General features: G+C 50.9%; 6 protein-coding genes across 33 annotated transcripts; 5 read left to right on the forward strand and 1 right to left on the reverse strand.

Moving 5' to 3' along the window:
- Nucleotides 1-1,956: 1,956 nt before the first annotated feature.
- IPO13 (importin 13) lies at nt 1,957-22,350 on the forward strand. 2 transcript variants are annotated; one of them, XM_059374455.1, is made up of 20 exons: nt 1,961-2,775; nt 4,523-5,259; nt 10,807-10,947; nt 11,073-11,214; nt 11,323-11,489; nt 11,701-11,821; nt 11,908-12,055; nt 12,476-12,657; nt 12,738-12,764; nt 12,945-13,079; nt 13,269-13,412; nt 14,655-14,735; nt 15,500-15,637; nt 15,816-15,912; nt 18,873-18,925; nt 21,165-21,231; nt 21,320-21,378; nt 21,525-21,614; nt 21,909-22,090; nt 22,182-22,350. In XM_059374455.1, the coding sequence occupies exons 1-20, from the start codon at nt 2,692-2,694 to the stop codon at nt 22,276-22,278; spliced, it is 2,892 nt and encodes a 963-aa protein (XP_059230438.1). In that variant the 5' UTR covers nt 1,961-2,691; the 3' UTR covers nt 22,279-22,350. The 2 variants fall into 2 exon arrangements, with proteins under 2 accessions (XP_059230439.1, XP_059230438.1); XM_059374456.1 differs by lacking the exons at nt 18,873-18,925; nt 21,525-21,614; nt 21,909-22,090; nt 22,182-22,350 and having other exon boundaries at nt 1,957-2,775.
- A 2,412-nt stretch (nt 22,351-24,762) lies between these two features.
- DPH2 (diphthamide biosynthesis 2) lies at nt 24,763-28,896 on the forward strand. 7 transcript variants are annotated; one of them, XM_059374460.1, is made up of 6 exons: nt 24,775-25,349; nt 25,565-25,677; nt 25,962-26,185; nt 26,385-27,068; nt 27,149-27,325; nt 28,690-28,896. In XM_059374460.1, exons 1-6 carry the CDS (start codon nt 25,203-25,205, stop codon nt 28,746-28,748), a joined length of 1,404 nt encoding a protein of 467 aa, XP_059230443.1. In that variant the 5' UTR covers nt 24,775-25,202; the 3' UTR covers nt 28,749-28,896. The 7 variants fall into 7 exon arrangements, with proteins under 7 accessions (XP_059230445.1, XP_059230449.1, XP_059230443.1 ...); XM_059374461.1 differs by lacking the exon at nt 28,690-28,896 and adding an exon at nt 27,391-27,503 and having other exon boundaries at nt 24,776-25,349; XM_059374459.1 differs by lacking the exon at nt 28,690-28,896 and adding an exon at nt 27,407-28,485 and having other exon boundaries at nt 24,777-25,349.
- Nucleotides 28,897-30,411: 1,515 nt separating this feature from the next.
- Nucleotides 30,412-33,734, forward strand: ATP6V0B (ATPase H+ transporting V0 subunit b). Its single transcript, XM_059374467.1, has 8 exons — nt 30,412-30,601; nt 31,325-31,373; nt 31,605-31,688; nt 31,846-31,923; nt 32,128-32,197; nt 32,307-32,358; nt 32,578-32,768; nt 33,428-33,734. Exons 1-8 carry the CDS (start codon nt 30,535-30,537, stop codon nt 33,452-33,454), a joined length of 618 nt encoding a protein of 205 aa, XP_059230450.1. The 5' UTR covers nt 30,412-30,534; the 3' UTR covers nt 33,455-33,734.
- Nucleotides 33,735-34,776: 1,042 nt separating this feature from the next.
- Nucleotides 34,777-44,549, forward strand: B4GALT2 (beta-1,4-galactosyltransferase 2). Of its 4 annotated transcripts, none has more exons than XM_059374471.1 (7): nt 34,777-35,026; nt 36,584-36,939; nt 37,151-37,386; nt 40,380-40,570; nt 40,725-40,847; nt 40,960-41,064; nt 43,670-44,549. In XM_059374471.1, exons 2-7 carry the CDS (start codon nt 36,636-36,638, stop codon nt 43,818-43,820), a joined length of 1,110 nt encoding a protein of 369 aa, XP_059230454.1. In that variant the 5' UTR covers nt 34,777-35,026; nt 36,584-36,635; the 3' UTR covers nt 43,821-44,549. The 4 variants fall into 4 exon arrangements, with proteins under 4 accessions (XP_059230454.1, XP_059230452.1, XP_059230451.1 ...); XM_059374469.1 differs by having other exon boundaries at nt 34,780-34,920; XM_059374468.1 differs by lacking the exon at nt 34,777-35,026 and adding an exon at nt 35,405-35,509.
- Nucleotides 44,550-44,693: 144 nt separating this feature from the next.
- CCDC24 (coiled-coil domain containing 24) lies at nt 44,694-48,482 on the forward strand. Of its 11 annotated transcripts, none has more exons than XM_059374487.1 (9): nt 44,695-45,122; nt 45,271-45,475; nt 45,685-45,872; nt 46,004-46,120; nt 46,615-46,692; nt 47,182-47,236; nt 47,699-47,768; nt 47,879-47,957; nt 48,041-48,482. In XM_059374487.1, exons 2-9 carry the CDS (start codon nt 45,350-45,352, stop codon nt 48,276-48,278), a joined length of 951 nt encoding a protein of 316 aa, XP_059230470.1. In that variant the 5' UTR covers nt 44,695-45,122; nt 45,271-45,349; the 3' UTR covers nt 48,279-48,482. The 11 variants fall into 11 exon arrangements, with proteins under 11 accessions (XP_059230466.1, XP_059230473.1, XP_059230470.1 ...); XM_059374488.1 differs by having other exon boundaries at nt 44,696-45,122; nt 46,618-46,692; XM_059374489.1 differs by having other exon boundaries at nt 44,696-45,122; nt 45,697-45,872.
- A 105-nt stretch (nt 48,483-48,587) lies between these two features.
- SLC6A9 (solute carrier family 6 member 9) lies at nt 48,588-80,047 on the reverse strand. Of its 8 annotated transcripts, none has more exons than XM_059374479.1 (14): nt 79,828-80,047; nt 74,324-74,445; nt 62,190-62,263; nt 61,374-61,505; nt 60,717-60,987; nt 54,617-54,749; nt 54,264-54,398; nt 54,069-54,172; nt 53,449-53,686; nt 53,224-53,358; nt 53,015-53,114; nt 52,825-52,925; nt 49,980-50,150; nt 48,588-49,866 (listed from the first exon to the last, which is right to left on the reverse strand). In XM_059374479.1, exons 3-14 carry the CDS (start codon nt 62,260-62,262, stop codon nt 49,672-49,674), a joined length of 1,788 nt encoding a protein of 595 aa, XP_059230462.1. In that variant the 5' UTR covers nt 62,263; nt 74,324-74,445; nt 79,828-80,047; the 3' UTR covers nt 48,588-49,671. The 8 variants fall into 8 exon arrangements, with proteins under 8 accessions (XP_059230462.1, XP_059230458.1, XP_059230459.1 ...); XM_059374475.1 differs by having other exon boundaries at nt 62,107-62,263; XM_059374476.1 differs by lacking the exon at nt 79,828-80,047 and adding an exon at nt 79,606-79,684 and having other exon boundaries at nt 62,107-62,263.
- Nucleotides 80,048-137,967: the final 57,920 nt, after the last annotated feature.

Here is a 137,967-nt window from a genome sequence, read left to right on the forward strand (position 1 = left end):
CCGTAGTTCTCTGCCTACAACTTAGCAGAGGTCACTAGCATGTGAACTCACCAGGCAGAGCACTTTCCACTCCCGGAAGCCACAGGTGGTATTTCCATTATTGACCGTAGTCTTTGTTTCACATTTGCAAAAAAACTACATTGCCCCTTTGAGTGGTCTTCCCAGAACCAAGCCATGGTCTCCTCCAAAGGGCTATCAAGTCACCAACTTATAAAATGGAAAACTATAAGCAGCTTTGAAATGGCAGTTTTTAAAGCTTCAGGGAGCACCCAAAACTTCCCTGAACATTTGGTTCGTCCAGGAACTGAGGTGTGGGGTTCCACGTGCTGCCCCCTGCACTTGCCAATGGCTTTCTTCCTCTCTTGTCCAAAAATGGTCCTGTTTCCCCCTGTGACAGAGTGTATGTGCACCAGCTGACTCACTGAGGTCTCATCTGGGAAAGGAGAGGCTGTGTAGAAAGCTAAGGGATCAAAGAAAAGATCTAGGAGAATCTGCACTATCTGAGATCACTTTTCTTGGTCACAGGAGTGGTTCTTAACCTGTTTGGGGGTTGTAAAGTCCTTAGGAACTCTGATGAAAGCCGGGGGGTTCACTCCCTGCACACCCAAGTGATGAATTCAATTTATCCTACATCCTACAGATAGGTTTTTCTAAAATGCAAATCCAATCATCACTGCCCACTTGAAACCCCACTTAAGATTTGTTGAATGACTAGACTCCCACTAGATTTTGCTTCCGAGCTAATCCAGCCCCTCTCCTTACACCTTTCTCTCTATTCTTCAAGCCCAGACCAAGTTTCTCCTCCTCAGGGAAGCCTGCACTCACCTTCTTCAGCCTTAGCAGGTATTTGCCAATGTCAGCTTCCTCCACTGAATACAAATACAAGTCCTCCTTTCCCTTTTGATCATTTTTTCCCCTGCTGGGATCACTGGCAAGAGTTAATAAAAGATCGGGGTGCCTGGCTGGCTCATTCGGAAAAGCATGGGACTCTTGATCTCAGGGTTGTGAGTCTGGTCCCCACCGTTGGGTGCAGAGATTACTTAAATAAATTAACTTTAAAAATAAGAGTTAACATAAGGACAAGTGGAAGTGAAGGAGTAGAGTCTGCTGGGGTCTGCAGTCAACCAGATCTATGCTGGTCTCTGCTACACTAGCTGAAAGCTCAACCTTTCTCGATCTGTTTCCTCATCGGAAAATGGTGACTAAAAAACCCACCGCAGAGTTGTCCAGAGAATCAGACTTAGGTATGCAAAGTACTACTTGTTCCTAGCACTTAAATGTGAGCTATTCTTATTCTAATTACTCATAAAGAGAAGCTGCTTCCAAGCACCCTAGGAAATTCTCCGAGTACTGTCCATGGTATGTGGTTTCCTGGTTGGTCTGAGCACTCGCAGAGCCGTCCTTTTTTATTCCTGGGGCGCACCAAGCCCCCTTTCTACTGTGGGCGGTGCTGATGCCTTCTGCCCAGATTGCCCTCTTCCCGGACCCCAGGAGGCGCCGGCAGCGCGGCACCACGGTGACCTGTTCCTCCATGCCAAGCCCCAACGCACGCCTTTTCCTCTAGCCAGCATTCCCAGCTCAAACCACCGGCCCCCTCGGTCACGTCCTCCTAGGGAACTGCTCATCAGCGCCTCCCGCAGATCTGACCCTGAGGCGGACCGGAGGTCTGGGGCCGGCGGGGCTCCACGGGTCCACAGTCCACGTGCTCCCGACCTCTGCCGCAAGGCGCCGCCCTCCCGCTAGCCGCAATGCGGACTACGTTTCCCAGGGTACCCAGCGGCGGGGCCTTGGCTCAGTGGGGGCCTCGAGCGCCGCGCCGCTCCGTCGCCTGCTCGGGGGGCGCGCGGGCCTGGGCGAGGACAAGACCAGAGACCCGGAATGAGTTTCTGCGCAGTTCCGCTGGGCCGTGCCGGGCTGTGCCGGGCCGGGCCGGGCCAGGGCAGGCGCGGGGGGAGGGTGGCGCCTGAGTCGGCCGTGCCGGGAACAGGCGCTGGGGGCAGCCCGCGCCTCGCTGAGGTCCCCGCCCCGTCCCGGCCGGGCCGGCTCGCCTGTCAGTCACTAGGGCGGCGGCGGCGGCGGTAGCGGGGCCGGAGCCGGGCGGTGAGAAGAGCGCGGGCCAGGCCGAGCGGAGGGGACCTGCCACAGCCCCTCAACTCTACGGACTCTTCGCCCTAGACTCGCGAAGCTGCACCCCTGCGCCTCGTCGGACGCCTCCGTAACCCGCGAAGGGCTCTCTCCCTCGTCACCCCCTACCCCGTGACCTCCTCGTAGGACCCGAGAGCTCCCTCAGACGAGGGTGTTGTGGGTACAGACCAACGACCCTGTGACCTCTCACGGGCCAGGGGCTCGGTTTCCCCCACAGGCCTGCCTTCCCTATGACTCCTTCCTCAGAGATTCTGGGGACAGAGCCGTAACCCACCACCGGGACCCCCGCCTGCGAACTCTTCACTGACGGCTCCCTCTTCGGAGTCCCCCTCATTGGCTTCCTCTTAAGAGCACCCTTTTGGCCTCTGGCAAGCCCCCCATCCCCGACCGAGGTGGGGAGGCCTCGGCAGCCATGCCCGCCCTGGGCCCCCTGTCACCCCACCGCTTCCTGGGGACCCAAGCCGGGGTCTAGCAGGGGGCCAGCAGCCAAGGGGCTGGGGCAGGAGACAGGTCAGGGTCCACCTCCCTGCTGGGGAGGGAGCAAAAATGGAGCGGCGGGAGGAGCAGCCAGGGGCTACAGGGGCTGGAGCAGCACCAGCCTTGGACTTCACTGTGGAGAACGTGGAGAAGGTATGAGGGCCCTGGGGTGGGCGGTCCAGTGACAGAGCAGAAGTTTTGGGGACTGATACCAATGCCAGAGCCCAGGCTTGGGCTGGGTGCCTGCTGGGATGGTGCCCTCAGAGCACCTGGCATTTGCTGTCTCTCTGGGCAGGCATGCACAGCAGTGTAGTGGTGTCCTAATGGTCTATTTTTGGCTTTCCTTAGACATGGGCTCTCTGTGGATACTCTAGGGTCTTGGGATGGTCCCTCCAGAGTGCTGATGGCCTAGACCTATAGCCACACTGGCTATTCTCCAGCTCCATGGGAACGGCATGAGCAGTGCAGTAAGAAACCAAGAACCCAGGAGACCTGCAGCTCAGTCTCCAGGAACCTTACAGATGCTGAGCCATCCTGGACGTGTTTTGTGACCCAGGGGCTCAGAAAATTACCTGAAACTAAAACAGTCTGAGTTGTTTTCACTTTCTTGAAGAAGGGTCCTTCTTGTATTGGATGGAGGCCAGACCAGTCCTGGGCAGGCGGGAAGGGCTGGCCCCCTTTGTTTTGTGCTGGGTTCAAGGGGTTCAGGCCTGCTGGCAGCCTCAGGGTCCTTTCCTTGCGCTCCTGCCCACACAGCTTCCTGCCATGGCCTTCCCAGGTTCTCCCACTGCCCAGGCCATCTTTTTTGAACTGCTTCTCTGGTTCTTTTCTGTGTTCTGCCCCGGAGGCCTGGGATGCAGAAATGCCTCCCCACTGTGATGTATGGGGAGATAGGGCTACCTTGCTGGGAAGCAGGGAATGGTAACAGATATTCACTTCTTATTCTTGATCCCTTTTTGCCATTCCAAATGCAAGAATGCAACCCTTCTGCTTTTCTGTGCCTGCCTCAGCATCCTGGAGTGGTCAAAAAAGGGACAGTAGCTAGAACTTGCTGTCAGAAGTACAGATTGGGCTAAGACTACTTGAATGGAGCCTGCTTAGGGGGTCAGAGTCCTGACCTGGCTGTTCTACTCCCTGGGGCTGGGTGGTGTTGGCATGGTGGCGCACTCTTTCATGTGCTGCCAGGGAGACAAACCACTGTTTTCTTACTGTGTGAAGTCCCTATGGAATTGGGGCCCTGGGGATTTGGCTAGCTGAGAGCTCCAGACAAGGCATTTGCCAGGGCTGCTAGCCAAGACTTCTTGACCAGCTTTTTGGACCCTCACGTGTGCTCTCTGAGGGCTGTGCTCACCCTCCCTTCCAGTATGTCTCTGGCCTACGGCTGCCAGGCAAAATCTTAGCCCTGCTCAGATTTCACACTGGCTTTGGTGCCAGCATCTGGAGTGACCTAGGGATGATCCTGGGGGAGCTGAAGAGAAGTCTTGGAGTTGATGGGAGCAGCTGTGCCTGGGAGGGTCAGGGCCCCTCAGGCTATTCCATGTTCTACTCGGGCTTAGCTTCATCCCTGTGGAGCCATTCCTTCAACCTGGGCCTTGTCTTTTACCTCAGGTGTCTCCCTTTTGGGGAGCTCAACCTCCTCTTTCTGACTTCCTGTGGAGGTTCGCTCTCTGAACCCATAATGCTTTGCTATAAGGAGAAGAGAATATGGTAGAGCACGGGCAGAGTTCAGGCTCTCAAGATATCAGTAGAACCCTGGGCTCAGAAAACACTGTAGAGCCCTGGGCTCTTCCTGCTCAGCCCCTCAGAGAGCAGACTTGCAGGACCAAGTCATACCCTCTGTTCTGGGCTCTGGCAGGATCCAGAGTGCCCAGCACCTGCTCAGTCCTGTGCTGTCCTGCAGGCGCTGCACCAGCTCTACTACGATCCCAACATTGAGAACAAGAACCTGGCTCAGAAATGGCTGATGCAGGCCCAGGTCTCCCCACAGGCCTGGCACTTCAGCTGGCAGCTACTGCAGCCCGACAAGGTGCCTGAGATCCAGTACTTTGGGGCCAGTGCCCTGCACATCAAGATCTCTCGCTACTGGAGTGACATACCCACTGACCAGTATGAAAGTCTAAAGGCACAGCTCTTCACCCAGATCACCCACTTTGCTAGTGGCTCCAAGATTGTGCTGACTCGGCTCTGTGTGGCACTGGCCTCCCTGGCTCTCAGCATGATGCCTGACGCTTGGCCATGTGCCGTGGCAGATATGGTACGGCTCTTCCAGGCTGAGGACTCACCGGTGGATGGTCAGGGCCGCTGCCTGGCCCTGCTCGAGCTGCTGACAGTGCTGCCGGAGGAGTTCCAGACGAGCCGTCTTCCCCAGTATCGCAAAGGCCTGGTGCGGGCCAGCCTGGCAGTGGAGTGCGGGGCTGTCTTCCCGTTGCTAGAGCAGCTGCTACAGCAGCCCAGCTCACCCAGCTGTGTGCGTCAGAAGGTGCTCAAGTGCTTTTCCAGCTGGGTGCAGCTGGAGGTGCCATTGCAGGACTGTGAGGCGCTCATTCAGGCTGCCTTTGCTGCTCTGCAGGACTCAGAGCTCTTCGACAGCAGTGTGGAGGCCATTGTCAATGCCATCTCGCAGCCTGATGCCCAGAGGTGAGCTGGTCCCCATCTTCCCAGAGAAGGACAGCTTGCTTGGCCATCCATCCATCCATTCAGTAAACACTATTTGAGTGCCTACGGCATACGTGCTCTTATGCTGGTGATACACAAGGAAGCAAACAAGACGTGGTCCTTATGGTTCAGAGAGGGAGACAGACAACTAACCATCCAACAAATTATTCATTACAATATTTGACTCTTTCTTCTTTTTCTCTCCACCAATCAGTCGCCAAGTCCTGGCTGTTCTACTCTTGACCATATTGCAAATCTATTTTTTCCGTCTCCACTGCCACCACCCTAGTCCAAGCTGTCATCATCTCTCTCCCCAAATTACTGCAGAGCTTTTTCACTAGTCCCCTGGTTTTTACTCTTGTACCTTTTACTGCACACCCCACAGCCAGAGTGGTCTTTTGAAAATGAGGATCCAGTTTGTCCTTTCTGCTCAGACCCCGTCAGTGGCTTTTTACAGTTCTTAGGATGAAGTTCAGAATCCTTAATGTGATTCACAAAGGTGCTGCACACTGTGGCTCATCTCTAGCCTCTTCTCATGCCACACTCCTTTCTTCACTCTCATATGATCTCTTCAGTTCCTTGACTGTCCCATGCTCCTTCTAGCCTCTAAACCATCCCATGTACTTGGCACATCATCTACCTCAACTGAAACTTCACTTTCTTGGGAAAGCCATCAGTGATTTTTAACACTAAGTTTGGTCTCCTCAATTATTTCATCTCAGAGCTCCTACTGTTTCTCCTTCTTAGCCTATAACGCAGTTTCATTGTAAATTACCGTGTGTCTCCCCATTGGTCTCTCAGCTCTGTGAGGATGGGCACTGTGTCATTTTATTTTGTCACACTGTGCCTGGCAGCATTTGGTAGCATTCAGTATTTTTTGAACAGATGAGAAGTAGGAGTTGCCTGAATGGTGAGAGGTGGGAGCGGGGTGGGGGAGGTCAGGGGAGGAGTGAGTGTTCCAGACTTCAGAAACACAGCAGGGGCAAAGGCCTGTGGTGGGCAGCACCGTAGTACCCACAGGGGCCTGAAAGAAGGGGAGTGTAGTGAGCTGTTTGTGCAGATGTTTGTCAGGCACCTGTTTGTGTCTTGGGCCCTCTGCTGGGCACCCGGTGCACAGAGATGAATGGGTTGACTTCAGCAAGCCAGGAGCTCACAGTCTAACACACCTACCTAAAGGGGCAAGGATGGTCAATGAGATGAATGCCATAATGCAGAAAGCAGGGTTGGGGGTACTGTGAGAGCCCAGAGGAGGCATTTAACCCTATTTTAGGGTTGTGGAAGGCTTCCCAGAGGAGGTGTGCTTTAAAGAGCCTGAGCAATGAAAATGTGTTGAGAGAGCCTGGTGAGTGGGGGTGATTAAACAGCAGGGTTTAAGGGCCAGTTGGAGGTCTGATCCCTGATCATGCAAGACCTTGTCAGCTAGGTTTAAGATTTTGGTCTTCATCCTGAGGAGGATGTAAAGATATTAAAGGATTTCAAGCAGAGAAAATGGCATAATGAGATTTTTAGTATAGGTTGGATTGGACAGGGTAAGACTGGAGACACTAACAACACTATAGAGATAGGGCTTTTAGGGAGCCTGAGTGGCTCAGTCCGTTAAGTATCTAACTCTTGATCTCAGCTCAGGTCGTGATCTCAGGGTTGTGAGTTCAAGCCCCAAGTTGGGCTCCACACTGGGCATGAAGCCTACTTAAAAAATAAAAAAATAAATAAAAAAAGAGGAAGAAGAAGGAGAGATGGGCTTTAGAAACGCTTAACAGAGTTGGAGGGGAAAACACCCAAAGAGAGCATCAGAGAGTGGTTAATGGCTCCAGCCTTGGCATTAGTCACGTCTGAGTTTGAATCTCAGATGGTCCGCTTGCTAGATCTGAGACCTTGGGTAAGTCATTTTTAAGCCTCAGTTTCCTCATCAGTAAAATGGGTGTGATTGTATCAACCACACAGAGTTGTAAAGGCTTAAACAGGATAATATGTACAGGGCTCCTGGTGCTCTATAAAGAATATTTTGGGGGGCGCCTGGGTGGCTCAGTGGGTTAAAGCCTCTGCCTTCGGCCCAGGTCATGATCTCAGGGTCCTGGGATCGAGCCCCGCATCGGGCTCTCTGCTCGGCAGGGAGCCTGCTTCCCTCTCTCTCTCTCTGCCTGCCTCTCTGCCTACTTGTGATTTCTCTCTGTCAAATAAATAAATAAAAATCTTTAAAAAAAAAAAAAAAAAAAAAAAAAAAAAAAAGAATATTTTGGTATGAGGATCAAAGAAGAGAAGGTCTGTGAAAGGTCTCTTGTGGTTCCTGTACACCCCATAAATGGTACTTGCCACCATTTATGGTATTTGTTACTGCATTCGTAGTTAGTCTGTCTTTCCTGTGGTTTCCCAGGTTTTCCAACTCAAGGTGGGTGCTGAGTCCCAGGGCTAGCCTTCCTCAGCAGCCTGTAGCTCAAGTGCCAGCTGGGCTCGGACAGTTAGTGGCTAAGGGGAATTGCCCGGGGCCACTGCATGGGTGATATGGGGTGTCCTTGGATACACCCAGGTTTACCCACCCAGCCAGTCTCGAGGGCTTTGGCAGGTAATTGATGCCTCTTCTCCTCTGAACGAATGAGCGAACAAGAAGCCAGTGAGGGAACCCACAGCCTCCTGAGCGCCCATTGGCTGCAGCCCCCATGGTTGCTTAGCAACTCTCCCCATTTTCTCAGCTCTCCTCCCAGAGCTCTAATTGCAGGTCTGGGCTGAGCTCAGTGTGAGTGGCAGCCAGCAAGTTCTAGCAGCCCTGCCCCGGCAGCTTGAGCTGACCAGTGGGAACTAGGCCTCTTAAACCCAGTCTCAGCCATGGCCTTAAAGATATCCTCTCTATCTCCCTCCCCGAAATCTACAAGCCTCCAGAAGCCTCAGACTTGTTCTTCTGCCTACTCACAGTTCTCAGGAATAGGTGCCCAGGTGGTAGGAAATCTAAACTAGTGTTTTCCCTGTTGGTGGGCTGCACCCAGCCTGGTGTCAGAGTTTAGGCCTTGCTCTGTTAGTCTAGTTTCCAGGACTCTGTCTTGAGAAAGTCACCTGTGGTTTTGACTCTTGGGTCATCTGGCCACTGTTATCCCCAGGTGTCCTGACGTTGGCTGTCCCCTTAACTGAGCTTGCACTCAGGTCCCCTTTCCCACTCTTCTAGAAGCTGCTTGGCTCTCTCTGCCTTGATTTTCTTTTTCCTGAAAATGCATTTTTAATCCTAGAAAAGCTTTTCATTGGGGGCTGGGGGAAGAGAGAAGGTGAAATTAGACAGACTCTTGGCGGCTCTTATCAGTTCAAATTTGAGATATGGACTGAGATTTGCATAGATCATTTGGAGAAATTCAGGCTGGGCCCTGAAAGAGCTGTCCTGCTGCAGTAGAAGCAGCTGCCCCAGCCTGGCATTTGTTTCTAAGTTACTGTATGACCTTGAGTAATACTCGGAGCCCTTCTGGACCATATTGTCCGTGATTGAGCCTATTATGCAACTCAAATATGACAAATCAAGAACCCAGTGAAGACTGAGTACCTGCTGGGTACATCAACTTCAGCAGGTGTGAGAGAGCCTTGGTAGGGATGCTTGGGGATAAAGCACTACCTCCTGCCCCCATCTCAGCTGCTGGGAAACTTGCAGGCCAGAGCTTTGGCCCTCCCCCTGCTCTTTGTGCCAGAGTCTGGCCTGAAGGTACCCATTGTCTGGTGGTGCAGCCTGTGTCAGGGTCATGAGACTGAAGCTATCCCAGCTGTCTCCAAGCTGCACCCTCTAGGGCTGTCTCTGGGTTGGGGGTATCCTCGCATGGGCACCTTGTCCCACCAGAATGGGGATTTGGAGAAAGCCAATATCTTGGGCTGGTTGCCTCTTGTTGTTATGAGACTACCTGCCTGCCTTGCAGCCTGCTTAGGGCGAATACAGATAGAACTCCTCTGGTACATCAGTCTCCCTTCCTCTCCATAGATTGCTCTGGTGACACTATGATTGGTAGCAGAGGGTCTCAAGCATCTGATCCCCCAACCTGCCGAGAGTATCATTTCCTCTGATTAGTCTGATTTCCACAGAGCAGGCTGCTGGAGAGGGGTCCAGTGAGTGGAGCTAGTGTTCTCTGTCTCTTTTGTATACTGTGCTTCCCCTGCTCCCCCTTTAAGATCATTGTGCCTCAGGACTCTGACTTGGACCCTTTTTTCTCTCATTCAGTGCTCATCTGCTCCCATAGCTTCAATTATCAGTTGTTTGCCCATGACTGTCTCCTGCTCCAGCTTCTCTCTTGGGCTTCAGGTTTTCATATCCAACTCTTTGGACACTTCTGTTTGCAGATCTCACCAGGTACCTCTGATTCAACATGCCTAATGCTGAACTTAACACCTTCTGGCCTTCCATTAAATTTAGTACTATCCCCCTCCACCCACTTCTCCTGACCTCAGTAAACAGCTCCACCATCTTAGTAGTTGTCTCGTAACCTGAGAGCTGTCCTTAACTCTTCCCCATTGTTGTATCCAGTCAGTCATCAAGTCCTGACCATTTTGCCTCTTAGCTGTCTTCCAGTTCATCATCTACTGCTCTCCCTTCATACTGCCACCAGAGTACAAAGGAGTTCGGATTTGGTGGCAGGGAGTGGAGTGGACAGTGGGGATTGATGCTGTCGGTGTCTCCTGAAATCTTGATCAGGGCTCCTGAGCCTGTATTAACTCCTCTGTTTCCTATCCTTGTTCAGTCTCCCTTAACACTGTCTATATTAGTTTCCTAGAGGGGCCGTAATAAAGTACCACTTTAAATAAAGTACACTGGGTAGCTTTAAACAACAGAAATTTACTGTCTCACTGTTGCGGAGGTTTGAAGTCCAAAGTCAAAGTGTTGGCTTCCTCTGAAAATCTATAGGGAAGCCCTTCCTAACCTCTACCTAGCTTCTGGCGGTTTGCTGGCAGTCTTGTTCCTTGGCTTGCGGTTGCATGACTCCAATCTTTACCTTTGTCATCACATGTCATTCTCCCTGTAAGTCTGTCTTCATGTGGTTGCCTTCTTTTAGGGATACCCGTTGTAGAGCTCTCCCTACTCTATGACCTCATCTGCACTGACCCTGTTTCCAAATAAGATTACATTCTGAGATATTAGAGATTAAGACTTCAGCATACTTTCTGAGGGGAGGATACAATTCAGCCCATAACAGTCTGCCCTCTAATCCCCAAAATTTATGTCCTTCCCACATGCAAAATATGTGCATCTCATTTCAACTTCACCAGACGTCTTAACCCATGCCAGCATCAAATGTAAGTCTAATTAGAGAACATAATTCAACCCATTCAACACTGACCTTCTTATACTTTCTTCCCAGAGTTCTCCTGGAGGTAGGCTCCTGACCTGAGGTTTTCCCCAACATGGGCAGCATTAAAGCTACCTTGTAGGCCCTGATCTCTTTTTCACTTTGGGTTTAATGTAGGGGAGGGGACTTGCTGGAAGACAGAGAGAATGTGCGTCTCTATCAAAGCTGGTGGGGGATGGGCAGGCAGCTCTGATGGGTCTCCTTAACTTCTTGCCTCCAGGTATGTGAACACACTTCTGAAACTCATCCCGCTGGTGCTGGGACTGCAAGATCAACTGAGACAGGCAGTTCAGAATGGGGATATGGAGACCTCCCATGGCATCTGTCGCATTGCTGTGGCCCTGGGCGAGAACCACTCCCGGTAAGGAGTGGGGCAGCTGCGGGTGGGGGGTAAGGAGTGGGGAATAGCAGGGCTCTCTAAGAGGTGGAGTTATGAAGCCCTACTGGGGGAGGTGGAATGACCTTATTATACGTCCTCCTTCCAAGGGCCTTGTTGGATCAAGTGGAGCACTGGCAGAGTTTCCTGGCCCTTGTCAACATGATTATGTTCTGTACTGGCATCCCTGGCCACTACCCTGTCAACGAGACCACCAGTTCCCTGACCCTCACCTTCTGGTACACGCTGCAGGTGTGTCTGTGTGACCTCCAGTAGGATTGAGCTGTAATTATAGAAGGCAGATCATGGACTTACGGGCCTGGTGCCTAGGTGGCTAACTTCCTTCCCTGGCTCTCTCAGGATGACATTCTGTCCTTCGAGGCAGAGAAGCAGGCTGTATACCAGCAGGTGTACCGGCCAGTCTACTTCCAGCTAGTGGATGTGCTTCTGCACAAGGCCCAGTTCCCTTCTGACGAGGAATACGGATTCTGGTCCTCAGATGAGAAGGAACAGTTCCGGATTTACAGGTGATGGTAGCAGGCAGTCCTACCTCTAAATAGAGTCCTGAACTGATGAAGGCAATAAGGAGAGGAACCCGAGACCAGCCTTCCTGAAACCTGGGGCTCCTTTCTCTATTCTCTAGGCACTTTTGCAGGGTTATGAGGGAATTGGTGGAGGTGGGCTTCTGGACTTGGGGGCAGGATTGGGCAGTGTGTAAGGTCTTCATCTGCTTCTTAGGGTGGACATCTCAGATACGCTCATGTATGTGTATGAGATGCTGGGGGCCGAGCTGCTCAGCAACCTCTATGACAAGCTGGGCCGTTTGCTCACCAGCTCAGAGGAGCCCTACTCCTGGCAGGTACCTCCCAAACCTGATTCCCTCAGCCCTCCCAGAACTGTCATAATCTCCTCCTCAGCCAAGCCAGTGGCACCCTCTTTCCTCAGCACACAGAGGCCCTGCTCTATGGCTTCCAATCCATCGCAGAGACCATCGATGTCAATTATTCTGATGTGGTGCCTGGGCTCATTGGCCTCATTCCACGGATCAGCATCAGCAACGTGCAGCTGGCGGATACTGTCATGTTCACCATTGGTGAGACCTGGCACACACCCATGAGCACATTTCCAGAGCCACAGGCACCCATCCCTAGCCACAGTCAGCCTGCTGGTTCCTGTCCAGAATGGGAGAGACACACATGCCCACACACACAGTCAGCATTGCACCCAACAGACTGTCCTGGCACATCTAGGGGTCCTTCCTACAGTGTTCTGAGCTGCAATTCAGTCAGGCTTGTTTGCTTTCAATGGAACAGCACTGCTAGGCCTCTTCTGAGTAACTCCTTCCTGCTTCTCAGCTATAAAGCTCCTGTTTGAGGATGTGCATGCATATTTCCCTATTCAGTACTAAGACTGTAACTTGATCCTGCCAGAAGTTCTGTGTGCCTCACAGGAACATGGTACAAAGCCAGCCTGGCCTGCCTCCAATATCTTCCCCTCTTCCTTCTTCCCCCAGGAGCTCTGTCTGAATGGCTGGCTGACCACCCTGTCATGATCAACAGTGTTCTGCCCCTTGTACTGCATGCTCTAGGCAATCCTGAGCTCTCTGTCTCTTCTGTGTCCACCCTCAAGAAGATCTGCCGAGAATGCAAGTATGACCTGCCACCCTATGCTGCTAACATTGTGGCTGTCTCCCAGGTATGCAGGGGCCTGGGTGGGGCTGGGTCTCATGGCCCATTGCACTCCACTGATCCCATATTCCTTCTGTTTATCTCCAGGATGTGTTGATGAAACAGATCCACAAGGTGAGCCCAGAAGTTTCTAGGGGTCCTTGGGGATATTATGGAAATCTGTGGAAATCCTCTTCTGCCCTTTCCTACCCCTTGTCTTTTGTTCCTGTTCTTGGAACCTTCCCCCAAGAGGTTCATTCCTCCTACCCATGGCCAGATATGTCCAGGATTGACTTTCTGTGTTCTGCCCCACAGACGAGCCAGTGCATGTGGCTGATGCAGGCACTGGGCTTCCTGCTGTCAGCCCTGCAGGTGGAGGAGATCCTTAAGAACCTGCACTCACTTATCTCGCCCTACATCCAGCAGCTGGAGAAGCTAGCAGAGGAGATAGTGAGTGAGCTGTGTGTGTGTGTGTGTGTGTGTGTGTGTGTACACACGGGTAGCCAGAGGGCAGGGATGGGCTTCCCTTTGTGTGGGCTGTGGCTGCTGGTGGGTGGGGTTGGAGTTGGCAGTCAGGGCTGGGATCAGGAGCCAAACTGAGGCTGGGAGATCCAGAGCTTGGTTTGATTCTCCCCATAGCCTAATCCTTCCAACAAGCTGGCCATTGTCCACATCTTGGGCCTTCTCTCCAACCTCTTCACCACACTGGATGTCAGTCATCATGAGGACGATCATGAAGGCCCTGAGCTCCGGAAGCTGCCAGTGCCACAGGGACCCAACCCCGTGGGTGATGTTGCCATTGTCCCCTTGACCATACACCCTGTGGGAATGTCATTGTTTCTCCCCAACTTTATGGGTAATATTGTCATTGTTCCCTTGGCCCCATGAGGCATGATGCATTTGGTCCTCTGACCCTGTGAATGACCTTATCATTGCCCTTCACTCTATAGAGAGTGATGTCATTGCCTCATCCAACCCTGTGGGCGATGTTGTCTTTGTCCTCAACCCAACTGGGGTGATGTCATTGTGGTTCCTTCGCCCCATGGGGGACACTGGCATTATCCTTCAACCTCCTAAATGATGTAATTATGGACCCCTGTTTAACTCCCAACTTCTACTTCACTATTCACTGTTCCCTGTGGGCACTGGGGATACCTACATGCTCTACATGTATACATGTAATCAGATTGTTGCAAAGCAGTGTGACAAGTACCATGGTAAGCTTAGGCACATGGAGGTTGGGTGACCACTTATAAGCTGTTTGATCAGCTTTCCATTCAAAACCATGAATGTCAGACTCTGGCTTGCTCATCTCATAGAGCTGTGCTGGGTACCATATGTGAAAGTACTTTGCATACTATAAAGTTCTGAATAAATGTGGGAGACTGCTTGGGTCATTGTTCCCAGGGTTTCTCCTGGAGAAAAGGAAATCACAGTATCCTGGCTCCTCTCCTCAACTCCTCACCTTAGTTTCAGTTTCCCTTTTGGCTCTAGATCAAACTTGGGCCAGCATCCTCCAACAGAGCCCCTTCTCCTTCCATGATAGTCATTGTCCTGCCTTCCCTCACCTCCCAGGACCTCAATCTGCTCTCTGCTCCTCCATAAACTGCCATATATATGTATACCTTGGGGCTCTCCACCCTAGGCCTGTTTGGGTGACATAGCTTCTCCACTTCTTCAGGGGCTAGCCCTTAGGCTTTGGCACTAACAGGATTTTTCTGAGCAGAAATGGATAGAGAATTTTTTTTTAAAGTTACAAAGCTTTGGTAATTTTCTGAGGCCCTCATAATATCCCTGCTTTGCACTTTGAGGCTTCCTCTAAAATGATCCTTAGAATTCAGGATATTCTCTTTCATTCATGGGGGATTCAGTGATCTAGCCCTTCCCCCAAGGTCCCATTCACTGAGTCCTCAATGTCTAATCTGGGGTAATAGAGTTGAACTTCCAGCTTGCTTTGTATTACCTTGTCCATCTCGGGTGGGCGAGAGTGTGGTGGGGGCACCTCACTTCTTCCTGTGTCTTCAGGTGGTTGTGGTGTTGCAGCAGGTCTTCCAGCTTATCCAGAAGGTGCTGAGCAAATGGCTGAATGATGCCCAGGTGGTGGAGGTGAGCCCCTGTCCTTGCTGTCTACTCACATGGTGACTGTGCTTAGATATGGAGCAGGAGGAAAGTGTTGCTGCCCCATCTCAGTGAGGTGAATCTTGCACTACAGGTACAAGGAATTTTTTGGGAAGACATTCAGAACTTCCCAGTATCACAAAGTACTTGACCAAAGAACTATGATGTTGGTGCTGAGTGACAGTCAGGGGTCCGCTTTGTAATCAGAGACCTGCCTTTGGTCCCTTTTCAATTTAGGATTTTCTTGCTATTGCTGCTCTCTGAGAGGAAATGGTGGAGATGTAAGTAGCAAGACTTGAGTTGCAAAGTTCTATTCTCTGCCCCTTTGAGAAGGGCCTTTTTGACTCCTGCCTTTTGGGGTGAGGGTCAGACTTGTTTACCTTCCTGACATGCAGGGTCAGGATAGGCTTATAGGTAAGGGTCCCTCCTTAGGCCTCCTCTGTGCAGGGCTTTAGTTCTGTTCCAGCTGATTGTGAACTGCTAACCAGGGCCCCTTTACTTTCTGGTTTCTTTCTTTCTTTCTTAAAATATATTTGATGTTTAACATTGTTTAAATTTAAGTGTACAGCATGTGAATTTGGTATATTTCTGTGTTATAATGTGATTGCCATTGTATGATAATTGGCACCCCATCACATCCCATAATTATAGTTTCTTTTTAGTGGTTGGAGTAATTAAGATCTAGTCTCTTGGCAAGTTTGATGATCATAATATTGTGTCTATTTCATGGGCCCCTTTGCTTCCTTCCCAAGGCGGTATGCGCTATCTTTGAGAAGTCCGTTAAGACCCTGCTGGATGACTTTGCCCCCATGGTGCCACAGCTGTGTGAGATGCTGGGTCGGATGTACAGCACCATCCCCCAGGCCTCTGCTCTTGACCTCACTCGACAGGTGGGCCTTCTGACTGAGGCAGCAGTATTCTAGATTTCATCTGACCTTGGGATGGGGTGGATGGGTGGAATGGGGTGAATGGGTGCCCTGGCAGGGGTCCTGACCTGCATTCCGGGGATGCTGGCCAGTTCTTGTGAGACAGGGCCTCAACTGACCAGCATTCCCTGCTTTGTTGTAGCTGGTCCACATCTTTGCTCATGAACCTGCCCACTTTCCCCCAATTGAGGCCCTCTTCCTGCTCGTCACCTCCGTCACACTCACTCTCTTCCAGCAAGGTAGGTCCTGACCAGGGTCTCTGCTGCTGCCGCCACTGCCACTGCCTCTGCTTCCCTGACTGGGGAGCCAAAGCTGCCCACTCTGTTCTCCTCTATCCCCTGAGTTGCACATGGGACTTGATGGGAAACTTACAGGATCAAGCACAGCACAATTGTCACCCTACAAATAGCTGACATCTTAGGTTGAAGTGGATAAGAGAGTGAATGCTGTCTTCTACTGGCCTGCTGGGCTCAGGGCCGATCTTGATGTGTGGGAAGGTGGGGCCAGAGCTCTGAGGGACTTGGGGCACTAGGCTGGCTCCTTTTCTATGGGATATAATGAAAAGGGGAAAGAACATGGGCTTTGGAGTCAGATAGACCTAGATTCTAAGCTCATCACCACCAACTAGTTGTGTGACCTTGGGCAAGTCACTTACCTTTGTTTTGTGGAGCCTTCGTTTCCATGTCCATGGAGTGGAGATTTCATGTACTCGATAGGGTTGTTATAGATATGAAAGTAGTGTCTTTTGGTCCCCTGACTTTGGGTTTTTTGCACAGGAAGTACTCAGGGAGTGTTGGTTCCTTTCCCTACACTCTAGGTCGAAACCCTTTGGCTGTGGCCCCAGCGCTTTATTCTCTGTGGCCCTCTGCCTGAGAGAGCTGGGAGCAGGGGGCTCCATGCTTCCCCTGCTGTCTACCCCAGGCTTCTAACTTGGAAAAGAAATGGTGCTGCTCTGCTAGCCTCGTGAGTCTTGCCTGGATTTGTGGTCATAGGCTGGGCGCTCACCAGGGCTTTCCTCTGGAGCCAGAGTGCTCTCTGCTTATATGGTCAATGTGTGGTCCCATGATGCTGGCCTCTGCTCCAGTGGGCTGTGGGTAGGTACGAAGTGGGCAGAAACTTGAGCCAGAAACCAGGTGTGGCCATCCTTAACTCCACCTCTCCCACCCCTCATGTCTAGTCGGGGGCAAGTCTGGGTGGTCCTGGACCCTGATTATCCCATAGTTTGCCTACCTCTCCCCTCCCTCCATGACCACACCTCAGTGTGGGGTGTCTGGATCACCTCAGCAGTCCTCTAACTGCTTTCCCTGACATCTGCCCTTCTCCCCAGGCCCCTCTTTGCACCCTGCAGTTATAATGTTCTTTAGGAAACACACATCTGAATAATTTTCCTCCCCGGCTGGAAACCTTTTTTGTCGTTCTCCATTGCCTCAGGTTCTCCTCCCACTCCCACCCACATGATGCAGCTCCTGCTTACTCCTCAGTGTCTTCTGCCAGCGTCCCCGACATGCCAGCAGTCCAGCCACACCGACTTCTCCCTTCCTGTCCCATTGATCCTCTGACTGGAATGCCCTGTGCCCTTTACTGGGTGAGCGCCCCTCCTCCAAGCCTTGCCCACGCATCGGTCCTCAGAGGCTTCTTTGGGGCAGAATTGGGTGTTTCCGGACTTTGGGCTGGAACTACATCATGTACACACTGCTGACATGGCACCAGTCCTACTCAGTAATCTGCTTTTGTGTATTCATCTCTCTCCCTAGACTAAGCCCCTCAAGGGCAGGGTTGAGGCTCTTTTCTCTGCCTCCTCAGTGCCCAGAACAAGGCCAGAGTAGAGTAGGTATCAGACGCTGTTGAAGAGAGGAGGGTGAGGTCTCCCTGCCCTTGGAGCTTTTCTTCCCCACTGTCTGGGGCCTACTGCTAGCAGGGCATCTGCTGAATATCAAACATGCTGTCCACAGGGGGACCCAGGCATGGGGCACATTGGGCCTCACTTTCCAGGACTTGAGTAACTCGGAGCTCAGGTGTGAAGGAGATGGGCTTTCTCAGTGGCTCCTTGTAACCTGGAGAGGGAGGCAGGAAAGAGCTCATGGTCTGCTTTATGGTTGGGGAAACTGGGCATTTGTGGCTTGCACAAGATCACACAGCTCCTTAGTGGTGTTTCAGGCAGATGCTTGTGCGGTACCTCCTCCTCAGAGTGGAGCAGCCCAAGCAGCCCTCTAGGCACATGCCTCACCCTTACCACAGGTGTCAACAGCATTGGAAGCAGACTAGTGTCCAACGGCAATCAGATTTGTTGGCCTTATTGGTTGTCTTGCAGGACAGAATGGCCCTCTTACCTGTTACACTTCCCAGTCTTGCCATTCCTTTCTCAGCTTCTGCCTTCCCACTGCACCATGAGGTGACATGTTGACTGGTTTCCCTCTTACTTCGTGTGTCCAGATGGTGGGAGCTGGTGGTTTAGCCCTTAGCCTGGCCCTCTGCTGAGTCGGTGTCCATGTGGAGGGACTTTGTTGGGTGGGGCTCTCATTTTGGGCCTCATGATACAGTTTCTTCCCCAGACCCTGTCAGTTGCTTGGCCAGCCATCTCCACAGCATACTGGGCCCTGCCCTAGCCAAGGAGAAGTCCTCTGGTTTAAGTAGACCCAGGAGATTCCTTTCCTTGGCCAGACACAGAGCTCTAAGGCCACGGAAGTGAGAGGGCACCTGCTCAGGCCCTGATGCCCTCACCTTTCCGGGGCCTTTGGCCAGGCATTCATGGGAGTTACCAAGGACTGACCTCCCACCAACCCTGCCCTCCTCTTTGATGGCGAGTGTGGGGTGGTATGTGCTAGGAGGCAGTGTAGGGCCACCCCAGCCAGCCAGAGGCTGAAGCAAGAGTGTGGGGGTTGTTTGTTCAGCTCTGTGGAGTCCAACATTGCTCCAGCACCAAAGGATCACTCGGGGGACTGGCCTGAGGAGGAGTGGGGAGTAGGTGGAAGGCCCCTTGGGAGGGAGCTGGGGCAGGCCCGTCCTTCACTTTGCCGTCTCTTTCTGTTGGGCTTCTCCCAGTTCATGGTTTTTGTATGTTTTGTTTCTTTATCTTGCTTCCTGCTGCTCATGTGCCCCCACGCTGTCTCCCTGCAGGCTCTCAGTCCCACATAACTATATGAGGTTGAGTTGCTGTTTGTATAATTTTTTCTTAAGTTCCATCTTTATTATATTTTAGGGCCCAGGGATCATCCTGATATTGTTGATTCATTTATGCAACTCCTGGCACAGGTGTGTTTTAGTTTTATTCATTCACGTTCTGTTCTCTCTCTTTCTCTTTCTCTTATGTTGAAATTCAATTTAAGCCTATTTTTAGCTTTCTGTTGACAAATTTTTTTTCTGTTCAGTTGAATAGAGTTTCTTCATCTGTTTCCGTGGAAGTTGACAACCCAACATCCTCCTTTAGTGCCCCTTTGCCTCAACTAGCTCATTCTTCCACCAAGACCAGGGAGAGGCGATCCTGAAGGGAGGGAGCTGGGCTGGCCTGGGTGGGGGAGGGGGAGTAACTGTGCCCAGCAGCTCCTGTGCAGCTGTGATGCCTGAGAAGTTCAGGGGTAAGATTGGAGTTAAAGGGCCTGGGGTTCATTGTCCCCGTGCTCCTGCCGGGAACTGCCTGCCTCAGTGCCCCCAGCCTGCTCTGGAGAGGTGGCCAGGAGGAGCTCTAAAGGGAGGGGCTAAAGATGAATGTGCTCGGGACAAAGTCCTGAGTCCTGAGTCCTGAGTCAGGCTGGCAGATGGGTTTGCTGCTGCTGGGAGGTGGGGTGCTGGCTCCATTGTGAGACTGCGTTGGGATGTGTTTGTGTTTGGTGTGTGTTTAAGTGTGTTGGACCTTATTTGTGTGTTTTGACTTTGGAAACAGAAATCATGGAGCTGCTCTAAATAGAGCAGCTATTGTGTTGGGATAAATGTGTACTTGAGTGTGGGCGTATGCACTGATGGATGTTGTATATTGATGTGCATTAGGCATTGATGGGTTTTGGACAGTGATATGTGTTGGAGGTATGTGTGTTGGGCTGTGGGAGTGTGTGTTTTAATGGAGGAGTGTATGTAGTGGTAATCAGTAGGTCTGTATTAGGGGATGTAGGTTGTGGAAGATACATGTGTTGAGCTATGGGGACATGGGGTTAGTGTGGGGTTGATGGGGAGGTTCCTGTGGGTTGGGGTAATGATGTTTCTTTGCTTAATCATTCCACAAATATTTATTGAGTGTGTAATACACATTTGGTACTCTGCCAGATGCTGAGGATGTAATGGTAAGCAAAAGCAGGCACAGTTCTTACTCTCTTAGAACTCAAGTCTAGTAGAGGGGGTGGGGCGCAGTGGGAATGGGAAACAGGGAGTGTGTTCTGGGCCTAGATGGATGTGTGTGGGTATCTATGAGGGTGCATCCTTGGGGGTGAGGCACTTATATGTGTGTTTGTGGATGGGTGTGTCGGGAGAGTACATATGCTAGAGGACTGGGTAGCTTGAAGGTGTGGGCATGTGGACATGGCTGGGGGATGTGGGGAGGTTTGGGGGTGTGAATATGTAGCAGGGTGTGTTGCAAATGTAGGGAAGTCCGTATAAGGGATGTGATAGAGTTGTGTTTGAGGGTAAGTAGGGTGTTCCCAGAGAAGGTACGTGAGAGTGTGTTTGTACATGAATGAACCTAGGGTAGTGAAATGTATGTGATGGGATGGGGGGTTAGGCATCTACATGGTATGCGTTGGGGGGCTGCTGAAGAGCAGCAGTGTTTGATGACTGCTGGAGCTGTGCAGAGTATCTCCTGTGACCTGAGGATGTGCCTGCCATTCGTGTCCTGGTGCCACTTGGGATGGGCTCTCTGGCCATCCTTCCATTCCCCCCACATGGCAGCACTGACTCCTGGGCTGGGTGTGGCTGAGAAGGGCCTGGACACAGGGTGTCCTGGTTGAATGGTGGGGCCATTGGCTCCAAGGCTCCTACCCTACTTTTCCTATTTCTAAGCTGGAGGGTGTTTGAGGAATGCAGGTGGGTGGGATGTGGGGAGGGGTGCTTTTGGACTGGGCTTCACATCCAGCTGCCATCTCTTCCTGCTGTCCTGTTAACAAATCCAGGAGGTTTTGACTGCCTCCAAATCAAAGCAGTCACTGCTGGCTACCTGGAACCTGCAGGAGATCTGACCTTGATGGAGGGGAGAATAAATGTTTGCTCAGGGAGTGACTTGGGACCCAAGCTTTCTGTATTGTGACAACCCCCCCCCCAACCTCTCACACACACCAGTGCATTCAAGTACACGTACATGTACATAGTATCCCCTGGCTGCTCCCTTCCTGACTTACTGAACTGTGGGATGGGGTGGGTCCCCCAGAGATGGCTGGGTGGCTGATTTTGGCAGCCTGTAACCTATGGTGCGTGAAGTTGGGGCCTGGGGTGGCAGGTGAGTGGGGGGCAAGGGGGGTTGGTCCTTGCAGCTGGTTGGGGCTGGGCTTACCAGCTCCACCTCCTGCAGGCTCTGAAGCGGAAGCCAGATTTGTTCCTGTGTGAACGATTGGATGTCAAAGCTGTGTTCCAGTGTGGTAAGTGGGGCCAGGTGGACAGGAGGGCCTGGGGCCCCTTCAGGAGGATCTTTAGGCCCTATCTGATCTGCCTCTGCCTCTCCTGCAGCTGTGCTGGCCCTCAAGTTCCCCGAGGCACCTACTGTCAAGGCCTCCTGTGGCTTCTTTGTGAGTCCCATGCTCAGTCCTGACCCCCACCACCCTGTACCCAGCCCTGTTCAGGACTCCAGAGGGTAGGGATGTGGTGTGCCAGTCTTGTCCCCAGGGAGAGTGGGGAAAGAGCTGAGGCTGACAGGCCTCTCCATCCTCTGTAGACAGAGCTGCTGCCTCGGTGTGGGGAAGTAGAACCCGTGGGGAAAGTGGTTCAAGAGGATGGCCGTATGCTGCTCATAGCAGTGCTGGAGGTGAGATGGAGCCAGTGTTTGAGGGGGGTGGGGTGTCCCTCACTGCCAAGGCAGCTGCCCTTCTGGGATGCTGGGGCCTTTGGTTCCCTAAACTCTCTGACTCTGTTTCTTCATCAGTTAAATGGCTGACAGTTGTTAGGGTTGCTGTGAGGATCAGCCAGCTCTCAGAAAACAGTATTCACTTGTCATGTGCAGTTTGGCTGAGGAACTGTTTGGGAGTGGGTGGGATGTGGCTAGGCACCCTTGCCACAAAAGGTGCAAGGCCCTAGTGTGCTGAAAACCCATCTCCCTCAGGCCATTGGGGGCCAGGCCTCCCGCAGCCTCATGGACTGCTTTGCCGACATCCTATTTGCTCTGAACAAACACTGCTTCAGCCTCCTGAGCATGTGGATCAAGGAGGCCCTGCAGCCACCCGGTTTTCCCTCTGCCCGCCTCAGCCCTGAACAGAAGGACACCTTCAGCCAGCAGATCCTTCGGTGAGCAGAGCTGGCGGGGCCTGGGCTTGGGTCCAGAGGAGAGGGCGGCAGTGGTGGATGGTACTAACCTCATCTCCCTTCCCTTCTTCAGTGAGCGAGTGAACAAGAGGCGGGTGAAGGAGATGGTGAAGGAATTCACACTGCTGTGCCGGGGGCTTCATGGCACAGATTATACAGCTGACTACTGAGGGGCGCCCCGTCCCACCTACGCCTCCTCACCCCTCCCTGTCCCCAAAGAGTAAACCTGGATCTTCATTGCATTGCTGTCTCGGCTTCCTTTCCTCTGCCACCACCACCTAACTGGGCGAAGGCCTGGGGGAAGAATGAGGGAATGTTTGGATCCAGGCCTTTGTAGGGAGTTGTGGGACCAACTTCTAGCTCCTAGAGCAGAAGGGATCCACTGTAGCAAAGCCTCGTAGGCTGGAGCCGTTCATAATATTGCCATTGCCTTTGGGTTGGAATGGTCCTGCAGTAATGTGACCAACCTCCCCCCACCCACACTGCCACCCATTAAATTAGTCCCAGCATTCGTGCATGCATACATTTATTAAATCAACAATGCTGAGCACTAGCCCCCTAGTTCTGCTTTGCTTTGTTCTCTCTGAACAAAGGCTAATCTACTCCATAGCCACCATGTTAAGCTGGGAGAATGGGACCAGTGAAGAAAGGCTGCATGGAGGAATTTTTATTTCTTTTTTTTTTGTTTAGGATTTTATTTATTAAAAAGAAAAAAAAAGATTTTATTTGTCAGAGAGAGAGAGAGCATGAGCATACACAAGCAGGGGCAGTGGCAGGCAGAGGGAGAAGCAGGCTCCCCACTGAGCAAGGAGCCCAACATAGGACTCAATCCCAGGACCCTGAGATCATGACCTGAGTCAAAGGTAGACTCAGCCACCTAGGTGTCCCTCGACTTTCATTTCTGATGGAAATGGATGGTTTCCTAGATAGAGCACTTGGGGCTTTTGGCTGAAGTGAGGTGGGGCAGGGTCCAGCTTGAAGGGAGGAAATGGAGAGTGGTTTTCAATTCCAGGATAGGTTTCTTGTATGGGGTTATGGAGGCCAAACTTGCACATGGTTGAGGAAAGATATATAAAGTGGGGCTGAGCATGTGTGGTAGGAAGCATGGCAGCCCGCAGGGGAAGAGGAATGCATAACCTGGAGCTGTCTTCATACCCAGAGCGCTCCACCTCTGTGGTACCTGACCAGCTCCTGATGGTCAAGGCTCAGTCAGGACCAAGGACAGCTCCTGGATGGCTGTTGATCCTTAGCAGGGTTCTGCCCCTTTCCGTCTCCACCGACCTTGTCTCTTAGATATCCAGCCTTCTCCTCAGTAAGATCTTAAGAGGAGGGTTCGGATCTCCCCATTTCCATTCCTGAACCTTGTGTCTCCTCGGAGGTGATAGGAGAACTAGTTACTCCCGTGTTTGTCTCACTCCTTCCCCTGTTTTTTACCCATCTTTGCACAAGAATGGAGGCACATCCTCATTCATTCTCTTTCCATGCCAGCTAGCATCAGTCCCTGTTTCATATGCCATCTCGAGACCCTTCTTCAGTCCCATTTTCACTCTTGATTTCTCACTTCTCCTGAAGCATGTAAAGATGTTTCTTTCTTTCTTTCTTTCTTTCTTTCTTTCTTTCTTTCTTTCTTTCTTTTTTTAAGATTTTATTTGTTTATTTGTCAGAGAGCACAAGCAGGGGAGCAGCAGGCAGAGCAGGCAGAAGGAGAAGCAGGCTCCCTGATGAGCAGGGACCCAGGACCCTGAGATCATAACCCAAGCCGAAGGCAGACACTCAACCATCTGAGCCACCCACGTGCCCCAGAAATGTTTCTATTAGTCCTTTTCTCCTACTACATGGTATCCAAGTGTCTTCCTCGCTATCCCCCATGATCAAATGTAGCATATATAAGCAAGGAGAATGAGGGGGTAAAGCCTAATTTCTGAAGTCAAATCTGGGTTTGATACTGATTGTGCCACTGACTTGCCATGTCTTACTAGGACCTCAGTGTCCTCATCTGTAAAATGGGACAATTCTTTTTGTTTTCCAAGATTTTATTTTTTAAAATAATCTGTATAATCACCATGGGGCCCAAACTCACAACCCTGAGATCAAGAGTCCCACGCTCTGCCTACTGAGCAAGCCAGGTGCTCTTGGGACAAGTTTTACTCCAAAGACTGTTAACTTTAAGAATGTAGTACCTGGTGAACAGTGAGTGCTCAGTATTTACCCGGTTAACAGACTACTGTGAGGATAACAGCCATGCTTTCAGTATATGATATGCAAAGGACTACTTTGTAAACTTTTGTATCTAAATTCATTTGAGCCAGCAATCCTATTAGGAATCATCTTGCTACAACCCCCACTTACGTATGAAGAAACAGCCACAGAGACGTTGAATAAGTAGCAATGGCAGAGCACAGTATCCAAACCTAGGCAGTTTGGCACCTGAATTGAAAATTATGCAATGCTACTTCCTAGATGATAGAGTGGAATGAAGTGCTTAACAGTGTACCACGATGGGAGCTGCTCAAACGAATATTTTCAGGGGGTTGCTTTTTTTTCCCCTAAGTTTATTTATTTAATCTGTACCCCGTGGGGCTCCAACTCACAACCCTGCGATCAAGAGTCACATGCTCTTCTGACTGAGCCAGCCAGGACCCGGTGGTGGCACTTTTTCCGAGTGCCATTGGCGGTCTGAACAGGAAAAACAGCCGCTGGAGAAGAGGACCAGGGGAACTACAATACCCACAAGGCTCCGCGCCTTCCTCTGCCTCCCAATTGACTTGGGCTCTGGAGCAGATCATTGGTTCTCTGAGGGCGGCCTGGCGAGGATTGGAAGGCGGGAGCAGTGCTAGTTTAAGATTGGCGAAACTACTGCCAGCCCCGCCTTAAAAACCCGGAAGCAATCCCCCACATGCCCTCGTGTAGTGGTGTAGCCGAAAAACGCGAGTTTGGAGGCGTGGAGGGGTGGTCCGAGGGCTACGCACCGACTTCCCAGATTCGCCGCTCTCATTAAATGACTCTGACTTACTGAGGGCTGCTTTTAAGGACGCGGGGCCTGAAGTTGACCGAGGGAGTTCCCCGCTGCTTCCCGCCACCCAAGCAGTGCCTCATGGAGTCTACGTTCAGCAGCCCCGCTGAGGCAGCGCTGCAGCGAGAGGCGGGCTCCCCGGGGCAGCTCACTCCTCCAGAGGACCTGCACCGCGTGTACGAGCTGGAGAGAGTCGCTGAATTTGTCCGTGACCTGGGGTGTCAGCGGGTGAGGGCAGGTTAGGGAGGCGTGGCTCACCTTGGAATGGGTCTCCCAGAAGATCTGGATATGGGGATAGTTTTGTGAGGATTGGGCGGGGGTGGACGGGGGCAGTTGCTCCTCTGGGAGGAGGGGCTTTGAAGGTTAGGCAGGGACCTCTGGACGGTTTTTCTTGAAGAGGGTGGAGGAGAGGCTGTTCCTGACTCTGTGGCTTATACTTACAGGTGGCCTTGCAGTTCCCTGACCAGCTATTGGGAGATGCTGGGGCCGTGGCTGCACGACTGGAGGGGACCACAGGGTCGAAGATGTTCATTCTGGGCGACACGGCCTATGGCAGGTATGAATCTGAGCTTGAGGATTGGGGGCAAGGGTAGGGGCTGGGGAGTAAGTACAGGGTCCGAGGCTCTTGGTGTTTCCCTTCTATGACCGTGTCTGCCCCCAGTGGCTTGTCTCTTTTCTTGATGATGATGCTTCCTCTTATAGCTGCTCCCCTGAGTGACAGTTCTTCATTTATAACATCGTTTACTTCACTGGTGACATTTCAGGCTTCACATTTCCCGTGAAGGGCAGCAGCTGTTTTCCTGATGAGAACTCTTCTCACTAATGGTATCTCCCCTGCAGCTGCTGTGTGGATGTACTGGGTGCTGAACAAGCTGGCGCTCAGGCCCTTGTACATTTTGGCCCTGCCTGCTTAAGCCCTCCAGCCCGCCCACTGCCTGTGGCCTTCGTCCTTGGTCAACGTTCTGTGCAGTTGGAGCTCTGTGCCAAGGCCTTTGAGGCCCAGAACCCAGACGGCAAAGCGCCTGTGGTGCTGCTAAGTGAGCCGGCCTGTGCCCACGCCTTAGGTGAGGGTTTTTGCTGGGGCATGCAAGAAGGGCGGGCCAGCTACTTTGTGCCTTGATAGTCACATTTCAATATACTCCCACAGAGCTCTTGATACGGGCTTGATCCCAGTCTTTGCTTTTGGGTCACATTCAGTCTCCTGGGGATGATGGGGTTCCTCCTTTGGCAGACCCCAACTCTAACACCACCTCCTTCTTCCAGAGGCCTTGGCCACTCTCCTGCGCCCGCGGTACCTGGACCTGCTTGTCTCCAGCCCAGCTCTTCCATTGCCAGTGGGCTCCTGTAGTCCAGAGCCTGAGCCCCTGGAGCGTTTTGGGCGCCGCTTCCCCCTGGCTCCAGGGAGGTGTCTGGAAGAATATGGTGCCTTTTATGTGGGGGGCTCTGCAGCCAGTGCTGACCTTGATCTTGACCCAGACCTGAGCCGGCTGCTCTTGGGCTGGGCACCAGGGCAGCCCTTCTTCACCTGCTGCCCAGATACAGGGCAGACTCAGGATGAAGGTGTCCGGGCTGGGCGGCTAAAGGCACGTAGACACTATCTGGTAGAGAGGGCCAAAGATGCCCGTGTGGTAGGGCTGTTGGCAGGGACACTGGGTGTGGCCCAACACCGTGAGGCACTGGCACACTTGCGGAACCTGGCTCAGGCTGCAGGCAAGCGTAGCTATGTGTTGGCCCTGGGGCGGCCCACACCTCCCAAGCTCGCCAACTTCCCTGAAGTGGATGTCTTTGTGCTGTTGGCCTGCCCTCTTGGTGCTTTAGCTCCACAGCCTTCTGGTGGCTTCTTCCGGCCTGTGTTGGCACCATGTGAGCTGGAAGCTGCCTGCAACCCTTCCTGGCCACCTGCAGGCCTGGCTCCCCACCTCACACATTATGCGGATTTATTGCCTGGTGAGTGCTGGGGTATTGCCTGAGCTGGAAACATGTGGGGCAGGAATTGGGCCAGTATGGATCCTCTTTCTCCCTCCCAGGTTCTCCCTTCCACGTGCCCCTCCCACCACCTGACTCAGAACTGTGGGACACCCCAGATGTGTCCCTCATTACTGGGGAACTCCGACCCCCACCTGTGTGGAAGCCATCAGATGATCCTGGGTGTTTGGCCCTGACCTTGCGGCCCCAGCTAGAGCTGGCTGAGAGCAGCCCTGCAGGTAAGTGTGCCAAGTCTCTGCTCCCAGCTGAACTCTTTCCTCAGATTCTGCCCACTTGGCCTCAGTCCCCTCTCTCTACAGCCTTGTACCTTAGTTCCCGGAGCTGGCAAGGGTTGCAGCCCCGTTTGGGTCAGACACCGGTGACAGGAGCTGTGAGTGGAAGACGAGGGATTGCCATCGCCTACGAGGATGAGGGAAGCAGCTGATACCATCTGACCCAGAGACACAGATGGACTTAAGAATTGCTGCAAAGACCTTTAATGCTCCCTGCATCCGCCTCCTTTGCCAGAATCCTTGAAGGAGCCTGGATTCAGGGAAGGGTGGACAGCCCCTCACCGAGGAAGGGAACCCTGCTCTGTCCCTGTCCTGCCCCTGGCACAAGGCTTAGCATATAGTGACTTGATAAATACCTGTTGGACTGATGGAACTGATTTGGGGCTTTCCTGAAGTCTTACAGGCCCATCTGTCCTCCTGGGAACAGCCCAGGACCTCTGGCCAGTCCCAGTTTCTGATGTGCAATTGAGGGTTTGCCCTTGTCAAAGGTCCTAGATAGTCTAGACCAGGGTTTCCTAACTTTGGTACCATTGACGTTTTGGACCAGATAATTCTTTGCTGTGGGGGGGCTATTCTGTGCACTATAGTACATTTAGCATCGTCTCTGGCTTCTGCCCACCCACTCGATGCCACCAACATACCCAATTGTGGTAACCAAAAATGCCTCCAGACATTGACAGGTGTCTGCTGTAGGGGCAAAACTGTCCCTAGTTGAGAACCACTGGTGTAGACCTGTGTTGTCTGACAAAGTAACCACTAGACACCCATGGCTATTAAACGTGAATTTGAATTACTTAAAATTAAAAATTTCTCAGGGTGCCTGGCTGGCTCAGCTGGAAAAGTGTGCAGCTCTTGATCATGAGTTCAACATGGTGGGTCAACAGATTACTAAAAAAGTTAACTTTAAGAATAAAAAATAAAAACTCCATTTCTCAGTCACACTAGTCACATTTCAATGGTCATTTAGCCACAGGAGAGGACAATGCAGCTATAGGACGTTTCCATTATTTCAGAAGCTTCTGTTGGACAATGCTAGTCTATACTGATTCCTATTTTGTTTTTCACAGGAGATCACAGAAACTTGAATAAACTGGATACTTTTTCTCCTTCTGTTTCTTTTTATTCATCAAACACTATAGGTCCTGAGTGGAGATGTGAACTGTATTTAACTGGATTCCTGTCCTCACAGTGTAGTTAGGAAGAGGGGCAGTTAAATAAGCAATTGCAAGACAGTGAAACTACGTTCAGTGAGGAGGGAAGGCCCTGGGAGCACTTTTTTTTTTTTTTTTAAGATTTTATTTATTTGACAGATAGCACAATTAAGCAGATTGGCAGGCAGAGGGAGAGAGAGAAGCAGGCTCTCTCCTGAGCATGGAGTCCAATGTGGGACACAATCCCAGGACCCTGGAATCATGACCGGAGTCGAAGACAGCCGCTTAACCAACTGAGTCACCCAGGCGTCCCATGGGGCATTTCTTCATTACCAAGTTTGCAGACACTCTTGGCATACTGGCACTGTCCAAGATGTTGAAGAAGCAGGTAAACAGAGATGTGGTCCCTTCTCTCAGGGAGTGCCCAGTCTACTGGTAGAGGCAGATCTGTAAACTGACTGTGGCAGCGGACAAAATGGGCACCAGTTGTGTATTTTACAAATACATATGGAGCACCCACTGTGTGCCAGGCACTGGAAATACAGTAAGTTCAACAGAAACCCTTTCATGGTACTTACATTCTCATGGGGGGTGGAGGAAGAGAGATGGACAAAATACTTAGTATGGAAATGGTGATAGGTACTATGGAGAACTTTAAAGCTGGGAAGAAGCATAAGGAATAGTGGACTGCAGTATTTTTTTTTTAAGATTTTATTTATTTATTTGACAGAGATCACAAGTAGGCAGAGAGGCAGACAGAGAGAGAGAGAGGAGGAAGCAGGCTCCCTGCTGAGCAGAGAGCCTGATGCGGGACTCGATCCCAGGACCCTGAGATCACGACCTGAGCCGAAGGCAGCAGCTTAACCCATAGAGCCACCCAGGTGCCCATGGATTGCAGTATTAAACGAGATGATTAGGGAAGGCCTTTTGAAGAAGGTAAGCAAAGACTGAAAGGAAGTTATGGAGTGAGCCATATGGATAAGTAGACGCAGAGGGAACAAATGCAAGAATGATGTAGTGGGGGTATGGCTGGTATGTTCAAAGAATAGCAAGGAGGCCAGTGCAGTTAATGGGGGAATATTAGATGAGATCAGGTAAGGGGCATGGGAAGCTGTACCAGGAGAGGCCTAGTAGTAGGCCATTACTAGGACTGTGGCTTTTATTCTGAGTGAAAATGGCATTTTATTAAATATTTTATTTGAGAGAGAAAGCACAAGCAGAGGGAGATGGAGTAGCAGACTCTCCTGCTGAGCAGGGAGCCGGATGCAGGGCTCTATCCCAGGACCCCAGGATCATGACCTGAGTCGAAGGTGGATGCTTAACTGAGTAAGCCACCCAGGCACCCCTGAAATGGCATTTTAAACTGAAGAGTGACAAGTTTCATAGGAACCACCAGGATAGCAGGGGAGCCCAGAGCAGGCACATTGCCCTGCCTCTGGGTTAGGGAAGGCTTCCTAGAAGAGTGCTTCCTGGGGACCAATAGATGTTAGCTGGGCAACGAGATGAACATGAAGAAGCGTGCTTCAGGCAGAAAGAAGAGCATAAGCAAAGTTAGCAAGACACCCTTGCTGAACTGGGGAGCACAGCAAGGGAGGAGTTCCATGGAATCAGCACTGGCTTGGAGGCCAAGCTGAGGCGGCCTGTGAGGAGGCTCTGGTGTAAAGCGGGGCCCGTGAGCCCAAGTGGAGCTGACTATAGGGGCTGAGGAAGAGCGGTTTGGAGAGATGAAAGTGACTCGCCCGAGGTCGAGGTACTGAGAACAGCTGGATCTCTTTCTGAAGCGAGGGACTACAACAACCACAATTCTCAGCGCGTTGGCGTCGCCAAAGTTCTGGACGTATAGTGGCGCAGGGTTGGGTGTGGAGTCACGTGGTGCCCGCGCGTCACGTGGGTGAGTCAGGTGACGCTGCGGGGCGGGCGGACAGACTGCGGGGCGCACGGTGGACGCAGGGACGCGGGTTTAGCTGTGGCCCCACAGACCCGAGCCCCGCCGTCGTTGCCGCCATGACGGGGCTAGCGCTGCTCTACTCCGGGGTCTTCGTGGCCTTTTGGGCCTGCATGCTGGTCGTGGGTGAGGCCGGGCCCTGGCGGGCGGGGCCAGCATTCGGGCCCCGCTGGCGGGGCTGGAGCCCAGCGGGAGAAGTGGGGTCCCGGGAATGCTGGGCCCCAGCGTGGGGTCCGTGTCTGGGGCCCCAGGACTTGCCTCAAGGCTGTTGGGGCTTTTGACCCTGACAAAGGAGACCCGGATCTCTAGCCCCTTGAGGAGGGGCGCGGACGGGTGGAGGTGGGGGCCGCGGGAGCCGCTCCGTACTTCTCTGTCACTACCGCCCCTCCCCCATCTCACTGTTGCGATCCCTCGCTCGCTCCAGAGGGGCCTGCTTAGGTCACGAGCCGGCCGTTCCAGTTCCTCTTTTCCTGGTCGTTTTGCCCTCCCCCCCACCCACAGCTTGTTGGGTAAACAGCGGCTCAGATCCAGCTGGTGGGATCCGGTGCGCTCTCCCTTTCTCCAGGGTATTCAGACCTACTGGTAGATGGCCGTGGAGGGTCTTGGTCTGGGAGGTGGTGTCACTGGGAGACTGTAGGTTAGTGAGGGAGTGGCAGAAAATGGAGGCCTGAGCCGAGGAGTCTGAATAGATAGCCGTGCTTTCACATGGAGACCAGCCTGACAAGTCTCCCTTGACTTACCTGTAGGCAGACCTTTGGGGACGTTACAGCTGGGTAGCGACTTCTTGTTTAAGTTGAGAAGTTTCTCTCTAGAGAACCGCCTCTAACCCTTTTTTCCTCACTCCTGCAGGAATTTGCTACACCATTTTTGACTTGGGTTTCCGCTTTGATGTGGCATGGTAAGGGACTGCAGGGAGAGGATTCTCCTAGGTGCTTCTTTGCAGCTTTCCTTCACTGATCTAAGCCCCTACTCCACCCCATCCCCAGGTGCATGGGACATGGACCTTTGGGACATAAGATGTATTTTATCTCAGTGTTCAGGACTAGTGGGCTCGGAGGGTTGGGATATGGATTTTGTGCTCACTTCTCCACCAAGGCTGAAACTGCTTTCCTCCCTGTTTCCACACCAGGTTCCTGACTGAAACTTCCCCCTTCATGTGGTCAAACTTGGGCATTGGTCTAGCTATCTCCCTGTCTGTGGTTGGGGCAGCATGGTGAGTGTTGGGGTGGTGGGACTGGGGAGAGAGGTGAGTCATAGCAGGTGGTGTCAGTGGGTCCTTAGTCATCTTGGGATCTTGGGGGCAGTGACAAGCTTGGGCTCTGCTCATCGGTTTGGGTTTGTTTGTTTTTTTTTTTCCATCTTTCCATTAGGGGCATCTATATTACTGGCTCTTCTATCATTGGAGGAGGGGTGAAGGCTCCCAGGATCAAGACCAAGAATCTGGTCAGGTAAATGTAGGACCTTTGGAGGGTTGCCAGACCATCTGCATTGGGAGCTCCCTGTTTGTTTGACCTGACATGCTGCTTCTGACCAGCCTCCTGATGGGGTGGGAAATCAGTAGGGGAAGTGGTGGCTGGGGACTCTCTGGGGGAGGAAGATTTGTTTCTTTCTCATCTTTTTCTCCTCTCCACCCCCATGCCCACCACTACCAGCATCATCTTCTGTGAGGCTGTGGCCATTTATGGCATCATCATGGCAATTGTGATCAGCAACATGGCTGAGGTATGGAGAACCACGGTGGGGTTGGCATCTATTCCAGTATGTTCTATACAGTGATTAATGATACTGGAGGAGGGAGAGTGGCTTCTGATTACTTCTCTGCCTCCTGCAGCCTTTCAGTGCCACTGACCCTCAGGCCATTGGGCATCGAAACTACCATGCAGGTAGGTGGATATGTGAAGGAAAAAAGCTGGGGCTTTATGTCTGCTTCCCCACTTCTGTGCCCCAGCTTAGACCTATCATTTCAACATTCACTCCCATTTGTTTGGCCTGCTTTGCAGAGTTGGGAGTGGTGACTAGCCCCATGAGTCCATGTTGGGGGCTTGTCTTCCTCTCCCTTTGTGCCTGGCTTGGCCTCAGTACTCTTCCTTCCATCCCCTCAGGCTACTCCATGTTTGGAGCTGGCCTCACAGTAGGCCTCTCTAACCTCTTCTGTGGAGTCTGCGTGGGCATCGTGGGCAGTGGAGCTGCCCTGGCTGATGCACAGAACCCCAGCCTCTTTGTGAAGATTCTCATCGTGGAGATCTTTGGCAGTGCCATTGGCCTCTTTGGCGTCATTGTTGCAATCCTTCAGGTGATGAATTCCCTGGGGAGCCTGTGTCCTTGTCCCCAACCCAGCTTCACTCTCTTTCCATCTGTAACCATAGAACTGAGTGGTTCCCGCCACTTAATTCCCATTTTTCGGTTTTCCCCTTTTGAAGCTTTCCAGTGTGGTATCATTGACTAGTGTAACATTTATTTCCCTACTGCTTTATGTCTATAGGTCTTTCATTGGGGCTTTCTGTTGTATTATTTTTTGGTCTTTATTTGTAGTCTAGCCTGGATTGGGACCTTGTCTGTCAGTCTTGGTGTGTTTGACTTTGGGTCTCAAGGCCTGTGTGTATCTATTCTGTGAGTAGAACAGTATGTCTGAATTGTGTGCATCTTTTCTAACATGGGTACGTGTGGCTGAGGATCAGGTCTGAATGTGAATGTTTAGCTGGGTTGACTCTTGGTAATGGGTCTTGTTCATGTGCCACTCCTCTCTCTGTCCCACAGCCTAACTCTGTGGTTGATTGACTGTCCCTGTTCATTGGTGTTTGTCACAGCATGTCCGTCTTGGTCCCATCATCCATCTGTTGTGGTCTGTCCATCCCACCATGGGTTTGCTAGAGCTGACCTTATGTCATTTGTTATTACTGTCTTACTTATTCCTCTGTCACTGCCTGATTTCTCCTTGTTCTTCTTTTGCAGACCTCCAGAGTGAAGATGGGTGACTAGATTATCTGTTTGGGTGGGGCCGTGTCCCACTCTTATTTATTTGTGGTTTTCCCAGGACAGCTGGAGCTGTCACCCTTGGCCTTTCACGGGGCTTGGTGTTCAGGGCCCTCCCTGCACTTGGCTTCTCGCTGCCCATCAACTTGGAGGCACTACCTGGCTGGAGCCTCGGTGTGGGGAGTGGATTGCTGATGACCGTGTGCAGCTGTGCACCTGTGTCCCGCCTCTTCCCCAACCCGTCTTCCCAGTGTTTGTGAAATAAACGTGGTTTCTGTCTGGGTCAGTGCTGCTCCTGTTGCCCTCCTTTGTTACATTCTTTCATGGGGAGAGGGTAAACCGACCTATTGGCCTCAACATTATGCCAGCTTCTTGGTATCTGTCTCATACACAGTCTCTGCTTTGGACAGAGCTGGTTCCTGGGTGGAGAGGAAGGGTGCTGGCCTGAGGACTCTAGCCTTGAATATCTTTATTGAAAGGAGCAAGGGACACTGGGGTTGAATGGACCCTGATGTTTGTGCAGAGGAGGGGGCTATCCTCCCAGTCCCAGGTCTTCAAGGTTCTGTCTGCTAAGCCCATATGGGCCACATCTATCAGGCTCTACCCTCAGGCATCCCTCACTGTCTATCCCTGTGGAGCCTGGAGCCCATTCGTTTGCCTCTGCATATCCCAGTGCCATCCCCTGCCAGTAACTAATTTGGTCCCTTGTTCCCAGGGCCCCAGCTCCTCCTCCCTCTTCTGTGCAATCTTGTACCAACATCCTGTCATCCTAGAAGCCCCTGCCACACACTTCTCACGCCTTTAAGGGTCCTGCCCAACCAACAACCACCCTCACCCCCACCCCGCGACCGCTAGCAGACCTATAATGCTGTTTCCATCAATGAGAGGACAAATTCCTAACCTCCCTGCTAGAGTCGCCTAACTTCCAGGACCCCTTTTGGCGGAGTTCGCGCTCCAGCCCACACCCACACGCTCCCCAGTCTGGACCCCAAATCCAACCTCTGGGATGAGCCTTACCGATTTCTTCCGACCCTCTCTGGTCCCGTGCCACCTCTGTCCCCTCGCTCCGCCGCGCTTGGCCGCCGGCAGGGGCGGACGGCAGAGGCGCGCGGCGGGTGCGGGCGCGCTGGAGGCGGGGGCCGCGGGGGCGCGCGCGCGGGCGCGCCGGCCGGGCCTGCCCCTCCGAGGCGCCGTAGCGCGGGAGGGAGGCGGCGGCGCTGTGGTCCATCGGTCCGCCGGTCCGTGGGTCTGCCCGGCCGCCCGGCCCCGCCCTGCCCCCCGGGGCGGCTCGGCTCCATGGCCCGCGGCGGCGGCAGGAGGCGGCCCGGGGGCCGCGGGGGCCGCGGGGGCCGCTGACCGGGCGGCGGGAGGCGGCGGGGCCGGGCCATGGGGGACGGAGCCGTCCGCAGCCACGGGAGCCGGGAACCCAGCCCGAGCTGGAGCGGTGCCCCCTGCTGAGCCCCGAGCGCCGGGTGAGAGGGGTGCGCGCGCGGTCCCCAGCCCAGGGCCCCGACATTCCAGACCCAGCCCCGCGAGGAGCGCCCCGAGCGCGGCCCCGCGATCCCCGCCCAGGAGCCGGTGAGAGGCGCCGGCGGCCAGACCCCGGCCTGGCGTTTCCCCTTCCCTCCCCCATCCCTCCCCTTCGGCTCTTCACTCCCCTCCCCTCCTCATCCCCCGCCCCGGGCTCCTCTTGCCCGCCCCCTGCCTGCCTCCCTTATTGTCCTCGCTCGCCCTGGCCTCGTGGCGCGGGGAGACGCTCCACTCCCCCTGCCCCCGGCCCCCCCCCCCCCCCCCCCGCCCCCCCCCCCCCCCCCCCCCCCCCCCCCCCAGACTTCACACCCACCGGGTCCTCACTGCCTCCCCCGCCCCGGGGAGCCACGTGTTCAGGACGGTCTGCCTTTCAGCCCCGCCCTAAGGCGTCTCGCCGACTGGCGGCCAGCCTGACCCAGAACCCCTGCCCCGGAGGGAGGGGTGGGAATGTTTGCACGTGGGGCCGGGCGTCCAAGCTGCCCGGGAACCTGCATGCATGGCTGTGTACGTCGAGGAGCAGCGGCTTTGTTTGTGAGTGTGTGACTCTGCGTTACTGTTACTGATACTGTTACTGTCACTGGGGTGTGTCTGTGACTCCATGTAGTTCTCAGTGTTTGTGAGTGCAGGTGACTTTAGCTGGGACCCACGGTGGCTGTGGTTGTGTGGTGCTATGTATCTCTGAGTGAGACCCAGCCCCCAGAAGTGCTGCTCTGTTGGAACCCCAGCTGGAGCCATGGCCCAAGACCCTTCCCTGGCATGCTGGTCCTGGACGTGTCTCCAGGGCCTAGGCGTTCCTTCTTCCCGGAATCAGAACCAGCAAGTGCTGGGCAGACTCCAGAAAGTTCATCCCAATCCTTGAGGTCTTAAAGGAGGGGTGTCATATGCCCCACTTTGTATATTGAGCTCCCACTCCGGAGGGTAGGGGTCCCATAAACATCTTGTTCATATTTGGGCCTCCTGGATGCTGAGGGCCACTTCCCAGCCTGGTCCTAGTTGGCCTGGCCTACTTGTCACTGGTACCTGTCCAACCACACCACTGCCCACCATGGTCCTGGGAGGACTAACTGAAGTCACGAGTACCAAGGGTTCCTGCATGCTAGGTACTCAGTAAATGGTCGTGCCTCCCCAGACCAGGAGTTCTGCGTTGAGGATGCTGGCCTGTGGGGGTGTCTGTTCTCTGGGGCACAGGTACACAGGGGGGTCTGCAAGTAAATGTGTTTTCATTGGGAGGTATGAACCACTGTGATCAGAGGTCATGTGTTCATGTTTCTGAGGACACACAGGGCTGTGTGTCCAGTCATGCAATACGGGCGTGCACCTGAGTGTGGGAGCATGAGGTTGTGTTTCTGTATATGTGTGGCAGCGAGAATGAGGAACGTGTGTGTCTGTGGGTTAGTACTCAGGTGTGTGAGGCTGTGTGAGCAGTGAGTTGCCAGGGACTGTGTCCATGTGAATGGGAGTCCGCGAGTGTCACAGGATGTGAGCAGGTAATACGCGTATGGATGCGGGTCTGTGAGGGTGAGCAGCAGGCAGGGGCGGGGGCTGGGTAGCCTGGCTCATCTGGCCCTGACCCGCTGGGTCTGTTTCTCTCTTCCCCCTGCTCAGGCCGGCAGCCGGATGCCCGGGCCCACTGGGCGGGCCGGCGGCCGCCTGCGGGATGAGCAGACTGCTGGGGGGGACGCTGGAGCGCGTGTGCAAGGCCGTGCTCCTCCTCTGCCTGCTGCACTTTCTTGTGGCCGTCATCCTCTACTTTGACGTCTACGCCCAGCACCTGGCCTTCTTCAGCCGCTTCAGTGCCCGTGGCCCTGCCCGGGCCCTCCACCCAGCTGCCAGCAGCAGCACCAACTTCTCTCGGCCCAACACCACTGCCCCCAGCTCGGGGCTCCCCGAGTCTCCCAGCGCCCGGCCCGGCCCCACAGCTCCTGTCCTGCCTCCCTGTCCTGAGTCACCGCCGGGCCTTGGTGAGCCTGCAGGGTAGGGCCGGCCTCTAGGGGTGGGCAGAAGACTGGTGTGGTTTGGTTCAGGGAGTGACCCATGGGGGTACAGGGGGTCCGGGTCTGTTGCAAGAGGGCCATTCCGGGGCTTCCCTGGCCTCCCCCTGGGGCTGAGTGAGAGGGCTGGTGTCCCTGGCCTCCGATGGCCAGCTGATTCCTGCCGCCGTCCCGCCTGCAGTGGGCCGACTGCTGATTGAGTTCACCTCGCCCATGCCACTGGAGCGGGTGCAGAGGGAGAACCCAGGCGTGCTCCTGGGCGGCCGCTACGCGCCCCCCGACTGCACGCCGGCCCAGACGGTGGCAGTCATCATCCCCTTCCGGCACCGGGAGCACCACCTGCGCTACTGGCTCCACTACCTGCACCCCATCCTGAGGCGACAGCGGCTGCGCTATGGCGTCTATGTCATCAACCAGGTGTGCTGCCTGGGGCCCCAGGGCTGGGCACCGTGAGCACCTGCGGCTGGGGAGACCCGTGTGCCTCTCAGTGCATGAGTGCGGGCGGGAGCATTCATGGCTTCTCACCTGCCTGTGGTCGTGTGGGGCTCCGTGTACGTGCCTGCTCACGTGGGAGAGTTTGCAGGTGCATGATGGGGAGTGTACACATGAGCATTGGCACACATGCTGATGGCTGTGTGCCTAGCCTCTGCGCAGATGAGCCTCATGGTCTACCTTTGGCGGGCCCCGTGTAGATACCTAGGGTCAGCTGGCTGTGAGGGGCTATGGAGCAGCCCTTGGAGGGGGTGGGTTAGAGCCTGAAAGAGGGATGAAGTCTGTGAGAGGGCCATGGCCACAGCAGAGGCCCCAGGAACTCAGCTCAGGGTCCAAGCCCTGCCCTGGGCCTGGTGAGGCCTGGCTGCTGGGACCCGGGGAGGATCTGATATAGTTCCTCCTTCCTGTACTTGGGATTCCCATACTTGGACTTGGATCCCCATAGACTCCAAGACGACCGTGTGGGATGAGTTGGAGCAGGGGGCTGTGGGGGCACAGAGGGGCCTTGAACAGTAGCCCTGGGGTGAAGTGGTGGTGAAGTGAAGTGGGGTGAAGTTGAGATGGGTCTTGAGGGATGAGTAGGGATCAGTCTGCAGACGTACTGGAGGCCCCAGGTCCCACCCAGAGAGCTGGTCTCGTGTCTTCGGGAACCACTGGTGGAGGTGTGGGGTCCAGCATGTAGGGTGGGTAGCAAAGATGAGCCTGGAATTGCTGGCACAGGCCAAATCCAGAACGGTCTCCAGAGACAAGCGAAGCAGTTGACTTCCAGCCTAAAGGCAGCATGCAACCACTGGATTAAGTGAGGAGTAACATGTACGCTTGCTTCCTGGGAAGATCGCTCTGGTTGCATGTGGGGAATGGGACGGAGGGAGAGGCTGGTGGCAGGGTGACCAGTTGAGAAGGGGTATGACATTCAGCAAAGAGACAGTGCACCTGTGTGTGGGCCAGCAGCAGTGGTGGCTGTGAAGGGAGAGATGTAACACGGTAGAGAGAGAGGAAAGGGAGACGCCAGGACACCTGGAGGGTTCTTCCTGGCCATTTGCTGTATGGGTTAGCTGCGCCTGTGAGTGAGATGGAACGGAGGCTCTGGGCCAGGTCTCAGGGACAGCGTGACCCTGGATTCTTTTTTTGCATGGGATGAGTCTGAGTGCCTGCGTGAAGTACGAAAGGAATGTTCAGCTGGCAGTTGGACCTATGAGTCCTCCCAGCGGTGAGGTCTGAGGTGCAGAGAGGGATCTGGGAGCCACCAGCATGCAGGTGGTCTCTAAACCCAACAACGTCCATCCTGCCTGGGGAGCTCAGGGCATGAGAGAGGAAAGCCAGCATGTAAGGAATGGGTGGAGAAAGGGACAGCACCGCAGACTGGAAGGTTGGGCAGAGAGGTTTGAGGAGTCCCAGGAGAGTGTGGTGTCCCAGAAGCCCAGGAGTAAGTGTCCAGAAGGAAGCATGGCAGCTACGTGAGCACTGCTGGGGGAGGAAGGATATGGACTAAGCAGCGTCCAGTGGATTTAGCAACAAGGTGGGCCCAGCGAGAACCATTTCAGGGGCATGGTGGGGGCGGAAGCAGATTGCAGTGGGTTGAAGACGGAATCAGATTTGACAAAATGGAAATAGCCAATTGGAGGCAACTCTTAAAAAAAAAAAAAAAAAACACTCTAACGAGAAGGGGAGGCAAAGGTAGGGTGGTGGCTGGAGAGGTTTCTTTTTGAGATGGGGTAAAATTGGACATGTTTATGAGCCGTGTGGGAGAAACTCAGGGCTCCTGGCTGGTGAGAAAGGTCAGAAAGGAGAGCCGATGAGCCAGGAGAAAATGCACAATTGCTGCAAGGGCTGGTGGGAGGGAAGGTGCAGGGCCAGGAGAGAGAGCAAGCAGGGCGAGCCGCTCCCACCCTGTGGGGCTCAGGCTGGCTGGTGGGAAGGAGGAGCCATGGTTCCTCCTCTCGCTCTCAAGGGGCCTGCCTAAAGACCCTTCTCCAGGGCCGTGCCCTGCTCCAGCCTAGAGATGGTAGGATGGCACAGGGGGCTCAGCAGTCAGCTCCTTCCATGGGCTCCTCCTTGCTCTGGCTAGAATTGGGAGTGTGGGCATGCATGGCCAGGAACCCAGCCTCAAAGAGGCCTGGCCCCGCAGCCCCGTTGCTCAGGGGACCCCCAGCTCTCTGGGCCATGACTGCCTGTACACCTGTCTTGACGTTTTGCGGGGGAGACTGGGGAATCTCACCAGGTCCTCTCCCGGTCTCAGAGGCTGCCTGGGGGTTTGGATGTGGATCCAGACGAGTCAAAGGGGCTGGATGGTTCAGTCCCTATGGTTTCTTTGTCTTCGACGCTGGTCATTTGGGGCATTCACTGTTCATCTTCTCTTGTGAGTGTGCTCAGCAGGGATGCAGTGGGCTCCGGGCTGCTCTCCTCAAAGGCTCCCACCGGCACAGGGAAGGTGCCTGGCACCCAGGACAGGGCTGCAGGGCATGCTGGGATGAAGGGGTGAAAGAATGAGGAGAACGAGCGCTCTAAGTCCCAGTGTAACCGGACACTCAGTGAAGCTCACAGGATAGAACGAACGATGACGCGGAGGCAGGGGGTGTGATCAGGGATGCCTGTCCACACACCAGCTTGACCGTCAGAGGAGAGCATTCCAGAGCTAACAGCAAGGTCTCGAGGCATTAAAGAGCCTGGAGTATTCCAGGGCTGCTGAGGAATGTATCGCAGCTGGGCCTTGGGATCTGAGGGCAACGGCTGGAGGGGAGTCTGGAGCCAAGTCCTGGAAGGTCTTGGAAGGCAGGACTTAGGGGAGCCATTCAGAGTGGGGTCAGGGGGATGCGGGGAAGTAGGAGCCCCTTGGGGAGCACTCTGGCCAATGGTAAAGTGGCCGGTGCCTGCCAGTCACAGGCCCAGAGCTGACCTGTCCCCTGCACCAACCCCAGCATGGCGAGGACACCTTCAACCGGGCCAAGCTGCTCAACGTAGGCTTCCTGGAGGCACTGAAAGAGGATGCCACCTATGACTGCTTCATCTTCAGTGACGTGGACCTGGTCCCCATGGATGACCGCAACCTGTACCGCTGTGGTGACCAGCCCCGCCACTTTGCCATTGCCATGGACAAGTTCGGTTTCCGGTGAGGGCTCCCTTCTCAGCCGGACCCAGACTCCTGCCCTGACGGTCGGTACTGCACCCAGCGCCCCCTTGCTCCTGGCCCCTCACCCCATCTCCGGCCTTCCCCCTGGAATCCCCTCAGGCCCACAGCTGACTCCTGCCCTTCCGTGCCACAGGCTGCCCTATGCCGGCTACTTCGGAGGTGTGTCAGGCCTGAGTAAAGCCCAGTTTCTGAGAATCAATGGCTTCCCCAACGAGTACTGGGGCTGGGGTGGCGAGGATGACGACATCTTCAACCGGTGAGTCTGGGCGGGGCGGGGAGTAGACTGGGTGCAGCAGGTGCAGCGCAGACCGGGCGAGGCTCCTTGCCCTTCCTGGTGCCTGCTCCAGCCCGTCTGTCCCCATCCCCAGGATCTCCCTGACTGGGATGAAGATCTCGCGCCCAGACATCCGCATAGGCCGCTACCGCATGATCAAGCACGACCGGGACAAGCATAACGAGCCCAACCCGCAGAGGTGACCCCAAGTGCCCCTAATCCCTTACTTCCTGGAAGGGACTTCCCAGTGCCACTGATCCCCAGACGTGATTCCCAAGGCCTCTGACCCCTTGACTCCTGGAGAGGACTCCCATGCCCCTGATCCCTGTTCCCCAACCCCTAGCTCATCCTCACCCCAGACTTCTGTCATCCCTCGCCTAATTCCTAGAGGTGACAACAATGTAAAGGCAGGGTTCAAATCTTCCCTGAGTAGATTACATCCCCGTTGGTGTCCTCACAAACCTCCCTTATGCCAGAGCAGACAAGACAAGAGGTAGCGGGCACCAGGCACAGCTCCCGGGCCTGGGGACCCAATGAAGGTGGCCCGAGCAACATGGGGCAGGGCACGGACAGACAGTGCTGATCCCTCTGAGACGGGAGCAGGCCATTCCGTCCCTGAGGACTTAGCGACATTAGGTGCTGGTGCCAGCCGGGAGAGGCACCTGAGGGCATGTGCAGTGTAGACAAGGGCTTCCTGGCACTGCTCTAACCTGGGGGAGTGGGCAGGGGGAGTCTGGAACCAGTCCCTGCTGGACAGCCCGTAGGAAGTTCACTCTAGTGAGGGAGACAGGCAGCTATGGCCCCGGTGATCAGGGCAAGGTGCTGTCCCGGCAGAAGAGAGAGTGATGGTGGGAGGCTCTCCAGGAGGAGGTGATGGTAAACCAGGGTTTGAAAGATCATATATTCAACAGGTGTTTGTCACACGCCTGCTTGGGCACAGGGCTATATTCACCGGGTTAGTGGAGGAGGCCAGTTTGGAGAAAAGGAATGGTATTTGCAGGAGTCTGGAAATGTGAACGTGCGTGGTATAAGTTAAGAGTCTGGGACTCTGGTATTACAGTCGCTGAGGGCTGGGATGGGCTGTGGGGTCAGTGCTGGGTGTCTGGGGTCTTGGATCCCAGGTTGGGAGTTTCACTTTTGTGCCAGGGGCGATGGGGAGTCATGGGAGGGCTTTAAGCAGGGAAGGATCAGGATCAGATTCAGCTTTGAAAGATCACCTTTTGAGTTTGAAGAAGGTGAAGAAGGGCTGGCAGAGCTGCCGGTGGGCCAGGAAGGAAGCTTGGAGGAATCACGGGGCCTAGGGGGTGTGCTGGGTGTGAGGCTGCCACACGCCTGGATAGAACAGTAGGGATGTTCTGCTCTGAAGCCAGGTGCAAGAGTGGGGAGACAGGCTGCAGCACCAGTGGTGGGCTGGCCTCTGGCAGGAGCATGAAGCACTGGGCGTCCAGGGAGCTGATGGAAAAGCAGTTCAATGAAAAGCAGGGTGGACAGGGACCAGAGGAGAGGGGCTGCAGGGCATCTGAGGGAGAGTGCTAGGTGCTGGGGTAGCTCTGGAGAGGGATGTGAGCTGAGCTCAGAAGGAGCAGGAGGATCAAAACAGTTGCAGTGAAGGTGGGCGGGGAACTCTCAAAGCACATGCCGGGAGCCTTGGTCCTGTTTCGGGTCACCGTGTCCTCATGAATTAGTGATGTCCGCCTTGGGTGAGGAAGTGGCAAGACAGCGAGGCATTTCTGGCTTAAAGAAAGGAACGATTCCATCCACCTAGTGGCTTTTGCCTCAAATCTAGTTTCCCTGGATTCTTCTTTCGCTCACCCTGTGTGTCTAAACCGTCAGTAGGTTGTACCTGTGCCCCTCCCAAAACATCTCTGAGCTCCTCCGCTTTTCCCTTCACCCCCTCTGCCCCAGCACCGCCTCTGTCCTCTTGTCTGGACTCCTGCAGTCGCTTCTCACTAGTTTCCCTGTTTCCCCCTCGTCCTTCTATTGTTCCTGTCCTCTGGCCCTCCCCACTTGCCTCCCACTGGGCTAAAAATCCCTGTCTTCTCACTCCTAGAATAAAAAAACCTGCAACCTATGACTTCCAGAGCCCTATCCCTACACGCTCCAGCCTCCAAGCTGTTCTTACGCCCTTGGCCCATTAAACTCGAACCGCTGGCTGTGCAAATTCTCATTTCCAGTTTAGGGTCAGCATGTGCTTACCTCTGCCTGGAATGCCCTTCCCCCTGCTGTCAGCTTTGGTGTCATGTGCTTACGCCTCCCAGGGCAGCCATCTTGGTCTCTCTGCCCTGTCTCCCCCTTAGCATTCTGATGTGCTCCTTGTCTGTTACCTGTCTCCCCTAGGGGAACAGACTTGCCATTAGAGGAAGGACTTACTGTCCTGTTCCTGACTGTGTCCCTGGTACTTAAGAGCAGAACCTGGTACTTGGGGACTGCTCAGTGAGTAAGTGGTAAGGGACAGAGAGATAGCAAAGAGAAGAGGGGCTTGGGGAGTACAGATGATGACTGACACAGGACCCCTTGCATTTGAGGTGCCTGTTGGATGCCTGTGTCTGGGTCTAAGGCTTAGGAGAAAGGCTGAGATCAGAGAGAGATTTGTGAGGGTGTCACAGTTCTGGACTCAAGGGGATAAGATCTGTTTTGAAAGCAGATGCCAGAGCAAAAGGGCTCCAAGCAGGTGACGGGCAGATGGTTTGGTGAGAACTGAGCCATCCCTGGAAGAAGCCAGGGTGGCTTGATTCTTAGCCCCAGAGATCCCATATTGGGTTTATTGGGTAGCCCTGATCTGGACCCACTTCTATCCTATCTAGGTTTACGAAGATTCAAAACACGAAGCTGACCATGAAGCGGGATGGCATCGGGTCAGTGCGGTACCAGGTCTTGGAGGTGTCTCGGCAACCACTCTTCACCAATATCACAGTGGACATTGGGCGGCCCCCGTCATGGCCCCCCCGGGGCTGATACTAACGGACAAAGGCTCCCAGTGCCAAGGATTGCCTGCCAGAGGACTGACCTCGATAGCCTGGCTGGCGACTACTCTGTGGGACCCCGCAGGACTGAGACTGTGGGCTCTGTTTTCGGAGGGTCTTCCATAGGCTCCCCCAGCTGCACCTGGAAGTTTCAGAACCTACTTTGGGGGACTTCCAACCTGGGCAAGCCCCTCCAGTGTGGCCCTCTCTGGGGTCAACCCTTCTTCCTGCCCCATCCCTCCCCAGCCCAGTCCTCCCTCACTGTCAGGGTCAGGCCAGCCCCTGCACTGCCTCACCGAGTGGCCTGGGCTAGGCCACTCCACCTCTCTGTGCCTCAGTTTCTCCCCCCTTGAGTCCCCTAGGGCCTGGAAGAGTGGGAGGTACAACTAGGGGGCAGTGTAGCTTCCAGGGGGAATTCTCAGACCTGGGGATCCCCCATGCTCCCAGGGGAGGGGAAACCTTTTTCATTCAACATTGTAGGGGCAAACTCTGGTGCGCCCCCTGCTGAGGAGCAACCCCAGGAGGGGACCAGAGGGGGTGCTGTGGCGCTGCCTGGGATCTTGAGGTTGGGCTTTTGCATGGGGGGCGGGTGGGGCTTAGATCAGTCAGTCTGGTTCCCGCCTCCCTGTCTCAGAGAGAAGGCAGTAGCCCCAGGGCCGGCTCGTTGTTTGTACATTGCACAGAAACTTGTGTGGGTGCTTTAGTAAAAAACGTGAATGGAGCAGCCCCTTTGTCTGCTTGGGGTTAGCGAATCTGGGCCCAGATTCCAGACCGCGTGTGTCTTGTGGGAGGGCACCTGGCCTAACCCGTCTGTCTGGCCCGGGCTGTCCGGGTTCCCCAGGTCCCAGTGGCTCGCGAGACTTAGCCGACTCTGGGAGGAAAGGTTTACCCTACCGCTGCCTCCCGGCCAGGAGAGGCAATGAAGTAATAACGGTCCCAGTGGGCTCCGATTTCTCGGTTCTTCCCACCTGCCCCGAAGCCGAAAGCTGCCGCGAGACGAGCCCAGAGGGCTTGGCGTCGGGAGCCCGGATGGTTCGTACTCACAGACCACCTACCTAGGCGGCGGGTCGGACTCCCGGCTAGCCGGCACCGCCCACCCCACCTGGAATGGCTGGGGGCGGAGCCTGGGTAGCGGCGCGGTTTCCCGGGTGACGGCCGCGCGGAAGGGGCGGGGCTAGAGCCCCGGTTCCCACTTCCCGGCTCCTGGGGGCCGTGACAGGGAACCGTGGCCCCCGAGAGTCAGCCAGAAGCGGGGCAGAAGGGACAGCGCCAGAGACCGGCGGCTCCGGACCGGGTAATTCAGTCGCTGAGACAAGCGGCAGAACAAGGGTGGGGCTTGGGCAGGCCGGGGAGAGCGACGGGCTGGGGGCGTGGCCCGTGAGGCGAGGGGGGTGCGGGGTGCGAGGGGGCCGGGCCCACCCTTGAGGACTGGCCTTCTCCAGGTAACGCGGCCGGGCCACCTGCTCTCCCGCGGGTGCGAGCCCCTGGCCGCTCGTCGGAGGGCGGCAGCGCGGGTGGGCCATGCTCCGGGACTCCCCGTCTCTGTGGGAGCTGGTAGAGGAGCACGTTCCGCTCCCGGAGCGGCCCGAAGTGAAGAGGATTCTGGGGGAGACGACGGTGGACCTGAGCCTGGAGCTACGAGCAGAGGTGGGGAGTGGGCAGATGGGCCACACTCCAGGCCTGTCCCAGGACTCGGGTGATTTACCCCACCTCCTCCGGGTCCCCGGTCCTGCCTGGTATCTCTCGAGATCTTGCCGGATCTCAGCGTCCCCAGCCCTCTTGACTCCGCTATGCCCCTCAGTCCCCCAGCCCCCTTCACTTCCGTCACTTCTCTCCCGAGTCGCAAGGTGTCCCAGCTCTCCTTGCAGGTGGTGATGCTACAGTCACTGCTCCAAGAGGCTCGATCCTCCCAAGCCTCAGACTCCCGCCCCACCTCCGATCCCTCCTCCCTTCTGGCACCACCGCCCCTCCTAAGAGACCTCATGCGCCAAGAACTGAGGCAGCTGCTCCTAGGCCTCCGCCAGAAGGCCATCTGCGAGGGCAGGTGGGAACCTCAGACACAGGCCCTGTGACAGAGCTAAGAGGGGCTAGCTGTGCGCCTGATAAGGGGCCAGGATTGCCTTTGATGGTTCCCTGGAAGGAGCCCTTGAATTACCTTCAGTGCACCTTCTGCAGGGACCAGACCCAGGCTTGGGTCCAGTATAGCCCCAGGGTCCTGCGCTTTGCCTTGGAGGAGCCTAGGTGTGATTTGCCAGAACAGGAGGTATTGCAGATGAGAGCTGGTGAACCCAGGTAAAGTGGTGGTAGAAGAGGAGGGAGCTATTCCTGCTTGGCAGAGGACCCCAGCCAGCTGGTGGGTTCCACTTGGCTCCTTGGAGAAGTTCCTGGCCTGGAGCTGGACCTCCTACAACCATATGTAGGGATCCAAGAGAGCTGGGCTAGAGAGTGCTGGGGACTGCCTGAGATAAAGGAGAAGGAGCATGTTCACAAGTGTATAAGCAGCCACTTATTGCTAGTTCTCACACAAGCCTTTAGAGGAATGATGGCCCCCTTTTACTGACGAGGAACTGAAACTCAGAAGGGATAATCCATTTGCCCAAGTTCATGCACATTGAAGGGTGGCAGAGCCGATTTGCAAACCCAAGCTCCAGAACTCTTCCCCTTTGCGGTCTATTATGTTGCCTTTGTGAGAAAAGACACAGAGCTGTCTAGGAGAAGTGGCATTTGTATCCTGAAGGCCTGGGGTGAGGCAACATGGGGAGAGTGACAGTGACCTCATCTGCCAGCAGCTGTCAGAGGGACCTCAGCATCATCAAGGACCAACTGAATGTGTCCAGTATCGACCAGGTTGCTGGACACCTGCGGTGAGGCCCCTGAGTGCGCATGGTCGGGTGGACACAGGGAGGATGGGGCTGGGACAGGTCTCCAAGTACTGGGACTGGACTGCGGGAGAGGAAAGGGGGGACACACACCTGGTGGGGACCAGGAGAGGAATGCTGACAAGTGGAAAGGGTGGGTTGCTGCAGGGCCACTGTAGAGGAACTGTGGCAGGGTTTTAAGCTGGGGAGGGGCTGTGGTGTGGGGGAGAAGGGAGGCTGGAGGAGGCCCCTGCAGGAATGCAGAAGGGAGGCTGGTGGGCACTGTGAGGTTGGCACAGGGAGGACACCTCCTGTCCTGGCAGAGGCTGGCAGGAGTGGAAGGCTGCAGCCAGTGCCTGGCCCCAGAAAGCAGGGTGGGCTGAGGCAGGAGGTTCTAGTGGTGGGGAGGCTGGAGGTTAGGGGCTGGGTGGAGGGCTTAACTGAGACTGGGTCTCGTGGAGCTGGCTGTGGCTGCCATACTCCCATGTGTCCCAGGAGCCTCCTAGAGGAGGAGTGTCACACCTTGGAGAGGATGATCCCTGTCCTGCAGGTGAGCAGCAGCCTGGGGCCTCCCTGCCCAGAGCCTTTCTGCCGAGTGTAGACACCACGGCCTCTCACCTGGCATGGGAAGGCCATGTGTGTGTGTGTGTCTGTCTGGGTGCACATGTGCATGGAAAGGTGTGTGTGGGTGCTGTGGCCATTTCTCACATGTGCACAGTCCCTATGTTTGTGAATCCAGAAGGTTCTGTTTGAGCCCCTTAGCCCAAGGTCAGCACTTTTAGATTAACTCGCTGAATTGTCCCTTGTCTTTGCCTCCTTCCCTTCCCTAAGTCTGAGTCCAAGCCAGCCACCCCCTCACCAAGAAGGACCTTTCAGGAGAGCTAGTGTCCCCCCCACCCCTATGGGCTGCCTGAGCCTGTTTGGGGGGCCCTGCCATGGGGATCTTGGCCTCTGCACCCTGCCCTGCCCCACCCATGCTTCAGGCCAGGCACTGAGCCAGCTCTCCCGGCAGCGCTGCCTGGAAGAGGAGTACACAGGGGCACCCCAGCCCTCCGAGGCAAGCCTAGAGCCCACCCTGGCAGGTGAGGACTCCAAGGAGGCCCCGGAGCACCCAGCCTCCCACTCCCCACCCCACACTGGTGTATAGCCCAGAGCTGCTGGGCACTGTGTGTCAGAGGCATCTCTCCCGCAGAGCTGAAGGAGCAGAAGGCAGCCATGCGTCGGGAGCTGCAGGCACTTCCCAGGTCCTCCCATGTCTCCTCCAGCCTCAGGTCAACCCCAGCGGTGGCCCTGCCGGACAGGGTGACCAGAAGGTCAGGCCGCTGCTCGCTCACTGCTGCTCTTTCCTCTTCAGGCAGCAGCCCGTGGGATCCTTCAGCCCAGGTCTCAGACCCTGGCCTTGCCCGCTCCGGAAGGCTGGGGTTTGGACAGGGCCTGGCCAGTGCTGCCTGCCTGCCCCGCCTCCCGAGAGCTGCCCCCGCCCCCGACACCTGGCTACCACCTGCCGCTGGGGCCGGAAGCTTCAGGGCAGCCCTGGGGAAAGGCCAGTGTCTACTCCAGCATCCAGCGCTACACCCCAGGCCCCCACCTGAAGGGCTGATCATCAAGTAGGCCTTGGCGTCTGCTGGAACTCACCCCGTCCGCTGCTGCCCACCCCTCAGCTGCTGTGGCCCAGCCTGCTTCAGATCTAGTCTTGGATGGGCCCGAGCCAGGACGCAAGGCTCTCGTCTGTCTGGCCCTTCTTGCCCCACCCCCTCGCTGAGCCCCTGGTGTCTGGTTCTGACCACCAGAGCCTTTGGCCTTTCTTCTCCCGGTCCTCCACAAAGGCCTGGCAGGCAGAGGTCTCATCTCAGCCCCGACTCTTGTCCCCCTGGGGGACTCAGACAAAGCACAGCAGCAGCTCAGAGACAGGAATAGAAATTTCATTAAAATCTATGGACTTTAAAATCCTAGTGGTGCACGGATGGGTAGGGGTGGGCGATGCACCATTATTGCTACAGACGATTAGAGGCGGCTCTTCGGGGCTGTCACTGCACAGAGGGGCACAGAGGATAGACAGACGGACACTGCGGGGCTGGGGCGAAGGGAGCTCTGGCTCCAGAGGGGATGGGGCACGCAGGATGGGGCCATTTGGCACATGAACAAGGGCAGCCCAGTTTGGGAGGACCGGACCTCAGCCTGGTGGAGGGAGGACGAGGGGGTTTTGTGTAAGGTCCCCTTCCCTAGGGCTCGGGGCTCAAACCTCCTGCTGAGCAGCACCCCCACCCCTACCCCTCAGAAACGAGTGCTTTGGGCAGGCTGCTGGGTCATGGGCCTTTGCTGGCTGGGCGTGACAGCCAGGGCTGGAATGAGGTGTGGAAACCCCAGAGCAGCCGAGTGAGGTGCAGGCAGGCAGGGAAGACAGAGGGGCCCAAGGTGGGGGGCATGGGAGTGGCAACCACAGAGAATACGATTTTTACAAAAATAATTACACAGACAAACAGGGCTGGGCAGCACAGCCTAACAAATAACACTGTACAGCCCCTTAGCCCCAAACTTGCCCCTGGATAGGAAGACCCAAATCTGCCTGGGCAGAGGCTGGGGTCTGCTCTGGGGGCAGGAACACTGGTCAGGAGGCTGGAGGCCTGAGGACCAGGACAGGTAGGGCCCACCTAGAACCGCAGCTCCGGACAGAGTATGAGGGCATCAGAGGCCATGTAAAGCCCAGCAGATCTCTGTGGACCTGGCCTGAGACCCCCTCCAAAGTGCTTTGGCCCCACCCCTGGCAACCCTCCTATTGCCCAAACCCATCCCCAGCTGCCATCTTGGCATCCAAAGGACCTGTAAACACTGGGGACACGAGCACAAATGACCAGTGCTGACCAAGTGACAACAGCCGCCCTGGCCAGGGCATGGCAGGGGCAGGTGGTGACACCCATCCCCTCTCTCCCCAGTCTCTGTGGTGGGAGCACGGGCGGGGGTGGGGCCCTCCCCGGGCTGCTGTGCTCATATCCGGGAGTCCTGCAGGCGGCTAGAGCCGTTACTGCCCACCATGGGGATCTGGGCCTTGTCCGGGTGCAGCGGCTGGACCTCAAGCCCGTCTTCAGGAGAGGGTGGGATGGCGGGGGCATAGCGCCCAGTCTGGTGCTCCAGGAGGGCGGGGCCCCAGTCTCTGCTTGGCTTTGTGGCATTTTTCAAACGCTGCAGGAGAGGTAGACATGGAGGGTGGATGGGTGCTTCAGAAGGGGGCCATGAAGCCCCATCCACCCACCCCTTCCCGGTTCATCTGGCTGTGGCCTGCCCCCACCCCTCACCTGGAGGAGCGTGTCCCCATCTGTGCGGCAGAGCTGGAACAGGGCATAAAGGGGGATGCAAATGACGGAGGACAAAGCCATCAGGAAGCCGATGGCCACAGCCCAGCCTGGGTATTGGTAGTGGTTGTAGGTGATTGGCCGGTACTGGATCACGGTGAAGATAAGAATGAACTGCAGACAGTAGGGGAAGGGAGTGCCTTGAGGCCAGCCCAGCACCGCCCCTGCATCCCCGCCCCTCCATCCTCCACCCCTTCATCCCACCCCGCTCCATCCCCACCCTTCTCTAGGCCTCTGCGCCCTCCGCCCAGCACCCCTTCCCCCTCCTCTCTGGTCTCCAGAACTAGGAAGAGGCATTTGGGGCAGGACAGGGGCAATGTCAAGGTTTGGGTAGGGGAAAAAGCAGGTGGAACCAAGGGTCCAGGGCCTGGGGGACAGGTAGGCATCAGGCATTGTGGAGGAGGAGAGGTCTGTCCGCACCATAATCCCGAACCGGCCAGGGAACAACTGATAACCGCCTTTGCAGTCAGTCAGTTCCGCTCAGAGATTCTCGATGGCTCCCTTTTGCCGAGTCCCGGGCCTTAGGGTTCTTATCCTGGTCTCACCCTGGTCTCAGTGTCTGGGTTGCACCCAGCATTTTCCTCCCTCTTCATTTATTCTGGAGAATCCTCTCCATTTTCCTGTCAGACCCTATGTAAATGCCACCTCCTTCAAGAAGCCTTTCCAGATTTCTCATCCCTCTTCCTAAAAGGGCTCTCAATGGCATTTTCCAACTGCTGAGCACTTGTTTCATGTTTCCCATAGGCCTGGGGCCTCCTGGGACCTCATCAGGGTCTCCAGTTCCCGGCACAGTGCCTGGCACAACTTTACTGATGATTTGAACTGACTTGTACAGAGAGATGGGAGCGATGCAGGAGAGGATAGGGCCAACCCCCACCTGTCGAAGGCGCAGGAGCCATAGGGGAGGCTCCAAAGGCTAGACATGGTGAACGGCAGGCTGGGGACCCACCGGGAACGGTTTTGGAAAGAGAGGAGTGGAATGGGAAATGAACCCCGGGGCCACAGCAATGACAACAAACTAAGGAAGCAGAAAGATGGGCAGGTGGCTCATGGGCCATTCCCCGGGGGGCCTCAGCAGTGCCTCCAGAGCCCTCAGCAGCATCCTGGTGCCCCAATTCGGGGGTGGGGGGGCGAGATCCACATCCACTAGGGATGTGCATAGTAGGAGCTTATGACAAGTTTCCTGAATGGAACTAGATGCTGATCAAGGTGTAAACAAGTCCCTTGTCTCAGCTGACAGAAAGATGGTTTGTCAAGAAGAGCCTTTCAGAAATATAAAGAAGCCAAGCCCCCAAAGAAGACATGACAGCCCAGATATATGGGTCCACAAGGCCCGGAGTCCTTGGCTTAGGGGGACTCTGGCCTGGCTTTCTGAACTCAGAGATGGAGCTGCTCTTTGTCTCAATCTCACAGAGACATGGGACCTGGGCCCAGTCTGCCGCCGCCCTGTCGAAACCTCGGGAGCCTTCCTGTGTCTGTCTCCTCTCTGCCTCCTGCTCTGCCTTGGCTTGTACCCGGGGGTCTCTGCCCAGGGTGGCAGCCTCTTTGGAGCTCTGGAGGGTGAGCTCCCCTCTGGAGGGTCCCAGGCCTTGGCCTCAGCCACAGCCACAGCCCCCAGGGGGCTCACGCTTGGCCACAGTGCCTGGCCTCCCCCGCCTCCCACCACTTACAGGAGGCTTCCGCTGCTCCTGTTTCACAGCTGGGCCAGTGGCCAGAGCTGGTGGCTGTGCCAACCTCCGGGAAGATCCCACACCCCATGTGACAGAGGCCTCCTCAGTCTCGGGGGCCTTTTCCCTCCCCCAGAAATAGGAGCTCAAGTGGAAATCCAGTGCTGAGGTCCCTGTGGCCCAGCGAGGCTGGGCATGACAGGGACATGACGGAACACTGCTGCCCCTGCCACTAGGCTCGCCCTTCTGTCACTCAGGTGGCCCTTCCTCTTCTCTGTGGAGCCACCATTCCATCGTCAAACACTTTGTGGCTCCCCCCCAACCCTGGGCATAAAGGAGCAAAATCAGATGGTTTTTAGCCCGTGGACCAGTCCGCCTTCCTGCAGGCGCTTCTGGTATAGCCTGGCCCAGCACACAGGCCCCAGACGGGACCATTGGCTTCCAAGCGTGATTCTGTCCTTTATTAGTTGTGTCAGCTTGGGTCAATGACTGAACATCTCTGTGCCTCTGTCTCGTCATCTGTCAAGTGGGAATGACAACGATACCTTGGAGAGTCAGATCACATGAGCCGATCCATGAACAACGTGCAGGTGGGAGTCTTGTTGGTGATCAGTGGAACGAGAGCATTCCCTCTCCAGAGCCAGGCCACTCTGGTGCCTGGAAGGCCTGCCTCTAGTCTGGAGCTGACATCGGACTCTAACAACCCTCTTGTGGAACACCCATGCATTCACACTGCATACCCCGAGCACCTGGGCTTAGAGGAATTGGAGATGGGAGCTCAGCCAGGCCCAGCAAGGCAGACACCCATATCACTAATGGTTGCTGAGGCCCATCAGGGACAGGCAGAAGGGAGGGCCAGCTCTCAGCAGCCGCCAGTCTGCTTTCTTCAGTCAAATAAGGGCTCTCAGCTCCCTCCCTACGCCGAGGCTGGTGCCTGGGTGGTTCTGAGTCTCTACCTGATTCTGTGCAACCTCTTTCAGACTCCCAGTGGCCCCGGGTGCGGAGACCCCTTGGGGGAGCTCTGGCCAGATGGATGGGCTCTTGAGCTCCCTTGCTGGTTCCCAGTAGAAGGACACTTGTCAGAGGGCAGCAGGGAGGGAGGGGCCAGACCAGAAACTTACAAAGATGATGGCTGGAGACACAAAGCGCCAGCAGATCTGGAAGAAGAGGGGTGGTGGGAAGCCCAGCATCATCTGGATGTCCTGGAAGTAGTTCCTGTGCCCTGAGAGAGGGGTGTCAGTAAGCCTGGCAGGGCAGCATGGGCAGGCCAGGGCCTGGGACGGGAGAGGACACAGGAGCTTGGGCACTTACCATAGATGTACATGATGGACACACACATGATGCAGGAGATGATGACCAAGGAGAAGCTGGCCGCATAGTTGTCCATTAACAGCAGCCAGTAGATGCCTGCCTACGGGCCAGTGGGCAGCTGAGTCGGGAGTGCCCGAGGCCCCAATCTCCTGCCCCAGAAGCCCCCCCTACCCTGGCCACTCCAGCCCAGGCTTTCCCTCACGTCTTACCTGGCTGGTAAGAGGGATGCCCAGCAGGAACCCAGCCACGGCCACACCCAAGGTCACGTAGGTCTTTTTCTGCAGGATCCACTCATTTCCCACCTCATCCACAATGGCTGTGACCAGTGTCTCTAGGAGGCAGAACTGCAGGGTGTGGCTGTCAGAGCAGGGGCCTGGCCTCTGGCCCCACCTCCTCCTTCACCGGGCCCCTGGGCCATGTCCCGCACCTCCTACCTGAGTGCCCAGCCCCAGCAAGATGAGCATAAAGAAGAAGAGCAGGGACCAGAGTGGGGAGATGGGCAGCAGGGTGAGGGCCTCGGGGTAAGCCACGAAGGCTAGGCCAGGGCCATGGTCAGCCACACGGGACACGTCCACACCCAGGTGATTGGCCATGAAGCCCAGGATGGAGAAGATGACGAAGCCGGCGTAGACGCTGGTGGCACAGTTAGTGATGCTAATAATGATGCTGTCCCTTGGGGGAGAGGGAGGGAAAACAGGCTTCAAGACGAGCAGCCGGCTTCCCTTTGCCCTCTTCCCTCTGCCCAGTCGGGCAGGGAGGAGACCTGAGATGGAACATTCTAGGAACAGAATCCCTCTCAACCTCTTTTCTGGTCTGCTCCTGGCCTTTTTAAGTGGGCTGAGCCTCTCGAGTCCCCACAGGCGATTTTCCAGTGACCCACTCCAGACCCAGTGCTCCCAGGACCTCCAGGCCATGCGTGGAATGGAGGGCCCTCGGGGGAGGCCTAGGAGGCTGCACTGGGTCTGGGGATCTGGGAAAGCCTGGGGAAGGCGGCAGGGTAGAGGGGGCAGCCCAGGGCTGGCAGGGCAGGGGTGGGGGTGGGGGGCGATCTCACCGATAGCAGTTGTTATGGAATTTGTTGTAGGAAGCCATGGTGATGAGGCCTCCCCAGGCGCAGCCCAGCGAGTAGAATATCTGGGAGGCAGCATCCCCCCACACCTGCGGGGCAGGATGGGCAGAGGAGCTGGGGTCAGAGGCAGGCACCTCTCGGCCCCTCTCCGCCCCTTCCAGGCCACACTCCATGGCCCACCTTGGCCTCCAGGATCTTGTCCCACTGGGGGGTCAGGTAGTACATGATGCCGGTGAAGGCTCCTTCCAGGGTCACACCTCGGACGAACAGGATGGTCAGCACCACGTAGGGAAACGTGGCTGTGAAGTACACCACCTGTGCGCAAGACAGGCTCTGTTGGGCTCCTCCCAGCTGTCATTCCTGCCCTGGGCAGCCCCTGCCTGGCCCCTCAGCCACCACCGGCCCTCTGGCCCCTCTCTCCCCTCCATGTCCCCTCATCACTGACTGCGCCCAAGCCCTACACACTAAACCCCAGCAGGGGAGGCAGGGTCTTCCTGGGTGGGCACACACCCTGCTGGGGGAGGGGTACTTACTTTCCCTGAAGACTTGACCCCTCGGATGAGGCAGAGGAAGACCACCACCCAAGAGACACCGAGGCAGCCAAGGAGGGGCAATCGCACCTCCCCGAAGTTCCCGATGTCGTCTGAGAGCTTCAGCACGTACAGCCTGGGGAAGGGGACACTCTGTTATTGAGGCCTGGGCCCCTGATGCCCAGCAACTGAGTCCCGAGGCCCAGGGTACGGCCTTGCACATTCCTTCTTTCTCATGAGGTCCCGGCATGGAAGAAGGGGCCCATTGGGAGGCCCCAGCCCAACGGGCCCCACCCCACCCCTTCTGCCTGCTTCCCTGAGACACCTCTGCTTGCAGCCCCTCCGGGACCCTCAAAGGTGCCCAGAGGTAACACCCTGAGCCTGGACCAGCCTCCTCAGCCCCTGGGGTGTCAAGGTCTCCCCGTCCCTTTTCGGGCCCATCCCAGACCCTGGCTTGTGCCTTTCTTCCTTTAGTAATGCTCTCTCCTCTAGAATGGACACATCCTGTCAGGTGTCACCTCCTCCGGGAAGCCTTCTGGAAACTCTCCACCCACACTAGCTTCTCCATCCCTGATGAGTTGAGGGAGGTGGTGGAGTGCTCAGTAAAGATTGGAAGCTCTGATGCAGGCAGGCCTAGGCCTGAACCCAAATTCCTCCCCTATGTATGTGTGGCTCTATCTGGTGCCCTACACCGCCTCAGCAGTGCCTTTTCAATCAACGGGACACCTATGGGCTGGCTGGGCCCTGTGATAGGTGCCGGGCACAGAGACCCGCATCAGGCACGTGGGATACAGGAAGGGCATCTCGATCCCAGGCGGAGGGGCACTCTGGAAGGCTTCCCAGAAGAGGTGAGGCTTGAGCTAAGGTGTGAGGAAGGGAGCAGGAGGGTGAAGAGAAGAGGACGCGCGTGCCAGGCTGTGGGTGTAGCTCGCAGCAGGACAGGGGATCGCCAAAGAATGTGGCCTCGCCTGGGTCTGTCAGTAGCTCAGCAAGTCTGGTAGAGAAGGTGAGGGAAGAGAGAAGGATGAAGGAGAGGAAGAAGCCAGATTATAAGAAGCCATGAAAGGCAAGGCTGAGAAGTTTGAATTTTATCCTGCGAGCAATGGGAAGCTTCCGAAGGGTTTTTATAAGAGCACTTGCAGGGTCTCTCCTTGGCTCAAAACTTTGCAGCAGCACTCGTCTCTCACCAGGAAAAAGCCTAAGTCTTTACAGTAGCTGCAAGGCCCTAAGTGGTCCATTGTCCTCAGTCTGCCACCCCTCTGGTCTCCTGTCCTCCCACTTGATGCCCCGCTCCCTGCCCCAGCTGCACGGGGCTCCGCGTAGTTCCCGAACCATGCCAGGCACCTCCCTCAGGGCCTTTGCACGCATGAGCTTTCCCTCCGTCTGGAGTTCTCTTTCCCCAGACATCCATATGGACACGTGGGTGTGAGGCGTGTGCCGTCACACAGGGCCCCCTGCTTCAAAGGGCCTTGTGCTGGACTTAACGTTCTGCCATTGACATCTTGAAATTCTGACTACATCTGAATAAGAGGCCCCATATGTCCATTTCACACTGGGCCCCACAAATTACGCCGCTGGGTTTGTCGGCATCGCCTTCTCCCTCCTCAGCTCCTTCAGGTACTTACTCTGCGTACCCTCTTTGCAAAGGGACCTTTTCTGGCGACTCTGCTTAAAATGGCAGCCCTGGTCCCTGCCCAGCACCCCTTACCCCCTTTGCTAGATTTTTCTCCACAGCACACATCTCCTTTTTTTTAACCTAATTTATTTTGTTTGTCATTCATTTTCTTGGAAGACAGGAGTACCCAGCTCCCCCACTGTCTAGTGAAGTGCCTGGCACAGAGCAGTACTCAAAAGATGTTGTTGAATGAATGAATGAATGAGTAAGTGAACACCGTGGTAAAAGGACTTGGAAGTAGAAAGGAGAGAACCTGGGAGTGGGGACCAGCCTGGTATTGCAGTTGTCCAGGCCAGAAGTGATGAGCAAGAGGCAAGCTCTTGAGCCTCAGTTTCCTCCTCTGTAAAATGGGCATAATAACACCAATCTAGCATAATTTGTAGCTGGATTTAGGTAAATACAGGCTCATTTCTGTCCCCTCTCACAGCTAAGACCTCTCAGAATAGCTCATAGACTGTCCTCTATCGTTCTCAGCTCTTCTCACCTTTTTTTCCAAGTCAGTTCTCAAACCTCACGGTGACGTTTTTAATACCTTGTGATGCGATGTTGCTCTGTCTCCTCATAGGACAATGTTGCCAGGCCTGGGATTTGGTGTTTGCTCCGCAGGCCTGTCTCTTTGCAGCCGCAGAAATTCCCCGGAGACCACCCTTTGCACCGCAACCCGCAGAGGGCGCTGTCGGACACGTCCCTCTGTGCCCCCAACTCCAGGCTCTTGGTCAAGGGGATGGCAAAAGTTCAGGAGCTGCGGGACCACCACCAAGAGGCACCTGGTCCCCTTCGACAGTGCTTTCAATCTTTTTTCCTTCATAGTACACAGAAAAAGTATTCTGGGAGCTATTGGGGGTAACAGACAAAACCACTCAAAGCTGAAGGCAGTTGGGCTGGGGCTCCGGGCTGCCCAGGCCCCACTCTACGGGGCACACCTACTCGGGGCACGTAAGTGCTGGGAAGTTCTGCCCTCTAGAATAGCCACAGGGTCCTTCTGCTTCTACTACTCAGACCTGCCTTACTTCAGGCAATAGCATTCCATGTAAAGAAAATAATTTCTTGTTCAAAAGATTTTTTTTTAACTTTGTCTAATTATGTATGTTCAACTGGGAGTGTTTTATATGACTTTGTTTAATCATTTATATGATTTGCAAGGGTACAGCATTACAATACCAGGGGGCTAACAAAGTTTAGAATGCTAGTCTGGGTACCAAGTAGTGAATTCTACCTCTCTTTTTTATGGCACCATATTTAGCTTTTTGTTTTGTTTTGGGACCATGTGCTTTTGAGATCAATTAACCTAAGAACTGTTGGAACCCAACATCTTTACAAGTTGGCTCTCGGTGCATAACATCTCTGGAATTATTCTGCATTATTTTTTAATTGCCCCAGCCTGGCGATCAGCTCCTTGAGAACGAAACAGCCTAATCTGTTTCTTTGTGTCTCCAGCAGCAGCTGGAGCTCGTCGGCAGGCATCACTACCTGAGCACCCATCCCTGTCCTTCATGGTCCATCTGAGTGATCTCATCTCCTCCTTACAACACAGTAGGTGCTGTGACCCCCCCCCCTCCCATTTAGTGGATGAACAGCTATGACTTTGAGAGGTTGGGTGGTCTCCCGAGGCCAAACAGTTGATAAGCCAAAGAACCACGATCTGAGGGAGGTCTGTGCCACTCCAGAGCTGCCATGAAGACACTGAGAGCAGGGTGTTGGGGCCTGAGTCCCACTGGGTTTCAGGTGCTCTGGGCTCCACAGGCTGTGGAGGTGAGGGCCTGCTCGTTTCTTAGGGCCTCCGGGCCTGAATCAGACCAGCACGCAGATGATCGTGAAATAAGACTGAAGGGCTGGTAGGAGAGAGGAGACCATGGGCCAGAGGGTGGGCAGGAGGCAGACTGGGGCTCAGAAATCTGTCCTTCTCTTGCTTTAGAAGTGTTTCCTAATCTTTTTTCTGACTTGCTTCCCTCATCTGTAAAATGGGACTATTCTATACTACCTGCATGAGCTAGCAAACAAGGTTGTGGTGGGGCTCCAATGTGATCACACAGCTTTCTGAAGGGGTGTTGGAGAGTGTGGGCCAAGAACACCTGCAGTCTCATTGGCCTGATTCATACCATCGACCTGATTCACACACAGGGGAGGGCGTGTATCCTGACCCAGCGTGGCTGCCTACTTCCTTAATCTCTGAACATCAGCCTCTGAATCTGAAAAACAGGGGTACTAGGACAGGAGATAATATGCCTGGCACATAGTAGGGGCCCAGGAAATGGGGGTGCTTGTTCTCCCCACTTCCTTGCGGAAGCCAGCCTGGGCAGACCTCTCAAGGGTCATTTTCCCAGGGTTTCCAGAAGGGGGCAGCAGGGAGCCATCCTGCAGGGAAGGAGTCCCGTTGGGGCTGTGGCTAGTGAGGCAGGCCTGGCTCCAGCTTTGACTGAGGAGAGTTCAATGCGCCACCTAGTGAGCCCTCCCAACCCATGAACAGTTTTCTTTGAGGACTATTCCCCTCTGGATAAAATCTCCAGAACTTTGCCCTGGCTGGCCCTAGCTAGCTGGGACTTCCTGGCAGACAGCTGCTAGGGTGAGGGCTTCGGAAGCAGCTTGGTGGGTGTGGGTGAGGCTTTGTGCTCCCCAGACTCCCCACTACCCCCAAGTCTAGATCAAGTTGCCAGCCCACATGGTGCCTCAAATGTACCACAACACCTAACTGGGAAGTAAATTGCCTGGTCCTCTCAGTAGATGGGACCTTCATGAGGGCAGGGGCCGAGTGTCTCAGTCCTCATGCTGTCTCCCTTCCAAGGGCAGTGTCTGGTACCCACTAGGTGCTCAAGAAATGACCTGTCCAGGGGCGCCTAGGTGGCTCAGTGGGTTAAGCCTCTGCCTTCAGCTCAGGTCATGATCTTAGGGTCCTGGGATCGAGCCTCGCATTGGGCTCTCTGCTCAGAGTCCGCTCTGCTCAGAGTCTGCTCTGCTCAGAGTGGAGCTTGCTTCCCCCTCTCTCTCTGCCTGTCTCTCTGCCCACTTGTGATCTCTCTCTCTCTCTCTGTCAAATAAATAAATAAAACCTAAAAAAAAAAAGAAAAGAAATGATCTGTCTAGCGACTGAGGGGCTGAGTCAGCCTGCCAGTAATTTTGCCTGCCCCTCGCTGGGAGGCAGGAGCCCTGTTGTCTACACTGCGAGCCCCTGGTGGTAATGAGCACATCTTAGCTGTTTTTGAACGTCGGTGGCACAGCATAGCGGCTGGTGCAGGGAAGCCGGACCCTGTGGGGTCAGAGCACCGGGACCAGGCTCAGAGGATACTGAGCTGCTAGAACTTCCAGCCTCCCCGGGGCCTCTGCCCTCTCACCCACGGCTCTCTGCCACTTGGTGGAGAGACTTCAAACCTCAGCCACCTCGCAGCCATGGCCTACCTTCCCATGTCCCTTCTACACCTCCCTCCTCCCTCCTAGGGGAAGCCTTCTGGGCCACCTCCTCTTGCCCCCATCCCTTCAGAACTGGCCACCCCCTCTTTGTGCCCCTACCACACCTCTGCCCTAATCGGAACCCCTCAGGGCTGTGGACTCCTCAGGTGAGCGCCTCTGGGCTCTTCAGACCCCATTGGTACCCAGGACCTGGTAGAGCAGACCCCATAGATGTGGAATGAATTAACATGCCCTACCCATAGGCCCCTAACACTCTCTTCCCACCGGTTCCCCAACAAGACACGGGGAGTCTCCTTCAGGACTTCCCCCTGCACCCTCACTCCTACCCTGTGGGGATAAGGTGTTCTAGAACACTCCAGCAGCAGACTGAGACTCCCATCTCTGTCACCATATTAGTGCCAGGCTGTCTTTCCTAAGCATAGCTTGATGATGACAGCCCTGGGCTCAGGAAACTTCTACAGCTCCCTTCACCCTGCAGTGGTATGTCTACGCTTAATTCATAGAAGTTCTCCAAGAAGGCTGGCGCCCCTCCTTGGCTCCCTTAGGTCCCAGGAGTTTCCCAAACACCTGTGAGTCTCAGCAGAAGAGCCTCCCCTCAGGGTTAGGACAAGCCTCTGCTCCTCTGGGACCTGAGGACTTTGCTCACGCCGTTCTCACAGGGAAGACACCCCATTGTCCCCACTCCACTCTGCTTCGTGCCCAAGTGCTGGAGCCCTCCCTCCCTCATGGCACCCTGGTCAGGATGCTGCACTCAGTGTCTAGCCCTCCAGCATTGTCGGCTGGGTCAGCCTTCTCTCCTGAGCTCATCCGTAAGCTCCTGAGGCCCTCTCCCTGGCTCTGGTCCTGGCCCCCTACCCGCTCAGCAGAAAGTTGCCCGATATCTGGGGGTGCCGGGCAGGGAGGTGCTGGGTAGGGAGGGTGGAGGGGAGGCGGGGAGAGCCAAGGCTTGGCACCAGGTGTCCACCCCTCCACCCTACCCCATCCCCCACTCGGTCCGGTCCGGGGCCAGCGGGACCTCCTCACCTCCAGTACTCCTCGCTGGGGCTGGTCCGCTGGAGGGAGTGGTTGAGCAGGTGGGAGAGGCTGCCTGGTGGGGTGGCGGGCCGGGAGCCATTGGTGATGTTGGAGGCGTCCAGCACCCCGGCACAGTCAGGCGTGTTCCAGGGGTTATCACAGTAAGCCCAAGGTAGCACATGCGTCATGGACGAGAAGAAGTAGTAGAAGGCGATGCAGATGACCACGTTGTAGTAGATGCCAATATACGTGGACACTACCATCATGCCATAGCCCACACCTGCGAGAGGGAGGGAAGCGGGGGCAGCCTCACGCATCTAGCTGAAGGAAGCAAGGTTAACGCTGACGGGCCCCCGCCCTGCCCCCATGGGGTAGGCTTTTGTGGAGGGCCATCGAAGGGACAGGTCAAGGCCTTAGCAGGGGTGATCTGGGCGGCCCAGGGGCTTTATGGATACACGTGGTCGGTGGGGAGGGCGGAGGCCAAGTAAACTTGGATCCCAGCATGCATCCGTGGCCTTGGCCATTGATGTAGGGCTTGGGGTCAGCACCAGCGCTCCGGGGAGGTTGGCAGTGTTTGTACAGATGGGTGAGTAGGGCCCCAGAGGCCCGTGCGTGTGTGTGCATGTATGTGGGGGTGGGGGCTGGTGTACCCTCCCCAGGCCTCACCTTTGAACATGGGGCTGATCCTCCAGACCCCCAGGCAGCCCTGACTTGCAAACTGGCCAAAGGACAGCTCCATGAAGAAGAGGGGAATCCCGCAGAAAATCAGCATGATGAAGTAGGGGAACATGAAGGCTCCTGGCAGGCAGGGAAAGGTCTGGCTCAGGGTGGGCTTGGGGGCTCCCACCCTCTTCCTGCTGACAACCCAACAGCAAAACTTTCGCGATCAGCTAAGGCCCGAGGAGGGTGGGCCACACACTGAGCAGGAGCCTGGGGCTTGAGGTATCCTACCCACAGCCCACCTTTGAACTTGGCAGAGGCTTCCTGAACAGAACCCAGGCCCCAGACCCACCATGTTAGGGTGGGATTTGATGGGTTCACCAAGCAAAGTCACAAACCTAAGTTGCTGGGATCCTCAAATTCCCCAAGCCAGTCAGGGGGTTGTTGACACACAGGGGGTGTAAGACAGGGAACCTCGGGAGGCTGAGGTGCCTTTCTCCACCTCTCTTGACCTCAAGGGAGCAGGTTAGCAGGGTCAGGCCCAAACAGCAGACAGCCAGGGTCAGGGGGTGATGGTGCCTTAGGTAAAGGGTACCTAAGCCAGGGATTGGGGCAAAGGAAATGAGAGCCAGAGGCCAGCCTGTCCAGAGAGGGGTCTGTGCTGGGGAGTGGGGAGCCCGGGCCTTGGTGGGTAGGCTCTATCCGAGTGGGTGGTCCCTGCCCTGTGCCCGCTGGGTACCTCCCCCGTTGCGATAGCAGAGGTATGGGAAGCGCCAAACATTGCCCAGGCCCACGGCATAGCCCACGCTCGTCAGTACAAACTCGATCTGGTTGCCCCAGTTGCCCCGTTTGAGGTTCTGGTCCCTCTTGGTGGCCTCGCTGGGCACAGCACCATTCTGTGGGGACAGGAGAGAAGCTACCATCAGAAAGGCATTTGTGCTCCCGTGCCTGACCCTCTGGGCCTCTCCCAGCAGGGACACTATGGACCCTCCAAGCCCCCACCCCCACCCTGGGCTTCCCGTCTGCTGGCAGGAGCTGCTGGCAGGCCTGGCAGAGAAGGGGAGGAGGGAGAAGTGGCTGCCAGAGGATGCCAAGCGGGGCCTCTCTCTCTCACCAGCCCCCCAGTACCCTGTGCCAGGGGCACCAGCCCACCTGAACAGCTACTCCCAACATCTGAGAGGTGGGATGCAGAGAGGGAGCTCAAGTCCAGAGCCCCCAGCCCCAGCCCCTCCAAAGCCTCCCCTCTCCCCTCTGGGTGAGGATCTGGGAGCAGCTGAGCCTCATACCAAGCAGCCAAGTCGGGCTGGGCACAAAGGGGCCTGTGTCCAGACAGCCCCCCCCACCCGCCATGACCACATCACCAGGCTAAGCACGCCTGCCCATGGGCAGGCAGTGCGGGGGAGGGGATGCCCGACCCCTCCCCCAGCTGAAGACACTTTCCTGGGGGCACAGGATGGCAGGGCCTTGAGGTGGGAGATGGGAGAGCAACTGAGTTGCTCTCAGAATCAGGGAGGGTGTTTCTGGGACTCAGGATGGGAGCACCCAAGGGAGCCACCTATACTGCCATAGCCGGGGTGGGGGGTACGCTGGGGAAGCTGACTTGGACTGGGTGGTGCTGGCCATGAGCTGGGGGAGGAGACCAGAGTTGTAGGCACCACGCCAGACTTGGAGGACAGACTCTGCTAGGGGAAACAGAGGGAGGGACTCCGGAAAAAGGTCTCTGAGTTGAGAGGGGATGGGCTGCGGAGCAGGGGGCTGGCCAGGAGGCACCGATGAGGGGATTCGCCCCAAGGAGAGAAAGCCAGGCCTGCCCTGGGGAGCTTCAGGGCTGGGCTGGGTGGCCTGAGGCCCCTCTGAGGACAGTCTCTATTGAACCCCAACCCCACAGTTGGATCTGACTCAGCAAGTCCCTTTACAAGTGTAAATATGCCCCTTCCCCGTGCCATGGCCCTTCCACCTCCTCCCAGGAAATCAAGCCACCCTGAGCCAGCACCTAAAAGATTGGAGGGTGTCTCACTGGAGACCAGGGACCCTGAGAATCACCAGCAGAGAAGCACAGAGCCCTGGAGTGACAGAGACAGCCTCTCGGAGATGGGCTGTTCCCTTGAGAGAAAGAGACAGGAGTCCCTAGAGGACACCAGGATTGGAGACAGAGCAGCATGGCTCCTGAGAGACGTGGCTGAAGTGACACCAACCCTCAGCTTGAAAGAGACATAGTCAAGGACAACAGTGACACTGGCCCATAAACAAAGAGGTCTGGTGCTTTGAAATGCTATAGGATCCTGACACTGACCACAAATGCAGAGGGGAGGAATGGCTTCTTGGGGAAGCACATTTCTGTGTGCTTTCCAGAAAGGCCTATTTGGGAATGCAGACACAGGGGGCACCAGGGGCCAGTAGAGGCCCCAGCCATGGACCCCTGGTTCCCATGGTGGGCACCCTTCGGCTTGTGTACCCTGACCCCTACAACACAGACACTCTTATGAGGTGTTCCCTCAAACTGGTATTGACACCAGAGGAGATGCTGACCTTCATACCCTCAAGGGAGGCTTCGGGACGTGGCACCGAGAACCAGGGTCTGGTCCTCTTCGAGGAGTGCCCAGAGCAGGCTGACAGGCTGGAAGAGCCCGCATACATTCATTCCTGCAACCACAGAGGCTTACTAACACCCGCTGTGTGCTAGGCCCCGCCCCAGGCACTGGGGACCCAGCAGTGAATTAACAGACAGGGCGGTGCGCTCAGAGATTAGAATCTGGTGGCTGAGCAAGCCGGTAATGTCAGAAACAAATCTGTGATTTTTATATTGCAGCCGTAAGGTGACCACAAAGCGGAAGTTCTTAGGGCACAATAATAAGGAAGGAGGCCAGGTGGGGTGCACTCAGGGTGAGGTCAGGAAAGCTTCCCTGATGAAGGGGCATGAGGGCCAGTCTGGCTCTGGGAGAGGGTGGCTCACAGTCTGAGGGTGCCCTCGGGGACAGGCCTATACAAAATCTTGCCTAAGGCTGTCCCCACCTCTGAGAGCCTTCCTGGGGACAGGCCTAGCAATTCTGCATGGTCCGGGTGGTGGGGGGGCATTTTTCCAGAGGATGTGAGTCCGGCTAGGGGACAGTTTCTGCATTCCCAAACAAATCCCGGCCAAATAGGGCTCCTATATGTTGACCCTACAATAACAGTTTTATTCTGTTCAAGGCTTGTTTACTTAGGGGCACAATAGGAGACTGTGGCAGCTGCCGAGTACAGGGGTGGGGTCATGAAGCAGAGCTCACAGCTGTAACGGAGACAGCTGAGGGGCCAGGAGTGTTTCATGGGGCAGGGCAAAGGCAGGGCTCCTTGCAGAGACCTAGGTCCCCAAAGCTGGAAGGCTGGGGCATCTGTCCTGCTCCCAGTTCCCCCCGACCAAGTTCAGCAGGACCTGACTGGGATTTCTGAGGTCTGCTCCTTCCCTGGCATCAAGGGGGACAGGGAGGGTGCGAGTGCTCCCCAGCCACGTGCCCCAGGCCGCCCTCAGAAGGCAGCGCCACTCAGTTAATGAGCCACACGCCACTGGGCCCTGCGCTAAGCACTTTAGCTATGCTGACCACAATCCATGCCTCGGGGAGGCAGGGGCCCTGGGACTGGGCCCAGGGGCGGGGAGCCAGGGATGGGGCTCTGGTGGAAGTCCCTGACCACACTAAGGGTCTTCGGGGCAGAAGGAGCTGGGGGTTAGCTACACTCTGCAAGCCCCGTGAGAAGTGCCCCGCAGATGCAGCACCCCCTCAGGCTCCTGGGCCCTGCGGCTCAGCACCATGCATGCGGCAGACTCCCGGAGCTGTGGCTGGGAGGTCACCGTGGGAGCACGGCTAGGCCTCTGACTTCTGTGCTAGAGCAAGCTACATTCAAGGGACTTGGCTGGTGAGGGCTTGGCTCTCTGCAGAGGACATAGCAAGCCCCCTTTCTCCAAGTACGCCAGAGGAAAGGATCTCCAAAATGCATGCCCCACGGGGCTTCTGAGGGCGCCGGGTCCCTTCTCTGCTCTCCTCTGGGCACTCTCGGCCGCTGCCTTCCTCGGCAAGAGAGGCCCACAGCTGGCAAGACTTTTCTAGTACTTGCCTCGATTTTGTTCTCCTTGCGTCCTTTCCCCTAGCCCAAGCCGCTCATTTTCTTCATCTGCTGGGTAGACACCTGTGTCACTGATCAGACCTGTCCCTGCAGTGATGTCGGCTCTCGGGCACCCACGAAGGAACCCCTTTGTGCTCATAATTTCACCCAGACCGGCGGCCCGTCTGCCCGACCCAGCTCAGTCCTGCTGACTGGCCAGGCTCCAGGCTTCTCCTGCTCATCACTCATCTTTCACTCTCAGCCCCTCACTGCTCTCTCTTCCTCCTCTACTCACACCTCCGTGATGAATTAAACCATAGTGGGCTGGTGCTTCCTCCCCAGGCTCCCTAGATAGCCCCCACCCTCACCTGGGACTCCATGACCATGGGCCTGATCGGTGGTCTCCAGGATAGGGACAGCCCTGCCCTGTGCCCAAGCTCCCCACGCGAAGTAGAAGGCAGGCTCTGGGGCTTTCTTTCCATGGTTGAGAGCGGTAGGCTGGCTGGTTGTCCTCCACGATGCCCAACCATATATAGACAAACGCACGTAAGACCCTCACATAAGACCACACATGCACCGATGCCCTTCCCTTTAGGAGCAGTCCCTGAGGCAGCAGGGTCCGGTCCCACACAAGGACTTGTCACCTCCCACCCCATGCCTGCCTAGCCAGGTGAGCCATACAGAACAATCACTTACATAAGTCCTTTACACACAACCCCGTGCCTGGCTTAGTCCCCGCTAGATCAGCTCCTGGAACAAGCGATGTTCAGCTCCGAGGGCAGAATCCAGATCTCCCCACCGTGCCTTGGGCTTGGCAGGGCAGGAACCTGGGCCAGGAGTGAGAACCCCAGCATTCTAGATCTTGCTACCCCAGTGATTCTGGGCAAGTCATTTCCACTCCCTGCGACTCAGCATCCTTAACTATGAAATCCGTTCACAGACCAGGCCACCTCCACAGATCTACTAGCCTCTGCAGTTCTGCCTTGCCTGGAATTTTCCTATTTCTGACTCTCTTCTGAATCTCCCATTAGTTCCCACTAACTTTCTAAATGATTTTTTAAATTTTATTGTTTTTCTTCTAATTAGAAGAGCATTATAAGCTTATCACCAAAAAATGGGAACCCACAGCAAAGAGTGAAGAGGAAACAAAGCCGCAGAGCCCCCGCCCAGAGGTAACCACCAACAAGGGAGGCACCCCCTCTTTTCTCCACGCACAGACTGGGACAGAGCCCGGATTTCTACCCTGGGCTACGGCTTTCCTCTGGCTCCTGACTCCCGCCCTCCCGGATCAGGGTCCACTGGATATTTTTGTGAATTGTGAGCTCCCTCCTCCTGCTCTCGGTGGACACAGAAGAATCCTGGAGCTGCCTGGCTGGGCGGGCCCCGCTGGGATCCAGCAGGCCTCTGGTTCAGAACTCCACAGCCCCAGGGTTTGCTCATGGGATGAAGTCCCATCCAAGACAAACTTTATGAAGGAGGACAGACAAGACCCCACATCCCAGACTGACCTTGAGCCAAATCCAGATCACTGGCAACTTTCTCTGAGCCCCATCAGGGAATTCAGGCAGGAACGCCATTACAGTAAATTGTGGCCGCTTTAGAAGACCTCACAACGGCCTCATACCCCTAGATTCTTGTTCCCCCAAGTTCTCTCCCCTTGGTCCAGGGGCCAGGCTGGCCCTTACGTAGCGCTGCCCTGCAATGACAGAGCCTTCCATCCTTCATCTGGCCTCGCTGATCCAGATCCAGGAAAGAGGGACCCGAGGTGGAGGGACAGGACCATGGGAAAATCTGCCTGAGGCTCGCACAGTACCCGGCGGGCTTTGGGTGCCTCTGGCCTCCAGGAGAGCTTCAGAGAAAACTCTGGGCACCCGTTAGGAGTCTAAGCCTTCGTAGAGCAGGTGAGAGAGGCAAGAGGATACCCTGTGCTGTCTCGCCCAGAGCCCTAATTGGTGGAGAGAGACATGCCAACACTACGGACGGACGGCAGACAGAAGGGGCACTTCCAGGCATGCCCAGCTCCGCTCCAGGCCCTGAGGAGCAGTGGTGGGGAACACTGGGTGGGCCTGGAGAAGTCCAGCAGCCCGGCCTCACGTGCAGCGGCTGTGGGCAGTCTCTACTCCAGGCAGTTGGCAGTGGGGCTGGCACTCAGAGAAGTGGCTCTGGTCTGTGACCCTGGCAGTTCTGAGGTCCGAGGGCAGCTCTGCATAATGCTTCTCCGGGACCCAACCTGCGTCTCGCCAGAAGACATTCCTTCTCTTGCCTTCTGAAGGTCAAATCAGGATGCTCTACAGGGTGGGGAGGATGGCTCTCCCTGTCCCCCTCACTCTTGCTGCCATCAGCCCCATTTTCCCCAACATCTTTGCCCAACCCCAGCTTCCAGGGAGGAGGCCACAGGGTGCCCACCTCATCCGGGCACTTGCCGTGGACATTGGTGAATGTTCTCTGGGGTCTCTTTCCTCCCAGCGGAGATCCTCATCCCCTCCTCTTCCCCCACTGTCACTGCTGAGTCCATGTACCACATTCCCCTACCCCCTCGCTCACTCTCCCCATAGGAGTAACTGCCGTGGAACGGACAATGGGGCTGTATTGATTAGTACAATTCCTGGGCACCTCCGGCCCGTCTCCCCGGGAGCTGGGACAATGCAGCTTTGATACACAGAGCAGATTCTCAGCAGGTCCTTGGGCTGGGGGAGCCTGCAATCCCCCCCCTCTCCTCCCCCAGGCCCCCCCGCCACACAGCTAACTCTTCCTGCACTCCTTTGCACAGTTGTAACTTTCTGGGTCACTTTTGCTGGTGTCTGTCTCCCTGGCTGGCTGTGCCTGCCCCTCCCTGGCACAGACCACTCAGCCCCTCTCCCCACCCCCAGCCCAGCCTCCCACACCGCCTGGCTCCAGGAGGGGGGTGCTCAACCTTCTGGAAGGTGACTGACCTGTTCTGGGGAGGAGGGGGCCACAGGTCCACAAGCCGAGGCCATCCCAGGATGTGCCCTCTCTGCTGCTCATTCACACCTCTGCCAGCTCCAGGCGACACTGACACTGCCGCATCCCTGCCTCTCCCACTGCCGGCTGGGCAGCGTCAATTACTTTCACCTCGTCTCCTCCCGAAGCTCTGCCTCCCCCTCCCCTGGCCCTCCCCCTCCGGCCAGTCCCCACAGCAGCCCAGCGCGGGTGCTCTGGAGCTGGAGTGAGGCGTGGGGTTTGTTGTGTTTTTCTCTTGTTCCCAGCAAGTTATTGGAACAAAACACACACACACACTCACAACCACAGAGTGAGGCAGAGCAAGCGCGTAAGAGAGTGAGCGGCCTCAGGGCCCAGATGCTTCTGAGCTCCCAAGCCTGGCACTTGGTGGGCTCCTGGTAGGGTGGTTGGGTGCCATTGGGCTCTAGACCTGGTGAAGGGCAGGAAGAAGGGGGGTGCATAGTCCACAGGGCCCTAACAAAGCACATTAGACTGCCTAGAGTGATGCGGGTTGGGGGAAGGGGGGGTGGGCCCTGGAGCTGTTTCCCCCACTCCTGCAAGAGCTGGAGACCCTCAACCAGCCAAGATGATTGAGGTCCTCACAGGAGAATGTGGCTGACCATGCAAGAAAGCTCTGGTCCCAGGAACTACCCGGTCACCTATCCTAAGAAAGATGGTACCAGCCCAGAGAGTGGTCACCACAGAGGCCAGGCAAAGGAGGATCCATGGACTAGGACTCTCAGAGATCTGTACTGCATTGCCCAGAGCCTGACGTGTTGCTCTGGGAGTCTGTGCCATGTGGGCTGGGTTCCGTCCAGCAGGTGTCCCTGTCACTGGGGCGGGATGTCACTCAGACCCATCCAGTCCCACTTCTCTGAGACCACACTCACAGGTCCGTCTCCAGCTGATGCTGAGATGCCACAGACCAGCGGTTAGGAAGGCGGACAAGAGTGTTCCAATCCCCGGAAGGCGAACATCTCTTTGGAAATGGATAGGTCGGCAGAGGGCCGGGCACATGGTACAATCTTAGCAAACACCCACCATCTGGAAGCATGCATTCTGATGTAAAGAAAACCTAGCCCTTTCTGTGAGCTTGGTAAGTACGGTGACCTTGAAGGGAACATGTCAGGATGGCTTTTTTTTTTTTTTTAAAGAATGGCTTTAAGCAAACAAAAAAAGGCACAAGATTTAGAGTCAGACAGACCTGGTTTAAACCCCAGCACAGCCAGTTTCTCACCATATAGACAGGCAAATCACTTAATATGTCTGGTCTTAGCTTCCTCATCTCTGAAATAAGGATAACATCCACCCACCACCGAGTCTAGTGAGAATTAGCAGTAACGGTAATAGATAACACATAGTGAGTGCTTACTATGGGCCATATATATATATGTATATATATATACATGCCATATATATATGTATATATATATATATATATATACATACATGTATATATATATATATATACAAACATATATATATATATATGCTTACTATGGGCCATATATATATATGTATATATATATATACATATATATATATATTCATTTCATCCCTCCACACCTTGATGTAGACCCATCCCTTGATATTAGCCCCATATTTGGGGATAGATAGAGACCAGCCTTGGCTCAAGCAAGTCTCCCAAGAATGGTCTGAGACCCCACTGACTTCAGTGTCTCACTGGGCCAGCCTCATGCAGCCAGGTCCCCAGACACACTCCGCTGACTTCCTGTGCGCACAGACTACGGGCCAAGGCCCTGGCTGGGCCACTGCCTTCAGGAAGGCCCAGTCACCCATGATGCCCAAATGCTCACTTCCACCCAGGGTGGGCTCCGGCTCTGGCTGCTCTGGCCTGGGCAGGGTGCCCAGAACAGGCAGCCCTGGCTGGATGGCTTTCTCTGGCCCTGGCCATGGGGACAGGAGGCGGCAGCAGCCCAGCTGGGCCCTGGCCGTAATGAGGCCTCATTAGTGGGACCCAGCTGCTCCAGCCCCACTTTGGGAGACTGACTCCCCCAGCCCCCACCCCTGACTTTTCTTAATAAGAGTGGGCATGCCTCCAGAGGGGCAAGGAATCTAGTTGCTTTGTTGTGCCCTGTGCCTCCAGGGTGAAGGTCCTGCAGAGCTAGGACTGAGCAGGGCAAGGGCTGCAGGGAAGCCCTGTGAGCGGAGGGGAGGGCACAGGATGGAGCAGGTGTGCTCCCAGGAAGGTGGGGAGGGGAAGGGGACCAAGGGGAAGGGAGGGCAGGATCTTAGGTCCAGAGAGGAGGCCTCAGGAACATGGAGCCTTTTCCTCTGGATCTAGATACCGTCCATTTCACAGGGAGGGTGTAGTTACATGTCTCCAATCACCTGGTTGATTACCTAGGTCACTGTTCAGGCTGTCCTGGCTAAGAGAGCCCCAACTCTGGGCTAGGCCTCCTATAAGAAGAGCACTCACTATGTGCCAGTCCCTGAGCTAAGAGAGTACCTACTGTGTGCTAGGCGCCGATTTAGGAAAGCTGTACCTGCTGTACCACCCCGGACCTGTGTTTGGAAAGCACTCACTGTGGGCCGGGACCTGTGTTAGCAGAGGGCCCACGATGCGCAAAGTCTGAGCTATAAGGACACGCACGGGGCCAAGCCGGGGTGAAGAGAGCACCCCTTCCTATCAGCCCAACACCAGCGAACCCCAGCGGTGGGCTAGGTCCTGTGCCAGAGGAGTAGCCCATGTAGGCCAAATTCCGTGCCAGGTAAGGACCCATGGTATGCCCCGCGTGGAGCTGCGGGAGGACCCACTGTGCACCTGGCACTGACAGATGGGCGCCCAATGCATGCAGAGTCTGTCCTGGGTGTGCACCTCCCAAGTGCTGGGGCTGGTGCTTGGTGAGGGCCTAGCCGAGGACAGGCTCTTCCCCTAGGAAGTGCCTAACGTCGGCCAAACCCTGTGCTTGGTAAACTCCCAGCATGTGCCAAGCCCCTATTAGCTGAGCACTTGCCTCATGTCAGGCTGTGGGCTGGGGGAGGACTCACTGTGTGCCAGGCCCTGTGATGGGCATCGCAAATAAGAGATGTACAAACTGTACAAATCCTCCTGTCAAAGCCTAACTGAGCAGGTCAGGGCGGGGCAGCCCCGGGTGCCTGTGGTGCCTGCAAAGGCTTCTGGGACGATTTAGATGCTCTGGCGCCTACCGCCCTAGCCCAGGTGATTCTGCTCTTAATCATCGCAAGGTTGCCCAATGACAAGAGCGACCAGGGTGCTCAAAGACACAGGGAGAGGCCAATGAGGCTCACCAAGGCCTCTGTTGGCCAAGACTCTGTCAGTGGGGAGCAGGCACAGGGAGGGGACCAAATCAGCCAGCTGGTGACCTTGCTGGGAGGCCATGTGGTTACAGCCGATCCCAGTGGGGTTCTCCTGTCCTAGGCTCCTCTCTCCCAGCTCCCTGTCCTCTGAGCCTCAGGCAGCCCCCGCCCCATGCGGGTACAGAGGCACTAGATCTCCATGCAAGTATCACCCCACCCATCCCCCAGTGCCCCCAAGCATCTCAGCTGCTCCCAGGCTTGGAGGCACCCTGGCCAGCTGGGTTCTCTCATGGCCCTGTCCTAGGAGCTGCTGAGGCGTGAGGGAGGCAGCTGAGCTAGACCGGCAGAGACCATCTGGGCTGGGGGTGGGGGAGGGACACGTGCAGCAGGCATGTGGGCCTGGGCACGTGCTGAAGAGGGTCTTGCTTCCCTGCCAGGCCCCTGCCCCATAGGGAGAGGGCAGGAGTTCCAAGGATGACAGAGGGTGTCTGCTGACACCGAAGAGAGCCTGGGGATGGGGGCAGAGGAGGCACCCATGTCCTCACACCCAAACCGGAGAGAAAGGGGATGGAAGGAATGACCCAGTGGCAGGGGTTAACTACCCCATCCCCGCATACCAGGTTACAAATGGCAAAAGAAGCCACAGGCCTGGGACCGTCCATGCAGCTTACATGCGTGGCCCTCACTAGCCCCTCTTCTGCCCTTTCGCCAGCATGGAGAGGAAGGCATGTCTGAAAGGAGTGTCCTTAGCTCTCTGCCCTTAGGGGAGCACAGACACCTAAAAAACAGGCTGACTCATCTAGCCAGGAGGGATGGCGCCCCTCTCAGCCTGTGTCCTAGAGACAGGCCCTGAATGGAGATGGCTTCCCTTTCCAAACTGGGGCCCGAAAACAGAGTAGCCCAAGGTCATCAGCAGAACTGAGAAAGAGGCAGGAATAGAATCTCTAGCAACCGCTGTGGTGGGGGATGGGGGGAACCCAGGGGACAGATGTTATGGGCCTCAAACCAGCAGTGGCGGGCAGAAGCCAAAGGGCAGAGGGCATCCGAGCCCCAGCTATCTTTAGGCACATCCTGGGGCTGGGAACGGGCGTCCCAAGGCAGCACTCCCTTCTACAGACAGGCTGGCCGGGCAGGGCCCGAAGTCCGGGAAGCCCAGCTCGGGGCAGGGATTATGGGACACTGTGATTCATGCTCCCTCTGTGGCCCGCATCTCGACTGCTTGCTCCCACCAGTCCTTTCAGGGTCACTCCCAAGACAGAAGAGCAGCCGGGGAATCCTCCGAGGGTTTCTTAGGTTTCACGGGGCTCAGAATCTCCATGTAGCCTGGGGCAGAGCCACACCCCACTTCCTACGGATGAGGAGCCTGTGGCGATTCCCAGAGTTCTCTGGGAAAGGGAGGCCATTTTGACCCCATCACGAGACTTCCTCCCCGCCCATCTGTGAACACCCTGAGTTCAGGCTGGCTCAGGAGTACTTTCGGAAGCTTGGCTCATTCAGACGTGTTCCAACGAGGTAGGAGCCAGGCCAGAGCAGGCCTGAGGGACTGAATGCTAGACGTTCAGAACGGGGTAGAATGGAGGGTCCTTACCCTGGAGCGAAACTGCCCATTTCCGCTCCCAAGCCATTTCTCTGGACCAAGTACTCGGAGCCCCAGAAATCTCTGGTGAGAGACAGGACCTATTTAGGGAGTGGGGGAGCTCTGCAGAGACCCTAGTCCAGTCAGTCCTTCACAGAATGAGAAAAGCAATGGAAGGAATTGATGTGGGCGAGAGAGGTGCCAAGGGCAGGGTTGCGATCCGTCGCTGGTTTCCTCCCCTGACAGCTGCCCCATCTAGTTTGTCCCCGAGGCAAGATCCCAACTGAAGAAACGCAACCACTGCTCTTGGAACAGGATCTGACATCTTTTTCCCGGTTCCTACTTCCGGTGCCAACCTGCTCTGTCCATCGGCGAGTCTTCCTCCTTCAAGCCCTGACCATGCCCGGCCCTTGCCTGCTGCCTCTCGTGGGGCCTCACTACCACCGCTCCTGTGCTCTGTAGCCGTGGGCAAAGGAAAGGCCATGGCTTGGGGAAGGGGGAGAGGGGAGTTTACTGAGGCCTTGGAAGAGGATTCAAACGAAATGTTCTCTGTTCCTTTTCAGAGTGAGAAGGAACCAGGGAAGGAGAGAAAAACCAGACGGGGTCTGAAGACCCCTGGGTTCGCACATACGGAATGCTCCCTGGGTTCGCACATACGGAATGCTCCGTGTGGTGGGCAGAGCACGGGGTGGGGGTGGGGTACTGGGGTCCAACTATGTGATGGTCCTGGGTGTCCTCCTGTCTTGTTGGCCAGAGCACCTCTCGTAATGAGGATGGGGTGTGCGCTCCTGCCTCCTGATGTGCCGTCGTGGGCTCTGTGGCAGCATTGGCCCTTTTATGGGCACAGAGCTGCAATACCATTGAGCCTGTCAGGTAAGGGGCTACCTACTTGGGGCCTGGGACAGCCCTACTACTCAGGAGCCCCAGCAGTGCAGCTAGACTCAGGGCCCCAAGAAGCCCCCTCGGCTCTCCTGTTATGGCAGGCAGCCGGCAGAAGGTCTCCGGGGGGGCAGTGCTCCTGATCCCCCCTTCCTCCCTGCAGTCTGGTTCCTGTACTCACCAGCATCCCTTTGGCACCTTTTCCTACCATGGCAGCAGCAGGTTGGGGGGCGGGGGCCTGGAGTCCTGGACCACGCTCACAGGCTCTGCTTCCAGCACCTTTCAGACCACAGACCTCAAGAGCTGTGGAGAGAGCAGAGAGCAGGGTGGGAACCTGGCCCAGGAAAGTGAGGGCAAGCCAGGTGGGGTGGTCAGAGCTCTCCAGGACAGGTAGTGCTGGGCCTGGGCCACCAGCTGGCAGGCCCTCACTCCTCTCCCAGGTTGGCCCACCCTCTGCCAGGCCCTTTCCCATCTGGTCCTTTCTGGATGACCCTCGATCAACTCCTTTCTAACCCTTCTTCCAACCCTTCCCTTGAATCCCTTGGTCTCCAGGCTTCCTGTCCCAATGGGCAAAGGTCTATTTTTGACTCTCCAGATGCCCAATTCTATAAAAGATTAAAAAATGAACACAGGACTGGGACAGGGTCCAATTCCTTCATCGTCTGTGTGGATGGCTTCAACCTTTCTCCTGAAGGGGAGTCAGCATGGATCAGCACGTGCTCCCCGAGCTCACCCCAGCCAGGCAGCCAGGACGCTCCTTCCTCATCCTGGTGCCACTCCTCTGGGGCTCCAGAACAGCCGGGCAAGCTGGACCTGGACCACAGGCTCTGTGAACACCAAACATGTGGTGCGCGGGACCACCTCCCTGCCCTGCCTCAGGCCTTCCCCTGCCTACAACGTCTTCCTTCCTGCTCACCCAGTAAAATTCTGCAAATCCTTTAGAACCACGCTGAAATGTTACATCTTCTCTGTAGCCTTTTCCGGCACTCTCCCCAACCAGAGTGAACAAACTACTTCTTCCTTTCTTTTTTTAGCAGGTTTCTGCTGGTGTCCTTACCAGCTCATACTAGACTTATTTGTTTCTGTCCATCAACCTGAGTCTGTGCATTCACCGTGGGTTGCGTCCTTGTTTCATTTACCTTCCATGCCTGCCCCCTAGCCCAGGGCACACAAGCAGGGTGTCTTGCTCAAATGGGATTGAAGGGCAATGGGTGAGACTGAGGTATTGGAATGACGGTCCAGGCCAGCCAGAGACCTTGGAGGAAGCATCTGAGATGCAGGGTGGGCGTGACGAGTGGAGGTGGCGGACAAACGGAAGGAGTGGCCACACGGCCATGGCCGAGCTGGTGTATACAGGTTTAATGTCAGACACGGATGCAACAGGGGCTCGTTTTTGAGAAGCCTCAGGAGAGGATTCAACCTTCAAGGAGCCTCAAGGAATTCTCTCATGGGAGGAAAACCTGGATTAGGTGGACAAGGATGTTCAACCTCCATAGTGCCTGGTCCCAGGAGGGACTGGGTTCAGCTTCTGGGGCCTTCTCTATCCTCCCAGGGAGCAGACTCTTCTCCCAAGGCTGTTCGGTGCTACTCTGCCCCACCCACAGCCACCTGTCAAGGGCCCCCTCTCTCCTATAGGCCCAGGAAGGTTTTAGAAGGCCAGAAGGGACAAGGAGGCAGCTCCTTGCCTGTGAAAATCAGCTCTTGGATTCCTTAGGACTTGGCCCCTGCCACTTGGTTCCTGCACAGTCTTCTCTCCAAGGTGGGTGCCGGAAGGGGTATGGGCATGGATAAGATCTGTAACCATTTCCCTTTCGTCAGTCACCCCATCTGGCCTCTCTGCCTCTCAAAGAGTCCTCCTAAAGAGGTCCCTGAACAGGGCTTTGGTCTTCTTGGGGCAGTCAGGAGAAGAGGGTGTCTGTGCCCCTTTAGAAGGTCATACCCTTGTCCTCCTCACTCACTGCACCCCTCCTTAAGCTGTAAACTCTAGATCTGACTTACCCAAAGCTGTCCCTCTTCAGCCAACAAATGGTAATAACAGCCCATGGCAATATTCAAATATACCTCTTGGGTTAGTAATTATTATGTCCCCTCACTAGGTAAATAAACTGAGGGCACTCTGCTCAGGAACTCAGGTTCCAGAGTGTTCTCACTCAGGTTATCCCCGAGCACAGACTACAAATACAGTCCTTGTGCTCAGAATGTTTACTGGTGACCAGAAGACAGCTTGGTGGTGGCTCCAGGAGAATAAATGAGTTGGTCAGAAAGCTTTGCTGCTTCTCCCACTTCTGCCATTTCTGTTAAATGGCCCTGTCCATCCATTCAAAAAGTACCACATATGGACCACCATTGGCAAGCAGTTAGTTTAGCATGTGTTGAAGAGCTTGGTCTCTGGGACCTGGTAGGCCTGGGGTGGAATTCTGGTTCTGCCAGTTACTACGTATGATTCCGAGCAAGTTACTTAACTTCTCTAAGCCTCAGTTTTCTCTAACTGGAAGATGGGACTAGTAATACTTCCTTTGTAAGTTCTGAAGTTTCTGCTTAATTTTGGACTCTACTGCACGTCCCCCCCTCTAGCCGATTCATTGAGCTTCCCAAAGCCCTAAAGTCCTGATTCCCCCTCATGGTTCTCCACAGCCAACAGATATGGCCTAGATTGTTTAGTGAGCATTTAGGGCTGGTCACAATTCAATTAATTTATTCCACAAATATTTCAGGCTTGCTCTGGGCCAGACCTGTTCTGGGCAGCAAGAACTCATTGGTCTCTGCCCTCCTGCATCTAACAGACTAGGGGGAAAGGGAAACGCGTGACTCAGATGTAGACGATCAAAGGCTGAGGGAGAAAGATCCTTCCATGAGAGCTGGGAGCAAGGGGACATGGCCTTGTGTGAGAGTCACAGGGGGCTTTCCTGAGGAAGCGATGTTAGAGGCTCAGTGAGACTTATTCAGGCAAAGTGGCAATGAGGAAGAGAACAGGAAGAGAGGTTCAAACAAATTAAATATGTGCAAAGACCCCGAGGCTGCGCTCAGATTGCCAGGGAGAAAGTGGCCAAAGATGGAGGTGGACAGATAAACAGGGTCAGGGCCTTTGGAGCCTGGATTTTGATTTTTATCCCGAGGGCAATCGTCTCCATCAAAGGCTTTAAGGCAGAGTTGCACCTGGCAAGAGCAAATGGTAGAAGGTGCATTTTGAAAACATCACCCTAGACACAGTGTGGGGAAAGGACGGGAAGGAGTGGTTAGTGGGAGAGAAGACAGTCTGGAAGAGGCCAGGCCACGATGACGGGGTGTGGATGAGGAAGGTGGCCATAGGGTGGAGAGAGGTGCACAGATCTGAGAAAAATAAAGAAGCTGACATTGGTAGAACTTGGTGATGAATTGCACAGGAGGTGAGGGACAAGCGGGGATCTCTGGTTTCTGCAGGAGCAACAGGAAAAAGCCAGTGCCAGGCCTAGGGACAGGAGTGTGGGGTGCTGCAGGTTTAGAGTGGGAGGCAGGTGAGCTGGGTGTGAGCTGCCTGGGAGCCTCTCAAGGATGGATGGTGAGAGGGCAGTCCCAGGACCCAGCTACCTTTGCTCTGTCTTTCCTTCTCCCCGAGGGAGCTATCTGTCAATCCGTTGTAAGGGTCCATCTGAGCCAAGCCTTGGAGGACCTCATAGTTTAGGAGAAAGACAGAGGAGGAAACATAAATTCTATTCACTGTGATGCTGGAGCAGAGGGGCTGTGGGAGCAGGGGATGGCTTCTAGTTTTGCCTGGAGCCCAAGTTGGCTATCTGCAGCCACCTGTGGCCATGTGGGACCATTCCCAGAGGTTCTTGCCTCCATGTTCCTGCAGGCAATTCCCTCTTCCTTGAGCATCCTTGTCCCCATTACCATCTGTATAGATCCTACCCAGCTTCAAAACCTGTCCCAGTAGCATTCTCTTCAAGAAGCCTTCCTTCCTCCTCCAGCTGCAGTTACCTTTTCGCTGTACCCCCAAAGCGTGTACATCTCATGAACACGCTCGTCACATGTAGTGTCGCGGCATGGTTACTTATGTCCAGATCTCGCTCCCCACGAACTGGAGAGATCGTCCAGGGAAAACGTGTGATTCTTCTGTGTCCCCAGGGCTGGGCACTGAGCGGGCACCGCCGCAGTCGCAGTGTAGGCCGACTAAGGGGGCGTTTTCTCTGCGGTCCTTGGAAACACTCGGGCATGCTCAGTGCCGCCAACCGGTTCCCTCACCCACTATTTTCCAACCTTCCGATGCTCTCTCACTTTGGAGGTCTCAGGTCCTTCTTTCCTTTTCTATTTCTCGCTCCCCACTTCCACCCCAGCCTTTATCTTCTAACAACCGCAGCATCAAGCTTGTTTCAGCAAGGAAATGGACCCAGGCTTTGTGCAGAAGCTGTCAGCGAGCCGGGGACGCGGCTCCTTTAAGAGTGACCAGCGAGGGGGCGTGGTCTGCGGAGAGCAGGCCCGAAAGGGGGCGCGGCTCCTTTAAGAAGCAGCCGGCGAACTGCGAGGAGGCCCCGGGCCGGCAGGCAGGGGCGCGGTCGCTCTTGGAGCTGCGGCACCGCCCGTAGCACCCTGATTCCTCGAAGCGGGGTGCGCCCGCTTTAATCAGGGTGCGAGGTGTTGGGGGGCGGTGTTACATCAGCCGCCACGTGTGGGCCTCTCAGCTGGTGTGGAGGCGGCGGCCCCGCCCCCGGCCCCAGCGGTGGAAAAGTACCGGGGCGCCGAGGTGCCCGCCCCCTGTCCCGCCCCCAGGCCGGCTCCGGCCCCTCCCGGCCCTCCTGGCTAGCCCCCTCCCGTCCCGCCCCAGCCCCACCGCCTTCTACCGCCCCGCGGTGGCTGCGGGGTGCGGGGCGCCGGCTGCGGGTGGGCGCCCCCGGCTGCCAGGCCCCTGCCCTCACCTGTGGCCGCCCGGGCCCGCCCCACACGCACCCGAAACGAAGGTTGGGGTAGGGAGGGCGCGGATTTTCCCTGGAGTAGCAGCCCCAAAATAACTGCACGGCCGTAGTCCCTTCCCAAAGCCGTGGCCGGGAGCCGCGGACAAAGATCCTGGGGGCGTCGGAACCCCCGGGCGCGGCTTCCCGGGTCCCGCAGGCGCGCGGGAACCCAAACCGGGCCGGTGGGTGGGCGGGCAGATAGGGAGGCAGGCAGGCTGAAGGGGCCAGATAGGCAGACAGGCCTGCCAGCGGTGCGAAGAGATGGAGCGGGAGCCTGCACGCGGGGCGCAGACCCGGCCCGCCGGTTCCCCGCCGCCGCAGGCCCCCGGCTCGCAGACCCACTGGCGCCCCAGACGGACCGTGACACGTTCTGGTTCCGGCGCTGCCGGCACAGCTCCGCGCCCGCCGCCCCCGACCGAGCCGGCGTCGGCACGCAGCGCACCCCCCTTCGGGAGCGCGCCCCCCCCCCCCCCATCCGTTCTCGCTCGCTTTAGCTCCTTGGTGACAGCGGTGACACCCAGACGCGCGCACCTACCCCCGATCTTTGCGGCGAGACAGACATCCTCGTGCGTGCACCCACACTCTTACCCACAGATGCCCGCATGCAAGCCCGATCATACACACACAGACACACACACACACACACACTCACGCCCGCTGGTCCTAGGGCTTAGCCTCGAGGAGCCACCAAACCCAGACCGACGGCAGGACAGACAGAGGCGCGGGCCGCAGCGCTCCCTTCCCCAAGCCCCCTTACCATGCTGCAGCCCCCGGCCCAGGCGTGCTGGGTCCGCACCGCGGTGCGCCCAGGTGGCTTTCTTAAAGGGAAAGTTGCATCAGCCTCCCGAGGCTCAGTGCCGCTGCGAGTCCGCCCGCCCCGCCGCTGCGCTCGCGGCTCCTCCAGAGCTTGTTGTGTTTTGGTTTCGGGGAGGCGGGGGCCAAGAGTTTGGTGAAAGTTTGGAGAGTGGAGAAGGCTTGGGAGACCTAGCCAAGTCCCTCCCCTCCCTGAACACAGCCCCCCTGGCCGCTGCCCCCCCCCCCCTCCTCCATTTCATCCCCACCCCACTGGCCGACTTCTCAGGCTCCTCCTCCCGGGGAATAAAATTACAAGTCTCTCCAGCTTTCAGATGATTGATCCCCATAACCCCTGGGAGTGGGCTCCACAAAGGAGCCCCCTTCGCCCTTGCCTGCTGCCCCCCCCCGCCCCCCCTCCAACCCCCAGCTGGGGCCCTTGGAGGAAGCAGATGTCGTTGCCCACTTCGGACTAGCCTGGAATGAAGCCAGAAGACCTGGGGCGCTTTGGGGGGCTGGGGCTGGAGTTGGCCCTATAGGCCCCTGGTCTTCTGCGCCTGCGTTGCCCCCAGGGAGAAGTCAGAGCAAATTCCATTGCCTTTGGAGCGGTGCCTCTGGGGACTATGGGCACAGCTGGGTAAGGCCCAGGTCCTAATCCTCAGAACTGGAGGTCTAGGGGTAACTTTTCCTCCAGGGAGGCTCCTTGGGCTACTGGTTTGGTCAGCCCTACTTGGCTGCTTGTGTTGAGGGCTGCAGACACAAATCTGGGCCCCTTAATTCCCTCCCTGGGGAGTCAGACCTGGGTTCCAATACTAGATAAGGGAGACTTTGCCAAAAGGAGTTTGCTGAGCCTCAGTTTCCTCCTGGGGAAGTGGAGAGGATGAGCTGAGATAATGTGTATCCTATGTATAACACACATTGCTCCAGGCTGCCTCCTTGGGCAGCAATACCTGGCAGTTGGTGGAAAGTTTGCTTCCCTTGTGAGAACCACCAGTTTGTACTGGCAGTCAGAGAAACAGGTCTTGCCCCAGCCTGAGAGGGGCATCTGCCAGCAGGGGCCCAGCCTGGGGAGATGGTACGCCCTCTGGACCCTGCCTCTATTTCTCACTGTGGTCTTGTTCCCTGGGGACAGTCACCCTCCAAGAAGCTGATAGCACACACCAAAGTCACACAAGTGAGATTCCACTCGATTAATTTACGATCAGAGGCATTGAGCAAGATAATAGGTATCAGGCACAAACATTTCCTGTCCACAGGAGTGCTCTCAGGCCACACACAGCCCATTTCACAAACTCTCCCCAGGGCTGTAGGCTCAGACCTTACAACCTATTTACACTGGAGACCTGATTGGATCTGGAGAGACTCTTTACCTTATCACCAGATTATTTGCATTTTTACCTTGTTCCCAAACCTAGCAGGGACAACAGGTTAGAGAGTTCTGTTCTGTTCTAGAACGAATGGCCAAGTGTCCTGTGCATGTGCCCATGCGTGCACGAGTGCACTTCTGCCCGGGGAGTCAGCTGGGCCTGTGTCCGCTTACCCTGTGTATTTGAGGAGGTGGGTCTGTGTTTGCTAGAGGAGTTGTTGTGCACTGCCACCACTTTGTGCAGTGGCGTGTGTGTGTGTGTGTGTGTGTGTCCCCAACTCCGGGGACTGGCAGCATCAAATTCGACAGGAGTGTCGAAGCCCTCCTTGACACTCCTGCCTAGGACATGCATTCTGTTTCTGGTTTCGCTCTCCCTCCTTCTCTGGAGTCTCTTGGAAGAGGCCCGGAGGTAGGGAGTGGGGACAAGGAAGCGTGTGAGAGGGGGTTTCACTGGGCTCCTTGGCTCTTGGAGCAGTAGATGGAGAGTGAAGGGGCACAAGAAGGCCCCAAGCAGATCAGTGAAGTGTCTGATGATTATTAGGCCTGAGGAGACTTCCTATCTCACACTAAGGCATCCATATGAAGGGAAGCATTTCAGGAGACTCAGAACCAGATGCCCAGGAGGCCCTCAGGCTTTGGGACTGGGGACAGGGGAGGGTGAGGTTCTCAGGGTTCAGCAACCTGAGGCCTTACTGGGAGGATAGTTAGGCATTAATTGGGAGTGGGGAGGTGAGGAGGCAGTTATCACCTTAGTCCATGGGTTGGGGGAAGAGATTTTCCCTGGGGTGTTTGGTAGACAGAGATGACAGAACACAAAATATATTTGTAAACGTATAGAGAGATTCATGGAAATGTGTATTTTACCCACCTTGATCCAGAAAGGGCTTTAGGCAGCCATACAGTGAGTTGAATCCTGAGGAGAAACTTGAGAAAGATTTTGGCTCCCTGAGACAGGGATGAGAGCAGCTGTGTGTTTTTTTTTTTTTCTTCCCCAACTAAAATGAGGCCCCAAGGGAGGCAGGTCTGGGCCGAGCCCAGGTCAGAACTGGATGGCCTTCGTCCCTGGCTGGGAGCTCCTGGCCCTGGGCAGCTGGCCCACAAAGTGGGAAGGGCATGGCTAGCCTGGACCATTGTCAGGAGAGTAGGGGGATCAGGCCTAGGACAGACAAGAGGACCAGTGGAATCTGCTGACCTGCTGACCTGCTTCTTCTTGTCTTCTTGGGGCCGGGCAGCGAGAGGGCAGGCAGCCTGTGGTGGGGCCCCACCCACTGTGGGCTAAGGTGTGTCTCCCAAGCCTCCAGTTACAGTGCTATTTCCTGGGAGGGCTGCACCCAGTGTCGGATCCCCCAGTGCTGGCTGGCTTCCTCCTTTGTTGTCATCAGCCTGCAGGATCAAGGCCTCTGTTGGGACACACAGAGTTGGCTTGGGCCTGTGTCTGTGGCAATAGGGATAAGACCAGACGTGGGCCGCTTCTAGAGGGCACTGAAGGAGCTTGGTGCAAGGGTGCAGAGGGGGAGGGGCCCTGCTGAGACGTTGGGGGAGGGTAGACCGTTGTTTTGGGTAGCAGCCTGTTCTGACCATTGATCTCCACCTGCTTGGAGTCCCAGCCTCAGGAACAGGGCAAGATTGTTGGGAGTGGCCCGCCTGGGCTCGGCTCTCAGATTCTTTCTCCTTGAACTTGGAGCCCAGTGCTCAGTACCTGGCATCTTCCCTGTCCTATCCTAATGCAAGGGAGCAGGTTAAATTGGTTCCCAATCCAGGAGATGTCTGTGGGGTTCCGTGTGTCCCTCAGATCATTCTGTTGAGCTGTCTCTGGGTCTGGTCCAAGGGGGCAGCATGAGCCAATCATGGGGCTCAGAGCAGGGTGTCAGGCTGGATCTTAGCAGCTCCGGGTGAAATTAGGCCTATGGACTGGAAACGTTGGCTTTGGCCCTGTCTGCGGGTGGGTGGGTGGGTAGGCCCAATGTCCAGAGCGTGCAAAACCCGGATTCTGAAACACCATAGATCTCCCCAAATCCAGAATACCCAATGCCAAGGGCGCCAGAGCTCCTAACACTTTAGAGAACCCAAAATCCAGAGTTCTCAATACCCAGAGCCTCAGGGGTCCAATACCCAGGGGGGCTTATGCCCGGGGTACCCAACATCTAGATCATCCAACATTCCTAATACCCAATTTTGAGTGCCAATGTCCCAACCCACCAGAGAACCACCTGGAGGGGATGGAGGAGTGCCCCTGCATGGCCCCGAGCCCTTCAGGGACTGGTGTAAACTGGGGAGCGACTATCACTGGAGTTGGGGCTGTGGGTAGTGCTGGAAATAGCAGTTGCCTCCATCTTGGGTCCGCAGAGGCCAAGAGGGGACACAGAAAGGCTGGCTTTCTCCCAGGCCCACCCCCACCCCAGTCACAGGTCCCGTATAATCAGACATCCATGGACTTACCACATTAGGAGTGTCCGTGTGCAAGGTACTGAGAATTTGCTAATCTCTAGGAATACAGAGGAATACATGAGGGGAGAGGGGTTCCCGCTCTCCCATGTGGGAGGTAGGATAGTGTGCCTCTGCTGGTGTGTTGGTGTAGCTCACCACGTGGCCATCTGTGGCCGAAGGCCTGGCCGTGAGATGGAATGGCTGTTGGCGTGTGATGGTGTTGGTCAGAGGCTGTGAACATAAACTTGCTGACACAAGCAAGCTGACATACGTGACTGTCAGAACAGGTCTGGCTTTGTCCACCCGTCAGGACATCCTTCTAGTCGCTCCCCACCTTGCCACTTTCCACGGGAAGTGATGCAAGGTCCCTATTCGCCAGCATCAGGCCTCCCTGTGGGGAGTAGGGGGCCGGCTCAGAGCTAGAGGCTCATCCCCAGAGCCACCCTGCAGTGGTCCTAGAGATTTCTCCAGCCCCTGCCAGATCCAGATCCTCTTTGAATTGAGAAGACCAGAAGAGGGGTGGCTCTAAGTGAAGCAGCCAATACCAAAAATAACCATCTACCCTGGAGAGGATGCTGGGACATTCAGCCCAACCCACCCTGCTGACCTGGAGCCTGGCTGGGACTCCTGTCTCACTCCACTTCCCCAACTCCCATCTTGGTGGCCCCTTTAGACTCAGAGGAGGAGCAATGATGTCACCACAGATGATGACATCACAGGGAGCTGTGACATGGCAGGGAGAGACACCAGGCTCTGGGTGTGGGTGGCATAGGGCTGGGTGGGTGGGGCTCCATCTGCTGGCAGCTCCCCAAAGTCCCAGCAGCTGGGGATGGCAGGACTGGATAAAGCCATGTTCGGGGGCCCTGCCTTATCTGTCCCCCCCACATGCCTGATAAGCCTCTTACCAGGGCAGGCCCAGGGTGCAGGCAGGGAGCAGGCTGGAAAAGAGGAAAGGGTCAGCTGTGTCTGGCTGAGCTCCAGGACAGACAGCAGGGGTCAGGGTGTCCTCGCAGAGCCCCAGGAGGCAGAGGGGAGGGGTCCCTGGGAGAGCAATGCAGAGCAGGGGTTAGGAACAGGGTTTCTGAAGCCAAGATGCCTGCATTCCTACCCCAGCTCTTCCATTTCACATGCGGGTAAGCTGGGCCCTCAGTTTCTACAATGTTCCTCAACAAGAATACTATTAGCAGTGACCATCAATCATAGTATTGTGGGGATCAAGTATGTGTGAAGTAGGCATAGAAAAGGGCCTGGTATATAGTAAGTACTTGTCCTGCTTCCTAGGTGACATCAGAATTCTCACCCAGAAAGGCCCATCCTACCCAGCAGCACATTCTGGTGTCTTGAGCCTCACTGGGGTCTGGGGTTTTCGGGGGCTGTACAGCCCCATGCACATCCCTGTGTGCACCCCCATACCTTCCCAGTCTGCACCTGCCTCAGGAATCCTTCCCAGGAATCCCAGTCTTTCTGGCCTGGTTTCTTCCTGCACCCGCTATGGACACCTTGGAGCCCTGGTGCCCTCTGGTGACAAAAGCCATACATGGCAATTACAGCTGGATCCCTGGGCACATCTGGCCAGACAAGGTGTTGTCACTTGTCCGGTTATTTTGTGTCGTCCTCACATCAAGTTTACAAGGTAGGAATGACCTCCATTCTCTAGAATCAAGGCTAAAGAAGGTTAAATAATTTGCCCAAGGTTACAGAACTAGTACATGGTAGAACTTGAACTTGAGTCCAAGTTGGTCCTGTCTCCCAAATCTACACTCTCATCGTGTGAACAGTATGCATACAGAGTTGCATGGCAACCCAGGAGATGTTTTTTGTGCCATACTGATAGCTTGAGTGTAACTATGACTGGGTGTATGGCCATTGAAATTCTCCAACTGTGACTATAAAACGTGAATTGGTTTCAAGAACAATAAGGTTGGGTGTTTGACTACTGGGATCTTTTGTTGGCTATGATGTGGCTGATTGCATTGTGTGAGTATAAACCATGGTCGGGGTTGTCACTGATGTTGTCTGAAATTGGCCATGGTAAAACGTGTGGCTCGTCTGCCCACACGTGCGTGTGTGCCTGCGTCTGGTGCTGGCATGTGTGGTTATTGAGACTGTGTGGGGGAAGGTGACAGAGGGCCCTGAGTTCCCAACACCATTTGCCTTTGCAGTCTCAGGACTGTGTCTGCTCACCATGACACATATGATGGATGACTTCACATGCCTTGTGCACTCCCAGGGGCCGAACCACTTCTGAGTCCTCTCTCCGCCCCTTTTTGGAGGAAGTAAAGCAAATAGTACCACAAATGGAATTGACTTTCATTTTTTTCCATGGGATATTTGAGAGAGCATTTTACGAACCTTTGAATGATATCTCCCCCAAAAAGGGTCATTTAAAAAGAAAAGTCAATACAACCACTCTAATTCTTTAATTCAAATTTAAGCACCGATTCTCAAGGTCTTGTTTGAAGTTTTACAGGGGTCTCCAGAACCCTTACAGGGGACCCACAAGACAAAAACGATTTTTATAATAATGTCAAATTTTTATTTGCTGTTTTCCCTTTGTCGATATTCACGTTAGTGATGCAAGGGCAGCAGGCGGGCAGTTCTAATCTGATGCCCAAGGAGGAATCAGGGCGTGGCTCCCAACTGTACCAGCAAGCTTTGAATTTTGTCTGCCACTGTGCATGCGCAAAAGAAAAAAGAGAGAGGAAAAAGGATAAAAGGGGGAAAAAAGGCCAGTTTCACTTAAAAATGTCTTGATGAAACAGTAAAATTATTAACTATTTTAACTTTCAACCCTTAAGTGTCTTTTCAATATTTTTGTGACAAATGGGAAGTATACATAAGGCATGTCTTCTGCATTCTGTTGTATGATAGTAATCTGAGAGAAAAGCACTTATGCAGTCAACTTACGAGCTGAAAGTCGTTTTTCTCACTGGTTTTACTTAAAAGAACAAATGACAAAAAATAGTCAGGCTTGGATATTTGGCATCCACTTTCTCCAAAGTGAACCAAGTGAGCCCGTCACTTCAAGGGAAACAACTTCTTAGTGTTTGTCGCCATTGATAAAATTAGAGCTTTCAAGTGAAAATTAGAATTTGGCAAATATCTATCTGCTACTGTGAGTTTGAAATCTTTTCAAAAATTTTTTAAAAGATTTTTTATTTATCTATTTGACAGACAGAGATCACAAATAGGCAGAGAGAGGAAGGGGGAGGCAGGCTCCTCGATGAATGGAGAACCCCTGTGGGGCTCCATCCCCAGGACCCTGAGACCATGACCCGAGCCAAAGACAGAGGTTTGTTTGTTTGTTTTAAGATTTTATTTATTTATTTGACAAACAGAGATCACAAGTAGGCAGAGAAGCAGGCAGAGAGAGAGGAGGAAGCAGGCTCCCCACTGAGCAGAGAGCCCGACGCAGGGCTCGATCCCAGGACCCTGAGATCATGACCTGAGCCGAAGGCAGAGGCTTTAACCCACTGAGCCACCCTGGCACCCAGGCACCACATCCAAAGGCAGAGTCTCAACCCACTGAGTCACCCATGTGCCCCTGAAATCGTTTCAGTTTTGATGAGGTTGGTGATGACATCAATGAACTGGGGGGGGGGGGGTGTTTTGTTTGTATTGTATAATGAAATGTGTCAGTATTTGGAAAATCTGCATAACTCAGTGAACCGATATCTTCCAAATGACCGGGATGTGATGTTCAAAATCACACATGGATAAAAGATGCATTCAGGGTGCAGGACAGACCCATGAGATTTCATGTAACAGAATATGAAAACCTCTTTAATGGAGTTTCAGATTCCACACTGCAACTAACCTTCAGGAAACTATGCCTGGCGAGTTTTGGTGTGGTATGAAAGAATAAGCACAGTGGATAAGTCTATTCAAACACTTCTCCCTTTTCCAGCGACATACATTGTGAGGCTGAATATCCTTTGCATAACTCAGCCAAACCAACATATGGTGACAGATTGAATGCAGAAGCAGGTATAAGAATCCAGCTGTTTCCTGTCAACCCAGACATTAAAGAGATTTACAATAATGTAAAACAATGTCACTGTTCTCATTAAAGTTTTCATTTTGGAAAATACACAGCTATTTTTCATAGACATTTTTTTTTCTGTTAACCTGTAATACATGGATATTGTTATTTTCAATTTATATGTATTTTAAGTGTCTCTCACTTTTAACTTTGAATATAGTGAATATGAACAGATAAAACCCACTTAAAAAGAACTTTTTGGGGGAATTCCTGGGTGGCTCACTTGGTTAAGCCAAGGCCTTCGGCTCAGGTCATGATCCCAGGGTCCTGGGATTGAGTCCTGCATTGGGATCCTTGCTCAGCGGGCAGCCTGATTCTCTACCTGCCTCTGCCACTCTGCCTGCTTTTGCTCGCTCTCTCTCTCTCTGACAAATAAATAAATAAATAAAATCTTTAAAAAAAGAACTTTCTGGGTCCTCAGTTATTTTTAAAAGTACAAAGAGGTCCTGAAATAAAGTTTGAGAACCACTGAATGGGGGGTTTTATTATTTTTTAATAAATATTTATTTAGTTATTTGAGAGAGAGAGGGAGAGCGTGAGCAGGGGGAGGGGTAGAGGAAGAAAGAGAATCTCAAGTAGACTCCCCCGCTAGGCATGAAGCCTGACTCGGGGCTCCAACCCACACAGATCATGATCTGAGCTGAAATTACCAATCAGGTGCTTTAACCAACTGAGCCACCCAGGTGCTGCTGGAGTTTTATTTTGAAAACAAAAAAAGACAACAAAATTGTATTATAAACATTAAAATGGCTAAGAGACTACACCATGATTGTCCCCATTGCCAGAAGAAATGTTAATCAGGGCACCTGCGTGGCTCAGTGGGTTAAGCCTCTGCCTTTGGCTCAGGTCATGGTCTCGGGGTCCTGGGATTGAGATCTGGCATAGGGCTCTCTGCTCAGCAGGGAGGCTGCTTCCCCCTCTCTGCCTGCCTCTCTGCCTACTTATGATCTCTGTCTGTCAAATAAATAAATAAAATCTTTAAAAAAAAAAAGAAGAAATGTTAGTCATGTGACCCAGTAGAGGTGTTAGGTAATCACATTGCAGTATAAATGTATCAAATCAATATGTTGTTTGCCTTCAACTTACACATTATATGTCAATTACATGTCAATGTTTAAAAGAGAGCCCCTTTTCTGCCCTAGACCTCTCTGATTAGTGTACCATGAGAAAGTAAGTTTATCCTACTGCCTACATGCCAAAGCCCATAAGCTACAGATTTTTAGTGTGTTCCTACTGTAGTTGGCAGCATTCCCTCTCCCTCATGAAGGGTGCACCTTCTCCCCACAAAGCCTCATCTTTCTTAATGAGAAAAGAAATTGATCCTTACGAACTCCTGCCCTCGGGACTGATAACATCGGCTGGTGGGCAGCGACCTGCGTGGTTACTGCTGTTCTTGCTTCATACCGTCTCTTCTGTTTCTAAGTGCACTTTTTTTTTACACTATTATTTATTGAGTACATTCTGTGTTAAGAACTTCACATTCACTTTCCCATTTAGTCCTCACAATGACCCACAAACCAGTTACTATTCTTCCCATTTTATCGATAAGAGAACTCAATCTCAGAAAGATTAGGAGAGGGACGCCTGGGTGGCTCAGTTGGTTAAGCAGCTGCCTTCGGCTCAGGTCGTGATCCCAGAGTCCTGGGATCCAGTCCCGCATTGGGCTCCTTGCTCGGCAGGGAGCCTGCTTCTCCCTCTGCCTGCCACTCTGTCTGTGCTCACTCTCTCTGACAAATAAATAAAATCTTAAAAAAAAAGAAAAGAAAAGAAAAGTTAAGAGAAACCTCTAGGAATGTAACTGAATTTAAATCCCTTTTGTTTAAAGAAAGAGGAATATTTTTAAAATCATATAATTTTTTTTCACTGCAAGGGCACTCCCTAATCCCCATCCCCTATTGCACCCATCCTCTGTCCCTTTCCCTCTGGTCACCACCAATTTGTTCTCTAGAGTTAAGAGTCTGTTTCTTGGCTTGTCTCCCCCTCACACACTCCTTGCTTGTTTGTTTTGTTTCCTAAATTCCACATACGAGTGAGATTATATGGTATTGTCTTTCCCTGACTTATTTCACTTAGTATAATCCCTGAAGGTCTATCCATGTTGTTGCAAATGGCACGATTTCATTCCTTTTTGGGGTGCCTGGGTGGCTCTGTCGTTAAGCTTCTGCCTTCAGGGACGCCTGGGAGGCTCAGTGGGTTAAAGCCTCTGCCTTCGGCTCAGGTCATGATCCCAGGGTCCTGGGATGGAGCCCCACATCCATCTGGCTCTCTGTTCGGCGGGGAGCCTGCTTCCTCCCCTCTCTCTGCTTGCCTCTCTGCCTACTTGTGATCTTTGTTTGTCAAATAAATAAATAAAATCTTAAAAAAAAAAAAAAAGCATCTGCCTTCAGCTCAGGTCATGGTCCCAGGGTCCTAGAATCGAGCCCCCTGTTGGGGTCCCTGCTCAGCGGGAAGTCTGCTTCTCCCTCTCCCACTTCCCCTGCTTGTGTTCCTCTCTCACTGTCTTTCTCTGTCTGTCAAATAAAATCTTGGGAAAAAAAAAGATTTCATTCTTTTTTTAAGGTGGAATAATATTCCATTGTATAGATACACCACAAAAGACCCTTTTTTTTTTAAAGATTTTATTTATTTATTTGAGAGAGAGAGAGTATGAGAAGGGGGAGGGTCAGAGGGAGAAGCAGACTCCCTGCCAAGCAGGGAGCCCGATGCGGGACTCCATCCTGGGACTCCAGGATCATGACTTGAGCCGAAGGCAGTCGCCCAACCAACTGAGCCACCCAGGCGCCCCACAAAAGACCCTTTTAATTCATACATTCAAAAAGTTATTTACCTGAAGTTTAGTATTTTTTTAAATTTTTTATTTTTTATAAACATATATTTTTATCCACAGGGGTACAGGTCTGTGAATCGCCAGGTTTACACACTTCACACTACTCACCAAAGCACATACCCTCCCCAATGTCCATAACCCCACCCCCTTTCTCCCAACCCCCCTCCCCCCAGCAACCCTCTGTTTTGTGAGATTAAGAGTCACTTATGGTTTGTCTCCCTCCCAATCCCATCTTGTTTCATTGATTCTTCTCCTACCCACTTAAGCCCCCATGTTGCATCACCACTTCCTCATATCAGGGAGATCATATGATAGTTGTCTTTCTCTGCTTGACTTATTTCGCTAAGCATGATACGCTCTAGTTCCATCCACGTTGTCGCAAATGGCAAGATTTCATTTCTTTTGATGGCTGCATAGTATCCCATTGTGTATGTATACCACATCTTCTTTTTTTTTTTTTTAAGATTTTATTTATTTATTTGACAGACAGAGATCACAAGAAGGCAGAGAGGCAGGCAGAGAGAGAAGGGAGGAAGCAGGCTCCCTGCGGAGCAGAGAGCCTGATGCGGGGCTCGATCCCAGGACCCTGGGATCATGACCTGAGCCGAAGGCAGAGGCTTTAACCCACTGAGCCACCCAGGCGTCCCTCTCCTGTCATATTTAGGGCATGTTTGCCCCAAGTCTGAAGTCTTGTACCTATGTCTAGCCTGGATTTTTCCAGAACCTTTATGCTGAGCCTTCATCCCCTCTCTTTTTCTCTGGAACCTCTCTGAGCCCTTACCCTGGGGCAACATGCTTGAGCTCCTCACCCAGCCTCCGGGCCTGAGCCCACTGATCAGTCCTCACAGCAGAACCCTGCCCTCGGTGAACTACAGGTGGATTATGGCCTCTGAGGTAGTCCGTTTCAGGGAGCCGCAGAGGAAGTAGAGGCCGGAGGCTGCGGATGGGGCCTGAGCTCAGAGAGTGGGAGTGGAGACAGACCTGGGCACTCAGCCCCCAGCCATGGTCGGGAATGTTCTCAGAGAGCACTGACCTCTCACCCCAACCCGCCGCAGTTCCAGGATCCGCTGCCTCCCCTGTCCCCACTTCAAGGCCTGGCAGCCGCCTCTGGAGCAACTGGGGTATCACCATGGCAACCAGGCCAGGCCAGTGTGTGGGTGGGGCTGCTTTAAAGACTTATTGCCCCAAAACCCAGGCGTGATTCTTTCATTTTGGTAATCCTCAGGGGCCCTGTGGGTGAGGGGTCTGGAACAGGAGGGACCCTTTGCTCCCCACCATGACTCTCAACCCAGAGAGATGTTTCTCTGGACTCAGCCAGATCCTGCCAGAGACAATCTAGTGGAAAGCCCAAGATCTCTGTCTGGGGGGCTCCAGGGCCCCCACCAACACAGTAGGTGCCTGTGGATCTTGCCCCACCCTGACTCCCCAGTAGCAGAGCTAGAGGGGAGGCTGGACGGTCTGACCTCTTGCCCCTGCCCTCCGGGCTGTGATTTTTCAGGGGTAAAAACTTGTCCATGGAGTCCCTGATGGGAGGAGCGGAGGAGTGGCTGTGGGGGTGGGCGCTGCCCGGGGCTAGGTGACCTACACAGAGGTCTCGTGTGGGCGATTAGCTGTCACGCTGGGTCTAAGCTCCTTACCCTGAGAATCTAGCCTCCCCACCCCCAGGTCTAATCCTGAGGTGGGGGGAAGGGCCTTGGTGGGTCCCTGGTGACCCATTTAGCATAACCAGCTATGGTCCTCTTGGCTGGGTAGAGCCTCTCTCCGTCCCTGGGAGCGTCTCTGCCTCTTCCTGCCTTGTCTTGGCATCTGGGTTTCTGTCTCCTTGTCTCCGCCTCCGTGGGTATTTTGTGCCTTGTCTCTGTGAAGAGCTTTGTGGCTCTGACCCTGTGAAACTCTGGTTGGGAACAGAGGGCAGGGATGCCACTAGGTAATGGGTTATAGAAAACTCAGCGACAGGAAGTTTTGGGGACACAGGCTGGTAAGTGACCTGGGGTTTTAGACAACCCGGGATCTAGGTAGCAATGTGTTGTGGGTGACCCAGCGTGTGAGGAAAATTGGGTTGTTTGTATTTGACACTTGCGTCGGGTCGCCCTGAATTGTGGCTAATGCAGCATCTGGGTCACTCAATGGTAGCGATTCAAAAAGAATCTGGGAGACTGTAGGAGTGGCCACAGTGGTTTTCATCAGAGGGTGATCCGTTTGTGTCTGGAGACAGTCTAGGTTGTCACAATTGGGAGAAAGGTGTGCTAAGCGTCTAGTGGGAGGAGGCCTGGAATACCGCTCACATCCCACAGCGCACAGGCCCCCCACAACAAAGAATATGGGGCCGACATGCAGACTGTCTGCTCCGAAGCTGGCTGCCCAGGCTGAAATCCCAGCTTTTGCACTCTGCCATCTTGAGCAATTTTCCTCCTATCTAGCATGGACTACACTTCTGCTGTTATTGGGGTTACTGGGCCCATACCTGGAAAGTGGTCCTCCTAGCGCCTGGCACTTAGTGACTCTTGTTCATTGACTGCTGCCCAGAGAGAATAAGAGTAGATCTAGATCCCGGGACTCAGACATTCTCTCCCTTTCTCATACAGCTTCTTCTGCAGGTGGGACTCTTCCGGAATCCACACAAGATTCCCCACGCAGGATCCACACAGGGAGCCACACAGCCAAAAGCAGCTCAGGTCTTCCATCACAGGGGCCTTGGTTGGGTCAGAGGAACAGAGAGAAGCTTTTCCTGGCTTCCCTACTTCCAAATCCCGAAGATCGGCTCTGATTGGCTTAGCGGGCACCATGTAAATACATTCATTAACTCTTGTCATCTTCATACCACCAACGTGGGGAAGTAGGTAGACGCTCATACCTTCCTCTTCCAACAGCTAAGGAAACTGATGCGCAGAGACGAAGTAACTTGCCCAAGTCTACACGGCCAGTAAACAGCAAGCAATGGGATTTGATCCGAGGCAGTCTGGCTCAAACACGTGCCCTCGCAAAAGCCACCATCTTGAATATATTTATGTTTAGATATGTCCGTTTTTGTCAAAAAGTATAATAAGAAGTAACGTTTTATTATCAAGGCTCAGTTATAGAGGTGTTTTCAACACTCAAGGTTGCTCGTTTTTGTTTTTCTAAGATAAAGTAGTTGTGCTAATAACATGAAGGCACCCATTCTCTTGGGTGAGCTACTGAGAGATTAGTCCTGACTTTAGATATAACAGCCTTGGGGAGAGGAAACAAGGAGAGCTGGTCCTGAGACAAAAGGTCCAGGGAGAAGGGAGGAGAAGATGCAGGTGGGGGTGACCAGGAGAAGAATTAGGTCTAGAGAGGAGACCGCCCGGTCATGAGGTGGGGTTGTCAACAATGTTGACCTATCTTTAATGTTTTCGTAATGATCCTAGACCCAACTCAACCCTTTGATTTTTTCTGGAGCATTGAGAGGGGTCCGGCACTGTCAAATCAACTCGACTAAAAATGCACCTGTGTCAGTCACATACACTTTTTTTTTTTTTTTAAGATTTTATTTGTTTATTTGACAGACAGAGATCACAAGTAGGCAGAGAGGCAGGCAGAGAGAGAGAGAGGGAAGCAGGCTCCCTGCTGAGCAGAGAGCCCAATGCGGGACTCGATCCCAGGACCCTGAGATCATGACCTGAGCCGAAGGCAGCGGCCCAACCCACTGAGCCACCCAGGCGCCCAGTCACATACACTTTGAGGGAAGGAATGACTGTAAGTGAGAGTATCCTGCCCGGGGACCAAGGGCTCAAGAATAGAGGGATAGATGGTGGTGCTGCATTCCTTCCTTATTCATGCCACCGATTTCTTTTTTCGGTGCTTAATATAAGGAATAATCAGATAGGACCATGTAGGTGGGTTATACAGGAAGAGGAAGTTTCCCTCGGGAGTTCACAGAAGCCATTCTGCCTCAAATCGGTGTTAGAGGTGGTGTTATAGTGTCCTCTAGTGGACACTTTAAGAATTTAAGCAATATCAGACTCTGATAGGTACGCTGCTAAATTCACCAAAGACATTATTATTTACCAGGGGATGGCTTCCACAGCGTTTGGAAAGCAGGTCTACGAAAGAGAGGGGTGTGTGTGTGTGTGTGTGTGTGTGTGTGTGTGTGTGTGTGTCGGGAGCTGTGCGGCTTCTCCTAACTTCACCATGTAGATAGATGTCAGGAAATGGTGATAGAAGCAAAATGTGGGAGTAGCTGATGGCAATGGCCCAAAGATTTTATTTAAAAATGTGAGAAAACCGAAGCCTGTGGAGATAGGAACTTTTCCCCTTTCCTAAAGTAGACTAAATACGGTGGTTTAAATAAGAGAAGAGGCAGAGCCTGTAAGTTTCCAAGCAGAATTGGCTGCATGCCTGGGGTGGTTCTAGATGTCAGTTATGCTGAGAAACGTCCTGATTCCACGGATTCACTTGGTTCACCTGGAATAGATGGAGAACTGCAGGATATCACAGCCTCATACCCACAGTGTAATAAAGGGATGTTTCTGTCAGAATGGGGAAATAGAAGGGTTTTAGGGGAAGAACAGATGACTTAGAGGTTCCTTCTTAATGGTAAATGCTTTCGTCATGAAATGTGTGTTTGACTTTTTCTCCTTCTGAGAAGGTACTACGTTCTGTTTTTCGAACCAGAAACTTCCTCTGATATGACTGGATTGAGAACTCATTGGTTAAAAGTTAGTATTTGGGGTTGGGAAAATATTCTTTTTGCCCTTAAGTATGTGAATGAGTTGCCTGATTGTGAGCCTAAGTTTCCCTTGGTGAAATTGTCTTCATGTGTTTGGCTGAGGTATAGTTTGCTTAATTTATGAACACAGTAAGATTTATCTATGAATTAGAGATGTTGAAAAGTTAATTTATTCTGATAATAATAAGATTTTTGGTTTTATGTGCATGAATGCGTTAGCTTAATAACCCTTTAATTGAAATAACTCCCACAGAAAATTTCATAAATCATAAATATATAGCTTAACGCATCATTTCAACTTGAACACATCTGTGTAAACTTAATTGTTTTAGTCAGCTCAGGCTGCTGTAACAAAATACTGTAGATCTGATGGCTCGAATTTCAGGCATTTATTTCTCATGGTTCTGGAGGCCGGGAAGTCCAAGATCAAGGTGCTGGCAGATTGGTGAGAAACCTCTTCCTCACTCCCAGAAGGTTACCCTCTCTCTACTGTGGAGGGTGGGGGAGAGGATAGGAAGAGGAAAGAGAGCATACACCCTCTTGCTTTCTTCTTCTTTTTTAAAAAAAGATTTTATTTATTTATTTGACACAGAGAGAGAGCACAAGCAGGGGGAAAAGCAGGCTAGAGAAGGAGAAGTCGGTTGGAGAGGGAGAAGTGGGATCTTGCCTAGCAGGGAGCTGGATGCGGAGCTTGATCCCAGGACCCTGGGATCATGACTTGAGCTGAAGGCAGACGCTTAACCAGCTGAGCCACCCAGGCATCCCTGTGCTTTCTCCTTAAAAGGGCACTCATCCCACCATGGGGTCCCTACCTTCATGACCTCATTACCTCTTAATACTGTCACATGGGGGGTTAGGGCTTCAACATGTGATCTTTGGGGGGCACAAACATTCAGTACATACAATAACCATTTTGTAAAGAAGCCTCTGTCCCCATCACCACCCTCTGTCCTCCCCAGGTAACCACTATCCTGACCTCTAACTCTCTAGATTAGTTTTGACTGTTTTTGAACTTTACATATTGTTAGAATTGCATAGTATACACTCTCTGCTATTTCTCAGATTCATTCCTGTTGTTATGTGTAGCAGCCACTTGTTTACTTCCATTGCCGTGTGGTATCCCATTACATTAATGCACGATTTATCCATTCGAGTTCTCCGGCTTTTTGACTATTTCAAGAAATATAAATCTTTCGGTGCCCATACCTACCACTGGGACTGCTGTCCCCCCATCAACTTGAGTAGGTAACATCAAATGATGTTATAAAGTGGTTGTGCCAATTTAGACTCCCACCGGCAACGTGTGAGGGTTCAGCCACGGTCAAAAAATATTTATGCCACAGAAATCGGCAACTTCTACAAATCAGAGTTTTTTTTTTCTCAGAGAGCCACTTGTTAAATAATTGCCAACAAACCACTGCCAAAACCCACTGTCACAGAAACCGCACATGCTTTCCAATACTTGGTAGAGTCAGTCTTTTTTTCCCCTCAAAAGAAATAATAAAAACTTTCTGATCAAAATTTTAATTGGATATATTTGTAACTCTGATTTAAGAATTTAGAGAAATAATTTTATTAAGATCAAATATATAAGGAGTCAGACATCTCTTATTTTATACACATATATTTACCTCAAATTTAAAAATAGGGCGCCTGGGTGGCTCAGTGGGTTCAGCCTCTGCCTTCAGCTCATGTCATGATCTCAGAGTCCTGGGATTGAGGCCCGCATCAGGCTCTCTGCTCAGCAGGGAGTCTGCTTCCCTCTCTCTCTCTGCCTACTTGTGATTTCTCTCTCTGTCAAATAAATAAATAAATCTTTTTTAAAAAATTTAAAAATAGTACCATTTTCCAGGCCTTTAAAAAATTGTGTATCTTAAGGTCAAAGGTGAGGAAAAACCAGGACAGTCACATAGCTAGCGAGAGTGTAAACTGAGACGACCGCTTTGGAAAACGTCTGCAGTATTTACAAAAACTAAACGTGCATACCTCCCACAATCAGCATTCTATTCCTGGATATATATACCTAACAGAAATGAATGCTTCTGTCTACCACGAGGCATGGAAGAGAATGTCCATAGCAGCTCTATTCATCATATTCCACACGGGAAACAACTCTGATGTCCATCAACGGCAGAGTGGGTAAATATGTTTTGATAAATTCACACAACAGACTATTACATGGCAATAAAAAAGAACAAAGTAGGGCACCTGGGTGGCTCAGTTGGTTAAGCTACTGCTTTCGGCTTAGGTCATGATCCCAGACTCCTGGGGTCGAGTCCTGCGTCAGGTTCCCAGCTCCATGGGGAGTCTGCTTCTCCTTCTGACCTCCCCTCTCATGCTTTCTCTCAAATAAATAAATAAAATATATTTTTAAAAAGATTTTATTTATTTATTTGACACAGAGAGACGGAGAGATCACAAGTAGACAGAGAGGCAGGCAGAGAGAGAGGAGGGAAGCAGGCTCCCTGCTGAACAAAGATCCCGATGCGGGACTCCATCCCAGGACCCCGAGATCATGACCTGAGCTGAAGGCAGAGGCTGAACCCACTGAGCCACCCAGATGCCCCAATAAATAAAATATTAAAAAAAATTAAAAAAATAATCAGACACAAAAGTGTCCATGCTGTATGATTAGAGTTATATGAAGTTAAAAACTGGCATAGCTAGCCACCGTAGTAGAGATCAGGAAGGAGTTACCCATGGGAGGAGTACTAACTTGCAGGGATGGGAGAGAATCTTCTGGGAAGCTGTACTTATTGTATTCTTGATCTGGATGGTGATTACACAGTACATATGCATTTAAAATCAATTTGTACACATTAGCATTTCTAAATTACATGCCAATAAAATGGAAAAGATTGCCTAACACACTGTTGTTAAGAGTGATATTACTGAGTCACATTCTTAAATTTCTTTTTTTTAAAGATCTTAATTTATTTGTTTGACAGAGAGCCAGCACAAACGGGGGAAGCGGCAGGCAGAACAAGAGGGAGAAGCCGACTCTCTGCAGAGCAGGGAGCCCGACATGGGACTCAATCCCCGAATCAACCCTGGGATGATGACCTGAGCCCAAAGCAGATGCTTAGCCAGCTGAGCCACGCCGGTGCCCTTGAGTCAGATTCTTATGTCAGTGAAGGCTCAGTCTTTTTCAATATGTCTTTGACATTGCAGTGTGAAATGAAAATACCATCTTCCATAGGCGTGTGGTAAGAAAGGGGAGAACCAGCTGTTTCTTCGGCAATATTTGGCAATACTTTTCATTATGGCAGCTCCAGAGTTCATTAATCATAAGATTTGACAGCTGACAGCTGATGTGTGTGTGTGTGTGTGTGTATGTATGTACATATATATATTTATTTATTTAAAATATTTTATTTATTTTATTTGGCAGACAGCAATCACAATTATTAGGCAGAGAGGCAGGCAGAGAGAGAGGAGGAAGCAGGCTCCCTGCTGAGCAGAGAGCCCGATGTGGGAATTGATCCCAGGACTCTGGGACCATGACCCGAGCAGAAGGCAGATGCCTCAACCCTCTGAGCCACCCAGGTGCCCCTATATATATATTTTTAAATCATCACTTGAACGTATTCTGACTCTTTGCTTGTGGGGTTTAGACAGACCTTAGGAATAATAATACTCGGTTTTAATTTGCAACCTTCTGTCTATAGCCGTAGATTCAGGGGGAACGAGTTTACATATGATGTCAAAATCCAGCAGCAAAAGACCGCCAGGAACACACCTGTATCAAACACACCTGTAATCCAAGTTAAGTTTCTTCGGCTTGCAGCAACAGGGAGAATGTACCCCAAAGGAATCGGGGGCATCTCAGGCCCGGAGATGCGTCTGGGCTTGTCTGAGAGGTGATGAGGGAAGTAGGAGCCAGGAAACGGGGTGAATGCTGGCAGGAAGTGGGGTGGGGGCCTCAGAGCAGGGTGGGGGAAGGTGGAAAGCGGATCCCAAATGGGCAAATGCTGCCCGTGTAGCTTCTCTGAAGTAACTGTTAGAGCAAGTGCTTCAGCCAAATGGAAAAGCAAATGAGAAAAGTTAGCTGAGAAACAAGGAAGGCCTGATATGCTGAACACAGCAACGGGTAATCAAAGCAGTAAGATTATAGTTAAGTATTAGTAGCTATTGGTATTGTAATTGAGAAAAGATTTTTTTTTTTTTTTTTTTTGACAGACAGAGATCACAAGTAGGCAGAGAGGCAGGCAGACAGAGGAGGAAACAGGCTCCCTGCTGAGCAGAAACCCTCCTATACGGGACTCATCCAGGGACCCCGGGATCACGACCTGAGCCGAAGGCAGAGGCTTTAACCCACTGAGCCACCCAGGCACCCTGAGAAAAGATTCTTAAACCAGTTATCATAAAAGGCATATGCTCATTGTAAAAACTAATGTAGAAAATGGAGAAACATTTTCTTAATTGCACCAAGGGCCACTATCCCAAAACAATCATCTTCAACATTTGTTGATCATCATTCTAGCCAACTTTCTATGCCAATATATGGAGAACATTAGCTATAAATCATTTAATGATGTACAGTTTAAATAATTCTGTCTTAGGGTCATGGCAGAGATTAGCTGCGGGCCTGGTTTTTGGCTCATATCAGCTCTTCAACTGTGGCTTTGGCCTGAACCCTTAGAAGGTTGAACAGCCAAGCATTTACTTCAGTATCATTTCTGACGTCTTTGAACTTCTGTGTGGTCCATGATCATGATTTCCATCAATTCTTATCAAGGTAACAATGTCTGCAAATTTAAGTAAGCCATGTTATTTAGGTTTACTATTAATATCTGGATATTTTCTCTCAAACATGGGTAGCTGTTTCAGATGCAAATCACTGAAAATGTCCGTCTTTGGGGCACCTGAGTGACTCAGTTGTTAAGCGTCTGCCTTCAGGTGAGGTCAAGATCCCAGGGTCCTGGAATGGAGCCCCACATCGGGCTCCCTGCTCAGTGGGGAGTCTCTTTCCCCCTTTCCCTCTGCCATTCCATCCTCTTATTCTCTTGGGCTCTCTCTGTCAAATAAATAAATAAAATCTTTTTTAAAAAATGTCCTTCTTTGCTTTAGATGCTTAAATTCTTTCAGCCAGTTGAAGTACAAATGCATATTTAATATTTCATGAGTAAAATGTTGTAATAATTGATGATTTGAAAGCTGCTAATTGTGTGTATAAAAGCAATGACTAAGAACTTTCAAACCATTAAATATAGGAGCAGATTAACAGTTAATGCAATTCTTAAGAAAAAAGATGTTAACTAGGTGTCTTTAGGAAGAACTTTATATTATTATTATATTATTTTTTAAGATTTTGTTTATTTTTAATGTTTCAAGTTTTTATTTAAAATTCTAGTTAGTTAATATATAGTGTGAAATTAGTTTCAGGAGTAGAATTTAGTGATTCATTACTTACATACAACACCCAGGGCTCAGCACAAGTGCTCTCTTTAACGCCCATCACCCATTCTACACCATTGCTCACCCACTTCCCCGCCAGCAGCCCTCAGTTTGTTCTCCATTGATGAGAGTCTCTTAGCTGCACCTGGGTGGCTCAGTCAGTTAAGCGTCTGCCTTTTGGGTGGCTCAGTCAGTTAAGCGTCTGCCTTTGGCTCAGGTCGTGATCCCAGGGTCCTGGGTTCGAGCTCCATATCCGGCTCCCTGTTCCGTGGGGAGTCTGCTTCTCCCTCTCCCCCTTCTCATGCTCCCTCTCGCTCTCCCTTTCTCTCTCAAATAAATAAATAAAAATCTTAAAAAAAAAAAAAAAAAACAAGTCTCTTATGGCAGGGCGCCTGGGTGGTTCAGTAGGTTAAGCATCTGCCTTCAGCTCAAATCATGATCCCAGTGCCCTGGGGTTGGGCTACCTGCTCAGTGGAGGAGAGAGCCTGCTTCTCTTCCTCCTTCTGCCCCTCCTCCTGCTTGTGCTCTCTTAAATAAATAAATAAAATCAATCTTAAAAAAGGGTTTTTGTGGTTTGCCTCCCTCTTTGTTTTTCCTTTATCCTATATTCCTATATCCTATATTTTGTTTCTTAAATTCCACATATGAGTGTAATCATATGATATTTGTCTTTTACTAACTGACTTATTTTGCTTAACATAATGTCCTCTAGTTCCACCCACAGCATTGTCAATGGCAAGAGTTCATTCTTTTCTATGGCTGAGTAATATTCCATTGTACGTATACACAACATCTTCTTTATCCATTCATCAGTCAGTGAGCACATGGGCTCTTTCCATAATTTGGCTGCTATTGATAATGCTGCTATAAACATTGGGGTGTATGTGCCCCTTCAAATCAGAAGTTTGTATCCTTTGTAAATACCCAGTAGTGCAATTGCTAGATGGTAAGGTAGCCCTATTTTCAACTTTTTGCAAAAACTCCGTTCTTTTTTCCAGAGTGGCTGCACCAGTTCACGTTCCCACCAGCAGTGTAAGAGGGTTCCCTTTTCTCTGTGTCCTCGCCAACATCTGTTTTCCACATTGTTAATTAAGCCTTTCTGACAGATGTGAGGTGGTATCTCACTGTACTTTTGATTTGCATTTCCCTGATAATCAGTGATGTTGAGCATCTTTTCATGTGTCTGTTGGCCATCTGTATGTCTTCTTTGGAAAAATGTCTATATTCACGCCTTCTGCCCATTTCTTAACTGGATAATTTATTTTTCCGGTTAAAAATTTTATTTGTAAGTAATCTCTACACCCAACATGGGACTCGAACTCATGACCCCCAGGCCAAGAGTAGCACACTCCTCTGAGCCAGCCAGGCGTCCCAAACTTCATATTTTGTAAGGTCTAGAACTCTTTGTAATAATTTAAATAACACAAACCAGAAACTAGTGATCAGATTTTATCATAATTCCAATTTTGTAGAACTGTTTGGTGTAATAGTATTCCTAACATTAATCAAAATACTCTTCACTAGCTATCTTACTTTCACTTAGTAAAAAGACACCTCAGAAGAAATAAAAATATAAACCACAGCAAAGGAGAAGATAATTGTAATACATATAATCAACAGAAGATTAATATCTAGTGTATGTAAATTACTATAAAATAATAAGAAAAAGAGAAGGCGTGCACATGTGTTCCCTCTCCCTCCTCAAATAAATAAATAAATCTTTTAAAAATAGGGGTGGCGCCTGGGTAGCTCAGTCGGTTAAGCCTCTGATTCTTGATTTTGGCTCAAGTCATGATCTCAGGGTTGCGAGATTGAGCCCCAGGTCAGCCTCTGTGCTCAGCGGGGAGTCTACTCCAGATTCTCTCCCTCTCCCGCTGTGCCTCCCCCCACTCCCACATGTTGTGGGCACACACACTCTCTCTCTCTCAAATAAATAAATAAATCTTTAAAAAAAAGAAAAACAGAAGGAATTCAATAGAAAAATTGACAAAAGACATTCTCAGAGAAGAAAGCATGTATGGTCAATAAATTGATAAAAAATGCTTAACTTTACTAATAATCAGGAAATCAAGACTGGAATGAGATACCATTTTAAATACAGCCAGTTGGCAAAAATTAAGAGCAATACTTTCTGAAGAAAACATTGATCAACGAGAGCACTCTTATACATTGACCGTGGGTGTGCAAATTGAACAGCTACTCTGGGAAACAATTTGGTTTTCTTTTATGCTATTGGATAATCATATACCTAGATATTCAACTTTTGGGTTTATAGCCAACAGAAATTTTTGCCATGTGCATCAGAAGATAGGTGACAAGAAAGTTGCTGGTAGCACTTTGTATAAGAACAAAAAAAATTCAATTCAAGAACAATTCAAGTGCCGAGTGGCCCCAGAATAAATGGGTTGTGGTGTATTCACACACAGAATACTATACAACAGTAAAAATGAGTGATATTCCTTTATATGCCACAACATGGGTAAATCTGAGTAGCATAATTCTGAGTGGAAAAGCAAGTCTCAAATGACTACGTTCTTCATAAAGTTCAAAGACAAGACAAAAACAATATCTTACTTAGGCATCCACATACGTGATAAAGCCTTCAGACAGTAGTGACCTCTTGGGGGAGACACAGGTCCCGAGGAGCACATGGCAGACCCACGTTACTGATAATATAACTTGGGATGAGTGTTGAACTCATGGGTGTTCATTATGTTCCTTACAAAATTAAAACAATGGGTAAATAGTTCTCACTATGTCATCCTCTGTTACTAATAGGACCTCCAATGCCTTCAAAGCCCAACCAGGTCAGATGACCAGTTCCACTCCTAGACCAGACTCCCTGTTCCCTTGAGCATTAATTGCCACAACCTTCTTGTGTGAATCATAGTATTGGTCAAAGTCCTCAGTTGCAGGCCACAGAATCTGCAATATCGAGTTTAAACAAGAAGGAATTTACTACCAGGTATCAGGTTCTCGGTGAGGCTGAAATTCAAGCGACAATGGGTTGTGGCTCACAGGAGACTGGGGGTGATGCTGATTGTGAATGAATGATACGGGGTTTTCTAGACTGGCTGGAATCCCTAGAAGAAAGCCTGCTGGGAAGATTCCTGCTTAAGTGATTTACTGGATGAGTATGTGTGGGACAAGGTGAGTGACGAACAGGACAGGTCAGATGAAGAAAGTTCAGCAAAGATGTGGACATGGTCTCCTCTGGAGACTCCTCGTCCTGGTTCCCCAGGGAACACTGGAACATGAATCGTACTACAGAATCTGTCCCTGCTTTAGGCAAGTGGGACAGGACAGCCATTTGCACCCCAGGGAAGGTGCCTAATCTCCAGGGAAGTTGATTCCCATGTGGCTGAGGGAAATTATTTAGAGAAGGAACAACCAGCTCTCACAGCGACTGGGGCTGGGTGCAGTGACCAGGACACAGTCCTGGCAGTGACCCAGTGCCAGCCTGAGCTCACTGGGAAAGGCCAGGGTTGAGGTGGGGGGATAGAGGAGGACAGCTAGACAAGGGCAGCATCAGGGGACTGTCTATAGATCTTGGAAGTATAAGCCTGGGTTCCTGAAGACCCTGGGGGCTTGAGCTTGTGCAGCAGCGACCACTCTTCCTTGTCTGGACACAGAGGGACAGACCAAGCTCTTTCCTTAGCCTTTCATTCCAGTGAGGGCTGAGCTTGTCATCACCCCACCCCCAGTCATCACTGTCACCCTCCCAGTTACTCAGAAAAGGAGGCTTCTCTCTTAGCAACCTGCTGCCCCCTCCCCCACCCTGGCTTTCTCCTTGATCTCGGGCTCTGACAGTGCTAGATTCAATGTGATATCTGATTCATTGGCTGATGGGCAGTTTTTTCCCAAGCTGTTTGCCTCAGTCTGGAGTGGAACATTCTGGTCTCATAGAAGGGCAAATGGTGAGGGGGGGGTTGGGAGAGGGGAAAAGGGAGGTTAGCTCCTGCTCTGCCAGCATGATTCTCCAGGGCCAGAACCTGGGGTTCTACAGATTGTTTTCTCCAGGATGGCACCAGAGAAAAACCTTGTCGAAAGCTGTAGATGATCCCCATAGTTCCTCATCTCTACCCGAGGCCATCCGAGAAACACTTAAACTAAGGAAAAAGAGTGTGTCCCCTGCCCCACCCTCCTTTTCAACACAATTGCTACCCTCTGCCCTTCTATCTATTCTTTTGGGTCACCACTGGGACATCATGAACCAGGGGGCCTCCCCTGGGCCTTCTGCACACATTTCTCCCCTCCCCCAGCAGCGTCCCCCGCTCTCAGCGGCCAGGGCCCCACCTCCAGCAGAAATGGAAATCTCAAGGACAGTCACACAGAAAGTCAGAGCCAGCACACCCTTGTGGCAGCAATTCAGAGGCTGAGACAGCCTGGGTAGGAGACATTCCAGTTCTCCCATCCGTCTGGCTGATGGATAGGGGGCATCTTGGCAGGTGGGGATGGGAAAGGGGGCCTCAGCAGGGAGCGAGAGCTTTCCAGGGAGGGGTCTTGTCCAGAAGGGGCTCAGCAGGCTCTACCCAGGCCAGCGGGCTCTCCTCCCCTTTGCCCTCACCTTGAGGGTGCTGAGGGAGAGGCTACATCTTTTTTCTTGGGTGGGTCAGTGTCCAATACCCCAACCCCAAGGGAACCAACGTCCTCCCTTTGCTCTTCCTGGCTCTTGTCCAGCCTCAGCACCTGTCCCGGTGCCTTTAATGCCTGTCCCCTCCTTCAGACCCAGTGCCCCACGGCCCCTCACAGCTGTGACCACTGAGGCCTTGGGAGCACGTGGGTGGGGCCCCGACGTCCTCAGCGGTCCTTCCTGTGCTCCAAATCCCCCCCACCTTCAACCCTCATGTTCTATCAATTAGGCATGTTGAGCCTTCAAGAGTATGGGTTTCTATCTATATCCCATCAACATGCAAAATCCTCCCTTGTTTAAAAAAAAAAAAAAAAAGGCCCCACTCTGTCTCCACCACAAGTCCCACTCCTCGTCCTCCCTTCTCTCCTGTCCCCATCAGAGCCAAACCCTGCCGGGCCACCCAACGGAGGAGCCAGGCCTGTGCTGGGGGGCACCACCGAGGAGGAGCAACCCTCCGGAGAAGGAGTGAGACAGCCACGGCAGAAGTTATTTTCAACGAAGAGTGGCAATATGTTAACTTTGCATTTAAAATCATTTAGAAAGGGCTTATTTGAATTTAAGCATACATGCAAGTTTTATATTAGTTTGAGAATTGAAAATGTATTTTGTGTCATCTATAGAAAGGATGGGAAGCCTCGTCTTTTTTTTTTTTTTTTTTTAAGATTTTATTTATTTGACAGAGAGAGATCACAAATAGGCAGAGAGGCAGGCAGAGAGAGAGGAGGAAGCAGGCTCCCTGCCGAGCAGAAAGCCTGATGCGGGGCTCCATCTCAGGACCCTGAGATCAAGACCTGAGCCGAAGGCAGAGGTTTTAACCCACTGAGCCACCCAGGCGCCTGGGAAGCCTCATCTTTTCAAGGTGTTCATTCTTTCTTTCCTCACCCCTTGATCTCCAATCCTGTGTGGCTTCAGACACGGCAGAGTCACAAACTGCCAAGGTCACCAATGACCTTCACACTGGTATGTTTTGGGCTCCGCCGTGATGCCCTCTGACCTTGAAAAGCTCTCCTTGCGGGTCCTGTGACAACTGCTCTCTCCTGGTGTCTCCTCGACTTCTTTAGCCTCCTCCTTTCTGACTTCCTCTTGGTTCTTCTTCCCCAAAGTGTTTGTGCTCCCCAGAGTTCTGGGCGGGGCCTTCTCCCCCTCCGGCCCTGTATCCATCTCTCCTGGTCTGGCTCCCTCCCTTCTCGGGTCTTAGTTACCATCTGTAATTAGGTTACTTCCAAATACCACCCCAGCTCAGCTCCTTAGCTCTAGGTCCACGTATCCGGCCACATACCCTTCCAGGCACTTGGGTTCATTAAACCTGACCTTGAACTTGATTTCTCCTCTCCCCCACAACACCTTCGGTGGCCTCTGTATGGCTGGGTCAAGCCCAAGTGAGCAGCTGTGTCTGTCACCTTTTCCATCCCCAAGCTCAAAGCTTCCTTCCCCACATCCTGCCTACAGTCATCTCCCGGGTCTGTAACCATCTCCTAAGGATCCTGAATGTGCTTCTCAGTTTTCTGGGTCGCCATTATCTCTTGCTTACGCCGCAGCAACTGCCTCCGAATGGGTCTCTCCCACCTCCACGTTCTCAGTCCATTTCCCATGCTGAAGCCAGTCTGGTGAGGTTTCACTGAGTTCTCCTTGGCTCAGAAGAAACCCAAGCTCCAGCGGGTAATGATCCAGATTCCCCACCTCTGGTCCCTGGTGTGCACTCAGCGTTAGCTCTCCCCACTCTTTGTCACCCACTCTCTGTCCAGTAGTATCTATCTGGAGCTCCCACTCTTCTCCATCACACCGTTTCTTCCCTGTGCTGCCTGGGCCACTGTTGTCCCTTCCCTCAACCCCTGCAGCTCTGATGATGCTTTCTGGGGCAATCATAGCCAGGCCGGAGATGTGGGTGGCTTGGACCAGGGTGCTGACAATGGATGTGGTCCAAGATGCTAGACATACTTAAAGGAAGGTGCGGTAGGACTGGTTGGGTTTGGAAGTATGGGGGAGAAAAGTGAGGTTGTTTTTGTCTAACTAGAAGGGATTAATTCTGCTAATAGATGAGAAGGTGGTGGGAAGAATGGGTTTGAGTGGGAAGATGGGGAGTTCAGTTTTGCAAGTGCTAATGGAAATGGCCCTTAGAAGTCCACACGGGTATAGGAGTCTGGTTTCAGGGGATCTGAGCTGGAGCTGTACACTTGGAGGAAAAGCAAGAAAATGCAGCACCCTGATAGCCTAGTGGTAAAGGGATCTGATGGAAGAGAGAGGGGTCAGCTGTGTCCCAGGTCAAATAAGAGGAGGTCTGAGAATTGACCCCCTACATGTGCTAACGGGAAGGTCGTTGATGCCACTGGCAAGAACAGTGCAGGAATGGTGGGGCCAAAGCTTAGGGGAGCATGTCTGGGAGAGAAAGAACGGAAGGGTAGGAGTCAGGTGGACAGACAACTCTTTCAAGGAGTTTTGCTGTGAAAAGGTACAGTAGATGTTAGCTGGAGGGTGGGTTAGGGACATGAGAGATTTTTCTTTTAAAAATGGGAAAAATTACAGCACCTTATTTCAGTATATCTAGGGGATTGATTCAGTAGAACCCAAAAGATGGATGGAGGAAGAGAGAAGAAATATTGGAAATGGAATCCCGAGGGGTCGAGAAAGAAAGGGACCTACTGACAGCACAGAGGTCGGCCTTGGACATCAGATCTTCTGAGCTGCTCGCATGACTTCTTCTCTCCCTTCATTCTGCCCCAATGTCTGCTCTTCAGAGAAGTCTTTCCTGACCACCCTTCTACAGTGGTGACCCCCATCCCTCTATCCTTTTAGCTCGCTTTGCTTTTATAGGTAGCACTTCTCATAATAATATAGAACATATTTTTTTTTTTACTTTCTATCTTCCTCACTAGAATATAAGTTCCATGTGGGAAGACTTGGTCTTTTTCCCCCTTGTATTCTCAGCACTCAGAATAGTGCCTCACACAGCAGCTACCCAGTAAATAATTAAGCATGAAGGAACAAGTGAATATTTCCCTGATGACCACTGCAACATACTCAGTTCTCATTCCGTTCTTGTTTTTTTTTTTTTTTAAGATTTTATTTATTCATATGACAGACAGAGATCACAAGTAGGCTGAGAGGCAGGCAGAGAGAGAGAGAGGAGGAAGCAGGCTCCCCGCGGAGCAGAGAGCCCGACGCGGGGCTCGATCCCAGGACCCCGGGATCATGACCGGAGCCGAAGGCAGAGGCTTTAACCCACTGAGCCACCCCGGCGCCCCCCGTTCTTGTTTTTATTCCATTCTTCTATAACCCACATCTCCTCCCCCATTCACCCAGGAGAGCATTCAGCCCCATGCCCATTAGCATGCCTGGCATCCCCATGCCATCCCTCCCCCATACCATCCTCATCCCTGTGTACCCACCCTCTTCTAGGTCTAATTTCCTCCATCCCCCATCTTAATTCCCCTTGAGACCCCAGTCTTAGCTCTATCCCCATCCACATCAGGCTCCTCATACTGATCCCATCATTAAGGCTACTCTCATCTCGGTTTCTACTGCCTATACTGCCTCCGGTCCCCCCACTCCCAGTCCATTCTCTTGCCAGCAACATGTCGTCTCCGCCTCCATCACTGTTTCTTCCCGCATTCCCTTCTGCCAACGCCATCACCACCTAACCTGCTTCCTCACCCCGGTTGGAAATCTCCAATCTTGTATGGTTAAGACAAGCAGCAATGGGAAGACCAATGAATGGGACTCCTTCTCATAGTGACTTAAGTAAGTATTAACAAACATATCTTACAAACTAGCATGATTCCCTACAATAGACAGAATAAATGACCCTGAAATTTTCTGAAACATGTTTTACAAATATTGGCATTATCTCAAGCCTTGAGACAAGGGGTTCCAAGCCGGAGAGATTAAAGCGTCATGTTCATCTACCAAACTCTGTGGTAAAAACAATATGGCTTTTCAGAGGGCTTTCCCCTCTCTGCTTAGTTTCTAATGTCAGGAAATTAAGAGAATGTCTGTAAGTTATGATGAAAAACAGAGCAATTCAAATTGAATCTTACTTGGGACTCTGGTCTCTGCCAGAGTTGGACTGACTAGTCAGCTAACAAGCCTTTTTTGCATTGCTCACTGGGTTGTAAGTACTTCATCTTTCTTTATCTTCAGGGGAAACAATCACCACAGCACCTGAATAAACACAGTATTTTTAGCTTCTTGAGTTTTTGTTTTTATAAGTCTTTCCCCTCATCCCAATTTGTGACCTAGAATTTCCTTGTAGTTGAGACTGGACCAAAATATGTATATATTAAAATCAATGAATTAATTAATTAGAGGTGTACCTCATTTTCTTGCACTTCACAGATACTGTATTAAAAAAAAAAAACAAACAGTTGAAAGTTTGTGGCAACCCTGGGTAGAGCCGCTTTTCCAATAGTGTTTGCTCTCTTTGTGTGTCTGTGTCACAGTTTGGTAATTCTCAAAATATTTCAAACTGTTTCATTATTATTATTGTATTTATAATGATCTGTGATCCGTGATCTTTGATGTTACCATTATAATTGTTTTGGGGGACCATGATCTACACCCCTACAAGACGGCAAACTTAATCAATAAATGTTGTGTGTGTTCGGACCGCTCCACTGACCGGCCGGCCCGCCGTTTCTCTCCCGCTCCTCAGGCTCCCTATTCCCTGAGACATGATGATACTGAAATAAGCCAATTAATAACCCTACAATGGTTTCTAACTGTTTAAGTGAAAGAAAGAGTCACGTGTCTCTTGACATGATTCAGCTTAGTGAGGAAGGCATGTGGAAAGCCAAGATAGGTCCTAAGGCAGATCCCTTAAGCCAAACAGCCAAGTTGTGGTTGCAGAGGAAAAGTTCTTGAAGGAAATTAAAAGTGCAACTCCAGTGAACACATCCGTGATTTAAAAAAAAAAATGGAAAAGAAAAAAACTTTATTTCTGATATGGAGATAGTCTTAGTGGTCTGGATAGAAGATCAAACCAGCCACAACATTCCCCAACCCAGAGTAAAGCTCTAACTCTCTTCAGTTCTCTGAAGGCCGAGAGAGGGGAGGAAGCTGTAGAAGAAAAGTCAGAAGCTAGCAGAGGTGGGTTCCTGAGGTTGGAAGCCATCTTCATAACATGGAAGTACAAGGTGAAGCAGCCAGTGCTGCTGTAGAAGCTGCAGCAGGTTCTCCAGAAAGTCTGGCTATGAGATTTCACGAAGGCGGCTGCCCTAAACAACAGATTCTCAGTGTAGACAATGCAGCCTTCTATGGGAAGAAGATGCCATCTAGGACTTTCATAGCTAGAGAGGAGAAGTCAGTGCTTGGGTCCAAAGCTTCCAAGGCCAGGCTGACTCCAGCTAGAGGCTAAGGCAGCTGGTGACTCAGCTGAAGCCCATGTTCATCTACCATTCCAAAAATCCTAGGGCTTTTAAGAATTATAGGAGATCGACTCTGCCTGTGTTCCATCGAAGGGCACCTGGTGGCTCAGATGGTTCAGGTCATGATCCCAGGGTCCTGGGATGGAGCCCCACATCAGGCTTTCTGCTCAGCAGGGAGTCTGCTTCTGCCTCTCCCTCTGCCTCTCCCCCTGCTTGTGCTCTCTATCTCTGACTCTGTATCTCTGTCAAATGAATAGATTTTTAAAAAATCAATTAAAAAGAAGAAATGCATTGAACTTCTGGAGGGAACAACAACAACAACAAAAAAGAGCAACAAAGCCTGGATGATAGCACATCTGTTTACAACATACTTTATTGAATAGTGTCGGTCTGTTGTTGAAAACTGCTCAGAAAAAAAATGTTCATTTCAAAATAAGACTGCTCATTGACAAAGCAGCTGGTCACCCAAGAGCTCTGATGGGGATGGACGAGATGAATGTTTTCATGCCTGTTGAAGAAGCAACTATTCTGCAGCCCACGGATCGCAGTTTAATTTTGACTTTCAAATCCTATCATCTAAGGAATACGTTTCTTGAGGCTACAGCTGCCATAGAGAGCAGGTGGACCCAGGCAAAGTAAACCGAAAACCTTCTGGAAAGGATTCACCATTCTAGATGCCATTAAGGATAATCATGATTCATGGGAAGAGGTCAAAATACTATCATGAGCAGGACTTCGGAAGAAGGTGGTTCCAGCCCTCACAGGTGACTGTGACCGGCTGAGCATTTGAGTGGAGGAAGTGACTGAAGATAGGGTGGGAAGAGCAAGAGAACGAGAGTCAGAAGAGGCGCCTGAAGGAGCGGCTGAAGTGTGGCCTTGTCTTGAGAAAACCTGAACAGGTGAGGAGTTACAGCTGATGGAGGAGCAAAGACAGTGGTTTTTGGAGATGGATCCTGCTCCCGGTGAAGACGCTGTGAAGATTGTGGAGATGACAGTAAAGGGTTTAGGACACTCCATAAACTCAGTTGCTGAAACGGCTTTAGGGTTGGAGAGGACTGAGTCCCCATTTTGAAAGAAGTTCTGCTCTGGGCAAAATGCTATCAAACAGCATCACGTGCTACAGGGAAATCGTTTCCAAAAGGAAGAGCCCATCAGTGCAGCAGACTTCCTTGTTGTCTTATTTTAAGAAACCACCACAGCCGCCCCAGCCTTCAGTGCCCACCACCCTGACCGGTCAACAGCGAGGCCAGACCCTCCACCAGCGAAAAGATTAGGACTCACTGAAAACTCAGATGATGGCTAGCACTTTTTAGCAAGAAAGTAATTTTTTTGTCTTTTTTTTTTAATTTATTTTTTTAGTAAACATATAATGTATTTTTATCCCCAGGGGTACAGGTCTATGAATTGCCAGGTTTACACACTTCATAGCACTCAACATAGCACAGTACCCTCCTCAATGTCCATAACCCCACCCCTCTCTCCCAATCCCTATCCCCCCAGCACCCCTCAGTTTGTTTTGTGGGATTAAGAGTCACTTATGGTTTGTCTCCCTCCCAATCCCATCTTGTTTCATTTATTCTTCTCCTACCCCCTTAACCCCCCGATGTTGCATCTCCACTTCCTTATATCAGGGAGATCAGATGATAGTTGTCTTTCTCCGATTGACTTATTTCGCTAAGCATGATACCCTCTAGTTCCATCCACGTTGTCGCAAATGGCAAGATTTCATTTCTTTTGATGGCTGCATAGTATCCCATTGTGTATATATACCACATCTTCTTTATCCATTTGTATGTTGATGGACATCTAGGTTCTTTCCATAGTTTGGCTATTGTAGACATTGCTGCTATAAACATTCGAGTGCACGTGCCCCTTTGGATCACTACGTTTGTATCTTTTTTTTTTTTTTTTTAACTACGTTTGTATCTTTAGGGTAAATACCCAGTAGTGCAATTGCTGGGTCATAGGGTAGTTCTATTTTCAACATTTTGAAGAACCTCCATGCTGTTTTCCAGAGTGGTTGCACCAGCTCGCATTCCCACCAATAGTGTAGGAGGGTTCCCCTTTCTCCACATCCTCACCAGCATCTGTCATTTCCTGACTTGTTAATTTTAGCCATTCTGACTGGTGTGAGGTGATATCTCATTGTGGTTTTGATTTGTATTTCCCTGATGCCGAGTGAGCAAGAAAGTATTTTTAAGTTAAGGTATGTACATTGTTTTTTTAGACATAATGCTTTTCCACATTTAATAGACTATCTATAAACAGGTCTCTTCTATGTCATGGGAAACAATTTCCTTTGACTCTATTGCTGTATTTGCTTTATTGCATTGATCTGGAACTGAAACTACCATATCTCTGAGGTACACCTGTATCATAATAGTACAGATATCATAATAATGATATATTATCAAAAATTACTTAATCTATGACTCGCTACTGTCACATATTAACAAGACTGTTATTTCCAATATGATTATGGTTCCTTATATAATTTTATTACTAGTTTTTTAAGTCAGATACCAGCCCAAGGTCGTAAGTCATAATCCTCAACCTGGTGCTTAATACTTTTTAAAATTTATATTTATTTATTTATTTATTTATTTTTATATAGGGGAGCCTGGCTGGCTCCATCTGTAGAGTTTGTGACATTTTTTTAAAAGATTTTATTTATTTATTTGACAGACAGAGATCACAAACAGGCAGAGAGGCAGGCAGAGAGAGAGGAAGGGAAGCAGGCTCCTCACTGAGCATAGAGCCCGATACGGGGCTCAATTCCAGGACCCTGGGATCATGATCTGAGCCAAAGGCAGAGGCTTTAACACACTGAGCCACCCAGGCACCCTGCTCAATACTTTTTTAAGAGAAGATTTATGTATTTACTTGAAGGAAGGGTGAGAAGGAGAGGGAGAGAGCGTTTCAAGCAGACCCTACTTTGAATGACTCTGAGATCAGGACCTGAGCTGAAATCAAGTGTCGGAAGCTTAGCTGACTGAGCCACCCAGGCGCCCTCTGTTCATTGGTGTTCTTTACCAATGAACACACAAAATCCTTTTTCCTGGCTAGAATAAAATCAAGAGACATGTGATTTTGTAAACATCATGGTTGAATTTGCTACCATTGTTGTTGTATATAATTTTAACCTCTAGGAATGTTTATTTGACTCAGGATCTAAAAAATGTTTCTACAGTAGGGATCTATTACCACAGAGATCAAGCACGTAGAGTCCTTGACCAAGTCAGTTTCTCTTCTACACAATGGGTAAACATCACCAATGTAATTATCACCTCTGAGATCCTATTTTGTTTGAGGTCCATACCAACCAAGATCCTTCAGACTGATATATTTTGTTTTCTTAAAAATTATAAAAGAAATAATTTTTTGCATCCCAAATCGTAATATAACAAATAAAAACACCATAGAGAATGTTAATGTATGAAGACTATACGGTGTATATAAAGACCAGTGTGCCCATCGTCCTGCTTGGGAAGCAGAGCCTCACCCATAGTTTTGAAGCCTTTTGGAAGATCCTTCCCATCCTTCCTCTCCCTCCTCTGCCGGGATAATGGTCATTCTCAATTTTGTGGGTATAACCTCTTTGCTTTTTGTTAACATTTTATTACAGATTATGTACGTGACCTTAAAAAGCATGTCACTAAGTTTTATGCATCTTTGGGTATTATATGAAGGGCTTCATAATATATGTTATACTTCAGTGGTTTACTTTTTTTCAATTCACATTTCGTTCTCAAGTTTATCCATATGGCTGTGTGTAATCACAGTCTGTTCTTATAGTATGACAAGGTAAGAACAAACAACCATCTATTTGCTCATTCCCTTGCTGATGGGCATTTTTCTGAGATACTTCCAGATTTTGACTACTACAGATAATGCTGCTATAAACATTTCTGTGCATGTGATGTGGTTCCCATGTGCATCAATTTCAAAAAGGCATGAACCTGGGAGTAGCATTGGTGGGCTGCAGGGTATATGCATTGTAAACTTTGCTGCCAAAATTTCCCTCAAGGGGTTGTGCCAATTTAGCACTCCATCAACAGTGTGTATGAATATCTTTTAAGGTGACACAAACCTTGTGTGCCTTCAGATTTCTTCAAAGGCCTCCTTTTCTCTCTTTTTCTTCCTGAGCATTCAAACTGCCCCTGGTCCCCTGACCAATTCCAGATTTGGCTGAAATTCACACCATGGAGATCTGCCAGAGAGCCATGGGAAGCAGCCTGGAAACAAGAAAAGGAAATGGAAACGAGAGAAGCTAGGAACCAGGAACCTTCTTTCTCTCTTCCAAAGCGTAGTTCATCTTGCAACCCTGCTCACATGAAGAGTGACCATGTTTAATGAACAATCAGCTGTGTCTCTTTGAAGCTGGTTACAAAGCATGAATCACAAGTCTGTGCACATGCAAGGCAGATTGTAGGAACAAAGACATTTATGGCAACATTATCTGTGGTGATCTGCAAGCATACCATCACACCCTAGCTTCCCTTGCTCCCTTCCTGTCCTCCCTCACCTCACTGCCCTCAGCTGGCACATCTAAAATAAAGCATTAGTCCTTGTCTTAATCCTTGTCTCAGGCTCTGCTTTCTAGAGGGTCCAGGTCAGGAAATTTTCATTACTTACTTCCTCACCAACTCTTGAGATTGTCAGACTTTAAAAATATTTGCCTTCTATTGGATGTATCTCACTGTGGTTCTAATTTACATTTTCTTGAATCCAATGACGTTAACCAACTTTGCATACATTTATTGGCTGTTGTGTTTCCTCATTTGTGAAATGCATGTTTAATGTTCTTACCCAATGTAGTATTGGATTGTATGTCCTTTTTCTTTTTATTATTGCTATGTAAAATATTTCATTTAACTCCTGGTGGATTAGAAAGCTAGACTATATAAGAGCACATGGAAGATACTATCTTTGGAAAATATGTTTGTCATATACAGGAGTTCTTTTTTTTTTTTTTTTTTTTTTACTGCCACCTCTCCCAAGCCCACCCTCTGCAATCCCTTATATACATGAGTTCTTTACATTTTTCTGGATACAAATCTTTCATTGATTATATATGCTGCAGACATCTACTGCCACTCTGAGGATTAGTTTTCCACTGTCTTAATGGAGTCTTTTGTTGAATAGTATTTTATTTTAGGGGTGCCTGGGTGGCTCAGTGGGTTAAGCCGCTGCCTTCGGCTCAGGTCATGATCTCAGGGTCCTGGGATCGAGCCCCGCATCGGGCTCCTTGCTCGGCAGGGAGCCTGCTTCTCTCTCTCTGCCTGCCTCTCTGTCTACTTGTGATCTCTCTGTCAAATAAATAAATAAATAAATTTAAAAAAAAATAGTATTTTATTTTATTATTTTTTAAAAGATTTATTTGTCAGAGAAGGATCAAGAGAGTGAGCACAAGCAGGGAGAGCAGGAGAGAGAGGCAGAAGCAGTCACTCTGCTGAGCAAGGAGCCGGATGCGGACTCGATTCAAGGACCCGGGTGTCATGAGCTGAGCTGAAGGCAGACGCTTAACCGACTGAGCCACCCAGATGTCCCTGAATAGTATTTTAATTCAGTCAAATGATCCATCTTTTCCTTTATGGTTGTTGCTGTAAATGCCTCCAGGACAGTGAGGTCTGGAGGTCTCTTCTTTTATCGTGTCATCTAACAGCTTTATGGTTTTGCCTTTCATGTTTATATATTTAATGCAGTTATCAATTTACTAGTGCTCAGCTCCAAATGCACCCTGTTTTGTCCTGCTTTGTCATCCTGGAGCGGGACCTTAGGAATGGTTCTCCTTTATCAGCAGATACAATTCTAAATCTTGCCAGAGAGGGCGCTAGAGAGACACTGCGAGAGGAGGGTAGCTTCTTGGTCCTGGAGCTTTTCCTTCTTGTTCCAAATGTGCAGCTGCCAGTAAGTGGCTTCCTTGCCATGGTTTCTCAGTGGGTTTTGCTGCAAGTGATTTCCCAGTAAGTTTTACCAGCACCCCAGTGGGCAGTTTTCTGCCGGCCAGCCCTGGTCTGCGGCACCTTCTCTCTCAACCGGTGGAGGGCAGCGACACCTTCTTCAGTGGGATCTGCAACTCAGCCTTGGGTGGGTGGTGGGCGCTCTTCCAAATGTGTTTTCTTGGATGCTCTGCCCTAGCCATAGAGGTGGTGGCTGCTCTCTGCGTCTGCTCTGCCTGCATTATTTGTAGTTCTCTACTCCTCTAAGTAGTTAATCCCCTTATAACTAGTTACTAATTCTTTATATTAAAATTGTCCTGTTCATGTTACTCGTGTGTTTTCTTTTGCCAGACTGGATCCTGATTGACAAAGTATTTAGTCTACCTGGAAATAATTCAGTATGTGATATGAGCCGGGAGTCCAGCTTCACTTTTTCCAAATAACCAATTGTCCTGGCACCGTTTAGTGAAAGGACTTCTTTTCCTCCATTGCTTTTCAGTGACAGCTCTGTCATAGAGCAACAGTCCCTGTGTGTATGTCTAGGATGTATGTCTGCCCCATTTTTCTGTCTGTGACTGCACTAATGCCTTCATGTCTTAATCACGTCTCATAATAAGTCTTGGTGTCTAGTAAAGCATGTCCTTCCACAGCTATCATTTACTTCAAAATTATGTTGGATTTTTATCAAATGCTTTTCATGAGATAATCTCACACTTTAATCTATGGTGGATCGTGCTGATTGCCTTTTAAATGGTAGACTCTAGGGGCACCTGGCTGGCTCGGTCATTGGCGCAGGCAACTCTTGACCTCCCTGGGTTATGAGTTCAAGCTCCACATTGGATGTAGAGATTATCAAAACATAAACATTTTTTTTTAAAGATTTTATTTATTTATTTGACAGAGAGAAATCACAAGTAGTCGGAGAGGCAGGCAGAGAGAGAGAGAGGGAAGCAGGCTCCCTGCTGAGCAGAGAGCCGGATGCGGGACTCGATTCCAGGACCCTGAGATCATGACCTGAGCCGAAGACAGCGGCTTAACCCACTGAGCCATCCAGGTGCCCCAAAACATAAACTTTTTAAAAAAAGTCATACTCTAAACTGTTTTTATTTATTTCTGTTTCTGCTGCCTCTGTCTCATGGTGGCTTATTTCTCCTCACGTGGTAGTTTTTTGTTTGTTTGTTTTTGTTGCTTGCTCATATTGGGCTAAATAATCTGTAAGATTAAATGATATAAATTTGAACCCAAGACTCATGAGAGGACGGGTTCATGGTTAGAACTCTGGGCAGGCTATTATTATTTTCATTCAAAGTCACAACAGAGACAGACAGGTTTCTTTCTTATTTCCCTCAGACAAGCCCAAAACTTATCCCCCATTCCCCATAATGTTTATTTACCTCCAAAGCTTTAGGTTTCTGATAGTGACACCTTCCCCATGATAGCCTAGCTTCCACGTTGGTATATCACCAATTCCAGCAATCTGTATCTGTTTTAGGCCCCTGGAGGTTTTCTTTAGTGTCTTAAAGGTCCTAGCAAAATGTATGAATGTCTGTTTGTTGAAATTTATCCAGTATCAATGTTTTCAAGCAGGAGGGCATTTTCTAGTGAACCATACTGCCGGTGACAGAAATCTTTTTTGTTGTAATATCTTCCAGAGTGTTATTATATGTGATATTACCAACCTGTTCTAAAATCTTGGATAATTTTTCTTAATGGACCTGGCAACACCATATATTTGGAAAGTTAATGTCCAAAGACTTTCTGTTTCACTTATTTCTCTGAGATTCTATAATTTTGCTTAGGGGAGAGACTAGAAGTGGTGCATAACCAGGATAATATCCCCATAATCACATACGCCAGACCAATTCCTTGGATGCCAAAAGTCAGCTCATGTACCACAGATGAAATAAGTCCCAATAAATGATCACCGACAGCCTAATTGGGCAATTGAGCAACTGAATAGCGGAAGATTAAGATACAGTGATGTATCAAATTCGGGGAAATATCATAAGGATTAATACAACATTCATTATAATTACATTGGCCACTAGCCACAGGAACTAATCCATTTTGAATGAAACACTGAAACACGTTAATGGCGATGGCTATTTGTGGAAAGAGTATGGAAATATGGGAAATTACGCTGGGGATGGTGCGTCTGGAAGGCTTTATTGGTCCCATTCCAGCAGCAATCAAAAACAATGGTTTTGCATCCCTGGGCTTCAAAAGTCTTCCTAGAGGAGGAGCATTGGTATCTTGGGTATCCCCTGAGAACTGACGCAATACCTGGTGATGTGAAGTTTCTTTATGAGCCGAAAGAACATTTTTTTTTTTTAAAGATTTTATTTATTTATTTGACAGACAGAGATCACAAGCAGGCAGAGAGGCAGGCAGAGAAAGAGTGAAGGAAGCAGGCTTCTGGCTGAGCAGAGTCCGAAGCAGGGCTCGATCCCAGCACCCTGGGATCATGACCTGAGCTGAAGGCAGAGGCTTTAACCCACTGAGCCACCCAGGCGCCCCCGAAAGAACAGTTTTAGGGAAAGCGTTTTTACCCCTGGATTTTGACATACCAAAACCATACAATAATAATCAGATAAAAGCCCATCAACAATTTTGGAGTTTTTTCTTTTATCTTTTAGATAGTCCTTTTCTTCCCCTTCCTCCAGAGGAGAAGATCCTTTTTACTTTGGAATGGCACGTGTTCTGTACCTTGTAAGCAAGAACCCAAACCAAACCTGTGCATTCTGAAGGAAAGGAGAGCAGGCCCAGGGCCACGGTGACCTGGCGGAACTGACCTCGTTATTTGATCTCTTCGCCAAAAGAGAGGGGACCACGCACTCACTGTGTCTTTAAATTTTTGAGGTAAGAATTGAACAAGACATTTTTTTTAATAGATCTTTTTTTTTTTTTTAAAGATTTTATTTATTTATTTGAGAGAGAGCATGAGAGGGGAGAAGGTCAGGGGGAGAAGCAGACTCGCCGTGGAGCTGGGAGCCTGATGAGGGCTCAATCCCGGGACTCCAGGATCATGACGTGAGCCAAAGTCAGTTACTTAACCAACCAAGCCACCCAGGTGCCCCTGAGTAAGGTCTTTTTTTAATCCAATGAAAGCCATTGTTCATTTGCTTGCACTTTTTTCCTTGCAGAAGAGAGGTTGGTGAGAGAATTACTCCTTAATTAATTAATTAATTTATTTTTAAAAAAATTTTAATTTATTTATTTGACAGACAAAAATCACAAGTGGGCAGAGAGGCAGGCAGAGAGAGAGAGGAGAAAGCAGGCTCCCTGCTGAGCAGAAAGCCCGATGCGGGGCTCGATCCTAGGACCCTGGGATCATGGCCTGAGCTGAAGGCAGAGGTTTTAACTCACTGAGCCACCCAGGCGCCCCTAGAATTACTCCTTTAAAGCTGTGACCTCATTGTGTTGCTCACAAATCGGCCTGCACTCAGAGCCCGTTGTCAGGATAAGTGCCAGCTGGCATCCAGAGAGCAAATAAGGAGACAGTATAAAATATCAGCCAGGTTGTTTTTAAGGTTAAGGTTAAATATCCATGAAATAGGCCTGAGAAGCTGTCATGCCTGTGGCACAGATGTCTTCTTGAGGTGGAAAGCCTGGACCTGGTTATGTGGGTGGTCAGTCCAAGCTGAGATGGTTCCTCCAGGGAAATTCAAGTGATGCCTCTTTTTTTTTTTTTTTTTTTTTTTAAAGATTTTGCTTATTTATTTGATAGACAGAGATTACAAGTAGGAAGAGAGGCAGGCAGAGAGAGAGAAGAGGAAGCAGCTCCCTGCTAAGCAGAGAGCCTGATGCGGGGCTTGATCCCGGGACTCTGGGATCATGACCCGAGCCGAAGGCAGAGGCTTTAACCCACTGAGCCACCCAGGCGCCCCGTTTCTCTGGTGCATCTTAAGGTCTATACAATCTTTAGTTTGTAGATTATAGTTCAGGGTCACCAGGGTGATCTTTCAGGTTTCTTGTTCCTGTGAACAGAAGTTCTGACACACTTCAATAGTGCTTTGGAATAAGATAGCAAAATGCCATTGAATACATAAATATTTCCCAAGTGGATGGCACTGGAAGGGCAATGAGAAATTACATGAAGTTATCCAGTTCTTCTGTTGGTATAGTTCTTATGATCTTGAGAATTGTAGGCAAGACATCTGACCATTTCGGTCTATATGATTTGGCTAATTTCCTTTTTGAAATCCCGCTTTGGCTTTCTCCCACCTTGAGCTAATTGTGGGTGATGAGAGCAGTGCAATTGTTCATTTCAGCAGGGCTTTACTCACTTCCTTTACAGTTTGACCTGATCACTGCTGAAGGATAGAATTGCCTAAACCTGAGAAAGATTTTCAGAAGTTTTTGATTCATGGTGACTGGGTTAGCCTTTGCTCGTTGCTAAAAACGTACTTGAATTACCAAAGGCAAAATGAACACCATTTCTTTGCCTAGGGAGACATCTAAATATATACAAATGTCCTGCGGGGGAGGATGAGCTACTCATATTTATGGGCAAGTTGGCGTTACTCTTGGTTCAATGAGTATTTATTGAGCACATGCTATATGCCAGACATTGGGGTTAAATGAATAAGAAAAGAAGGCAACAATTCCTTCCCCCATGGAGCTCACATTCTAATGGGAAGACAGAAAACAAACACAGTAGGGAGGTAAAATAGATTAGGTTAGGTGGACTTAGCACTAACGACACAAAACAAGGAAAGTGAAATAAAAGTATGTATTTGGGGGGGGTGCCTGGGTGGCTCAATGGGTTCATCTTCTGCCTTTGGCTCAGGTCATGATCTCAGGGTCCTGGGATGGAGCCCCGCAGCGGGCTCTCTGCTCAGCAGGGAGCCTGCTTCCCCCTGCCTCTCTGCCTACTTGTGATCTCTGTCTGTCAAATAAATAAATAAAATCTTAAAAAAAAAAAAAAAAAAAAAGAGTCGGGCAGAGAGCGGCCCAGCCCTGAGGAGCAACAGGGTTGAAAACCTGCCTGACGTGACTTCAGGGGAGAACGGATGAAGAGACAATAGAGATGGGGAGAACAGATCATTATTTTGAAGGATTTTGCTCTGAAGGGGAGCAGAGAGCCAGTATAATAGCTGGAAGGAGAAATAGGGTAAAGGGAAGTCTTTGCCTTCGTGTTTTCTGGGTTTAGGGGGGGTGTTGGGAGATTATACAGCATCTCTGAATGCTGACAGCAATTATCCACTAGCAAGTAAATACCGAGGCTGTGGGGAAATTGCAGGAGCAGAGCGAGGATGCAGACAGCTGAGGCGAGAAGGCAGAGTCCCTGTGGAGAGATGCCGGGAGACCGGCAGTCCGGAGAGCAGGCGCGGTGGGATGCTCTCCTGATGGCCTCTATTAGTGAAACGAGGAGCAAGGTCATTGGCAGGGAGTTAGGGATGAAACCTGTGTGAAGAGGGAGGAAAAGATGTAAAATAATTAAGTACGCAAATAAGAGAGTTAATGGACTAGAAACATGTAGAATAATTGCCAGGACGTTAAGTGCCCACTGGAGGTAAGTGGTCAGGAATGTGAAGGAGTCTGGCCAACACAGTGACCTTTTTCTTCAGTCGTGTTTTTCTGCAGCATTGATGCCAACGTGGAGGAGCTGGGAGAACTGGATTCTGCCAAGGTTTGGGTTTTGCGGAGCAAGAGATGCAAACTGAGATCTGGCCAAGGGACTTGAGAGCATTGACAATGGTTCGTTATGTTTGATCATGAAAATTTCACTGGGTAAGGAAGTGTAGGAGCCAAGTATCTTGTCTTGGCTGCCATACCAAGGTACTTGGGCAACGTAAACTAGACAGTTATTTTCTCACACTTCTGGAGGCTGGAAGTCCAAGATCAAAGTGCTGGCAGGGTTGGTTTCTGGTGAAGCCTCTCTTCCTGGCTTGCAGACCGTAGCCCTCTTGCATGTCCTCCCATGACCCTTCCTATGTGTGTAGACAGAGAGAGAGCGAGATTGCCGGTGCTTCTTCTTCCTTTTTTATTAGGTGTAATGGTCATATAACATATTAATTTCAGATATACTACATGACTTGGTATTTATATACATTGCAAAATGATCACTGCAATAAGTCTTAACATCTTCACCATATATATTGACACATTTTCTTTTCTTGTTGTGAGAATCTTCAAGATCTATTCTCTTAGGGGGCGTCTGGGTGGCTCAATGGGTTAAGCCCCTGCCTTCAGCGCAGGTCGTGATCTCAGGGTCCTGGGATCGAGCCCTGCATCTGGCTCTCTGCTCAGCGGGGACCCTGTTCCCCCCACCCCCGCCTCTCTGCCTACTTGTGCTCTCTCCCTCTGTCAAATAAATAAAATATATATATTTTTTAAAGATCTATTCTCTTAACAATTTGTGAATACGCAATACAGTACTATTAGCTGTACATCATATTCCCATGGCTTATTTATTCTATAACTAGAAGTTTGTACTTTTGACCCCTTGCACCCATTTTGCCCACCCCATCCCCCACTCTGTTCTCTATATTTTTGAGCTTGGTTTCTTATATTGTTTTTTGATTCCACATATAAGTGAGATCTTAAGTATTAGTCTTTCTCAGACTAATTTCACTTAGTATAATGTCCTCTTATTTTTTTTTTTTAGAGATTATTTATTTATTTATTTGACAGAGAGAGATCACAAGGAGGCAGAGAGGCAGGCAGAGAGAGAGGAGGAAGCAGGCTCCCTGCTGAGCAGAGAGCCCGATGCGGGACTCGATCCCAGGACCCTGAGATCATGACCTGAGCCGAAGGCAGCGGCTTAACCCACTGAGCCACCCAGGCGCCCTATAGTGTCCTCTTCTAATAAGGATACTAGTCTTATCAGAGGAGAGCCCCACCTATATGACCTCATTTAATCTTAATTATCTCTTAAAGGCTCTGTTCCAAATGCAATCATGCTGGAGATTAGGGCTTCAGCATAGAAATTTTGGAGGGACACAGTTCAGTCCATAAAGGTATGGAAGGAAGCAGTCCAGGAGAATGACAAAGAGGTAAGATGAATGGATTGTAGGTAATGGTGAAACCAAAGGCTCCTCGGAGTTGGCGTATTAGAAGGTGTGAGTTGGAAATGGGGAGGAGCTGACTGGAGGGTGGACTGTGTGAAATTAGGATTATAGGGAGTTGCAACAGTTTGTAGTGACAGAGTCTGGGGTGTGACCATGGGGCTGAATGGCTGAGGCAGGATGGATGTCAGGCTCCTGGAGGAGAGGACACCAAAGAGCTGAGAGGCCAAGGTGTGAACAGGCACATCTCTGGCTACGCTGAAGTGACCAGGAATGATCACAGGGCAGCATCGCAGAGACTGACAGTGAGCCCGGTGTTGAATGGCCAAGGAAGGCAGGGGGCATAGTGAGCAACAGATGACGTCAGTGAGGCGGGACTATATTGGGGCACAACCATAACCAACCAATCATAACTCACAGAAGAAAATATTTGCAATCCATGCCCCGAATAGATTTTCCAGAGGCAGATGCTGAAACGTAATGTGAGGTCCAAGAAGCTTACCAGGGGTCAACATGATGAGTGGCAGGGGGCAGGAAACAGGACTGGGCAGAGTAAGAATTTGAACTATGATATGGCTACCACAAGCCTCAACTAACCCAACAGGGAGCTCTAGCAAGAATCACGCACCTCGGTGTTTGGTGTTGGCCCACACACAGCTGGGCCTTTGCCTGCCTGCCGCCACTCCGGTCCCCAGGTAGGGGCTGCAGGCAGGCGGCAGTTTTCTGTAGATGAGGCTGATTCTGAAATCGTTGGCAGCTGGAGAGCATCTGTCTACTTCGCTCCGCGAAGCTGGAAAACCAGCTCTCCCTGCAGGGGCATCTGAGGGGTGCCTCCATGTGTCTACCATGAGGAGACCTGTATTTTATTTTGGCAACTGTAAAAACCCCTCCATGAAATGGCAAATATAAACCCCTATCTGGAATATAAAATAAAATACAAATACAATATATAATATATATGGAATATAAAATAAATACAAATACAATATATAATATATATCATATGCAAATAAATACAAATAAATATAAATATAAAATAAATATATTCTATATTATATATAAATAAATATAAATATGAAAAACGAAATCAATATAAAAACCCCTCTATAAAATGGCAAACAAAAAAACCCCAGTACAAAATCTAGGTTGCCAAGAATAGTAGCAGCGGCGGAAATCTGAATCTCCCCACCTTCCGAATAACAACACGGATGGACCTAGAAGGCATTATGCTAAGTGAAATAAGTCTGAGAACGACAAACACTGTGTCATTTCACTTATATGTGGAATCTAAAAAATAAAGCAAACAAACAAGCAACAGCAGAAGTAGACCATAAATACAGAGAACAAACTGGTGGCTGGCAGAGGGGATGGGAGTGGGTGTGGGGCAAAATGGAAGAAGGGGGTGGGGCGTACAGGTTTCCAGCTATGAATGAAGAGGAAGCAGGGATGAAAGGTACAACACGGGGCGTGATAGCGTTGTATGGTGACAGATGGGAGCTACACTCGTGGTGAGCTCAGCCAAGGAAGATGTTGAATCACTATGTTGTACACCTGGAAGTAATGGAACATTGTGTGTTAGCTATATTTCAGTTAAAACGAAAAAAAATTGAGAGGGGTGCCTGGGTGGCTCAGATGGTTAAGCATCTGCCCTTGGCTTAGATCGTGAACTCCAGGCCCTGGGATTGGGCTGCCGGCTCAGTGGGGAGTCAGCTTCTCCCTCTGCCTCTGCCTCTCCCCCAGCTCATGCTCTCTCTCTGAATTTCCCTGTCTCAAATTAATAAATAAAATACATTTTTAAAAGATTTTATTTATTTATTTGACAGAGAGAGACACAGCGAGAGAGGGGACACAAGCAGGGGGAGTGGGAGAGGGAGAAGCAGGCTTCCTGATGATCAGTGAGCCCGACATGGGGCTCCATCCCAGGACCCTGGGATCACAACCTGAGGGAAAGGCAGATGCCTAACGACTGAGACACCCAGGCACCCCAATAAATAAACTCTTAAAAAAAATTGAGTACCCTAAGGAGCTTTTGTAGGGGGTTACCTCTATCAATATTCAATATTGACTGTTAAATTAGATCTTAAGCAGAATATTAATAAAATTCACTCAGTGAAAGAATTCAGCAAAATAGCAGGACACAAAATTAACAAGCAGATATAAATAGCCATTATATAAATAATAATCAGCAGATATGATGGTAGAGAAAAAGCTAATTTACCATAGAGAAGACACTTAGGAAAAAAACTTAAGAAATGTGCAAAGTCTATCTGAGGAAAATTTGAAAAGTCTCCCGAAACATACAAAAGTAGACATAAGCAAAGGGGAAGACATCCCTTATCGTTGGACAGGATGATTCAACATAATTACATGTCAGCTCTCCCTAGGTAAGCTTAAAAATTTAATTGTGAACCCCCAAACTGTCAACAAGTTGGTACTAAAGTCCATGTGGAAAAATAAACATGTAAAAACAGGCTGGAAAGTTATGAGGGGGCTATAGCTCTGTCAGTAATTAAATTAATTAAAACACATTCTAAGACCTCTCTAATTAAAATAGTCCTGGATTACTTTTGCAGGCAATGTGTAATTTCTAAAATCATTAAGATTTGGGGGTGCTTTGGGGCACATGGGTGGCTCAGTGGGTTAAAGCCTCTGCCTTGGGCTCAGGTCATGATCTTGGGGTCCTGAGATCAAGCCCCGTGTCCGGCTCTCTGCTCAGCAAGGAGCCTGCTTCCTCCTCTCTCTCTCTCTCTCTGTCTGCCCCTCTGCCTGCTTGTGATTTCTGTCTGTCAAATAAATAAATAAAATATTTAAAAAAAAAAAGATTTGGGGATGCCTGGCTGGCTCAGTTGGTGGAGCACACAGCTCTTATTCTCCAGGTTGTGAGTTCGAGCTCCACACTGGGTGTTGATATTACTTAAAAAATAAAGAAATTTCTTTAAAAAAAGTAAGATTTATAATTCTTTGATTTATTTTGTGACTTTCCTATTAATTCCTGTCAGTGTTTGTTTTTGTTTTTAGGGAGGGCGAGAGAGTTGGAGGAGGGGCAGAGGAAGAGGGAGAGAGAGTATCATAAGCAGGCTCCATGCCCAGCACAGAGCCCAGTTTGGGTCTTGATCCCAAAATCCTGAGATCATGACCTGAGCCAAAATCAAGAATCCAACATTCAACTGACTGAGCCACCCAGGTGCCCCAAGATTCCTATGGTTTTGATAGATAGGTTGGATAACCTGATGAGATAGCTTTGGCTTATCTATTTTATTTGCTTGAGCAAATCAATTCCGAATTTTTGTTGTAATAACTAAGCCAGAGCTTTCAGCGAAATGCAGCTTCTGGTGTTATTGAAGAATCACATGTAGAGAGAAGTTAATGGAGAGCAATTTTGAGAGATTTATGGTAATGGTTTTGCTTTGTTTTTCTAATCTGTTACATAGGTTTATTAATTGAGTAAAAACATTTTTTGCCTAATGTGTACTCTACCAAATTTGTAATTGTATTATTAATACAAAAGCAAATAAATATGCCTTCTGTGTTAAATTCTTCAGCTGAATTTACAGGGGCTTTAATGCTAAAGTCAGATATCTCACCTTCAAGAGTAGAATCATTCAAAAGTTTTACTTTGGGGTACCTGGTTGGCTTATTGGGTTAAAGCTTCTGCCTTCAGCTCAGGTCATGATCTCGGGGTCCTGGGATGGAGTCTTGCATCAGGCTCTCTCAGCAGGGAGCCTGCTTCCCCCTCTCTCTGCCTGCTTCTCTGCCTATTTGTGATCTCTCTCTCTCTGTCAAATAAATAAATAAAATCTTTAAAAAAAGTTTTACTTTGAATGAATGGAATGAAAAAAATCTACCCATTATTGACTAATTTTTCTCTTTGATGCATATGATGTTAACGGATATCAAATTGGCCTAATTTCCACTGCTTTTATAATTACTAGTGTAGTCAATACTTAAACAGCTAAAATCATGCAAGAAAAAGGAAGAAATTGAAATGATTGAAATTAATTGAGAACAAGCACTTGATCCAGATGAAAATCATGTTTAACAGAAGGATTTTTAAATGTACCTTCTGCAGTGACACAAGTTAAATCTGACCATTTTTTTTTTTAAGATTTATTTATTTTTGAGAGAGAGAGAGAGAGCACTTGCACAAGAACTTGGGGGATGGGGTGAGAGGGAGAATCACAAGCAGATTCCCCATGAGCTCAGAGTTAACTCAGGGCAACTCGGGGCTCAGTCACACTCATGACCCATGAGATCATGACTTGAGTTGAAACCAAGAGTTGGATGTTTAAATGACTGAGCCACCCAGGCACCTCCATCTGACCATTTTTCAATGTAGTCACTAATGTCTTAGTTTTTATGAAGCCAAAGATTTTACCACATCCTCCAAAGTGGATGGTAAATGTCAGCAGACATTTTGTGCAACTCACACATTTGCATAAACTTTTTCGAGAAATGTAACACAATACATGTATTTTTATTAAATATGCACTTTTTAAAAAGTCATTGCTGTTGAAAGGATTTAAGGGAAATTTAAAAATAAGTTACTGAGCGATTATATAAATATGTATGTACAACTTAAAGCCAATGACAAAACCAGTTAGCAAGAACATTCGATTATTCTCTATACAAACTATGGGGCAATTGTTCAAACTCTATTTCCCCAAACATATTTAATGGAAAGCTGGCCTCTAATTTCTTGATTCCCATTAATACTGTTCATTGGGAAACTGATGTCTGGCTTGCGGATCAAGGTCACAGTGCACTCAGCCTAGGGCAAAATTGGCTGGTAAACCAGGTGTCTAAGTGACCAGAAGAGAGCAGCATCAATGTCACTGGCAGCTTGCTTCCAGAAGCACTTGGTTTAATCAGCAAGTGTCCCACATTTTGTCCCTGCAAGAGAAATTGATGACACATTTACATTTGACGACACATTTATGTGTACACATATATGCAACTAGAAAGAGTTGAGAGAAAAAGATAGGCTTCATCTCTGTTGATCTTTCATATTTTACCAAATGTTAAAGGAGGAACTTTGTTTCCGACACAGGCATTTTTTATGGTGTTGGATGAAATATGGAAATTGAAGGTCTACCAAATCCACAATGGCTTACTGAAGGGCAACTGTTAATAATAATACCTTTCTACTCACCAACAAGGTCAATGTATTCATTTCTTCTCATACCAAGCTGGAGTCATCTCACATGTTGGAGCCTTCTGCTTGGCCAGGTCTGGAAAGAGGGAAAGAGACAGTAACAGTTTTAACCTGTGTATGCCAAGCATAATCTTTACAAGAAAAAGCAGAAGTTACGTTATCCAAATTCCTAGTTGCCTTGGTAGCCATGTACAAGGACTCGGATGGTCTCATTTGTACTCTTCCTTGGGAAAGCTTACTGCCTTACACGGTGGTGCCAGTACCCTGCCCAGTATTGGCAGAGTTGGCAGAGGGCGCTTACACAATGTTGGGAGAAATTAGCAAGTCAGAGGGCGCCTGGCTGGCTCAGTTGGTGGAGCACATGACTCTTGATCTCAAGATTGTGAATTCAAGACCCACACTGGGTGTGGAGCTACTTAAAAAAAAAATAGCAAGAAAGCTTGTAAATAAAACACAAAAGATGTTGGCAAAGTAAATTGGGTAAGTCTGGGTAAGGTTTTCTTTTGAAGCATTTTGAAATCAAAATGAAGGAGAGAAAATTGCTGTAGTGGGGGTGGGGTGTGCATCCATGTGTGTACGCTTTCCTTATCTTCTAAAAAAATTTATTTTTAAGTAATCTCCACATGCAACTTGGGGCTTGAACTCGCAACCCTGAGATCAAGAGCCGCACACGCCACTGACTGAACCAGCCAGGGAGCTCTATAGCTCTCTTTATTTTATTTTATTTTTTTGACATTCCAGTCTCTCTTACATGTGTAGAAGTTGTGCTATTATTTGAGGGAGTGACCAGTTTCACAGTTTTCTCTGTAGAACTTCTGTCACTGCACAGACTTTGTTATAGATCACTCCTCTCCAACCATATTTTCTGAGGCATTTAAAAACTTTTTTTTTTGAAAATGAAATGTTTGATAGACTTAAGTTGGCAAATTCAGTTCTGGACCAATTCCACTGTGGGGGGAGGGGAACACCTGCCCCTACTCCAGCCCCTACTCCAGCCCTCACCCCCACCCCTGCCACCAAGCTCTTCTCTGGACACCAGCTGGGTGTTCTACAATTTAACTCAGTTCTGACTCTATCCATCCAGGGATACCATCAGATCCCACAGGTGAAGGGGTCAGTCTTGCAAGACTGTCTTCTCCTACCCCACACTTAAGACACCAGTTGCAACCCCAGATTATCACCTGTGTTACCGATCGACTGGCTATACATTGGAAGTTTGCACAACCCCTTCCTTGGACTCGAAACACCTGTCACAAGTTCAGGTTGTTACCTGTACTTCTGACTGACTAGCTATAAGTCAGAGGTTCTCACGAACTCCTCCTGGGCTTCGATTAATTTGCTAGAGCGGCTCCAAGACCTCAGGGAAACATTTTACTTCTTAGATCGCTGGTTTGTTGTAAAGGGTGTAACTCAGGAAAGAACAGCCCGATGGGAAAGGGGCATAAGGCAAGGTATGTATGGGGAGAAGGCCTGGAGCTTCCATGCCCTCTCGGGTGCACTGCTTTCCCAGAACCTCCATGTGTTCACCAGTCTGGAAGCTCTCTGAACCCAGGTCTTTTGGAGTTTTATGAAGGCTTCATTACATAGGCATGAGTGATTAAACCATTGGCCATGGGTGATTGAGTCAACCTCCAGGCCCTGTTCCCTTCCTAGAGGTCAGGGGGATAGGACTAAAAGTTTCAACCCTCTAATCACATGGTTGGTTCTACAGACAGCCACCCCACACTGTTAGGTGCAGTCCACCAGCCACCTCATTAACGTAACGAAAGATCTTTACTGGTCTCCTCATTTAGGAAATTCCAAGGGCTTTAGAAGCTCAGTGATAGAAGTAAGATGAAGACCAAATATACATTTCTTATTATAAATCACAATATTGCAGGTGGAAATAGTTATTTTAACTTTATCATAATTTGCTAAATCTGAAAATCTATACACATTTCATCTAAAATGAAGTAAGTCAGAGATGCAATATTGGTTTATATGATAGTTTATACAGTTATTATTAACCCCTTATTAAAGAGTATATATGCATTTTCTCTGAAAAAGAATTTAAGGAAACAAGACCAAAACCTGTCAGAAACATGTGCAAGAGACATGAATAGACAATTCACGAAAAAGATATAAAAATGGCCTTAAGCAGATGAAAAGATGTCCAACCTCACTCATAGTAAGGAAAAACACAAAGTAAATTGACTCAGATATACCATTTTTCACCCATCAACTTGGTAAAAATTTTAAATTGTGACACCTTCTGTTGGTAAGGCAGAGCTATGGGGAAACAGATCCTCTCCCAAACTGCCGGCACAATCCTTGTGGAGGAGGATTTAGGAATATCTGCGTAGATATTTATCTCTTGATCCATCCATGCCACTTGCACAAGATATGCCTCCAACAATACAAAAGTACTTATGGAAATGGGCGCCTGGGGGGCTCAGTCAGTTAAGCGTTTGCCTTCTGCTCAGGTCATGATCCCAGAGTCCTGGGATCGAGCCCCATAACAGGCTCCTTGCTCATCAGGGATCCTGCTTCTCCCTCTCCCTCTACTACACCCCCTGCTTGTGCTCTCTCTCTCTCCCACTCTCTCTCTCCATGTCAAATAAATAAAATCTTAAAAAAAAAAAAAAAAAAACTTATGGGGCTCCTGGGTGGCACAGTTGGTTAAGCAACTGCCTTCAGCTCAGGTCATGATCCTGGTGTTCCGGGATCAAGTCCCACATAGGGCTCCCTGCTCAGAAGGGAGTCTGTTTCTCCCTCTGACCTCTCCCCTCTCACGCATTCTCTCTTTCTCAAATAAATAAATTTAAAAAAATACTTATGGACAAGGTTATTCACTTTAGTATTGTTTGTAATTGCAAATCATCAAAAGCAACCTCAATGTCAGACACAGGAAAGTGAATGAACTGTGGTACATCCATATGAATGAGTACTATGCCCTGTAAGAAAGAAGCTACACCAACAGATGCCGAGTGATTTCCAATATGTATTGTCAAGGAAATAAAACAAAAGTGCAGACGAGCAGCTACAGCGTGCCACCTTTTATGTAAGAAGAAAGAGAAAATAGGAAAGTATGTGTGTTTATCTGTTCCTTTGTGCAAAAGCAGAACAGAATGGAGAGCAGAGATAAATGATCTGGGCACGCTGGGCAGGTTGGGGTGGAAAGAACGGGGAGGGAAATGAGGGTACTGAGAAAGGGAAAGAGGAAAGATGTTTTACTGAGCACACCTTTTTGTACAGTTCTGAGTTTTAGAATCATGCTAATGTTTTGTATAGTAAAAAAAAAAAAAAAAAGAGAGAGAGAAAGAAAAAAGCAAAAAACCAAGAATGGCAGAAGCCTACAGCAGAATAGAAAGAAACAAATGAAACAAAGTGTATTTCAAATGAAAAATATAGCCACACAGAAGGGGGGAAAGAGCAAGTTGGAATAACTCTTGAATGCGGAATTATGCGGATACACTCTCCAGTGAAAGAAAAACAGATACCTTGAGGTGTACTGAATATTGAGATCTGGTTTGGTTTTTTTTTTTGGAATGGTATAAGCTAGATTTTTCTTTTTTCCCATCCCGGGCTAGGTTATTCAAACTTCTTTTTCTGCGTATCCCCTGACTGGAATTCTAAGCCAGGTTTCTCACTGTTGGAGAAGGAAGTTACAAACATGGAAAGAGGGAAGGTGGGAATGTGTGTGTGTGTGTGTGTGTGTGTGTGTGTGTGTATAATCTTATTTCTTAGTTCAGGCCACTGAGGGTTTGAAAACAATGAGCTCATCTAGGGCCTAGATCTTGGTTTTTGTTTTTTTTTTTAATTAATATATAATGTATTATCTGTTTCAGGGGTACAGGTCTATGATTCATCAATCTTACACAATTCACAGTGCTCACCGTAAAATCTTGGTTTTTAGGGGCGCCTGGGTGGCTCAGTGGGTTAAAGCCTCTGCCTTCGGCTCAGGTCATGATCTCAGGGTTCTGGGATCGAGCCTAGCTGTCTGCTCAGTGGGGAGCCTGCTTCCTCCTCTCTCTCTCTCTGCCTGCCTCTCCGCCTAGTTGTGATTTCTGTCTGTCAAATAAATAAATAAAATCTTAAAAAAAAAAATCTCGGTTTTTAAATGCATACTAAAATGAAACCAGGGCTCTAAGGCTAGATTGGAGAACTGCACTTGAGGCTAGAATGTCTTGTGACAGAAATTAAGGTTAGTACTCAAAGAAAGATGGTGACATGTCAAAAGGAGACATAGGTGGTAGACGGAAGTGGCTCTCCCTGGCCAAATCTGGGACAAGTAGAGCATGAATATAAATAATGAGCATGGATTATAACCCATTGAGTCAAATAGGAATCCATGAGTCTATACCGTTATAGAGAAATAAACAAGAGAGAAGGAAAAGCTCTTCCATACAGTAGAAGGCCAACTAACAAATAAATGTAGGATTAGGAAGTTAGAATCTTACTGTCTAGCAACCATAATAGTAACAATTGATTCCGGCAGGACTCACAAATGGATACTAAAACTGGTGGGTGAATTAACATAGTTTCGAAGATTCTCCCCATAAAACACTGAGTGATTTTGAAAAGAAAATAGTAACTTTAATCTCCAAGTATTTGGGGATTTTCCAGCTATCCTTATATTGTTGCTTTCTAGTTTATTTCCACTATTATCTGAGAGCAGATATTGTTAGGATTTTAAATTTTTTAAATTTGTTAAGGTGTGTTTTATCGCCCAGAATGTGGTCTATCTTGTTTCATGTGAACTTGAGAAGAATTTCTTTTCTGCTATTGTTGGATGAAATAGTCTATAAGGTGTCAGTTATGTGTAGTTGATGGATGGCACTGTTGAGTTCAACTATGTCCTCACTGATTGCCTGCTGATCTGTCCGTTTCTTACGGAGGAGTATTGAAGCTTCCAACAATAATAATGGATTCGGTTATTTCTCATTGCAGTTTTATCAGCCTTTGCCCACATATTTTGTTCTTTCGTTAGGTGCATACACATTAAGGATTGTTATATCTTCTTGGAGAACCTACTCTTTAATCAGTATGTGATGCCTTTCTTTATCCTTGATAATTTTTCTTGCTCTAAAGTCTCTTGCGTCTGAAATTAATGTAGTCATTCCAGCTTTCTTTCGTTCAGTGTTAGCATGGTATATCTTTATCTATCCCTTTACTTTTAATCTACATGTGGTTTTTTTTTTTTTTTAGAGATTTAATTTATTTATTTATTCAAGAGAAAAAGAGAGAGCACAAGTGGGGGTGGGGCAGAGGGAGAAGCAGACTTCCCGCTGAGCAGGGAGCCTAACGTGGGGCTAGATCTCAGGGCTCTGAGATCATGACCCAAGCCAAAGGCAGGTGCTTAATCAACTGAGCCATGCAGGTGCCCCATGTGTGTCATTATATTTAAAATGGATTTCTTAATCCCCTCCAATTGGAGCAAACCAAGCTAGAGTACAGAATAGAACTTCTGATCTTCTTCACGTTTTCATACTTCCCTCTTGCTAAAATGAAAGTATTACATACCATGAAAAGATAAAGTGGGTTTCTTGGAGAAATGTATAGTTAGGGTTGGTTTTTTTCATCCAGTCTGACAATCTCTGTCTTTTAATTGTTGTATTTAGACCATTGACATTTAAAATGATTATTGATTATAGTTGGATAAATATCAACCATATTTGTTATTGTTTCCTTTTCACGTTCTGGGTATTTATTGTTGAGATAAAATTCATATAATAAAATTCACCATCTTAACCATTTTGAAATGTACATGTTAGTGTGGTTTTTCTTAAGTTTATTTATTTTTAAGTAATCTCTACACCTACTGTGGGGCTTGAACTCGTGACCCTGAGATCAAGAGGTGCATGCTCTTGTTACTGTTTTCTATACATCACCTTTATTCTTTGTTCCTATTTTTGTCTTCCACTTTTTTTGCCTTGCGTGGTTTTACTGAGCATTTTATGTGATTTCATTTTCTCCCCTTTCATAGCATATCAATCAAAATGTTTTGGCACATCAATAAAATTATATTTTTATTTTTTATTTTTATAGTGGAGAAATTTGTGATCATATTAACATCACTAGTAAAAGGACAAATAGCTATCATATGTCTCCTGACATGTTGCGGTGAGAAGGGTACATATCTTACCTGATATTCCTGCCAAGAAATGCATAACCTTAATTACTCTTGAGGAAACACTGAACAATCCCAAATTAAAGAACATTCCACAGAGTAACTTGATTTATTCTTCAAAAATGTTAAGATCATAAAGGACAAGGAAAGGCTGAGGAATTACTTCAGAATAAGGCTTTGTGGCATGACTACTATATGTAGCTCCTGGTCCTAGATTTTCTTTACTTAAGATGAATATTACTTAGGGGTGCCTGGGTGGTTTAGTTGGTTAAGGGTCTGCCTTCAGCTCGGGTCATGATCTTAGGGTCCTGGGATCTAATTTTGCTCAGAGGAGAGCCTGCTTCTCCCTCTCCCTCTGATGCCCCCCTTGCCTGTGCTCTCTCTCTTTGTGTCAAATAAATAAATAATAAACAGTTTTTAAAAATGAATATTTTTTGGACAATAAGAACGAGGCTATTTGGTATTATATCAGTATTATTTCCTTATTATGATATTTATGTTGTGATTATATAAGAGAGTGTCCTTATCTTTAGGAAATATGCACTAAAGTATTTAGGGATAGATAAAGCAAATGTGGTAAGATATTAATACCTGAGGAATCTGAGTGAAGGGCATATAGGAATTCTTTGCATTGTTCTTGGAACTTCCTTGGAAATACAAAAATTATTTGCAAATAAAAAATTAAAAATTGAAATAGGGTTTAGTCTATTGGTATTTAGATGAGTCACTGGGTGGCTCAGTCAGTTAGGCAGCAGCCTTCAGATCAGGTTCTGATCTGAACCTGGGCAGAGCCCCACTTCATTAGGGAGCTCCAGGGTCTTGGGACAGAGCCCCGCTTCATTAGGGAGCCTGCTTTTCCCTCTCCTTCTGCAGCTCCCCCTGCTTGTGCACTCTTGTTCTCTCTCTCTCTCTCTCTCTCTGTCAAATAAATAAATAAAGTATTTCAAAAATAAAGAGTGCTATAAAAGCTTTATTTTAATATATCAATGTTTGTAGTACTCCAGAAATTAAATCCTTTGCAACTATTTAACTTACAGTGAACATTTTCGATATACTTGAAAATATGTGCCAATTCTTAGGCTAGTGAAACCATTCTGTATACTATAATAATGGTTCCATGTCATTTTACACTTGTCAAGAAACATATAGACTGTGCAATACCAGGAGTGAACCCTGATGTAAACTATGGGCTTTGGGCAATAATAATGTGTCCGTGTAGATGCACCAATTGTAACAAATGTTATCACTGGTGTGGGATGTTGACAGTGGAGGCTGTACATGTGTAGGGTTGTGTGTAGAGGCAGGAGGTATATGGGAACTCTGTGCATTCTGCTCAATATTTTTTGTTGAATTTAAAGCGGTGATGGTGAATTTTTGAATAAAAAACAAGGTCTATTAGAAAATGTGTGAGAGACAAACTGAGGGCTGCAGGGCTGGGGGTGTGGTAGGGAGAACGTGGTTGGGGTTATGGACATTGGGGAGGGTGTGTGCTATGGTGAGTGCTGTGAAGTGTGTAAGCCTGATGATTCACAGACCTGTACCCCTGGGGCAAATAATACATTATATGTTAATAAAAATTTTTTTTTAAATGTGTGAGAGAATACATACATTTTTCAAGTATTTAGGGCAAGGGAGAAAAATTTGGGATCACTTTCCGAGAGGATGGTGCACAGAATATTTATATAAAACCAGAATATTTATTCTGGTTCACCATAATATTTATATAAAAACAATCATGGCATCATTTTGACAATAACCTCAACAACTCCATGGGGCATCAACAGCAGAAGAGATAAACACATTGTAACATATTCGTATTCATATGGAAAATTATTCAGCAATAAAATGAATGAGTTACAATACCACAAAGGAATCTTACAGATCAAGTGCATGAAGTGCTATATACATGATTCCATTTATACAGAGTTCAAAAAATAAGCCAAACTAAACCATATTGTTTAGAGCCACATGCATATGTGGTATAAAAGAAAAAGAAGCAAGTGATTCACAGAAAATTTAGGATCATAGTTACCTCTAGGATAGAAAGGGTCATGTGATCTGGAAAGACACTTGTATGGGTGAGGAGCTGTTGTTAAGTTCCATTTTTTTGATTTGGGTGGTAGGTAAGTGGATGTTCACATTAGAATTAGTGCTTGTACTTTATATTTTATGCACTTTTACATGTGTTACATTTCACAATAAAAGAGATTTGAAAACTAATAGGGCTTATAATGGATTAAAAAACAACAACAACAACAACAAAGCACAATCTCAATTTTTCATGACACTAGTCTCCTGGAGTCCTTTCCTGAATTTGGCAGACGTGATCGCCAGAAAAGAATGCACTGATGGGGGCACCTGGGTGGCTCAGTGGGTTAAGCCACTGCCTTCGGCTCAGGTCATGATCTCAGGATCCTGGAATCGAGTCCCGCGTCGGGCTCTCTGCTCAGCGAGGAGCCTGCTTCTTCCCTCTCTCTCTCTCTCTGCCTGCCTCTCTGTCTACTTGTGATTCTATCAAGTAAATAAATAAAATCTTAAAAAAAAAAATGCACTGATGGTTGGCAGGGAGGGGGAAGACAAAAGCAGTGTGTGTCCTGGGAAAGGTACATGGCATCAGCCAGAGCAGTTTTTCTTAATTGATAGCCTGCCCACAAATCCCCTAGGGATCTTGCAAAAATGCAGATTTTGATTTCTAAATTCTGGGGAGGGACTGGAGATTCTGCATTTTTAACAAGCTCTGGGGTGATGCCGATGTTGTTAGCTCATAAACCACACTTTGAAGTGTCAAAGTTCTAGAGCGTTTCCGGGTAGAAAGATTTTTGAAGAATAATAACTTTTTTTTTTTTTTTTTTTTTTTTGGATAGCTGCAACAAAAGGTTAGGCGTAGAACAGAGTATAAAGACAGTTAGAAATGTTTTCTCCTCCAGAGGTGAAAAATTCCCATTTCCCCACAATGGTCTACAATCACGTATCACTTCAAATAGAAAAATGAAGGGATATAAATCATGGCAGATTCATATGTAGCAAAGAAATAAGCTGGGGCAAGTTATCAGGTTTGGCTTCTTGTGCATAGCGTAAGGCAGAGGAAACCTCTTTATACCTTCCTGCTGAAACCAAAACTTCCTATGTGGAACTTCCTGGGAATATCTC

Source organism: Mustela nigripes, chromosome 14 (assembly GCF_022355385.1).
Source record: "Mustela nigripes isolate SB6536 chromosome 14, MUSNIG.SB6536, whole genome shotgun sequence".
NCBI lineage: Eukaryota > Metazoa > Chordata > Mammalia > Carnivora > Mustelidae > Mustela > Mustela nigripes.

Bases quoted from the DNA above. Each gene is read 5' to 3' on its own strand.
- IPO13 (XM_059374455.1), top strand. From the start codon at position 2,692: ATGGAGCGGCGGGAGGAGCAGCCAGGGGCTACAGGGGCTGGAGCAGCA. The intron at 11,490-11,700 runs GTGATGGTAGCA...TCTGCTTCTTAG, and splicing joins GAACAGTTCCGGATTTACAG to GGTGGACATCTCAGATACGC. The intron at 18,926-21,164 runs GTGTGTTTTAGT...CACCTCCTGCAG, and splicing joins TTATGCAACTCCTGGCACAG to GCTCTGAAGCGGAAGCCAGA.
- DPH2 (XM_059374459.1), top strand. From the start codon at position 25,203: ATGGAGTCTACGTTCAGCAGCCCCGCTGAGGCAGCGCTGCAGCGAGAG. The intron at 25,678-25,961 runs GTATGAATCTGA...TCTCCCCTGCAG, and splicing joins GGCGACACGGCCTATGGCAG to CTGCTGTGTGGATGTACTGG. The intron at 27,069-27,148 runs GTGAGTGCTGGG...TCTCCCTCCCAG, and splicing joins TTATGCGGATTTATTGCCTG to GTTCTCCCTTCCACGTGCCC.
- ATP6V0B (XM_059374467.1), top strand. From the start codon at position 30,535: ATGACGGGGCTAGCGCTGCTCTACTCCGGGGTCTTCGTGGCCTTTTGG. The intron at 31,689-31,845 runs GTGAGTGTTGGG...TCTTTCCATTAG, and splicing joins TCTGTGGTTGGGGCAGCATG to GGGCATCTATATTACTGGCT. The intron at 31,924-32,127 runs GTAAATGTAGGA...CACCACTACCAG, and splicing joins AAGACCAAGAATCTGGTCAG to CATCATCTTCTGTGAGGCTG.
- B4GALT2 (XM_059374468.1), top strand. From the start codon at position 35,475: ATGGCTGTGTACGTCGAGGAGCAGCGGCTTTGTTT. The intron at 37,387-40,379 runs GTGTGCTGCCTG...CACCAACCCCAG, and splicing joins GCGTCTATGTCATCAACCAG to CATGGCGAGGACACCTTCAA. The intron at 40,848-40,959 runs GTGAGTCTGGGC...CCCCATCCCCAG, and splicing joins GATGACGACATCTTCAACCG to GATCTCCCTGACTGGGATGA.
- CCDC24 (XM_059374483.1), top strand. From the start codon at position 45,350: ATGCTCCGGGACTCCCCGTCTCTGTGGGAGCTGGTAGAGGAGCACGTT. The intron at 45,476-45,684 runs GTGGGGAGTGGG...AAGGTGTCCCAG, and splicing joins GCCTGGAGCTACGAGCAGAG to CTCTCCTTGCAGGTGGTGAT. The intron at 47,958-48,040 runs GTCAACCCCAGC...TTTCCTCTTCAG, and splicing joins CATGTCTCCTCCAGCCTCAG to GCAGCAGCCCGTGGGATCCT.
- SLC6A9 (XM_059374474.1), bottom strand. From the start codon at position 68,422: ATGGCCTCGGCTTGTGGACCTGTGGCCCCCTCCTCCCCAGAACAG. The intron at 54,750-60,716 runs GTGAGGAGGTCC...CCCCTTCCCCAG, and splicing joins CCCAGCGAGGAGTACTGGAG to GCTGTACGTGCTGAAGCTCT. The intron at 53,687-54,068 runs GTGAGATCGCCC...CTCTCCCCCAAG, and splicing joins TTCCATAACAACTGCTATCG to GGACAGCATCATTATTAGCA.